The sequence below is a fragment of the Monodon monoceros genome, unplaced genomic scaffold (genome assembly GCF_005190385.1).
Source record: "Monodon monoceros isolate NGI ecotype Baffin Bay Population unplaced genomic scaffold, NGI_Narwhal_1 Super_Scaffold_11, whole genome shotgun sequence".
Lineage (NCBI taxonomy): Eukaryota > Metazoa > Chordata > Mammalia > Artiodactyla > Monodontidae > Monodon > Monodon monoceros.
Window position 1 is genome coordinate 3,014,474 of NW_021703767.1, and position 143,055 is coordinate 3,157,528.

Sequence of the window (143,055 nt, forward strand, 5' to 3'; positions counted from 1 at the left end):
AATGTATGTAGCCGCTTTATTCGTAACAGCCAAAAACTGGAATCAGCCCAGATGCCCTACAAGAGGTGAACAGGTAAACAAACTGTGACCCATCCAACCGTGGGGCACTACTCAGCCATAAAGAGGAACAAATTCCTGAGGCACACAAGGACCTGGATGACCCTCCGGAGAATATGGTGCTGGATTAAATAACCCCAAAGGTCACATGCTGTGTGATTCCGTTTATAGAACATCCATGAAATGGCACACTTTTAGAGATGGGGAACAGACTAGTGATTGTCAGGGGTTAAGGAGGGGGTGGGGTGGAAGGAAAGAGGGGGAGGCTATCAAAGGGCAGCAGAAGGCTCCTTGTGGGAATGGAATATTCTGTGTCCGGACTGCATTAGTCAACAGCTCGGTGGTGATTCGGTACAGAGTTCTGTAAGGTGTTACCGTGGCGGTGGGGAATCTGGGTAAGTCCACATGGGATCCCTCTGTGTTCTTTCTTACAACAGCAGGGGAACCTACAATTATCTCAAAATAAAAAGGTTAATTTAAAAAAATGATCATTTGGGGAATTCCCTGGTGGTCCAGAGATTAGGACTCCGCGCTTTCACTGCCGAGGGCCTGGGTTCAGTCTCTGGTTGGGGAACTGAGGTTCCACAAGCTGTGTGGCATGGCCAAAAAAAAAAGAGATCGTTTTTCTTGGTTATAAGATCAAAGAGAAGCTAATTTCACGGATCCCACGTGGTTCCTGAGCATCCCAGTGCTGGGAGAACTCTCTCTGTGAGGCAGACCTCTTCTGGATCCCTTTGGCCTCTCCAGACACCTGCTGAACCAGTGAGGCCCTCAGCAATTCAGGCCGGATCAGCCTGAGGCCAGACAAGTCTGCCTGCAGAGAAAACAGTTCACTTGCTGGCTTTGAATGATGCCTCCCGAGATGTGGGAATGCGGGGGCGGGGTGGCGGGCAGGCTGTGGGCTTGGAGGGTGTCCCAGGGTGGGTGCAGGCCCTGAGCTGGAAAGTGTCCTGGGGGTTTGGATGCAGCCTGTGGACTGGTGGGTCACTGAGTGTCCCACACCCTGCCCCGCCCCGGCTGTGATGACGAGGGTCTCCTTGTGGGGAATTTAAAGGAACCACAGAAGATCCTGCTGGAGGGGCTGGGAGGGGCCCACGCCGTGGAGGCCCCGAGAGCTACGGTGCTGTGTGCATAGCCTCACCTGGACCCAGGAAGGATCAGACCCAGGTGCCTCGCCTTGAGTTGGGGGCTCCCTTCAGCTGCCCAGGAAGCAGTGCTTGTTGGAAGTGACCAACTGCACCGGCAGCTCAGAGGATTGCCCATCCGCCTTGTGGGCACAGCAGGTGATAAACGGTGACTCACAGGCCAGGCTGCGGTCAGCGAGGATGACACGGCTAATAAATGAAGAATTGCAGACCTCGTGGGTTAGCGTTCTCTCGCCTCTCTCCCCAGGGGCTGCGTGACGTCGCGGCCCCTCATTCATCAGCAGGCGTGTAACAGCTGCACAAGGGTGGCAGCCTGACTGCCTCCAGTGGCGAAGCTGCTTTTGCGGCTTTACAACAGGGGAAAAATACCCTTATAACAGGAGAAAAAAATACCCTTATAACAGGAGAAAAAATACCCTTATAACAGGAGAAAAATATACCTTCATAACAGGAGAAAAATATACCTTCATAACAGGAGAAAAAAATACCCTCCCTAACAGGAGAAAAAAATGCCCTTATAACAGGAGAAAAATATACCTTCCTAACAGGAGAAAAAAATACCGTTATAACAGGAGAAAAATATACCTTCATAACAGGAGAAAAAATACCCTTCATAACAGGAGAAAAAAATACCTTCATAACAGGAGAAAAAAATACCCTTATAACAGGAGAAAAAAATACCCTTCCTAACAGGAGAAAAATATACCCTTATAACAGGAGAAAAAATACCCTTCATAACAGGAGAAAAAAATACCCTTCATAACAGGAGAAAAAAATACCTTCATAACAGGAGAAAAATCTCCCTTTATAAACAGGAGAAAAATACCCTTTTTGGTCTTTTCTGCAATCACATGTGCCTTCTTTATGCCCCTTCATTTCTGAACAAAAGCAGATGTATTTTTCCTAAAGACAAACACTTGGAGAATCTATTTAGCTGAAGTGATGGACAGCGGCTTGTCACAGAGGATGGAGAAAATACCGCAAGTTTTTTCCCAGGGGCTTTTGTGAAATCCTATCAGAAATGAGTGGTCTGACCTGTGGGGAGACCCGTGCATTTCCCTTCTCGTTCACTCTTCCAAGCTTCCTTGAAGTCAATTTGAATGCAATGCTAGCAACCCTTTCAGCTGGAAACCAGAGCAGCAGACCCAATGATTCCTCTAGGTTAGTGGCATAAACCACGTTCCAAGTACCTGCCTTTTAACTGTTCTTTCTTCACTCACTCGTATGTTCATCAAGCATCCTTGAGCACCTTGCTCGCTAGACCAGGTACCATCAGGAAGGCAGAGAACCTGCCTCCCTTGCATTTCTGGGCGCCCATCCTCACCCACCCCAGTGTGCTCAGGTGTTTTCTTCAGATGCCAGTGAGGGCAGCTCACTTGTCAGAGATTAGCTTAGCTTATTCATGTGGTGAATGAGAGAGAATGAGAACAAGATTTTTAAAAAAGGTTCCTAATGCTTATGGGATTTTTTTTGCAATTCTAATGAATGTGCCAACGTGACCTGACCTGGAGGTCCCTGGTGGAATGCGGGGTCTAACACATTTGCTCGTATCAGGCAGGTGCCCTGGAGGCTCGCAAGGTTATGGGCAAGGTTAGATTTCCAATGTGCCCAAGAGAATGAAAACATAAGGCAGTTGGTTAATAAACTCAACCACCATGCTTATTTCCACAAACTCCACACTTCCCTCACTCGGTTCAAGTTGCATGATTGATTCTGGGTAATTAAACACCTTATTATGCACCAGCAATTCCCAATCGAGTTTAGCCCTGAACACCCACTCCCTAATCACCGTCTCATTCAGGGAGCCCTGAGGGAGCCCCCATGTCTGCAGTCCCAGTGGGGAGCATTAGGACTCCAGAGCCCCCGGGGTCCCCACGGCGGGGCTACCGATGCCTCAAGAGTATGGCTGCTTTTACCTTTATTGGGGTAGGGTTTCTCTGACATAAATATAAAGAAAACCATTATCACCTACTTGGAGGCTTAGAGATGTGTTCGTCAGACCAGCTAGGGCGCTGTGTACAGGGGCTGTGGTCCAATATTCCCAACTTCTCATCTGCCACCCATCCAGCCTCTGAGCCTCGGTTATTGGTGTCGCTTTTTTGGCCAAGCTACCTCGTCAGAATATAATATTGTTCATGGCTATCTGCTGATGAAAAAGTGATACCCATTCACTATAGGAATTGAGGAAAATGTGCTGGAAAAACATCACTTGTAATTTCACCCAGGAGTAACCTGTGAAATACCTGTTAACATTTTTCTTCAACAAAATCAGGGTCGTAAAGAACAAACCATTTGTATCCGCCTTGCCCAATCTAACATTATTTAAGGAACACTTTCCAATAAAATTAAATGCCCTGGAAACACACGGTGGTTGTGGTTGCCGCGTGTCAAATCCTATGGATGTTTCCTGGTTTACGTGAAGTTTCTCCCACTCGTAAGACACTGTTATCCTCCTGCCTTACAGTTGCCTGAAAACACCAAATCTTTGCATTTCTCAGAAAATGGAATGACCCTGCCCTCCAACCATTTGAAAGGCCAAATATGACAGTTTCTGTGAGCACTTAGGGGCTCAGAATAAAACCTTGCACTCATTTTTACGAATCCCTTAATTACATGCTTCTGCTTCAAGGATAATGTCTAAAAATTCTTTACACTTGAATTAGATGCCTCTGATGGCTAGGTACAGTAAATAACCATGTATAAAATCTGGTGAGGCGAAATTATACCAGATGTAGGAAAGTCTTCCTTTGCTCACAAGGCTTGGCCAGCTGGGTGTGATTCTTACCTGATTCCCGTGGTTGAGACAAGCAGACCCATCAGTACTGGGGCTGTGGGTGCTGATAACAGAGCCCACAGGGGAGCTGCGGCAGTCGCTCCAAGGACCTTGGGGAAGCTTTCAGGAGCTTTATAGGTTGAAGCCCTTCAATGGGCGTTCTAGGATCACAGCACCGGGACGCGAAGACAACTTCTCAGCTGCTCTTCATAGGGCTGGTCTTGTGCCTTCACATCTAAAATCAAGTAACTCTTGGGCGGGTTAGAAAAACTAACGGGGTGGGGGGCTTGGAGGTCAGGGAGGAAACGGGCATTGAGAAGAGACTGGAGAACAATGCCAGCTGTATTTTACACCACGGTCATACCCACTCTCGTAGGTGCAAATGGCCGTACGTTCTTTGCAGCTCTGTCTGTCGTGAAGTGGGCCCTATTTCCCACCCCTTAACTCTAGGCTTGGCCAAGGGACTTGCTGTGGCGGATGGGACACAGTGACTGTGGTACTTGATCAGACTTGAAAAGTGCCTGGGCCCCGGGGGCTTATGCTTTCTTGCTGCTGGGACCATTTTGCCACCACATTTTATTAACCTGCCACATGGTGACAGACACACGCGTGGCTGCAACTCCAGCTGACACCAGACACTGCCAGGTGTGTGGGCGAGGCCATGTAGACCAACCAGCTCCAGCTGAACTGGGCCAGACCAACCATCCTGCCCAGTCAGCCCACGAAGCCCTGAGAAACAATACACGTTGTTGTTTCAAGTCACTGAGTTTTAGGGTGTTTGTTACACAGCAAGAGCTGACTGACACACTCCCCATTCGTACCCAGGTGGTTGAAGGCGGCATTTCAGGTTTGCGTTTGGCAAAGCAGAGGGTCGTCATTTGTTTTCCTGGATTCTTACATCCAGACCATCCTTTTCCTTCTGTCCCATTTCTACCAGTTCTCCCTGTTGAGTCACTCTGTGCTCAGTGCCCAGTCCTCTCAAAGAGACCCCACTGGCCATTCCTGCCTCTGCATCTGACCTGAGCGTGCTATTCTCCTTTCCTCCAGGTACCTGCCTCTTGCAGAACCTGGCTCCTTTGAGGAAGCCTGACCAAGAGAAGACGCCCCCAAACAACAGAGCTACCTCCCTGCCTAGGGGATGTACATCACTGATGGCCTCCTGCAATGATGCCTTAACCCACAGAGACATGCAGGCAGGCTCCTGAGGGTACCTGATGTTGATGGAGAGCTGGGTGCCAGACACTGTGCTGAACACTTGACACACGCCAGTGAGTTAATTCTCACAACAAACCAGAGAGGTGGAAATTGACAGATGGGGAAGCTAAGACTGCCAGGGTGTAGGGGATGGAATTATGTCCCACCCCCCAAAGACTGTAACCACTTGTGCCTGTGAGTGTGACCTTATTTGGAAATGGGCTCTTTGCAGATGTCATAAGTCAAGGTGAGGTCACTGGATTGGGCTGGGCTGTCGTCCAGTGGCTGGTGTGCTCGTAAGAAGAAGGAAATTTGGGCACAGAGACGAGGGGAGAAGGCCATGTGATGTCCCCAAGAGCCAGGGACCACCAGGGATGGCTAGCAGCCGCCAGAGCTGGGAAGAGGTGAGGAAGGATTCTCCCCTAGAGTCTACAGAGGGAGCTCGGCCCTGACAACACTTTGAGTTTGGACTTCTGGCCTCCTGAACTGTGAGAGAATACATTTCTCTTGTTTTAAGCCACCAAGCTTGGGGTACTTTGTCACAGCAGCCCCAGGACACGAGTACAGGAGGTGGGCAGTCCACACCATCAGTGAGAAGAGGATTCCAGAAGGGCTGAAACCCAGTCCTGCCAGATTCTTTGCAGAACAGGCAGCCTCTAGACAATGCCGCGTCCTGATGGCAGAAGCTGGACCAGCGCAGGAAAAGGAGGAAAGGAAGCAGCCTGGCCTGGACGTCAGTGGAGGGGCTGCCGCTGGAGGAGCCGGCTTGGGCTTCTGGAAGTCTCCCAGAGTTTCCATTCAGGATGGATGGGCTTGTCCGAGGGGAGAGGGTGATACATAAACAGATGAACATTTCTGCCAAGTTCCTTCCCAACCAGTACACTATGGTCGGCACGGTGCATATACCAGACTGGCAGGCATCCTCGGCCCGTGCAGTCAGCAGCATTTCCATGGAGGTGGGAGCTGCGTGCCACGATGCCCGCTGCAGCCCTGGGGTCGATTAGCATCTGTGGGACACACATGGGCTATGTAAGGGCAGGTGCCTCTGGACATCACAGCAGTGGTGAGAACAGGCAGATCGGTCAGCGGCTGCAGTCACCGAACATCTCCTGTTACATTCTAATCGGCACGTCCAACACATTCTGAATTTCTTGTAGAGTTAATTTTAAGGAAAACGGCAGAATTTAGTCCAGAGTTCTCATGGCCATGAGTCATCGTGGGATGCTGCAGGTTCAACACGCGTCTCGCTGCCCCGTGAGGGACCGTGTCTGCCTCTGCCGCCTCTCCTCACACCTGTCCCTTTGTTCCTTAACGAAGCCCAAATGTTCTTATTTTTACCCCGTTCACTGCCAAGTCTGAAAACCGTGCCAAGGATGGATGCGTGCTATCTTTGGAGCGTCCTTCGTCTCAGCTGGGAGTGAGGTGCACATACGCTCACAGATGCGTGTGTGTGTGCGCGCGCACACACACACACACACACACACACTGTGCAGGATGACTTTTCCTCTTAGTGATTCTCTAGGTTAGTGACCACAAACTCAAATTCATTCCTTTGATGGGTAAATGTCTGAGCCCCTAATGGGTGGTGGTCACCAGTGTCACCCCCAGGGTGTATGGGGTCCAGGGACATCATTTTTCGCAGGGCTCCTATCCTTTATAAACAATGCGAGTCACCCCAAATCACCAGGAGCAGCGGGGCCATGGGGCAGGCTTGCAGCCAGGAGGGTTGATGCTTAGCAGGCCCCAGTCAGCCTCAAGTCTACTCGCAGCTGTTCGCAGTTCGCCCCCTTCTTACAACTGACCGCCAGTCCAGCTGGACTTAGGTCCAAATGGTCCCTCAGACCCCAACTGCATCTCTCTCTGGACGATGCGGCCCCAGCTTGCACCCCTGGCAGAGCCCGGTCCTTCCCCACAAGCCCCAGGGCACCGGCGGCCCAGGCCCCTGCCTCACCCGGACACCTGGCGGTCCTCTCCCCACACACCCTGGGCTTCCAAGCCCGTGGGCTCCTCCCTGCCTTGGGGCCTCTGTCGTGCCGTCCCCTCGTGTGGAAGCTGCTTCCTGGGATCTTTGCCTGGTTCACCGCGTTTATCAGCAGGACTCAGGGCTCTTTGCTCCAGAAAGCACACAGCGAGGGCTGCAGCTCCCCGCCCACTGGGCTGTCCGCTTGGAGGGCCCTCCCTTCTCCCTCTCCCGCCCACTGGCCTTTCAGGAGGTGACCCTCGCCTCCTTCTGAAGGTTCCAGGCACCCTGCGCGCGCCACGAGCAGTGCACAGGACCCGTGGCTTCCCAGCGATCCTCTATGGTTTTCCCACTGGCCCGGAGCTCCGACGGGGCGGACACCCAGAGTGGCACCAATGCACATGCTTTGGGAAAGGGACTAGTTTGGGCAGGAGGGCATCATGTTGTTTCAAAAGAAAGCCGGCACGTGATCCGGGAAGGGATATTTTCCTCCTTATGAATGTGAAAGTTTAGGAACTGAGGTTTGGCTCTGCAGCCCCTGGGCACGTCTGTGACCGCGATGACGGGTCCCTATTTGGAATCGGGCTTGTTGAGAGGCACGGGGCCGCGAGGCCCTGGGCGTGTGTGCAGTGATTCGGGGCTGGTAAAGCCCGTCTGCCCCCGACACCTTCCACCTCGGGCGCCAACATTTCCTCCCCAGAGAGTCATGCTTTTTTCCGTGTCCCATTTTAAAAATAAAATAACATTTATTTTTCTACTTAGAAAAGTAAAACCAACCACTGCAGAAAATTTGGAAACTACAGGAAAAACCAGAAGATTCCCCCACCCCACTGCACGCCTGTTTCAGCCGGAATGCTAACTCCGCTTCTGCAGCCGAGGAACTGAGGCTGGGCTTCGGTGTGGGTCCTTTGGCTGCAGCCGAGCCAGCGGTCCTTGGGTGAGAAGGCCCGGCCGGGTGGACGTGGCCTTGACGTCTGGGTACCTCCAGAGGGCCCTCTCTTCTCAGCACGCCCACTCGCGTCTCAGGTGATGGTCCCGACGTTCCTCAGGCCTCTCTCCCAGCTCACAGGTCCCCTGAGCACTGGGGGAACCCGGTGGGGTGTTCCCGTGGGATGTGTGCCCAGGGGGATGCCTGTGAGGAGGGCCTGGGTGCTGGAAAGGCCTCTCCACCGGGACAAGCAGCGGCCCTGAGAGAGGAGGGGCAGCTGCCGGGCTGCAGGTCGTGGTGTCGTGGGGGACCCGGCTTCACTCCTGAGCACCCCGCGGTGCTGGCCCCATGCTGGCCGTCCCTGGACACAGTGATGAGGCTGTGTGAGGTCCTGGGGCGGCCGTAACAAAGCACCGCCAACATTTATTCTCGTGCGGTCTGGAGACCAGAAGTCCGAGATCAAGGGGTTGCAGGCCTGTCCCTCCCGAGGGCTCTCTCCTGGGTGTGAGGACGGCCGTCCCCTCCTGTGTCCTCACGTGCGTCCCTCTGTGTGCGTCTGTGTCCTCATCTCCTCTTCTTACACGGACACAGCCCTCCGGATTAGGACCCACCCCGACGACCTTATTTTAACGTAATCACCTCTTTAAAGATCCGACTTCCAAACGCAGTCACATTCTGAGGTGCTGGGGGTGAGGACTTCCGAGTATACATTTTGGGGGACGTAATTCAGTCCATGATAAGGGAACTCACCCCCCAGGACCTGGCTCCTACCTGAGGCACCCACCCCCAAGCTCCCGAGACTGTGGTACCCGCTGCCCCTCCATCTCCCCTGGCACGGGTTGGAAGCCCAGCCTGACGCTGGGAAAAGCTGCCTGAAGACACTTCGAATCCCCAACACCCTCACCGGGTCCTCTCGGCTACCAGCGGAGAACGGCCCCCTCCAAATCCACAGCGACGACCTTATCTGCCCTTCAGACAGATTACAGCTAAATTCTTTTGACTTAAATTTTAAAAACTCCCCTCACGGTAACACTGGAGGAGCAGTAAGAGTGAAAGAAGCCTCTTGTCTGGGGCCCGTTCCTGGGTTGGGGAGGGAACCAGCGTTGCTGCTGCCCTTGGGGTCAGGATGGAGGCGGTGTTTCCTGCTGCCACCCCGACCCGGTGGGACAGCTCTGTGGCGCCTGGCTCTTCTCTGCCGGAAGCGACCTGCAAGCTGACAGTTCCCACCGACGCCTGCTTATCCAGGGTTAAGTACTTAGTGTGTGTGGTGTTTGTTCAACCCTCACACTGAATTGACTTTCCCGCGTGGCTTGGTTAAAGATGTCACGCTGGCCTCAGAAATCATGGCTGGAGGAGTCCACGGGAGGTGCCCGTGGTCTGAGACACGGCGGGCAGCATGAGACAGTGGGGTAGGGGCATTTGGCCACGGGGACACCCTCTAGACAGATGAAGCTCTCCTTTCTTCCTTCTTAGCTGTGAGGTCAGAGCTGAAATCACAAGCGGCTGCACGGCCTTTCTGACGGCGGTGGAGAGGCGGGCGGCCGTAGCTGTGTTCCCAGGGCAGCGCGCCCTCAGAGCTGAGCTCCCACGATGACGTTTAGGAAGGGGATTTGTCGGGGTTTATGAGATCCAGTCTTTGCCTGACACGTGTGCGTCATTCCTTGACGGCTCAGAGAAGTTATTGGGGGAGAAAAACCACAGAAAAGGGCGCTGTCTTGTCCCCTTGTATGAACACAAGGTGATGGAGGCGCGGCCGGGCTGCAAGGTGGGGCCGAGTCCCACTGTAGCCGCTGCGCGCAGGTCTCCCACCACGGGGGTCGGCCCTGAGCCTTTTATCCTTCACCCTGACTTTACACTGAGGTTGATGGGGGCCGCCGCCGCCTCCCTACCCTCCGTCTCCTACGCAGTCACTCAGCCAGCGTGTGTGGTGCCCCAGGGCAGGGGGCCGTCCAGGTGCGGGTGTGTGCAGGCTCACCCGGCTGGATGGGGCCCCCGTCCGCGGGCTCTGGGGCTGGTCTGTGTGGCAGGGGGGCGGCTGGCAGTATTCCTGCGGCTCACAGGGAGGGACGTCCCGTGTGAGACAGCTTTCAGTGGGATCCCTATGCTCTAAGGGATCCCGTTAAAGGGACCAGGCTGGCTTCACAAGGACCCGGACTGTCACAGGTGCTGCCAGGACGGTCTCTCCTCTTGTTTGTCGATCTCATTGTCCCAGGACTTGGTATAACCTAACCCAGTCATGCAGGTGAAGTGTGTTAGTGTGTGTGTGTATGTGTACACACACGTGTACGTGCGATTGCCTGTATAAGTGTATAGAAGTGTGTGCATGTGTATACATGCATGTACACGCGTGATTGTGTGTATGCGTATGTGGACACACATGCGTGTGCATATGCAATATGAGTATGTGTGCACACATGTGCCTCTGTATCATCGCATGCTCATGTATGCGTGTGTGTTATGATCATGTGTACAGTGCACAGAAGCATTATGTGTGGACACCTGTGCATATGTGTGATTGCACGTGTGTAAGTATGTGTGCATGTGTCGACATGTGTATCACCTACGGGTGGTTGCATGTATACGTAAGCATGTGTGCACACGTGTGGATACATGTGTATGTGTGTGCCTGTGTGGACACGTGTGTGGACCTGTGACTGTGTGTATATGTGTGCATGTGTGTGCATGAGTGTTAAATTCAGTAATCATTGTATGAAGTTTGATCAGAGGCAGAGTTTGGTGAGGTAGGCATTCGGCGTAACCCAGCAGACAGAAGGCACCATTCAGCGCATTCCCTCGCCAATTGGGAGGGCGGGTGATGAAGTGTCTGTATAGGATGACGTGCAGGTTGAAGGCCTCAATATCTAAACACGTACTAAGTTTGGGTTGTATTTTAGCCAAAGCTGCGGTATGTACTGGCTTTAGCAGATGAAAATGAAAAACAAAAATAAGAAGAGAGGCGGAACCCAAGCCCCCTGTCCATATTGAACTGAATTCAAGGAGAGGTGGAACATTTCACAGCTCAAAAATGAATTATTCAAAGATGGGAAGTAATATTCTGGAATTCACCAAGAGGGAATAGATGCTCCGAGGAAACTGAAACAACATGCAAGTGAAACGTCCACAGAGCTCGGATTATGCTGACGGCCTTTAACGTCAGTTTTTAGAGCAGATGCTTCTGGGGGGACAGAGATGGAGCTCACAGCCCCGGGAAGCACTGAGGAGTCTAAACGCACACGGGGAGGGGGTCCTGGGCGAGAGCTCAGGTGTGTGCAACCTGGTGAAGCCTGACTGTGAACTAGCCTGGGGCTGGGTCTCCCCTTGTGGGCGCAGGGCCACCCAGGACGTCCCCAGTGCTTGTGTCTAAAACAAAGGCAGGAGGAGAAGGACAGCTTCATCCCCTGAAACGGGGGCCCTGAAATGTGCTGAGTAAACACGGCTGGCTCCTCTGCCCATCTGCCCACTTAAACGTGGAGCTCCCATGCTGGAAACGGGCTCCAGCGTGCGGTGCTTGGTACCCCGCGTGGATTTCTTGGGCTCACGCTGCCTGCAGCCTGACCGAGCTGCCTCCGGCCTCACGTCCCTGGACACAGCCCCCAACATCCCCCTCGCCGCTCACAAACAGGACACGCACAGCCCCGCGCTCCGGGCACCGGTCTGACATTTAATGCTGAATTACGCGGAGGCACACAGCACATCACTCAGGCCATCACTCTGAGACACACGGGTGAGGAAAGCGCAGTGTCCTCTGTCTCCCCGTGGGAAGCGGGGGAGATTCCTGTGGTTTATCAGAAGCAGCCCGGGATACACAACACTACCAAAGAAAAAGGACAGTACCCATTTCTGTATAAGAATATATTATTTAAAAGACAGTTTAAAAATAAAAATTCTGTACAGCATCGTGAAGTCCTTTTTTTTTGTTATCAGTGAACAAAATGGTTCTTAGAAAACATGATCTCATGGTGGCCGATGCTCAGGACCACTTCCCCCTGCAGGACCGATCCCGCAAAGCCCAGCCGGCCGGGTCCAGGAGAGCAGCCCACAGCACTCGGCTTTCTTCAGGCATGATCTGCTTGGAAAAGGAAAAAGACGGCTGGTTTGTGACTGTGGGATCGGAAATGTGCGGGCAATGCCACAAATGTCACAGGCTCACACACGGGCAATGAGCACTTCTTCTGTCCCAGCACTCTGTGCGTTTAATCACTAAAGCAAGAGGAGTGGGATTATTGCCTCTAGTTCAGAGACTGGGGCTCTGCGGCTCAGAGAGGTTGAGATGCTTGTGCACGTCACTCAGCTTGTAATTAGCAAAGCCCAGACTCAGAACAAGGACTGTTGGATGCCAGGGCCTGGTACCCACCTCTCCTCTATGAAACCAGCCCAGTTCTCATGCCCTGTACCCTGACTGCTCTATAAGCGAGGATCTCCCAAGTGACCCTCATACACGTGTGCGGTGTGACCTTACCACGCGGAGGCCGAATGGGCTGGTTTGCCTTCTACCCGTTCCAAATGCAAGTGCGCAGGAAGTGCTTACAGCGACATAAGCAAAGACTTTATTTTTGAAAAGTAGTACCTATGCTAATCATTGATATTTTTCTAAGGCATGGCTCCTTTCAGAGCCTAATTGTAAAGATTATATGCAAGGGAGAAACGTTTCATTTAAAAACATTCATACATTCAGATTCTCTCCCTTCCTTCCCTCCGTCCCTCCTTCCTTCCCAGATTTCCACGCCATCCCCATTTCAGTCTGGACTACCGTACACACTGAGACATCGTTCAGAACAGCATTACCTTCACGTTTTCCCCCATCTCTGCTTTTCTCTCTTGACGCGGTGCTGTCAGGTGTCAGGCTCTCAGCCTTCGGCTGTAAGCAGGACAGAGGATACGGAAGGCAAAAATCAAGCTCCAGGAACCAGTGAGTGAGTGACCGCTCGTCTGCCCAAGACCTTCCCGGGGCTGCAGATGCTACAACGCGGGAGGAGACTGGGGTCTACAGCCTGGGGAGCTTCCCGGACGACAGCTCTGCACGGGCCACCTTCCCTGCAGTCAGAGGCCTCACTGCACACGGCCACTGTCCTCGCACTCATGCTGGCCGCAGATGCAGCGCCGGCGCACTGGTGGATGCGGGCGCGAAGTCCGAGACCCTTTCACCTCTTGTGTGGGTCTGTTCTTTCTGGGAACAGGAAGGGGCACTGGAGCGTCCTAACGGCCCTTCTGGGCAGCTGGCCTGGGACCTGGAGACTGAGGCCTTCGCAGCGATGGCTCTCAGTTGACCCTGGGGAGTCAGGCCCCTTTAGCCCTCCTGTCGGGGGCTCGGCAGGGGGACACCGCCCCTTCCAGCTGCTCTCTGCGTCATTTGCTCTTAGGTTCTTGGAGTTTCAGGACCCGCCTGTGACTTTTTTTTTTTTTGCGGTACGCGGGCCTCTCACTGCTGTGGCCTCTCCCGTTGCGGAGCACAGGCTCCGGACGCGCAGGCCCAGCGGCCATGGCTCACGGGCCCAGCCGCTCCGCGGCATGTGGGATCTTCCCGGACCGGGGCACGAACCCGTGTCCCCTGCATCGGCAGGCGGACTCCCAACCACTGCGCCACCAGGGAAGCCCCTACATTCCTGAGCTCTTAACTCTCCACAACGTCTTAGTACTTGTGAGTGCCCCAGCACTCCCTTTTTCAGTCCTTCACCTGGAATGCTGAGGGATTTTTTAATTTTTTTTTTTTTTGCGGTATGTGGGCCTCTCCCGTTGCGGAGCACAGGCTCCGGACGCGCAGGCTCAGCGGCCATGGCTCACGGGCCCAGCCGCTCCGCGGCATGTGGGATCTTCCCGGACCGGGGCACGAACCCGCGTCCCCTGCATCGGCAGGCGGACTCTCAACCGCTGCGCCACCAGGGAAGCCCCGTCTGTGACTTCTTGGGGGAAGAATCCGAGTAGAGGAATCGGCTGCCAGCCTGGATTGCCCGTCGACCCATCAGCATTTACCGAGCACCATATTGCGTGTGGCATTGTACACGAAGGAGGTCGAGAGCCGCACCGAGGCTCAGCGGGCGCAGTGGGAGTTCCTGGCTGCAAAGACGGGGCGGGGCCCTGCCCGCAGTGAGGACAAATGGCACAGAAGGGGGCCCTTGGGTGGGTGCGGGGGGACACCGGCCAAGGGCAGAGGGGGACCAAGCCCGAGGCAGCAGGGACGGGCCCCGGAGAGAGGGGGTGGGAGGGTGGATGGAAGGGAGGCCACACTCAAGTGGCTGGACGTCACGGGGGGAGGTCCCAGGGGTCCCAAGAGGCAGGGGGACCTGAAGCAGATCTGCACACACTGGGGTCCTGCCTTGGCCAGACCAGCTTCTGGGGCTTTTCTGAAAACCTCTACCCCAGCTCTGAGCCTATGAACTGGACCTCCCTGAAACACAGGATCAATCCCAACAGGAGCCTGGAGCCAGACCCAGACCCTCCTCAAGGTGCCACGCTGCCACGTGGTAGCCCTGTGGCCAGGTCGTGGTGGTGGCTTTTCCCGTGCCAGGGGAAGCGTCTCTTCCGCCGTCCTCCCTCTGCACAAGGTCAGCCCCGGGAGGAGGTGAGGGACCCGCGCGGGGCCAGGACGCTGCTCTGAGGGGATGCAGGCAGCCGAGGCGCTGTGATGCTCTGCATTTCCCGTGGGCGATTGCGACCACGGGGCACCGACTCTGCCCGAGGTTCTGTGCGTTCCATGCCGTGAGCTCCTCGAGGACTGACCCCTCTCCTCCGTGGGATGCACGAGCTCCTATCTGGAGGGCCCCCCGGGCCGTGTGGCTGGGCCCCGCGGCCCCCGCGCCTGCGGCAGCCCGGCTCACCTCCTTCATGGCGTTGTCCATTTGCTTCAGCTCCTCGTAGCGGTCTCTGGATTCCCACAGGGGCTGCAGCATGAGCTCCTCCACCGCAGGGAAGAGCTGCGAGGGAACAAACGGGCCCTCTCAACAGCTGGTCACCCTCGCAGAAAACGTTGGCGCAAAACCGTGCCAGGTCCCGTGCGTCCCGGGAGAAAAGCCGCACAGGAAATGTGCTTCTGTCCAAGGGGCACTTTTGGACCCTCTTGGGTCTCAGCTGTGGCGGAATCCAAGGTGCCCGAGGTTTGAAGCCGACTGGTCAATGAGTCCCGGGAGCCCTTGGGGAGGGAGAGCCCCCGCTCGCTGCCCACCCACCCCTTCCAGGTCCCTGCTTCTCGCTCTCACACTGTCCTCGCAGAACTGGCAGAAGCCACCCCCTGCCCTCTGCTTGAAGGGACCCCCGACTGTCCAGCCTGCAGACTCTCATCTTCTGAACGCCAACCTTGCCTACTAGAGCCCTGGCAGCCCCGGGGCGGGAGCGGTGAGGCTGTTCCCCCCCGCCCCCGTCCCGCCGCTGCGTGGCCCAGGACCCCTCCGCCCACTCCGTGCTCAGGCCTGGCCCTGCGGCTCCCACTGCCCCGGGGCCACCTGCTGAGCATTTTTACCTTTGAGACTCAGCTCAGAGGGGCTCGCCTCTCACTCCGAGACCCCCCGGCGGGCCCCAGGGAGCCCTGGGCACACAGCCCTCAGCCCCTCGTGCTTCCTGTGCTTCCCCAGCCCTGCTCCTGCCACCTGTGGGAGCCACCATCGCCCTGCTGTGCCCTGGCACCCGGTGCCCACGGGGAAGACCCCGCAGCCTGAGGAAGGAAGCTGCAGACAGGGAGACAAATTCTAGGCGGAACGGAGCCACGGGGCTTGAGGAAGCGTGTGCTGAGGGAGCTCTGGAAGGTTGCTGAGCAGGGCATGGGGCACCCAGGCCAAGGAGGGTGGGCTCAGAGGTGGAGGCTTGAAGAAAGGCAGGACCAGGAGCTGAGGGCCGTCCTGCAAGACAGGAGGGCCTGGGAGGGCGGGGGGCTGTGTGCCCTGTGCTGGGGGCAGTGGGGAGCCATGGAAGGCTCGGGAGAGAGGCAGAGGCCGGCTCCTTGCTGAGGACTAACCTGGTGTCAGCCGTGTGCCGGGCGGGGTGGGGGGCAGGTTAGAGGGGCTTCTGAAGGCGGAGTTGAAAGGCCAACAGGGACTTGGCGGGTGCCCTGGGAAGCGGGGCCCCGGGGGGGGGAGCCCAGAGACACCATGGGGGAGGGTGGCCAAGGATGGGGCGGCTTTGCTGCTGGGTCGCCGCCCGGGGGGCGGGGCAGGCGGGCGGCGCACACGTGTCGTTGTCACTGCCGGGCCGCTCACCTTGGCCACCGTTTCAAACATCGGGATCAGCACGAAGCTGATGAAGCCAGTCTGGGCCGTGGCCTTGGTCACTTTGTCCCGGTCCATGAAAGGCGCCACGGGAAGGCCCTCCGACTTCTCGCGGTCGCTCTGCGGGGAAGGCAGAGGACACAACGTTAAAGAGAGAAACACCCGTGGAAGCTGGGGGCTTCCAGGATCATCGTCTGAGAGGAAGAGAGAAACAGCTAATACGCCAACGGAACCACCCGCATCATCCACGTGGGAAGATTGGGACGCTGTAAGTGCGAACTAGGTGCCCGCTGGGCCTGCAGGGTTGTGCGACGGGGGGGTGGGGGGGGGCCTGGGGAGGGGGTATAACCAGTGGTAACAGGGGCACTAATGTGGTAACAGTTTGACATTAGCTTTTCCTGTTGGTCCCTGTCTTTCGTGTCTCAAATTACACGTGCGCCTGCTGGGAAGGCTTCCGGAGGCGGTGATGCAGGAGGCCACCTTGGCCCGTCCGTCACGCTTCCAACAGGAACCCAGTTAAGGGGCTAACAAGCCCAAGAGGCGTGATGCTGCGTGATGCTGCGTGACGCTATCTGATGCTCCTACCTGCATGAAATACTCCTCTAATAAACAATCCACCCAGGGTTCCGCCACCTCCATCGGACGGACCTCGTTAGAGATGTCACAGCATTTAATCAGGACCATCTTCAGCTGAAAGAAGAGATCTGGAATCAGCTGTGCAACACGGGACACATCCCACAGCGCTGTGCGTCTGGACTCACCATCACTGGCCGGCAGGGAAGGAGGGCGGGTGATGCTGGCGGAGGGGAACCCAGCATTGTTGCCCCCTGCCCCCCACAAGGACATACTTCCCGCTGCAGGGGGAAGACGGGGCATCCCCGCACCCCCGAGGGTCAGGATCTTTCCTGGAGGGGCCTCAGTAGTAGGAAAGCCCCTTGAACACACGGACGTTTTGTCATACAAACTATACACTGCAAAGCTCGGAAGTGTCTTCTTGATGTCGAGAATATGTAAAAAATGTACAGACGGTATTGCCTGGAGGCAGAGGTTTAACAGATGACGAAAAAAACCCCAGCGGGTGGAGAGTGCTGGGACCCCAGAGCACTGAAGAGGTGTGCTAGAGACACAGGGTGAAGGGGATCCTCATGTAACAGCAGGGAGGGCGCCCACCGGCCTTGGCACCCCGCCGCCTGAACACCGGGGAGTGATGCAGGGGTGGGAACCACAGTCCTGCCGGCTGGCCCAAGGGGCATCCAGGGCAGGACTCCACCTCTGCCGCCCCCAGCACGGGGGGAGCAGTCCCACAAATGCCAAGGCGGCCCTGGCTTCTGCCCTCTGCCCTCTGCCCCCAAGCCTGGCGCTCCCCTGTGTTGGCCAGGCCTCTGTATGCAGGCTTACCTTCACCTACTTATAACCTTCAAATCTGAATGAGATGGGGGAATGGGAAAGGGGTGACTTTAACTAGGAGAGGGGGTCCTGCTGGGGTGACGGGGGGCTTTCCCCGGTAAGTGCCGGGACTTGGAAAGCCGGCTTTACCGACACCTCGCTGCAAGGCGAGGTTACACGTTTTCCTTTGGCGCTTCGGTCTCCAGTCTGAGCTGGGGGTGGCGCTCACTCACCAGCCCCCCAGAGAGGGAAGACAAGCCGCTCACCAGGGTCATGTGCTCCTCATTGCTGTAGTCAAAATTCTCCATTTTTTCTTTGAAAGAATCCATAATTTCCGCGTGCCTCGCCATGTCAGTGGCCAGGATTAACGTGATCACCCCCTGAGAAGTGAAGGCAAAGTGTGAACGTGGGGCCCGATCCCAACAGTTACTCAGTGAGCGCCTGCTGTATGCAGGACCCTCTGCTCATACCACTTCATCTGGGCCTCATGCCGACGCCACGGGCGTGTCTAAGAACCACTGTCCTCGTTTTTATAAAGAAACTGAGAGCCGGAGAGGCTGGGGAGCCTGCCCAGGCCTCAGCTGGCGAGTGGAAGGCTGGGGGTTGAGCCCCGGGCTGCCGAACACAGGCTGTGTCCCTGGAGAAGGCAGCGCATCGGGCCCACCAAGACCATTCACCTGCAGAGGGCAGGCTCAGCATGTGTCTCCTTGCGAAGTCCAGATGCTTTCAGCCAAGGACAGATGCTTCCCGCTGATGTAGTAATTTAGATATATGGTTTGTTCCTTCCAGAGCTTGTTGTTGGAGGTCAGTGACCTATTTTCCAAGAGTATTTTTTTTCCTGTTATCTAATCTGTATGTGACGATATGTGCTTATCTTGCTTGGGAGCGATCAAAGTCTGATCATATAATAGCATTCTTCTATTAACGAATTTGTAGGTAAGGATGAAATAAAGGTTGTTTTGTTTTGTTTTTTTTGGCCATGTGGCATGCGGGATCTTAGTTCCCCGACCAGGGATCGAACCCGCACCCCCTGCATTGGAAGTGCAGAGTCTTAACCACTGGACCACTAGGGAAGTCCCCAAATAAGTTTTTTAATACAAATATTTTGACCTTGTTAACCCAGTATTGGTTTAGTAGAAATAACATAATTTGAAACCATGATCATCCATCCACCCACCCACCCATCCACTTGTCCACTCACCCATCCATCCATCCATCCACCCACCCACCCACTTGTCCATCCATCCATCCATCTATTCAGTCATCCATCCACTTGTCCACTCACCCATCCATCCATCCATCCATCCACCCACCCATCCACTTGTCCACTCACCCATCCATCCATCCACCCACCCACTTGTCCATCCATCCATCCATCTGTTCAGTCATCCATCCACTTGTCCACTCACCCATCCATCCATCCATCCATCCATCCATCCATCCATCCATCCACCCACCCATCCACTTGTCCACTCACCCATCCATCCATCCATCCATCCACCCACCCACTTGTCCGTCCATCCATCCATCCATCTATTCAGTCATCCATCCATCCATCCATCCTACAGACATTTACAGAACACACCTCTGTGCTGAGTATGGTGCTCTACTTTTCCAAGAGAGCACCACCACAAACACCAAATACACAACTCAAATCAGTCAAGACAGATAAAAAATGGGGGGGCGGGCTTCCCTGGTGGCACAGTGGTTGAGAGTCCGCCTGCCGATGCGGGGGACGTGTGTTCGTGCCCCGGTCTGGGAGGATCCCACGTGCCGCGGAGCGGCTGGGCCCGTGAGCCATGGCCGCCGAGCCTGCGCGTCCGGAGCCTGTGCTCCGCAACGGGAGAGGCCACAACAGTGAGAGGCCCGCGTACCGCAAAAAAAAAAAAAAAATAATGGGGCATCACTGGCCTTTTCAATTGTGCGATTTCTCAGTAAGGATTTAACTGTATTGCTAGTGAAGGATCTGTCCCTATGATGAGTTATCCCTCAAAATAATCAAGGACGAAATATTATTAAAAATTGGGGCAACGGATTTTACCCTTAGGAAGTGTTAATGTCAGTAAGGTGTTGGGGCAAGGTCAGCCTGTGTCCCCGTGGCGGGCGGCACGAGGAGGGCCCCGTCCCCTGGGGTGCGGCTCCTCCGCAGGAGCGGGGCGCTGCTCTGACTACTCCACGCACAAAGGGGCTCAGCTGCTTGAATTCTCTGGGCCGCGTCCCTGGCAGGGCTCCTCACCCGGCAGCCATCGGGGGCGGCACAAAGGCAGGGTCCTTTCTTCAGGGTTTGCCCCTTTACCTGCCTCACAGAAAGACTCACTCCAGCTAGTGGAACAACATGTCGCGTGTGCCTGCTGGGTGGTTCCATAAACGTGGAAGGGAGGCCAGAAAGCCAGCAGATAAAGGGGAGATAACTGTACCAGGAATCGGTGATTCAACCAGGGCGGTAATTAAGCCCTGATTGAGCTCTGACTGCCTGGAAGCTGGAAGGATGGGGAACGAGGCTGCTGTTGTCTGATAAGGTGAAGCTATCAGTTCTCCTGGAGGGAGGGGAGTGTGTCCTGGCCCTGGGCTCTAGTGCATCTCGGAGCAAGGCCACCGAGACACTGAACAGACGCGGCGTGTGGCTCCTCCTATGCCGTGGACACGGCTCCCGTTCTAAGTGCCACATGCTGGGGGACGGAACAGCAAGAAGGCAGCCTCTCACAGTTCTGGAGGCCGCAAGTCTTGAAACCAAGGTGTCCCCTCTGAAGGCTCCGGGGATGGTCCATTCCCTACCTCTTCCTGTTTCTGGTGGCCCCAGCGCTCCTTGGCTTGTGTCCGCATCACTCCTGTCCCTGCCCCTGTTGCCTCTCTGTATCTCTCCTCTGTGTGTCTCTTATGAGGACACTTGTCATTGGATTTCACATCCACACGGATAATCTGAGGTAACCTTATCTAAAGCTCCTAATTTAATTATGTCTGTAAAGACTCGTTCACAGGTCCTGGGGAGTCAGGAAGAGGACATACCTTTTTGGTTTTTTTTTTGGTTGGGGGGTGGCTATCATTCAACCCACCTCACTCCGCCAAGATGTCTCTGACATCGCCCCTTCCCCGAACACGCCAGAGGATGGGACACAGGGCTGCGTGCAGTGGGACCTCCTGTGTGTGCAGGGGCGTCACTTTTGGTGAGTTGGAAGCATCTGACCCCAGACAGCTGGCCACCCTCATCCTTTTCCCAAAGTGCCCCGAGCAGCAGAAATGTCTCTTCTGAAATGGGTGGTGGGGCTGCAGGGGACAAGAGCAGGGCCTAGGGGACAGTGGTCGGGGTTCTGCTGGGCTGGATGCTGCAGACGTGTCTGCCCAGGGCCTGCTCCCTTGAGTGAGTGACCTCGCCTGTGTCAGCCTCACTTTCCTGGGCTGTGAGATGAGAAAGGACCGATCTCAAAGGGTTCAATTAAATGGTGGCCGTGATCTGCAGGTCCATGGAACACCGTGCATGTGTGCCAAACGCACACCTCTTCCTGGGGCGCCACTTGGCCTTGGAGGAGGTTGGGGAGGAGGGCCGGTCCCCCAGGATCCCTGGTGGGGGACTGGGAGATCTTGGGAGCCTCAGGCACGGGGAGAGAGGGCTTCTACTCTCTGGTCGGGCTCACCGTCCCCCCGGTGCCTCCCACTCTGCGGTGGGCGTGCCCTCACCCCGCACACCTGTCTGATCTGCTTGAAGCCCTCCGCCGGCACACTGGAGAAGATGTTGCACTCGGGCTGGCTGAGGATCTGGAAGGCCACGGCACAGTGGTGGTTCTCCAGGGGGGAGATGTCATTGTAGCGGATGGCCAGCTCCGTGCGGGCATTGATCTGGTACCTGGGGTTGGAGGAGAGAGCAGAAGGGCCCTCGGGCACCCGCACTCAGAGGCACCTTCGAGTCAGGGCAGCAGCGCTGGCGGGGGGGTGGGGAGGTGCACGGAAGCTGGAAGGGATGGAGGGGACCGCACTCTGCTCGTGCCAGGAGCCCCCTTCTCCTGGCTCTCCTGGGTCTCTGCTGCCCCTCCAACTGGATACCTCCAAGTTGCTGTAGTCCTAACAGCGGAGGTCACCAAGGAGCCTCAGCGCCTCCCCGTCGCGTGCCCTCAAAATGGTCAGACACCCTGCAGACATTATCAGTATGTGGAGGACCGGGGTGCATTTTCTCGTCAGCTGCTGTGGGCACGGCCCTCGGCTGGCCTGTGCTCGGGCACGTCATCCGAGTGTGAACTGAGGGCATGGATGCCCACGGGGCCGCCTCCTCGGAGGGGCACAAACGTCCACACCTTGGAATCCGCTCTGGTCCTGACAAACGACGGCACGCTTCTCGGGCAGACCTGGCATCATCACCCGCCCAGTGATACTCGATACGCAAATACATGAATTCGACAGAACCACCAGTGTGTCACTAGGATCACAAACCAGCGCCACCCGGCCTGGACTCTGGCAGGTGCGTGGTGTGGCGCTCAGGGGCCTTCGCCCCAGAGGCGGGAGCGGACCAACGTTCCAGCAAAGCCTGGCCCGTCCTCCTGGCTCCACGCCTGCCCTGGACCCTCCCACCTCCCGCTCGTCCACAACCCTGCTCTTGCTGTCACAGCCCCTGCCTCTGCTTTGCTCCTGTCGGAAACGGGCTGGGGAAGCTGCCCACGGGGGAGTGAGATCCAGAGACCAGGGTGGGGCTGCCCCTCCCCGTCCACGTGTGTAAGGGCATCCCCACCTGCTTCGGGGGAGGGAGGTCCTGCTGCCGTCGGGGCTCTGCCGGTGCAGACGCAGAGGGCTATGGCAGCCCCTCTGGGTTTGGTAACCTCCAAGGGTCCTGCGCCGGTAGGCCCGGGCCCCGGACACAGTCCCAAGCGGCGAGCCATGTCCTAAGAGGCGGGGTGGAGCTGGGGGCTTAGGAGGCCTTGGCCGACCGCTCCAGCTTGGAACTGGCAGAGGGTTGAGCTGAAAAGTTCACCTCTGATACCCAGAGGCCCCTTTACAAGGGAAAAAGAGACAGAGAAGAAGACCGCGTACGTACGTGTTGTTGTAGCCTGGATGATCCAAATCATGGCAGATGGCCGCTGTCATTAAGATCAAGATATCCATCTGGGAAAATTTCTCCTGGATCAGAGAGAGAGTGGGGTGGGGTGAGGAAGGGGCTGGAGTCGGGTGGGAGGCGGGTGATACAGGTGGACGAAGCCCCTCCAGCTGCCGGCCCGGTGGGGGAGGACCTGCCTCTCTCTGGGGCGGGGCGGGGGTGGGCGCCCATTTGCTCACTGACCACGCCGGGCAGGGGGCTCCCCCAGACCCACCTGCAGCCCGCAGAGCCAGGTCATGCTGTACATCATCTGGGTGACGCAGAAGCAGTGACGGAAGTTGTGGAAAGGGTTGTTACGGTAGTTGTCGTGCACGCAGAGCTGCGGAGACGAGAGGGTCCGCCCTGTGGCCAGCTGCCCACCCCTCCCGCCAGCTCCTGGCACCTTCTTCCCGGTGCCAGCTGCCTGCTCCCCACCTGGCCCTCATCCAACCGCCCTCCCGTTTCCCGAGGGTGAGAGCACCAGGGGGCCCAGGGGCCTGAGGATGTCCGGGGGCCACACCATGGCCCCCACGATCCCACCCCGGGGAAGGTGTCCCCAGAGGAGCCACGCTGGGGCGTGAAGCTTGCGGGGAGAGCTGGGGGACTATATGCGGGGTGCTGGGTCCCCAGCCACCATCAAATCTTCCACAGGCTTTTAACATCTGGTTGTGAGCAGTATTTTATTAAAAAGAAAGATCTGGGGCTTCCCTGGTGGCGCAGGGGTTAAGAATCCGCCTGCCAACGCAGGGGACACGGGTTCGAGCCCTGGTCCGGGAAGATCCCACATGCCGCGGAGCAACTAAGCCCGTGCGCCACAACTACTGAGCCTGCGCTCTAGAGCCCGCGAGGCACAACTACTGAGCCCGCGAGCCACAACTACTGAGCCCGCACCTAGAGCCTGTGCTCCACAACAAGAGAAGCCACCGCAATGAGAAGCCCGCGCACCGCAATGAAGAGTAGCCCCTGCTCGCTGCATCTAGAGAAAGTCCGCGTGCAGCAACGAAGACCCAATGCAGCCAAAAAAAATAATAATAAATAAAATAAATTAATTAAAAAAAAAGAGAAAGATCTGCTGCTAAATGCACACTCTCTCACACACACACCCTGGCAATCGCACAAACGCAGTCACGTGCATACGCTTACACGTGTTCACAGGCACACGTACAGGCACACGTACAGGCACACGCCCCACCAGTATGCAGGCACCGGCGCTCACAGTCACACGCACACACACACAGATACAAACGTACACTCACATGCACACCTCCCCCCCACGTACACACCTGCACAACACGCTCACTCACATGCCTGTGCTGCTTAGAGCCCCCCCCCCCCAGCCCCTCCCAGGGCTTCACTTGCCCCTCCCCGGTTCTTACTATTTTCTCGCTCACCGGAGCAGGGGCCTAAGAGCAGAGAGTGTTTTGGGGGAGGGGGACGGGCAGAGCCTGGCTGACCGTCCCCGCAGGGCTCTCGTGGAAGCGCGGCTTCCGTCTGTAGGAAGCCCAGGGCCATCAGGAAGGCGCCCACAGTCCATTCCCGTGAAACTGTGTCGGGGGGACGGGGGCGCCTGACACTCACCAGCCACCGCTTGAGGGTGATGGGGTTGATGCCAAAGTCTCTGACCAGGCCGAGGTCGTGGTACATATGCTCTAAGCAACTCAGCATCTGTGGGCACAGGAGGAGAAGGCCGGTCAACAAGGAGGAGACGAGCGGCCAGGAGACGCGCTCAGGGCGGGCCGGGTGGCTTCTCCAGCCGCACGGAGAATCCACCGGGGAAACTGGGAGCCACCCCCAGCCCAGAACTGGGATGATGTCCCAGACGGAAAGTCCTTGATGGCCACCACACACAGCTCTTCCTCGAGGGCACGGCACACACGCAGGCCGGGTGCCAGAGTTTGGAAACGGGGGCCTTGAAGGAGCCCCTGGTAGAGCGCTGGGACTGCGGGGTCCCGGGTGAGAGCGGGACGGCTGGAGTCCAGGCTGCCGGCCGGCTGCTGCCCGGATCACCCCAGCTTTGCTAGCAGCACGAGCGCCCAGCCAGGGTTTTGCCGTCCAGAGGGGCTGTGGGTCCGACAGCCCCGCTCCCCGTCCCACCAGCCTATTCGCAGCTGCGGGCAACCCCGAGGAGCTGAAATATTTGCTGTGAAATCAGAGTCAAGAGGCGGAGGTGATCGGCAGACAAAACCATCTGGTGCCACTTACGTGGCAGCTTCGGAGCAGGAGTGACGCGTCTGAGCATCTGCTCGTGCTGACGCTGCAGCGGGCCCTGGGCTGGGCAGCTGGATGAGGCTGAGCGCGGAGCACGCACGAGGTGACCGAGAGGCCCCGCGGCCTTCAAGCCCGGGCTCGGCAGACGCGGCGTCGGGGGCAGCACTCAGGTCGGCCCGCGAGAGCGGAGCAGTGGGACGTCACCTCCCCGCCTGGTTTGCGATCGGAGAATGCTGGGGCCCTGGGTGACGCCGGGTGCGTCACCCCCCCTTGAAGGGAGAGAGGCGAACCACCACCACCCGGGGGCCCTGATGTTCTCGGGGTGCCAGACGCTTCTTGGGTGGCCAGATGCCATTTTGGGGGCCAGGCGGGCTGTTGAAGCTTTCAGGTGTATCTCTGTAGCTGTTCACCTTTGCCATCCACACTCCAAAGTTCATGGCATCCCCAGAGGCCAGGGCTGCCGTCTTTGAGCACCTCTGGTTTGCCACTGTGGGCAGCTAGGTGCTTTTTGGAAGCGCTGGGACCCCTCCCAGGCTGCCCGGGGTCATGGAGGTGTGCTGGTGAGGGCCTGGGCCGGCAGACAGCCACACGGGCCGAGCCCACTGGCAGGGGGCTGGTCCCTCCTTTCATCCCCGCCCTGATGGCGGCTGCACATACATCCCGAGTGTGGAGGACTGCCTTCGCATCCCGGCTGCATGGATCCTTCCACCTCTCAGCGTGAGGGTGGCGTTCCCTCTCTGGCCACAAGCAGCCAGTGCCCCAAGGAGACAGGAACGGCGGGGGTTCCACCATCAGGGCCCCAGCTTTGCTCTTCCTCCCTGTGGGCTGCTGAGGTCAAGACGACTTTGGGGAGAGTGAGATGTGCTCGGTAGCGGCGCTCGGCCACCTGCTGGAAGCAGGGCTGTGTGTTCTGAGCTCCTGTGCGTCCAGGCCAGCAGGCTCCCCTGCTCAGCGAGAGCTTTTGGGACATGAGGTCCTAATGCTTCTCCTGGAAGATGTGACTCTTCTCCTCCTGCCATGGTCCCCCTCCACCACGTCCATTTCTGATCATGCATTGATCTGGCAGGTGACAGCTGCACACCTAGAATGCCTCCCCCACCCCTGAACTTGCGGCTCCAGCCCTGCGTGCTGACTGGTTGGACGGTTTGGAGCACACGTGTCACCTAGTTCCTTTTCTCAGGTGCCGGCCAGCACGCGGCTCTTCTCAGGGTGGACCAGGCGGGGTGGAGGCGGGACCTGCACTTTCCTGGCCCCTCTTGCTGGGGCTTTTCTCATCCTGGGAGACCAGCCAGGGAAGGCGGTTCACACAGGAGATTCCAGGCCCAGGCGGGGAACGACGACCTGGATGGTGGACGCTCAGTGTGCACCGTTCCTTTCCTGGAGCGCAGGGAAGTCGCTCAGCTGATCTCGTCCAAGTGGGTGAGCCCCGCCGGGGCTCCCGTGTTACCAAAAAGCTGGCAAGAGTCTGTGGATTCTTGTGGCCTCGTGTCCACGTGGAGGGACTTTTTGTTTTCTCCGGGTTCAGAGAGAGGAAGGTATAACTGATGTTATAGACTAAACAACAACAAAACGATCTCCATGTTTGTGTTTTCTCAGTAAAAGGGGAATTTTAAAGAAGTGTGTTGTTGCTGCAAAAAGTCACTCTGGGTCCCCGAGGCCTCACAGCTGCCCGGGTCGCCTACTCTCAGCAGCCCTCCAGTGGAAGCTCCTTCTTGAAATACTCCCCAAGCCCGCGAGGCCTGCACCCTGCAGGCCCGGGGATCAGGACGCAGCCCGGGGGGCTGCTGGGCGGAGGGGGTGCACCGAGCAGCCAGAGCCCGGGTTCGAGGCCCCACCGCTCACCTGCTCCTTGGCCCTGACGCCCCTTCCCGAGCCCACCAAGAGGCAGTTTGGCCGCCAACCTGGAGAATCAAGTTGAAAGACAAAGAAGACAGAGGAGAAGCCGAGGAGAAGAGCGATGGGGCCGCTCCCGTCTGGTCCCCAAAGCTGGTCCCGGTCCCAGGCGGCTCCTGCACTCACCTCGTTGGGCTCCCAGAGCCAGACATCGAAGGTGGGCTTCCGCAGGGCGTCTACGGTCTCGGGGGACAGCAGGTACTGGAGGGGACAGGAAAGCACTGTGAGCATGCACGGGGGCCTCTGGGTTGAGACGAAGGCTGGCCATGCCTTCTCCACTCTCCTCTTGCCCCCCTCTCAGGACACCTGGGTACCTTCTCAAAGGCTACACCCACGATAACTCTGGAGGGGTCAAAACTACGGGGACAGACATCCCACCAGTGGTGGTCAGGGGCATAGCGCCAGGAATGACCGCACAGGGGACGAGGGGGCGCTTGGGGGAGACAGAACGTTCACCCCTTGACCGTGGTGGAGGGTACGTGACCACGTAAACCTGTCACACTTGATGGTGCTCTGCACTGCAGAAGGTGAACCTTACTGCATGCTAATGACATCCCGAGAAACCGGACTTTAAAAAATACAATAAAGTGAAATCAAGGGAAAAAACTTTTACTTGGCATAAATTCAAATAGTGGCTAAGAAGCTATTTTGAGGTTTGATTTTGGACGCTGTCACTGGTTTAGCCGTGGGCTATAACAGCCCAGCTTGCTGGGGGCAGGCGCTGGTTCTTCGGAAGACCGGAGTTTAGGTTACATTGCCAGACGAAACAAGATTTTAGACCCAAGACAGTCACCGTGTTTTGGAGTTAGATACAGTCGTCTCCTAGGTCTTTCCGTTTGTTTTTTTTCAAAGGAACCACTGCGGAGGACCGGCACCTTTTGTTCTGGGCCTAAGCTGGGCCTCGTGACTCCCTGGGGCGGATCCTGAGGTGTGGGTCACGCATTCCTGTGGGGCAGGGCACTTGTGTCCATGTGAAAACCTTGGACAGTATTTAGCTTGTCTTTCGTATCCGAGTTGGGGAACCCCCTGGCAGGGAGGCTCTGGGAGTTTCTTTGCTGCTGTGGGAACAGTGCGGGGGGGGGGGCGGTGGCCTTGGGCACAGCCAGGTGCCCTGTCTGCAGGACCCCGGCCACTGCGAAGCCCAAATCTTAGTGGGAGAGTATGCAAAGAACGGTTGGGCCAGGGTCCTGCTCAGTCGCCAGCTGCAGGCGTTGTGAGATGGGGGACCACCATCACCGGACCCCTCTTTTGCAGCTGTCTGAAGAACCCTACCCCCGTTCCCAGGGCACTGCTGCTCTAACAAGGGCTGAGGTTCTCTTGTAACTGAGAAATCCTTTGTGACCAAAAAGCAAAACTTCTCACAACAACTACATGTTGTTGAGGGACAGGAGATGCAGCGAAGCAGATTTTAAATAATTTAGTTAAAAATGAAAGTTCTTTCAAGTAACATTTGCACGTGAGAACCGTTTGTTCACTGAGTCGGCGATGGGGGCTGGCTGGACACCGGGGAGGAGCTCCGATCTCTTGGAGCTTGGTCTGGGACCACTGTGGCTAAACAAACGTCAGAGAGAGTATCCTGCCTAAGAAAAACGGCAGTGTTCCACAGCCCAGGGCCCGGGCGGGAGCTGGTTTTGCAGATGTGCAGATGGCAGGGGCCGGGTTGGGAGGTCAGGGGGGCCGAGGGTGGGAGGCTGTGGACGCTGACTGTGGTCTCTTCAGGGGCAGGATGTCACCTTACCTTGGGATAAGCGGGGACATCGCGTCGAGATGTCAGCTTCTTGCTGTTATCCAAAAAACTGTATTTACAGGGACAGCTGGTCCTGAAGGGAAAAGCAAAGATTGTTTCTGGCACTGCCGCCTCGGTCTTGGCGTCACTTGGGCGGCGGATTGCGGGGACCTCATCGGAGAAAGACCGAAAAACGCAAAACCCAACCCAATCCGCATCCCACAAACCCCTTTGGTCTTATTTGTTACAGAAGAATAAGTCGTAAAGCCAGTGACGCCTCGTTGCTAAACCCCGAAGACCGTGCCTGGACCTCCTGAGATAATACTGAGCTCTCAGCAAACATGGCATCTTCATTTTAGGGAAGCTCCTGAAAATCTCTTTTAAATGATGCGAGCAAAATACGTTTATTCTAAAAAATTCAAAAAACACAGAAGCAAAGGAAAAAAATGTAAGTCCCCTTTCACCCCCTTCTTTCCTCTAAATCTCACACCTGGCAATGCCTTCTGTTAAGTTTGGGGTACCTTTCCAGAACGTTCCTAGGTATGGACACACACGGACAGCCCCTGGTCCTTTTAGATAAGGATGGAATGGTACCAAGTTTCCTCTCTGGCAACTTGCTTTTTCCACTACCATGTCACAAATGCACTGCTGCTGCTTCAGAGAGCTCGACCTCATCAAAAAGCAAGTCCTCCTTGGGACCTCGGGCGTGATGGACCTCATAAGGTCATCAATCCCACCTCCTGTGATAGACTTTCAGGATGTCCCCAACTGTTCCCCTTACACACACGTTGAGAGGCGAGTTTGATCTCTGACTCTGCTTTTCATTCCTTAACATCAAGGCATCAAGAACAGAACAGGGACTTCCCTGGTGGTCCAGTGGTTAAGACTTGCACTTCCGATGCAGGGGGCCCGGGTTCTATCCCTGGTCGGGGAACTAAGATCCCACATGCCTCGGGTTGCGGCAACAAAAGCAAAACAAAACAAAAGAACAGAGCAAAAGGAGCCTGGTGGCTTTGGAGGGAAGCCCCCTTCCGACATCAGGGGCGAGTGTGCTGGCCCGAGGGGGTCAGAGCCAGGGACTGCAGGTCGGGGCTGCTCCAGGAGAGCCGGCAGCGCCTGGGCCCCCAGCCCACATGGGCACCTTAACTCCTCTGGAAGGAACTTGAAGTCCCCCCACCTCAAATAGGGAGCACAGCGGGGGTGGCGGGAGGGTCTAACACCCCACTCCTCACCCTCCGCCTGCCTTGCGTGAGATTCCCAGGCTGGGGATGGGGCCAGCACAGAAGCTCATGCAGTTTGTAAATAAACTTCCATCTTCCAGGAGAGCAATTTATACTGTATTGTAAGAGCCGTAAAGAAATTCACATCCTTTAAGCTGCAAGCCTCCTCTGGAGAATTTATCATAAGCAAAGAATTAGACGTAAGCAAACAGCTTGAAGGTATTCATCACAGTGTCGTCTGTTGCTGCAAAAACACAAAACCAAACTAGAAGCCACCGGAACATCCCCCAATGGGAGATAATTTAAACCATTACGGTACTTCAACAGGGAGGACTATCATGTCATCTTTAATGATGAGTATTATGGGAAGCGAGGGAATTTTGGATGAAAAGGGAAAAAGAAACGTTGCCTACAGTATGTATGTCCTGAAAGGTACTGCAAAACAATTGGCCACGGAATGAGGAGAAAAGAACTCACTGGGTGGGTGACATTTGCAGACATTCTGCAAAAATGTCTGAGGCTGCATTTTCATCTACTGACGGTTTACAGTGTTGTAAATGAAAGAAAATTAAACAGTATTTCGTAGCTGTTTTTCAGAACCGGCTATCTGGGCATAGAAGAACATCTGGGAAGCTTGGGACTGGATTCTGACTGGGAGCATCGTGGTCGCTGTTATTTTTACTGACTTGCCCCCCTCATCAGTATAGTCTGGAGGTATGACAAGGTGGCTGTGCCACTTGCAAACTCAGAATAATACGTCTGCTTCCTGTTTGGGAAAAGAGCCTCAGTATGACTTTCTTGGCGTGTCACTGTTCCTTCCCTCCACCCGATGCTCGCAAAATCATCCGAGCTGCTTAAGATATCTCCGTGCATGGAGTGGGATTTTAAGACAGATTTAGCAAAAGGGTAACAAAATGAACCAAGAAAACGCGCCAACCAAACGCTTTCCGTGGTCGCCCTCGTCAACGAGAACTCCCGTTTACACACGCGTGTCTGAGCAGTGAGAACCTGGTCTGTGACTTAAGAGCATAGGTAGCATCGTCATTATTTCTTTTCCGCTTTTAACCTCTTTTGTACAAACATGCACACACGTGCTGTGCAGGTCAGTCCCGCGCCTTTCCCAGGAGGGCCGTGTAAGCTTCCACCACCGAAGATGATCTGACTGCTGGAATCCACTGCTTCCTTGAAAATCCCAGCGTTGGGAGGTCCTGCCGCGGCCAGGCAGCCCTGCCTGCTCCCTCTTTGGCCCGTCGCCTCGGGAACCAGCATCCTCCAGCTGACAGAGCAGCTGGCATGGCGCCTTTTCTTTTCTTTCTGTTTGGGGCTGGTTTTTGCTTTCATTTTCCGTGCTCCCAGCCTCCCCCCTCCTGGGGCTCAGTCCAGTGGTCAAGGCCATTTGTTTGGGATGAAAGAAGAGATGACAGATCCCAGAGCCCTCAGATGCCGCCCCGTGTTCCTGTAGCCCCCACGTGCTCGGTGGGGCCGGGCCCTGCCCTGAATGTGGGCGGGCAATCCTCCCTCTGTCCTCTTGGGGAAAAAGCCAAGAGAAACCCAAGGCCTGTGTCTCAGGGGAGCGCAGCCCGTTCCGAGGGTGTCTGTGGGTCTGCGCCTCATCTGACCCAACGGCCATCCCTATTCCCTGGGGAAAGGCGGTTCTGGTCCACGCAGAGCCCTGGCTCCGAGGCCACGCTGGGGTGTGCCTGTGCGGGGGTGAAGGCGGCCATCGCTTCAGGCTCACTGGCCACCCGAGCGGGTGCAGACCTGAGCTCAGCCGGGCAGGTGCCTTTGTTCCCCTCTCCGCCCCCGAGAGGCAGGATGGACACCCGGCTGGGTGGACATCCTCAGAAAGAGCTGCTCAGCTGTGCGACCTCCCCCGCAGGTAACGAGCCTGGTCCCAGGATGCTGGATGACTGCACGGCCCCCTTGCACGATTAAGATGGAACCCAGCCGTCAGCAGAGACGAGGGGCAGTGCAAGCAGCTTATCCTCCATCTGAGTTAATTTCTCCATAAAGAAAAGGGCAGGGCTGTTTGTATGGGGCACAAAGGGGTGCTAGGCTCCTGGGCCAGCGTCCCAGGTGGGTGTTGCTGCTGTGGATCAGCCCCGAGCCCAGGAGGCTGCATTTCTTTTTTCGCAATGTGTCAGCACTGTTTGAGACTTTACCCCATTCTGTTTTCGATTGAAGAGCCACAATTACCCATCTCTCACCTACATGAGCTGCTGTGAAAACTGCCTGTTGAGAAGACATGCCTCTAGAAGTGGCTGGGGCACAGGGAAGGCTCCTCTTTGGACCACAGCACTGTGAGTTCCAAACATGTATTGATACTTCTTGCGGGGGGTGGGGGGCGTGGAAGAGCCCCGGCTCTGCCCACTTGGCCCCCGACAGGTGCCTGCAGGTGACACCTTGCTTCCCTTGTGCTCTGAAATTGGGCAGGTCTTCTCCACATGGTCTATTGTGTCCCCCAAGAATCATATGTTGATGTTCCAACCCCCAGTACCTGTGACTGCGGCCTCATCTGGAAATAGGGCTGTAACAGATGTAATGAGTTAAGACTGGTCACACCAAGTGTGATTGGATTAGGGTGGCCCCTAATCCGATATGACTGGTGTCTTTTTAAAAAAGGGCCATTTGGACACAGAGACAGACACATACAAAAAAAAAGGCCATGTGGAGACAGAGGCAGAGACTGGAGTGATGCTCTACAAGCCAAGGGGCCCCAAGAATTGCTGACAACCGCTAGAAGCTGGGAGAGAGGCCTGGAACAGATTCTCCCCGAGAGCCTTCAGAGGGAGCCTGGCCTTCCTGACACCTTCATTTCAGACTTCTAGCCCTCAGAACTGTGGGAAAGTAAATTCCTGTTGTTTTCAGCCCTGCAGTGTGTGGTGCTTGGTTATAGCAGCCACAGGAAACTAATACCACCTGGACGAAATTCTGTTCTTTCTCCTGCAACCTGACCCGCAGGGCAGTGCACGCCAGAAAGCACAGCAGGGGCATCACGTTGCCCCTGCCCCAGCCTGGCTCTTACAGAAGGGGCGGTGGGGGGGTGCCTGCAACACGGCTGGCGGGGCAGGACCAGCGGCGGTGGGGGGGGCGCTCCTGACTCACCCCGGTTGCTCTGGGCAGGTGGAAGGATTGAATCATTTGAGAAGGGACGAGAGGCCTCATTATAAAACACCTTCTGCTTTTGAATCACTACGTCATGCCCGTGAAACTAACCTAACGCTGTAAGTCAACTATACCTCAAACCAAAACCCAAACCCGAACCCCGCCTCCTGCAAGTGCTCTGTGGGCTGTGTGGCTGCAGGCGACCCTACAGAGGGAACATGGGGGACGGGGCCCAGGGCACCACCCGCTCGCCGCAGCAGACACGGCCCTCGGCCACGGGCCGCCAGTCTGAGGCTGCTCGCAGAGCGGCCGGGACAGGGCCTGGCTGACAAGCTTTATCTCCCCTGGGCGTTAGGACTGGCCACAGGACGGAGGTCCAGCATGTGGCAGCCAGAGGGCTAAGCTGAGCCGTCCAGATCCTGAGCCCGAGGACGACACTGTGACCAGGGGCCTCCTTCCAGCTGCTGAGCCGGGGCCCAGCTGCGGGGCTGCGTGGGCAACTCCAGGGCCCTCACTGGGTCACGTGAGGGATCTGCCTCCTGACCGCACAGAGCCTTCCGCTTCAGGGACAGTGAGGATGAATTATTCACTCACAATTTTCTGTCGTCACGGACTCCTTTGCCCGACTTCCCCCAAATCCAATGGGATGAGACATCCCGAAGTCCAAAATACTTGACAAGTGAGCGGGCCACGAACGGGGCGTGGTCCCCGGAAGACATGCACCACCCGGAGCCCGTCAGGCTAGTCCCGGAGCCCGTCCTGAGGCCGCCAGCCCCGCCCCCCCCGCGACCACCAGCTTCCCCTTCCCCTCCTGCACCGAAGGCCCTTGCATGTAGCCACGCTTTGTAGTAAGCAGGTTGCCCTCAATTTTGAAAACTTAGGAAACGATCTTCAAGATGTTGGGTGGCCTCGTAAGCCAACTTGGTGCGCTTGCACAGGGCCGTTCGCAGGTTCATCAGTCCCGTTAAATCCTGCTGAGCCCCAGCTGTAACCTCAGCCTCCTTAGTGGCGTGGCGTTCCGGGGGTGACGGGCCACACCGTCACCATGCGGTCTCTGGACCACGGGCGTGCAGCAACGCAGGACAGCAGACAGTTGCAAGCTGGTCCCGTCAGCAGAGCACTCGGTACAGCCCCGCACACAGCAGGCGCTCAGTGTGTGCAACATCCAGCATCATCTTGGCTGACGTGGTGCATCTCTGCCCTTGACCTAATAATCTGCCTTAACCACGGTTTCGGCAAAGGGTCTGGCTGTAGCCCAAACCCCACTTTCCAAAAAATGCCTGGGCCATGTTTTTCCTGGATTTCGGTAGCCTGGGCCACCTCACCCTGGCTCTCCAGGGGATGCGTGGAGGGACCCTTATTCCGCGGGACAAGTGATTTCTGTGTCCAGAACGCGGCATCGCTCCCCTGACGGGCCACTCTGTGCTATGCGGACGTCCGCACGGGATTGGGGCCTCCGGGACACCAGGACACTCGTCCCCTGGAAGCCAAAGGCCTTTCTCCTTTTATCGTTCCCCTTTTCAAAAAATCGATGCCAGCTCTGTTCAAGTTGGGGCCGTGAATCCTAACACCTTGATCTGCAAGAAGATTACTGGCCTTTTCTGTGAAGTCATCCTCCCAGCCTCCCTCTGCCATAAACTCTCTTTTATGATAAGAAAGCTGTGTCATCGGAAAGCAAATCCCAGACGGTGCCCACCCCAGCCAGAGCTGGGATCTTCCAGCTCTGCTTTCGGGGGAACCCCCCCCCCCAGGGCCCCTCTCGGCTCCGCGTGGCCGCGCAGAGCTCTCCCCGGCCATCTGCCGCACTTGCCCAGCGCAGACCTTACCTGTTGCTTCTAGCTGCCAGCTCGTCCCTCATCTTTTTAATGTCACTCTTGCATTTCTCAACCTCCACCACTTTCAGTCCTTCCACTGGAGACCAAGAGAAACAAGGGGGTTACCATGGATACACGTGGAGGCTGGGGAGGCTGGTAACTGGGGGCTCGCCCGTGGCTTCCACGTCCCTGGGGGTGAGGGGCGGAAGCTGGCTCAGACACTGGTTCCCAGTCCCGCCCACGCCGCTGATTCTCAGGTCTCCCCCCGCCACGCGGCTCAGCCACAGCCTGTTCATCACGTTCATCCACATGGGCCCTCGAGGACAGGAGCCCCTCCCCCTCCCCGCTTCCCGAATCTCCACCGTTCCCGCACGTACTTCTTGCTTTTTCTCCGTACCCCTAAGCGTCAGCTGAGGACACGGGACAGAGGATCTTTTATCCCCAAAAGAAAAAGGGGGTACGTGTTCCCAGGGTAGTAAAATGCAATGAAGGGCTCGGGGAGCAAAACCACAGCCTTCCCAGCAAGGATGAAAATTTCGTTAAGGTAAAAGCTTTGCATTTGAAGGTCCTGGGTAGAGCAGTTAACCGGGAGAAGTGCTGACTTGAAATGGATGAGAAATGATCAGGCCAGGTGAAGGACGAGCGGAACCTGCGCTTGGTCACATTCCCAGGGTCCTGCAGCACCGGGTCCCCTAAGTCAGAACACTATGTTTTTTTTCATCAAAGGATGAACTGGCGCTTACGCCTGCCAGCGAGCATTCAACTTCAAGACGTTCACTCTGGCAGGTGCATATTTAGCTCAGAAACGCTGCCAGTTTTGGAACGGCTTTCAGATTAGAGTCAGGTCATAAGAAATAAAAAAGATTAGCTTTGTTACTTGGTAATCACACCTCGATTTTTATGCAGAAAGATACTACCCACGATGCCACTCATTCCCCTTTCCATCAAGTGGCTTGGAATATGGCTAAAAATAAAATGCAGGTGATTTCTAAGAGAAAAACAAAGCAACTCAGCGACTTCCGTGGGCTTCCACCCGTCTCCCATCCGGAGGAGCTGTCAGCAGCTCTGGGGCTCGCGGCTGGGGGAACTCTCCCAGCGCCGAGCCCCCGGGCAGCCCGCCAGGAACCACAATCTCCCTGGGTGGGTTTTCTAAACATTTCAGTGTCAGGGGCCAAGCGGGGGCGAGATTATGTGGAACCACTGCTTCTTTCTGTCCAGTGGCAGGAATCTGGAGGATCTGATACTCGGATCTGGTCCCGGTGACCTGCTTCTGTGCCGTGCGGGATGCCAAGGGAGAGACTCAAACACCATCTCCACCCTCCTGTACCAGGACGTGCGACCAGCGAGGTGGGGAAGCCAGGGAACTGGACATCGGTACTTTGTGCTCCCACCAAGAGCCCACACCCTCCTTTGGGGTGCGGTGCCCTCAGCACTTTCTCACATTGCGGACCCCATTAGGAGGTGGGTGAAACCATGGGTCCTCTTCCAAGAAAAAGCACATTAGCACACGCCCTTTACGGTTTGCATTTGGACCAGGCGTGCGCGGCCTCCCAGGCATTTCTCGGCCGCCGTCCCATTGCAGGACGCTTACCCCGAGGAGGAGAGGACCACCGCGGAGCTGTGTCTGCGGGTCTGCGAATGGGACAGATGGTAGATTCAACATCAGTGGCAGGAAGGGGCCCAGGAAGGGGTTGTTAACACGTGAAGGGCAGAAAATTTTGGAAAGTTGAATAGATCTGGAGAAGAGACCTGGCATGTGGCATAGACTTGGATCCCAAAAGTGGATCCATCTGGGGAAGAGATGGAGCACGCAGTATAGAGTCCAAACAGGGTAGCGGTGCCCTGCCTGCAGGGTCCACGGGTACCATTCATTCCGTTTCCAGCATCACTTCTCTGAATACAAAATAACCTATGATCGTTGTAGAAAATGGAGGAAATACAGAGTATCTCAAAGAAGGGTATTTAAAAATTTATCCATGGGACTTCCCTGGTGGCGCAGTGGTTAAGAATCCGCCTGCCAATGCAGGGGACACGGGTTCGAGCCCTGGTCCGGGAAGATCCCACATGCCGCGGAGCAACTAAGCCCGTGCGCCACAACTACTGAGCCTGTGCTCTAGAGCCCGCGAGCCACAACTACTGAGCCTGCGTGCCACAACTACTGAAGCCCGTGCGCCTAGAGTCCGTGCTCTGCAGCAAGAGAAGCCACCGCAGTGAGAAGCCCGCGCACCGCAACCAACGGTAGCCCCCGCTCGCCGCAACTAGAGAAAGCCCGCGCGCAGCAACAAAGACCCAACGCAGCCAAAAAAAAAAAAGAAAAAAAAAAATTTATCCATGATCCTATTGGTCCAGAGAACTCATTTAATATTGTATATATTGGTGTGTATCCTTCCAGGCATTTTTCTCCCACCCCCATGCAATCTAAATATTTATCTTTCTTAATTTAAAAAAGGCAGAACTGGGATCATGTTTTCTCATCTGCTTTTCTCCATCATCAACAAGTCAAGGGTGCTCCTGTTAGCAGATGCCTCGTAGCTCATGGTTTTTGCTGGTTGCCTGATGTTTGATTGTGTGGTATTGAAATTGATGTAGATCAGGTCCCTTGGCCATTTATCGGGGGTGATGTTAAGATTAAGCCTTTTGGGCAACACGGAATGATAGAATTTACTGTAATGATGTTTATGAAATACAGCCTGGTTGCCAAGGAAATTGGTAGTGAGTAATGAGATGGCAAAAGTGCGTTAATCAATGGAAGAGAAAAACAATGCGTCACGGGATTAAAGAGCCAGACCGCCGGGCGGAAGCCAGGAGGCAGTGAGAGCGCTCGGCGGATTCAGGCACCAGCAGACCCAGGGCTGCCGCTCCCAGGCCTTGCTGGACACCAGGATGCCTTGTGGAAGATCCTGGGGGAGTGAGAAGGCCGTCCGAGCTGGGCCTCCCCCAGGTCCTGGCACTGACACCAGGGAGGACTCAGGGTTGAGACGGATGTCAGTTTCCCACTTGTCAGTCTCAAACTTGAAACACAGGCGGGCACGGACCAGAACCCCAAACTAAAGCAGAGGCTCCACAGCCCCAGGCTGAGTGGCAGTGTGAGCACCACCTGGACACTGCTGTCCCCTCGGACTTTAGAAGGGGCTGTGTGGGCCTCTGTAGGTCACGGCCACCCTAGAGGACCTTTAAGAATGATTTTCTAAGAGGGACACTGGCTTCGGGGACGGGGCCTCAGCAGGCAGGAGTAACAGCACGGTCACTGTCAGGTCACGAAGGCAGCTCTGTCCTACTCCCTTCTCCCCCTGACCCACTGGGCTCTCCTAAGAGGCTGGCTGTGGGCAGGCGAGGCCCTAGTTAAGCTGCAGAGCTTTGGAAGTTGTTTATAGCCACGTAGGAATAGAGCCTCGGGTTTCAGCACTTCCTCCAAGGACTTTGGTAAAGAATTTGCATAAAGCACATTTCCCTGGTGACAAAAAGAAAAGCAAGCTTTGGTTTCAGTTTTCTGGGTTGTTCGCATGAGCTGGCTGTAAACTTTGCCCCATGGGGCCAGCTCTCTAGTCTGTAGGTTCTGGGCCAGGCCCTGGCAGGGACAAACGCTGAACAGGGGCAGGACTGCCCTGTGCCCACCACAGGGCGCCTGGGCCCTTCCCGCAAACAAGGAAGGACGGGAGGGAGGGGCGCCCCTGGATGGCCCATCTCCAACCGGGAAGTGAGGGGAGGCCCTGGATGTCCTGTGTTTAGGAAATGGCTTCTCACCTAAGCGAGACCCCAGCCTCCCGAAGAAGGAAAACATTTCGTAGAAAAGGAAGGAAAGCTTTTAGGGTGAATTAAGAGCTATGGCAGAATTTACATTTGATTCCAAAGAATTATACACTTGAGAAGGTCAAAAAAAAAAGGCAGGAAATTCCATTTAAAACAAGTCAAATCAATGTAATGTGGTTTACAGATGGGCAGTTCTAGCTGGTGCCTCTTTGAATTCAAGAGGTAGAGAACAGCTCCCGAACAGCTCACACATACCAGACAGAGTGTGTGTGTGCATGAGCATGGTGTGTGTGTGTGTGTGTGTGTGTGTTTCTGTGTGTATGTACATGGGGCTTCGTGTATGTGTGCGAATGTATGTGCCTACGTTTCTGTGTGTGCTTACGTGTGTGTGTGTGTGTGTGTGTGTCCATATCTGGTCGGGCCCCGCGGAGCAGCCCGGCAGTCATATTCCTGGCAGCCTTCCCAGGCCAGCAGCGCAGGCTGGCTTGCTTCTGGCAGCTCTGCAGGGTCAGGGCTGACCTTCTGAGTGGCTGGGATGACCAGTTCCCCAAGTGACCTGCGGGAGAGGTCCAGCTGCAGAACCCCTGTCCTCAGAAGGCCTCCCCTGTCCATTTCCAAGGTCCCTGCGATGCCTCCAGGGGAGGCCCTGATTGCTGTGTCTGGGCGGCTCTTAGGAACTCACCCCCCCCGGGGCTCAGCACAGATGAGGTGACCGCGCCCACCTTCGCGCTAACGCAGAGGCGGGTGGAGCCCGGGGAGCGGTCAGCCACAAGCGCCAGGAAAGGATGCACCCAAAGCCAGGTGGAGTCCAGGGAGGACGAGGGCCCCCTCCGGGGGTGCGTGGGCCCCCATAGCCACGTTCCTGTGGGCAGCGGGCAGCCGGGAGGTGGTGGGGAGGCCAGGGGCTGATGCAGGGAGAGGTGCCAAAGTGGGCCATGGGGGGAGGCCGCTGCCCACACCTGGCCACCTGACTGCAGCTCCTGGAACCCTAACCCTAACGTCCTCTCCCTCCTGAGAAATGCAAGCTCTCTCCATCCCACTCCTTCAGTGCCCAGGTCTCTGGTGCTAGAAATTAATACCACTAGTAAAAACACTAGTAATTTTGCAGTGAGCCTGAGCTGGGGGATGAAGGGGTGATGCCATCCTCCAGGTAATTTATGCGCATGTGCATGAATTATCTGATTTACACCAGGAGCCCCAGGAGGAGATGCGAGCTAGTTTTGGAGGATTCCGGGCAAGGACATGCTGGGGAGGTCATCGGGGATCCATCCTTTAATGGTCCTCAATCCACAAGCCACTTGAAGGCAAAATAAAAACACTTCTCGGCCTGATTGGTGTCCCCTCGGCCAGATACCGGAAGCCTCTCAAGTTGAAGTCAACACAGCTCCCTGTAGGAGTTCTGAGAATTAATTAACGGCCTCTTCAACTTGTCTGTTTCCAAGGGACGGCGGCACTGGAGCTGGCTTCCGTGTGGGGCGGGGTGAAGTGGTCAGAGGCGCCGGAGGAGAGGACGACGAAACAGGAGGCACCTGTCACCCCCCAGCCTTCCGCACCCGCCGGGCATCTGCTCTCCAGGTGGGGACTGTATGACTGTTCATCTCTGTGATTGTAGGTGGTGACTCGGCAGTGAATGTTTTCTGTGTTCTTCGGCTGAACCTCTTCCCACGTCCAGAGAGCTCCCTACTCTATGGGGCTTGGTGGGAAGCTGAGCTTGTCGCCCACGGCAGAAGATGGAAACCCCAAACGCTCACGGCAGTGGGTTGAACTGTGCCCCTGTAAAGGACAGGCTCACATCCTGACCCCCAGAATGAGAGTGTGACCTTGTTTAGAAAAAGGATCTCGAGATGAGATCATTCTGGGTGAGGGTGGGCCCTAAATCCACAGACAGATGTGTCCTGATAGGACGACCTGAATGCAGATGCAAGGGGAGAAGGCCATGTGCAGGCGGCGGCAGCCTGGAGTGATGAGGCCACACGCCAAGGCCCGTGGGCGTCCTGGAAGCTGGAGCAGGCCTGGGACACATTCCCCTCCAGAAGGAACTGACCCTGCCGACACCTTAATCTCGGACTTCTGGCCTCGAGACAGTGGGAGAATTCATTCCTGTTGTTTTAAGCCCCCCAGTTTGCGGTGCTTTGTCATGAGAGCCACAGGACACTAACACTTGCTTTCCTTGGCCGTCCTTGCAGCGAGGGTGTGGGCGCCTGATTCAGCTCTGTCCAGACTCTGGATCTGTAGCTCGTGTACAGAGAAGCAGCCTGATGTATGCAGCAGTGGCCACAGGGGCTATGGGGGTCCAAGCACAGATCTAGGGGTGCCGGGGGGGTACTGTACATCTGGGGCTCAGATCCACCAGGTCGGCATCCTCACAGCATCAGCTCTACGTGGGGTTTGGGGCATCGCTCCTGCTGCAGAGCTACTGAGCCCTGGTCCTGAGCCCTCCTGACACCCAGGGGAGCTCCCCCAATCCCCTAGGGCAAAACCTCTTTTCTGCTCAGTGCAGCCATGACCAGTGTTTGCGGCCGTAGCCGCGAGGCCAGCTGTCACAGCTGCTTTCTAACCTGCATCCTCAGGCCTTCCCCGCCCTGCTGTGGCACTGGCTCCCCATGGGGAAAGGTGATGGTGAGAGCAGCGCCACCAGGACCCCGGGGCTGGTTCCGGTTTTATTTACTTTTCCAATTTGCTGAATGGACTTCAGCAGGTCACTTAATCTCTTGGCGGCTCCTTCATCACCAATGGGGAAAATAAAACTGTTCTGAAGCTCTAATGACCAAATGGATTTTATTTTTTTACCCAAACCAAAGTTTCTTTAGTATGAAGCTCTCTCTTTTGAAAAAACATCCAGCAGAAACAACGTGCTATATTCCAACCCCTTTATTTTTAGGGTATCAGTAACCACTCCCAGAAAACTAAGTTCACAGCAGTTTCTGGGTACCATGATTTTGGGGGGAGAAAAACAAAGCTCCCAGGGTGATACGACCAAATGGATTTTAAAAATGTTGCCATACTTTGAAAAGGGTAACTATATAAATCATGATTCAAGTTATTTAGGTGAATTGGTTTCGGACATGATCCTGAATGTTTTTTCTTGTAAAAAATCCAAGCAATTCATACAAGATATGAAAAGTGACATTCAGTGAGTCAGCCAGGTAGAGTCCGTGATGCCACGACCCCGACGGCCTCAGGTTTGGAGTGTGTTTACTCATTCCGGAAGTCAGTAAATGTGGTGCCCACGAGCCATTAACCTTGGCCTTGACACTGACAAAGAGCCTTCCCGTTGTGCACTGAATGGGGAATTGCGGGTCACGTGGAATTCAAGCTTTGTTCCTTATTTGATGGACGGGAACACAAAGGGTGAGTGACTGGAAGCTGTTTTCCTCCCAGAGTTTCAGCTATTTGGTCACTGAATCAAGACTTGGTAATGATTTAGTGGACATCCTCCCCCCAAATTGTGAAACCACAGAGTATGGGTCGGTGCATTCTCATTTTTGTAAAAAGACACACACACAAGTTGTTCTGCAGAAGTTCTTCCCTGGAGGGGGCTACGTCTGGGGGCCTCACGGTTTCCTTCTGTGCTCTCCTGCACTGAAGAGCCCCTATTCCAGGGGCTGTGCTATGATAAGTACCACATTGCAAGTTACTGCATACTTATAAGATGGCACTTATAACATGTCATATGTTACTGAGTTACTTTTAAAATAGAAATAAAACACTTAAGATTCATCACTGTTCTAGCCCTTGTTAACTTCAAAGGTAACTTTCGCGCATTTCCCAAAGAAAAGACATTTGCTGTCAGCCTCAGCTCCGTCGCCATCACCAAGCGCCACGGTTTTAAGTGGTTACTTTAAGCAGAGGTTAAAAGACAAATCAGCAAAAGGGAATCAACATGCCACTCACATTCAACGCGCTTCTCTAGCACTGCCAAGTGATGTGCAACTTCAGCTTTCAGTTCGTTGATTTTAAATGCTCTAGGAAGGAAAAAACAAAACAAAACAACATAACTCATCAAATTCTCCAAGTTAAAATGGGTTCAGCCAACATCTGCTGACTCTCTGCCGTGGTGAGCCCTACAGGTGGGCTGGTGAGGGGCTCGAACAGAGGAGTTGCTTTTAAGGAACTCACGGGAGTTGGGGAGGGGTGCTGAGGGGAAGGAGGAAAAAGATACCCCTTTGAATTATCTCAAAGGTGTATTTTCCAAGATGCGAACGTAAAGCACGTATGCTTACTTCCCCATACGTGGGCAGTGAGCAGATGCTCTCTGGGGAGGACCGTGTCCTCTGCTCACAGAGGGCATGGTCCAGCCCCACACCCTGCCCTGCTGGGCACAGACCATCTCAGGGGACCTGAGGTGCCCTTCTCCGGGAGGCTCCAACCCATTCAGTTCAACAACTCCTGGGCTTTAAGAAAATACCCTACGGCCTTTCCCCATTTTAACTACCCTCGGGCAGTGAGATGCCACAGCGAGGTGACTGAGAAATGGAAAGCACTGACCCAGAACCGGCAGGATAACTCAGAATGGAGAGGAAGCCGCACAGCTGCACAGGATCTCTGTGAACGCTGTCAGCTCTTGTAGGTTGAAGTCCTAGCCCCAGAAGAGCCAGCTGGGAAGATTACCAGCAACACGGGCTCTTGTTCTGAAAACACCCACTTGACATGGTCTGTGGCACCTGGTATCTGTTCCCTGGACCCCATCCAAGCTGGCTTAGGTACGTAAGTCCCCAAGGGATTCCACTGGGGAGGCAGCTTCTGGGGGCAAGTGATGTATCAGAGCCTGCCGGCCGAGACAGCCTCAGAGCAAGTGGCCCACCCCAGCCATGAAGAGAAAAAGCGCCCAGCTCTGGAGATGACGTATCTAGAAGATTCTGTACCTTGAGAACTGCTCCGCCACCTGGGTCAGCACGCTCTGGATCAATTCTTCTTTCTCTGCAGACGAAGAAAGAAAGACTGATGGGAAAGGGCGCGCTGTGCGGACCACGGGTTGAACCCGCACGTCGTGGGCAGTGGCGCCAACACTGTGCCCGGGAGCCACCCGGGAACCTGGAGGGATGCTCTGGCCGCCTCTCAGCAGCAGGGCCTCTCCTGGGCCCGGGATTTCCTGTCCACCTTCAGATGCTTTTTCCCTCCTGGACTGCTTTCAGCGGTGCCTGGGCAGAGTGACCAGGGCTGAGGTCCTCCCACGTCACCAGCCATAAAAAGCAGGCAGGACTGGGTCTCTAAATACGGGACATTTTCATGTGGTGCTCTGGTGGGGGCAATTACTATGACAAAGCGCGTTCAAGGCATATTTTGAGTGCAAAACAGTGCTCTCACAGCAGGTCCCAGAGAGAGGAAGCAGGCTGGGGTGAGCAAGTTTGTCCCTTTGTTGCCGGGCACATAAAACCGGGCTGGGTGGCTGGTTTTACGAGGTTCAGGTCCCAGGCTGAATATAACCTGCCTGTCTTCCTGTTTCCTGACCGGGCCCAAGGCGGGATGCCTCATAGGAAGGTGTAGACTGCACGGCACTGTTCCAGCAACTCCACCCTCTGAGGAAGGGAGGGTTCTCCTCCTGGATCCAGATGGCCATTTAGTTCACGCCCTGAAACGCTGGGAACCTAAACAAGGCCTCCTCCTGAACTCATGTCATCTTCTATATTGACTCTAAAACCAACACAAGTCAAAACTAAACCAGGCCTGTCCAGACGAACAAAAAACCTTGATAATCCAATCTGGCAACAGGGCTGAAAAGCTAAAAATGATCCAGTGTCCTCATTTCTGGGAGAAAGATGTTCATCACGATGTTATTTAACTCAGTGAAAACTGTAACGGCCTATATACCCATCAAATGCACATCACTTATGGCATGTAAGTGATGGTATATCTGTACTGTGGAAACATATTCTGCTATTAGGAATAACATCTTGGAAAATGTTCATGTCTATTGTTAAAGAAAAAAAAATTGTAGTACAGTGTGATCGCATTTCTGAAAACTTGGGAGGATACATTCCAAAATAATAATTGTAGTTACTTTTTGGTTGTAAGATTATATATACACTTTTTCCCCTTATTTTTGTTTCTCTATATCTAATACATTTCTATAATAAACATATGTTAATTTCATAAACGTATTTTAAAAATTAATCTAAATCAACCTCTTGGACCTTATTCCTTCACTTGCCAAATGAAAGGGTGGACCAGATGACCCAAGGTTTCCTCTGGCTTTAGCATTCTACAACTTGATGAGAAGAAGGGAAACAACGTCTCGTTGTATCTCTTGGAAATATAAGAGTAAAAATGTCAGCCAGGAAACTTCATTGAGCCATATGTTGAGCTGATCCAAGTTCTATCCTTCAGAGAGGCCCACACCTATGAGGGAAGAAAGGTGGTGACTCCACAGACAAGAATCACCAGAGAGAAGGTTTCACAGCCCTCCTCGGTGAACTCAGCAGGATTTTAGATCACTTCTTCTGAAATCTTTTGCACAGCAAAGCAAACCATAAATAAGATGAAAAGATAACCCTCAGATTGGGAGAAAACATTTGCAAATGAAGCAACTGACAAAGGATTAATCTTCAAAATATACAAACAGCTCATGCAGCTCAATATCAAAAAAACAAACAACCCAATCAAAAAATGGGCAGAAGACCTAAATAGACATTTCTCCAAAGAAGACACACAGATGGCCAACAAACACATGAAAAGATGCTCAACATCACTAATTATTAGAGAAATGCAAATCAAAACTACAATGAGGTATCATCTCACACCAGTCAGATGGCCATCATCAAAAAATCTACAAACTGGAGAGGGTGTGGAGAAAAGGGAACCCTCTTGCACTGTTGGTGGGAATGTAAACTGATACAGCCACTATGGAGAACAGTATGGAGATTCCTTAAAAAACTAAAAATAGAACTACCATACGACCCAGCAATCCCACTACTGGGCATATACCCTGAGAAAACCATAATTCAAAAAGACACATGCACCCCAGTGTTCATTGCAGCTCTGTTTACAATAGCCAGGACATGGAAGCAACCTAAGTGTCCATCAACAGACGAATGGATAAAGAAGATGTATACATATTCCATATATACAATGGAATATTACTTGGCCATAAAAAGGAATGAAATTGGGTCATTTGTAGAGATGTGGATGGACCTAGAGTGTGTCATACAGAATGAAATAGGTCAGAAGAGAAAAACAAACATCGTATATTAACACATATATGTGGAATCTAGAAAAATGGTACAGATGAACCTATTTATGGGGCAGGAATAGAGACGTAGATGTAGAGAATGGATGTGTGGACACGGGTGGGGGAAGGGGAGGGTGGGATGAATTGGGAGATTAGGATTGATATAAACACACTACCATGTGTAAAATACATAGCCAGTGGGAACCTGCTGTATAGCACAGGGAGCTCAACTTGGCGCTCTGTGATGACCTAGATGGGTGGGATGGGGGGAGGAGGGGAGGGAGGTCCAAGAGCGTGGGGATATACGTATACGTATAGCTGATTCACTTCGTTGTACAGCAGAAACTAACAGCATTGTAAAGCAACTATACTCCAATAAAAAATATATAAATAAATAAAAGTTTAAAAAAGTAATGTATCACATAACCTTCAAGAGTTAGTGATCTGTCTCAAAGTCTTGAGATATATTTAAAAGTCTATCAACGGGGGCTTCCCTGGTGGCGCAGTGGTTAAGAATCCGCCTGCCAATGCAGGAGACACGGGTTTGAGCCCTGGTCCGGGAAGATCCCACATGCCACGGAGCAACTAAGCCCGTGCGCCACAACTACTGAGCCTGCGCTCTAGAGCCTGCAAGCCACAACTACTGAGCCCATGTGCCACAACTACTGAAGCCCATGCACCTAGAGCCCGTGCTCCACAACGAGAGAAGCCACCGCAGTGAGAAGCCTGCTCGCTGCAACTAGAGAAAAGCCCACAAGCAGCAACGAAGACCCAATGCAGCCAAAAATAAATAAATAAATAAATTTAAATAAAAATATGTTTAAAAAAAAAAGTCTGTCAACGACTGCAGAACACATATTCTTTTCAGGTGCCTACAAAGTGTATACCAAAATAGACCATATGCTGTCCACACACACACACACAAAAACCCGCAACAAACGTAAAGGAACTGCAACCATATAGAGTATGGTCTCTGACCTTTAAGAGAATCAAACTAGAAATCAGTAACAGAAAGATAGCAGGAAGATCTCCAAACACTGTGAAGCTAAACAACACACTTCTAAGTAATACATGGGTCAAAGAGGAAGTCTCAAGGGACATAATAAACAGACATTGAACTGAATGAAAATGAAAATACAACACATCAAAATTTAGCTGTGGGACACAACTAAAGCAGTGCTGAGAGGAATATTTATAGCACTACATGCTTGCATTAGCAGAGAGGAAAACCCTCAACACAATAATCTAAGAACCTAGGAAAAGAAGAGCAAAATAAACCTAAAGCAATAGCAGAAGGAAGGAGATAATAAAAAGCAGAAATCTATGAAACAGAAACAGAAAAACAAGCAGAAAACCAATGAAACAAAGGGCCGGTTATGTAAAAATATCAATAAACTGACAAATCCCTGGCAAGACTAAGAAACACAGATCACCAGTATTTGGAATGAAAAGGGGGACAGCACTACAGACCCTGCAGACATCAATAGGATAACAAGGGAACAAGCACAAACAACTCTAAACACGTAACTTTGACATCCTAGATGAAAATGGACCAATTCCTAGAAAAGTGTGAGCTAGTACACTCATCCAATATGAACTAGGTAATCTGAACAGTCTGCATCTATTCAGGAAACTGAGTTTCTAATTTAAAAACTCCCCCCACGGAAATTCCAGGTGCAAATGGTTTCACTGGAGAATTCTACCAAACATTTAAAGAAGAAGTAATACAATTCTGACCAATTTCTTCTAGGAAACAGAAGAGGAGGGTACACTTCCCGATTCATTTTATGAAGCTAGTATTAACCTGATACTAAATTCAACAGAGACAACAAAAAAAAGAAAACTACAAATCAATATCCCTCGTTAATGTGGAAGCAAAACTCCTTAACAAAATATTAGCAATAGAATTCAGCAAGATATAAAAGTAAAACCAATAAGTGAGTTCAGCAAGTCACAGGATACAAGATAAATATACAAAATTGATTATATACTAGTGATGACCATGGAGACTCTGAGATTAAAATCACAACACCATTTACAAACACTTAGAAAAGCTCAAACAACTTAAGTGTAAATATAACAAAACATATGCAGAAGCTGTGTGCTGAAAGAAATAAAAAAAGATATATAAATGGTGAGACCTACCATTTTCATGGTTTGAAAGACTCAACATAGTAAAGATGTCATTTCTCCCCAGATTAATATATAGACTTAGCACAATTCCTATCAAAACCCCATCAAGATTTTTTGTAGAAATAGACAAGATTATTCTAACATTCCCATGAAAGTGCAAAGGAACCAGGAGAGCTAAAACAATCTTGAAAAAGAAGATAAAATGGGACAAATCAGTCTATCTGACTTTAAGACCTATTACATAGCTAATAATCAAGACTGTGACATTCGTGGAATGTTAGACACAGATAACAGAACAGAGGACCCAGAATGATACCCACACAAACACGCTCAACTGATGCTTGACCAATGAGCAAAAGCAATTCAATGGTGGAAAGACTGTTTTTCCAATGAATGGGGCTGGAGCAATTGAACTTTCACAGGCACAAAAATAAGCCTCAAATTAAACCTCACTGTTTATATAAAACTTAATGCAAAGTGGACCCTGGATGTAAAATAGAAAACTATAAAACTTTTAGGAAAAAAAATAGGGGAAAATGTTCAGGTTCTTGGGCTAGGCAGAGAGTTCTCAGATTTCACACCAAAAACACAGTCCATAAAAGGGAAAATTGATAAACTGGGCTTCATCAAAAGTAAAACTTTTCCTCTGAGAAAAATCCTGTTAAGAGGATGAAAAGCTATAGTCTGGGAAAAAGATATTTGCAAACCACGTATCTGACAAAGACTCGAATATAGACGATGAAAAGAACTGTCAAAACTCTACAGTGAAAAACAGAACAGCCCAATTTGAAAATGGGCAGAACACACGAGCAGACATTTTACTGAGAGAATATATAGATGGATGACAAGCACATGACAAGTTACTGAGCTACATGAGTCACTGGGAAATGCAAATTAGAACCACACTGAAATATCACTGCACACTTATCAAAAAAGCTAAAATAAAAAAAAAGTGACAACCCCAAATGCTGGAAAAGATGTGGAGAAACTGGATTACTCACACATCGCTGGTGGGAATGTAAAACGGTACAGCTACTCTGGAAAATGGTTTGGCAATTCCTTAAAAAAACTAAACATGTAAGTACTGTATGTCTGACCTAGCAATGGCCCTCTGGGGCAGAGAATGACAAGTTATGTTCACACAAAAGCTGGTACATGATGTTCAGAGCAGCTTTTATTTTTAATTGCTCCAAACCAGAAACAACCCAGATGCCCTTCAGTAGGTGAATGGATAAACAGACTGTATTCCGGCCACACCATGAAATATTACCCAGTAATAAAAAGGATTGAACTTGTGATACACGTAACAACCTGGATGCATTTCCAGAGAATTATGCTGAGGGAATAAAGTCAATCCCCAAACTCACCCACTGGATGAATGCATTTATAGAACATTCTTGAAATGACAGAAGTATATAAAGATGGAGAACAGATTAGCGAGTGCCAGGGGTTAAGGAGGGGTGGGGAATAGAAGGGAGGGATCTGGGGGAGGCTATAAAAGGAGGGCTCGTGCGTTGGGGGGATGGAATGCTCTGTATCTGGACTGCATCAGTGTCAACAGCCCAGGGGTGATATCTTACTACAGTTTGAAAGATGTTACCACTGGGGGAGAAAGGGTAAAGTGTGCCTGGGTCTCTCTGCCTTTTTTCTTACAACTGTATGTGACTCTATAATCATTTTAAACGGTTTACTAAAAATTTAATAGATAGAATGGAAAGAAAAAGTTAAGGGGGAATTTTCCCTTGGACTTTTGAGGTGGGCTCCTTTGAGCATTATAGGATTTTGATGCCGAAATTTATTACTGCCCCAGCAGTAATAACGCTTCTCACCACTTCATCCCATACCTTCCTGCTCCCAGCTCAGTCCAAGGTGTGGACACTCGTATTCCGGTCCACTTACTAGCTACACCTCAGCCCATGTGCCACCCGTGACAACAAATCCGATGTCCTCCGAAAGGGCACAGGCACAGAGGTGAGCTGGCGGCAAGAAAGCCTCAGGGCGCCACTGCCCAGGCTGCAGTGCTCACGCCACTGCCATGTATGTAATTTCGCCCTGAGCTGCCTCTTTAGATACTGCGCAATCTGCATTCTTTTGCAAGGGGAAAAGAGCGAAAAAATGCCTCTATGCGAAAGGCCAACCACACCCACACAACCATAAACAGAGCCTGATCAGGAAGTGGGTGCCTCCCGCCACCCCCCACCCCCTGCACCCCAGAGCACTGGCATTCCTGTCGCGGGCCACTGTTTCCTCCCAGGGGAGTTCCGAATTTAAAATTAATTGACTTAATGTGTGTAAAGTACTCAGGGCAGCGCCTAGCCCGTGGTGAGCGCTCCGATGTCGGCTGTTGGCTGTTGCTATTACGTTGCAAGTGTTATTACATCACTAAGCGTCCCTGACACCCACAGGTGTTGTTATTACATCACTAAGGGTCCCTGACACCCACAGGTGTTGTTATGACATCACTAAGGGTCCCTGACACCCACAGGTGTTGTTATGACATCACTACGGGTCACCAACAGATACAGGTGTTGTTATTACATCACTGGCGGGGGGGGGGGTGTCCCTGACATCCACAGGTGTTGTTATTACATCACTAAGGGTCACCAACAGACACAGGTGTTGTTATTACATCACTAAGGGTTGCCAACAGCCATAGCAGTTGTCATTACATCACTGAGGGTCGCTGGCAGCCACAGGCTCTCTGACACCTTCTCTTGCTTTGAGTGCCTTCCCCGGTGCGTGCACTGTCCCTGGGGTGACAGGCAGAGCTCTGGGGGGAACCAGGTCCAGGCTGAGAAGCAGCCACATCTTTCCTGCACTGTCCCGAAGGTGCTCTTCATTCCCCTAGAAGCCTCAGATAGCCCTAAACCCCTGGACCTGGGGGCAAGAAGCAGTTTTCAGTCGCAAATATTAGTCATGCCCAACCTTGGTGGCCAAACCACACCCTATCAGAAAAGTATGACAGCATGTGGGAAACCCATCTATTTCCTAGATGCTACGTGGCATATATCGAATTAAAAAAATCGAAGCATATTCAAGTGTTTTTGCTTTGCAAATTTTAAAATAGCTTTAAGAGTAACCAGCCACAGCCAGGGATGCTGGCAATTCAGGGTTGGACGTGATTGGGCCTTTGGGGTCTCTCTGGATCTCGAAGTTTTTGAGAAAATTGGGAGACAGGAACTATGACTGAAAGAATGGGAGTCAGAGCAGAATGGTTGCTGGTCCACAGGATGGAGGCTGAGGGGGAGCCAGCCGAGTCATGGGTGACTCACGTGCTCTCCAGAGAAAACTCCGCTCCATGAGAACAGCTGACGTACCATCAGAAGTGTCCCTGAACCTAGCACGCGCTAGCGAACATCCGGGACACTGCTCCAAGCTCGCCGTGATTTACTCCTAGGCACCCACAGCTTTCATAAAAGCAAAAGATTTAATAAAGGCCAAACGGTCCATCGTAAGCACAGAGTTCTCCGTAGGCTTCTCATCAGTCTCTTCAGGTCTGGGCTGCTTTTCCCTGCTTCCACCTGGATGGGCCTAGCCTAGATATTCTGGGGGCCTTATCTGGCTGGCCTCTCAGGTGACGGGCCCCGACGGGTAAATGCTGGGGCTGGCAGGGTCTCCCACACTTCACAGAAGCGTTTAATTTAGTTCCAGGACAATCTTGGAGACTGGCAGAATCCGAGTCCTGTTTTAAGGATGCTGCTAGATCAGTCCAGATTCTGGCCGTGGATCTGCACCAGGGAGGCCCCAGGAGCTTCCGCTGGAACAGAACCGAGCGGTCCGGAGCAGCCCACCCTGTGCAGACGGGTGCAGAGCTGCCTACTGGGGTTTGCAGGCAGGATGCAGCCCGTGGGCTGGCAGGACAGCACCGACCCCCTCAGCCCCGCCCTGCCCTTCCCCGATGCCGGCGGCTGCTGCCCGACTCCGCGCTGGCCTGCTGCAGACGCTTCGAGGAACCCGCCTCCACCTCTCCCAGCCCTTCCAGAAACTGTTTACTTGTTTCAGACAAATCCTGAGTCTCTGCAGCACAGAAGGACATGAAGATCTGGTTTAACTGATCGACAGGACAGCCCGGCCCCCTCATTCCTGAAGGTCACCTTGAAGGTGATGCCCTGATGGGCCAGGCCAGCCAGCTGATGGGCACCTCTCTTCCCACCCCGTGCTGGACGAGACAATGACAGCCATGGCCATTCCTCCATCCTCTGCTCACCTGAGCTGGCTGGCACGCATACCTTCCTCCCCCGGTGCAAATGGAAGCAAACGCAGCCCTGGTCATATGCTGGCCCCACACCTGTGCATGCAGGGAGGGGACACCGGCACGGGCACCTGAACCCCAGCCCCCAGTGGTGCGATGAGTGGACCGCCTGGAGTCCACGGTGGGTCCCAATCTCTCCTGATACGTCTGCAACTGTTGCACAATATTGCTATTGTGTCTCCATGCTGCTAGTATGATGTGTGACCTGTCCGACCTCATCTGCCTCACCTGAAGCCCTGAGCACCCTTCAAAAAATACATACTTAACAGACACCCTCCCAAAGCTTTTTTTTTTTTTGCGGTACGCGGGCCTCTCACTGTTGTGGCCTCTCCCATTGCAGAGCACAGGCTCCGGACGCGCAGGCTCAGCGGCCATGGCTCACGGGCCCAGCCGCTCCGCGGCATGTGGGATCTTCCCGGACCAGGGCACGAACCTGAGTACCCCGCATCGGCAGGCGGACTCTCAACCACTGTGCCACCAGGGAAGCCCAAAGCTTTTTTTTTTTTTTTTAATGGATATCCCTTCAGAAAGGGGTGTTTTGCTTTGCATTAGGGAAAATCACCCCCATTACTTGGCCCAAAGAGATACCCCAAGGCCCTGAAGATTGGAGGTGCGTTTATTTCCAGGGCTGTGTGTAGGAAAGGCCTAGAGGGGACTCCCTCTCTATCTCCTCCTGCCCCTTCTTCTGGGAGGTGGCACTGCCCCTCTCCAGGAAAGAAGTGGGGGAATTCACCTCTGCCCCACTTTGGCTCTCCGGGCCCCTCCAGCCAGAGAGGATGTTCTAGCCCTGGGCACAGTCACCGGCAATTCACTGTTTATGGATGTCATAAAGTAGACGTGCAGAAGGAGGACACTTCCTTTACAACCCAGGAGCACAATAAAATGATATGATTAACAGTGACCTGGCCTCGCTCCTTAAAGGAACAGGTGCCCTTTCCACAGTCTGTCCTGTCGAGAAATCACCCGTGTTTATCAGCGGCCAAAGGGCCATCCCAGGTGACCCACGGTGTGACTTTGACTAGATGCTTCCGCCTCCTGTTAGCCACTCAGATGTGACAAAGAAGGCAAAGTGGACCAAAGGGCGCTGGCGACCACATCTGACACTTGGAGAATGTCCCGTAACTGTCTCGGCTGAGTCCTCACAGGATCACTGCAGACTCGCTGGACCTCTACGGCAGGGACTGGGTTGTTTTCTTTTCCCCTTTCGCTTTTGGAGCTGGGATTTGTACTGTGCATAGTTGAGTCTGATCTCAGGTGTTGGATACAATTCCTCCCTATGCCCTCCTTTCCGCGTAGGCTTAGTTTTGAGAAAAATGCCTCGGAGGGAGAAGCTTCTGGGACAGCTAGCAATGCAATTTTTCTTTATTGTTCTATGGATTGCAACAACCGAAACAATCTTCATGGAGCACTTTCTAGGTTCCAGGCACTGTCCTGAGTGTTTTGCCCATGTTGATCATGTAAGCCTCCTAAGAGCTCGAAGTGGCTGCAGAGAGAAAGCCATGGCACGACCCGGCCAAGCCCACCTTGCCCCCCGCCCCCCACCAGGCATGTTCCCACGTAGGACTGCAAAGATGGGCAGTGTCGCACGGAGCCCAGGGGGCAAAGATGTTCTGCACACTGGCCTCCTCCCTGAGAGCCACCCCTCCTCCATGGTGTGGTCGGGGGGTGGACTTTTCAGGGAGGAGGACACGGGTGTGACATTCTCTTGAGGATGCCCTCAGAGGAATCTGAATCTGAGATCCAGCACCTGATTGACTGTACAAGCTGGAGGGACTTTGTCCATTATGTGATAACCTTGAATGTCTCGGTGAGGGGACACTCTGTGGGAACGTTTAATTACGGTGAAACCAAAGGGAGTCAAGCCCGGTTCACTGCGTCTGGGCTTTGACGGTGTGTCACATGACCCCAGAAGACCGGCGTCAGGGAGAATTCTGTCAGGATCAACTCCGATCCAGTAAGATGATCGAAGGTGGTTCACACGACAGGAGGGCTCCTGTAAAGCTCTATTAAGAGACTGAACCCTTTTTGAGAACCATCTGTGGACGTTAATGTTGCACAATTGCAGAGGCTGCACAAGATAAACTAAAAACAAAAAGCCCCAGATGACACAGAAGTTGAAATGAGCATGTCCCTATAATTGCCTTTTATGTGGCAAATGTAAGTACATCCAAAAACTAAAGAAAAAAGATGTTAGTAAGTAGTAAACAGACAGGGGATCTTAAAAGAGGAATCCATGAACAAGAACAGAATGAAACTGTTGAATTTAAAAGTGTATCTGAAACAAAAAATTCACAGATGGGTTTATAGCAGTTTGGAGTGAGCAGCAGAGTCAGGGGAATTGAGGGCAGATCATTAGGAATTCTCCAATCTGAAGAGCAAAAAGAAAAAAATCTTAAAAAAATAACAGAGCCCGTCACACGAGGGATAAGAGCAAACTTTCTAACATGCATGTAATTAGTCTCAGAAGTAAAGGCGTGAGAATGGTGCATAAAATACACGTAGTGAAATAATAGTGGAAAATTTTACAAATTTGATGAAAACACATTTATATACCATGGAAGCTCAACAAAGGACACCAAACAGGATAAACAGAAAGAAAACCAGGGCACGACATGGTCAAAGTGCTGAAGCCCAGATATAAAGGAAAAACACCTTGAAAGCATCCAGAGGGATAGAAGGGGATGATATGATTCATAATGAAATGATTCATTCGCAGGGAAAAGAGACCATAAAAGCTGACTTCTCAGCAGAAACAATGGAAGCCAGGAAAAAAAAAAAAAAAAGGACATCTTTAGACCTCTTTTAAAAAACAAAAACAGGGGCTTCCCTGGTGGCTCAGTGGTTGAGAATCTGCCTGCTAATGCAGGGGACACAGGTTCGAGCCCTGGTCTGGGAGGATCCCACATGCCGCGGAGCAACCAGGCCCGTGAGCCACAACTACTGAGCCTGCGCGTCTGGAGCCTGTGCTCCACGAAAATAGAGGCCGCGATAGTGAGAGGCCCACGCACCGCGATGAAGAGTGGCCCCCGCTTGCCACAACTAGAGAAAGCCCTCACACAGAAACAAAGACCCAACACAACAAAAATAAATTAATTAATTAATAAACTCCTACCCCTAACATCTAAAAAAAACAAAACAAAACAAAAACAAAAACAAAGCTCTGAATGCAGCATTCTACACCCTGAAATATGTTTCCAAATGAGGGCAAACAGAGACATGTTCAGAGAAGCAACAGCTGAGGGAATTAGTCACTAGCTCTTCTGCGCTTCAAGAGATGCTCAGAGAAAAAAGAAAATTTTCAGGCTGAAGGGCTATAACACCACTCAGGAGTTGGAATCTACGGGAAAAAAAAAAAAAAGCACCAGAGATGGCAAATAGGTAGGTAACTACAAAAAAGTTATCTTTAAGTTTCTTTTCATTATTTCTTCAAAAGACAGCTGGCTGTTTAAAGTAAAAATTTTAATACTGTATTATGGAGTTTATACTGGGTGTAGATGATCTTAGCTGCTCTGCCTGCTCTAAGAGACTACCAGAGACTCGGTGGCTTGTAAACAACAGAAATTTACTTCTCACAATTCTGGAGCCTGGACGTCCAAGATCAGAGTGCCAGCAGAGTTGGGGTCTGGTGAGAGCCACTGCCTGGTACATAGATGGCCGTCTTTTCAGTGTCTTCACAGGGCAGAAGGAGCGAGGGAGCTCTCTGGGGTCTCTTTTATTAGGGCCCTAATCCCATTCATGAGGGATCTGCTCTCATGACCTACTCACCATTCAAAGGCCCCACCTCCAAATGCCATCACATTGGCGGTTAGGATCTCAGCATGTGAATTTTTTGCGGGGGGGGGGGATGCAAACATTCAGTGTGAAGCATAGATGTAAAGTGTATTGCAGGGCTTCCCTGGTGGTGCAGTGGTTGAGAGTCTGTCTGCCGACGCAGGGGACGCGGGTTCATGCCCCGGTCCGGGAGGATCCCACATGCCGCGGAGCATCTGTGCCCATGAACCATGGCCACTGAGCCTGCACGTCCGGAGCCTGTGCTCCGCAACGGGAGAGGCCACAACAGTGAGAGGCCCGCGTACCGCAAAAATAAATAAATAAATAAATAAATAAAGTGTATTGCAGCAATAGCTCAAAGGTTGTGGGGAGGAATTTTACTGCTGCAAAGTCCTTACTTTTTAATGTGAAGTGACACAATATTAATTTTAACTAGGCTAAAAAGTTAAGGATGATTTAAAAATGGGCAAAGATCTGAAAAGACACTTCGAGAAAAAAAAAGATATACAGATGTCAAATAAACATGAAAAGATGCTGAACATCGTTAGCGAATTGCAAATTGAAACCACAATGAGATACCACTCCACACCTATTAGAATGGCAAAAATCCAAAACACTGACATCGCCAAATGCTGGCGAGGCTGTGGAGCCACAGGAACTCTCATCACTGCTGGTGGGGATGCAGAATGGAGCAGCCATTTTGGAAGGTATTTTGGTGGTTCCTTGTTTTCTTTTTAAAACATTTTAAAAAATATTTATTTATTTAGGTTGCATTGGGTCTTAGTTGCGGCACGAATGATCTTTCGTTGTGGCGCGTGGGCTTCTCTCTAGTTGTGGTGTGTGGGTTTTCTCTTCTCTAGTTGTGGCATGGGGGCTCCAGAGCGCGTGGGCTCTGTAGTTGGCAGCACACAGGCTCTCTAGTTGAGGTGCGTGAGCTCAGTAGTTGTGGTGTGTGGGCTTAGTTGCCCCGTGGCATGTGGGATCTTAGTTCCCCGACCAGGGATCGAACCCGTGTCCCCTGCATTGGAAGGCGGCTTCTCTACCACTGGACCGCCGGGGAAGCCCCAGTTTGGTGGTTTCTTACAAAATTAAATGTATGATTCAGCAACTGCACTCCTGGGCAGTTACCCAAAGGAGCTGAAAAGTTATGTCCACACAAAACTTTCCCACAAATGTTTATAGCAGCGCTGTTCATAGCTGCCAAAACTTTGAAGCACCCCAAGACTTCCTTCAATAGGGGAAGGAATAAATCAGCCCTAAGAAGAAATGAGCTATGAAGCTATGAAAAGGCATAGAGGAACCTGAAATGTATAGTACCTAGTGAAGGAAGCCAATCTGAAAAGGCTGAAGACTGTATGATTCCAACTACGGACATTCTGGAAAAGGCACCCCTATGGAGACAGTAAAAAGATCCGTGGTTGCCAGGGGTCTAGGGGGAGGGATGGATGAACAGGTGGAGCACAGAGGATTTTCAGGGCAGAGAAACTACTCTGTATGACCCTGTAGTGGTGGATGCAGGTCTTTATGCATCCGAAAACCCACAGACTGTATAACACAAAGAGTGAACCCTGATGTAAACTATGGACTTTGGTCGACAATGACGTGTCAGTGTTGGCTGACTGGAACACATGTAAAGCTCTGAGGCAGGATGCAGATGGTGGGAGAGACTGAGTGAGTGTATAAGGAGGGAATATGTGGGAACTCTGTACTTTTCACTCAATTTTGTGTTTTTATTGATCTCCAACAAATAAAGCCTGCAATTAAAAAAAAAGGTTAAGGATGCACGGTGAAATATAACAACCAACTAAAAATATTGCAAAAAGCAGAGGTAAAGAGTCAATAGAAGAGGGACTTCCCTGGCGGCCCAGTGGTTGAGACTCCGCCTTCCAGTGCACCGGGTATGGGTTTGATCCCTGGTCGGGAAACTAAGATCCCACATGCCTCGTGGCCAAAAAACCAAAACATAAAGCAGGAGCAATATTAAAACAAATTCAATAAAGACTTTAAAAAAAGAGCTAATTTCTTCCATTAACAAAAAAAAAAGAGTCAACAGAAGAAATAAAATAGAATACAAAAGTTTATCCAATGAACCCAAGAGAAGGCAGAAGAGGAGGAACCAGGAAACCGAACCCAAGATCAATTAAAAAAAAAATGGCAACATGGTAGATCTAACCCTAAGCATATCAAGAAATACATTACATGTAAATGAATATAGGAAGAAATAACACCAAAATTACACAAAATCTTTCAGAAAACAGAGAAGAAAGTAAATGCCCCAATATGTTTTATAAGGCCACCATAACCCCACAATCAAAGCATGACAAAGACATTACAAGAAAAAAGTTACAAGCCAACATCCTACATGAGCATGGACACAAAACTCCTTAACATATTATTAAAAAATAAAATCTAGCAATGTATAAAAAGGGACTACATCCTACATCAGGGTAAAGGTCCTGTATAACCTTTGTTAAATTTATTCCTAAGTATTTTCCTAGGAGCACTTCCTGGGAATACAAGTGGGGTTATCCCAGAAATGCAAAGTTGTTTTAACATTCGAAAATTAGTCGGTATAATTCACTGCCTTAACAGAATAAAGGAGAAAAATCATATGTTATCCCAGTAGATGCAGAAAGAACACGTGACAAAAATCTAACACCTATTTATGATGGAAAAAAAATCAGAAAACTAAGAATAAAAGGAAGCTCCCTCAACCCATTTCAGTCGATGCACAAAGAACCTCTGATAAAATTTAACACAGAAGATTTGACAAAAAAAACCTCTTTGTGAACTGGGAGAAGAGGGCATCCTCAATCCGACAGAGAGCACCTACAAAAAAACCTGAAGCTCACGTCACACCCAATGGTGAAAGAGTGAATGCATTTCCCCTGAGGTTGGAATGAGGTAAGGATGTCTGCTCTCAGTCTTATTTAATTGTATTGCAGTTTCAACCAATGTAATAAGACAAGTAAAAGAAATAAAATCCAAAAAGACTGGAATGTAGAAAGTAAAACTGTCTTTATTTTTAGAAGATATGATTGTCTCTATGGAAAATCCTAAGATTCTATGAAACAACTACCAGAACTAACCCATGAATTAATAAGCAATGTCACAAGGTACTATGTCAACACACAAATATCTGTTGTAAATGAGGAGCCAACAAATGGAAAATTACGTGAGGATCCCATTTACAATAACACCAGAAAACAGAGAATGCTGAGGAACAGATTTAACAAAAGATATGCAGGACCTCTATTCTGAAAGCTATAAGCGTTGCTGAGTGGAGGGATGTATCATGCTCATGGTTGGAAGACTCAATATTGTTTAGATTTTATTATTCCCAGATTAATCTATATACTGAATGCAATCCCAGTTCAAGTAGAGAAGCCTTTTTGAAAGAAATTAACAAGTCGATTCTTTATTCTAACATTTGTAGGGAAAAGAAAAGGACCCATAGAACCAAAACAACTGAAAAAGAAGTACAAATGTGGAAGATTACCGGATTCCAAGCTCTAGCAATTAAGCCAGTGTGGTCTTGGTGTCAGGACAGACAAACAGATCCATGAAACAGAACATAGAGTCCAGAAGGGGACTCACACATATAGAGTCAATTAATTTTCAATAAACATGCCAAAGTGGTTCAATGGAAAAGGAAACTCTTTCTTAACAGGGGATACTGTGACAGCTGGGTACGTGTATGGAAAAAAAAAAAAAAAAAAGACCATCAACTCCTACCTCACACCATACACAAGATTAATTTGAAATGGATCACAGATTGAAATATAACAGCTATAACCCTAAATTTCCTGAAAATGTATCTTCATGACCTTGCGGTAGAGAAAGGACTCTTAAAGAAGACACAGAAAGTACTACACATAAAAGAAAACTTGTTCAATTAACTTCATCAAGTTAAAAACTTCTGCTCATCAAATGACCTCTTTAAGAAAATGAAAAAGGTAAGTCACAAACTGGGAAAAGATACTTGCTATATATACATCTCACAAATGGATTATATCCAGAATATATGGTTTCTTATAAACCACTGATAAACACTAATACAACAGTCTAAAAACTGCACAAAAATACTTGGAACAGACACTTCACGAGGTAAGATATTCAAGTACCCAGTAAGCACAGGAAACCACGCTCAACAATTATTAAGTCATCCGAGAAATGTAAATTTAAACCATAGTGAAATATGATTCTACGCCTACTTGAGTGCCTAAAATTAAAAACATTGAGAATGCCTAGTGTTGGGTTGGATGTGACAACGGGATCACTCATACATTACTGGTGGGAACATAAATGGTACAGCCACCTGGGAAGACAGTTGGGCATACGAACCAGCAACATCACTCCTAGGTATTGCCCAAGATAACTGACAAATATGTCCATAATAAGACGTGCACAATGCTTACCGTAGCTTAACCCCAAACTGGAAATGTCCATCCACAGGAGAATTAATGACCAGTGGTGGAGTGCTCATGAAATAGAATTCTACTCAGCGATACAAAGTAAATAAACGACATGCATGAATCTTGAAAACATGATCCTGAGCGAGAGAATGCAGACACAAAAGAGCTCACTCTGTGTGATTCCACTCTCATGAAATTTAAGAACAGGAAAAAGCAATCTGCCTGTGGCAAAAGAAGCGGTGGTTTCTCATGGTGCGTGGGAACAGATTTGAAGACAAGCACAAGGGAATTTTTCTGGGGCGACGGAAGCGTTCTTTGTCTTGACTGGTGTGGTGGCTACACGCGTGTGCTCTTTTATGGAAGTTCATCAGATGGTACCCTTTATGTCTGTGCATCTCACCGCACAGTTAGAGGGGACACGGACATGTGTGTGCCTGGTTTTTGCAGACGCCTAGCGGCGGAGAGCGTTTGCTTCCTGTTTGAAGTTTTGCTTCCCAGAGGTACGGTCAGTCCTCGGTATCTGCAGGGGATTGGTTCCAAGACCCCTGCCCCCGAGGACAGCAAAATCTGGTGATGATTTTGGTACCCTTAGTCGGCCCTCCGCATCTGTGGATGTGGGACCGCGGACACGAAGGGCCCACTGGACCAGATTCTGTCGTCATCACATGCCGATTCTGTGTCCGGTATCACCGTTTGCCGCCCGCCTTCCTGACAGTGATGGGCTCAGTGTTCCCGCTGTCGCCTAAACCACCCCAAGGAGCAGGTGAACATGCAATTCCCTAAAGCTAAAGAAAGCAGAAGCGCGCTAAGCCCCTAAGAGACCTCACGGGAGAATAGGAGCTTTCGTTTTATACACTGAACCCTTTTTTTCCCCAAAAGTATACAAGTAAAGATGACTAAGGCTACGATGACCAAGCTGTGGGCAGTGAAACTGCACTAAAAATAGAAAATATTATTAAGAAGCATTATTATTTCTCCTAAGCACCATGCCTGTGCTCAAATGTCAAGCATTAACTTCACTGGCAAGTGAAAACGGGAGCCAGCCCTCCATGTTTCAGACCTTAGGAAGCCGTCCTGGCTCCATGAAAATTCAGCAATTCCAGACAGACACAGCTTCAGCCATGCAAACGTGTCCTCTAGGGCATTTTAAATGATAGCACCATTTAGCGAGCGCTCCCCAAGTGGCACGCACCGTGCTAAGCATTTTGTATGAATTACTTCATTTATCCTCGTAAGAACCATGCGGGCGTGTATCCTAATTCCTACTTTGCAGGGTAACTGCGGTGCAGCGTGGTCAGTCGCTTTCCTGAGACCACTTCACCCAACTGACACCTGAACGATGGCAGCTGGACGGTCCCTGCTTCTTAGGTTTGGATCTTCCAAAGCCGACCCGGAGACAAGGAATCAGGCGCCAGCAGGGCACGTGGAGGTGGTCCCAGGGAAGCTGGGGGGCGTGGGGAGCGGAGGAAAAGCAGGGAACTGTGAGCCGATGAGCAGGGGCATCTGGGCTGATCGTTCTGGGGTCCCTTTGGGCAACTGCATATTCGATGCGTAAACTGTCCCCACCGCTCCACCCAGGGGCAAGGAAGCCAAACACTTGCCCGCGGCTCCCTCTCTGGCAGGAGGACCGTTCTCGGGGCGTCAGCCCTCAGAGCTTCCCGTGTAGAGGGAGTCCACAGGCAGGGGACTCAGAGGAGGAAGCCCTTAGTCTGCATGTGCTCTTTTCTTAGACCCTTCTTCCAAGGTAGCCGGGCTCTTGTTTTTTTAACTGAAATATTTTATCTAACCCAACTTATCTCAAAAATATCTCATTTCAACATGTATCATTCCTAGGAAAACTTGCCCACACCTGTTCACAACTGCATCATTTACATTAGCCAAAAAGTGGAAGCACCCAAACTGCCCATGAGCTGATGAGTGGAAAAGCACCACGTGGCTCTTCCACACAACAGGACGGGCGCTGACCTTCGCTACAACACAGAGGAACCCTGCCTACATCAGGCCAAGCGAACGAAGCCAGGCACAAAGGACCACGTAGTCTGTTACACGACACGTCCACGACAGGCCTATCCACAGGGACGGAAGGCAGACAAGTGGTTGCCAGGGAACAGGGTGAGGGGATGGGAGTAGGTGCTGGCAGCTATGGGGCTTCCTTTGGGGGTGTGGAAACTTGGCATTAGAGAATGGTGATGGGTGCACAGCGAGGTGAATATACTACAAACTACTGAATTTGTGCACTTTAAAATGGTGGGGTTTATGCTGTGTGAATTACATCTCAATAAGGAAACATGAACTATAAACATTACTCATGAGCTAGCTTACATCCCTTTTCTCCATGCTGAGTCTTCAAATCTCAGTGTGTATTTTGCATTTACAGCGGCAGCTGGACGGTGGCTGGCCTTCTTATACACGTGGTTGCTGGGTCAGGACTGGCCCGTCCTTCTCTTCTATGAAAAGTCATGTTTTCCACAATACTCTTCTCTTCACTGTTTCCTAATATTTAAACAGCAAAACAGGACGACTGGGGCATTTCTGCACTGTCCGGCCCCACCAGGACCGCTAGGGGCGTTTATTGACACGTGTGGCTCAGAGGACCAGCAAAGACGGCGGGGCTCCCAGGAGAGGCCAGGCCCACGGACCCTGGCAGCTGCATGTACGTCTGGACACAAGGTTCCTGAGTCCTCTCGTGAGGTTGTTTTTCCCGCCATCGTGAATGCGGCCTGGCGACTGCAGGGCCGGTGGGGCTCCTTACAGGCCCTGACTCAGGGCTGCATGGCCAGGACCGGTTACTGAGCAGGGGCGAAGGCCGAGAGGCTCCAGGAAGCCAGGCCAGGTGTTGATGGATGGGAGACGGAAGGCTATTTCCAGAGAGAGAAGCTCAAAGAGTTAAAGACTCCTACGAGCAATTCCCAAAGGGCAGAGAGTCACACAAAATCCTCTCTCTTCTTCCTCTAGCAAGGACTGTGCAAACATCTGATCACGCTGCCACGCCCCCCGTCTTCCTCTCTGGAGGCTCATCCCTGTCCCGTCCACCTGCTCGGCTTGTTTTCTTCCCCTTTGTTCTTCAAAGGGACCCTCTCCTGGATGGTGTCAAGTCGTCAGCGGCCGTCGCAGGGAATGCTGTCCCCCAGTGTAGCGTCTGAGGGCTCAGTCCTCGGTCCCTCCCTGGCTGGGGAGCTCATCAGGCCCATGGCCGCAAACGCCACCCACACCGACAGTCCAGTGTCACAGTGTCACATCCCCAGCTCAGGTGTGACGGCTCCCCTAGACCCATCTACCCAACACTGACGTCCAACAGGCAAACCACGCCCCCCCCGCCCCCGCCGCCCTGAGCCCACGTCACCCTCAGCTCACACCCTCACAGAGCTGCTGTTCCCCCCGATGCTTCTCCGACTGCTCTTTCTTCTATATCTCACTTCCATTCAGTCAGGAAATAAGCCTGGTTCTTCCTTCAGAACACACCAGGATCTGATCACTCCTCACCACCTCCCCTGCCCTTCCCACAGGAATCAAGGCACCAGCTCCTCATGGACCTTCAAGGTCCCCACATGACCTGCCCCCAGCAACCTCAAACCTCATTTCCAAATGTCTGAGCTCCAAAGAGCTGGAGTCAGGAATGCTTGGTGGTCACCAGGACGTCAGTGGAGACCCCACAGGGATGGTGCCTCAGCTGCAGGACGGAACTCTCCCTGGAGTAGGGGTTCTCTAGAACCGTCCTAGCAAAGCTAAAAGACAGGTCTCAAAGGCATCAAACTGATTTGTAAGTAGCTTAACTGTCTGCCAGGACAGAGCCTATGCTCTTTAATGGAAGAAAACAAAATCCAGATGGTCCACAACATAACAAAGAGGCAAACATGAATATACAGAGACACAAAGAAAAAAATATAAGTGTCGAAAGCAAAAGATGATAACAGCGTATCATGGGGTTTAAAACATACGTAGGAGTAAAATGTGTGACATAAAGCACAAAGAATGAGGTAGGAGAAATGGAATCATGCTATTCTGAGAGTCTTGCATTATTGTGAAGTGGGGTAATGGAACTGAAAGGCAGACTGTGATGAGTCGATGGTACATACTGGAACACCAAGAGCAGCCACAAAGAGGTAAGACAAAGAAGTACACTTCATAAATCAAGAGTAGAGGGAAAAAATGGAATTAAGGGGCTTCCCTGGTGGCGCAGCGCTTGAGAGTCCGCCTGCCGATGCAGGGGACACGGGTTCGTGCCCCGGTCCGGGAAGATCCCACATGCTGTATAGCGGCTGGGCCCGTGAGCCATGGCCGCTGAGCCTGCGCGTCCGGAGCCCGTGCTCCGCAACGGGAGAGGCCACAGCAGTGAGAGGCCCGCGTACCACAAAAAAAAAAAAAAAAAAGAAAAAAAAAAAGGAATTAAAAAATGCTCAGTATCCAAAAGATGTAGAAAGAGTGGAAAATATCGAAAAGAATAATGAGAAAAATAGAAAATGATTAACAAGGTAGTAGATTTAAACCCAACCATATCAATAATTACATTTAATGTAAATGGCTTAAAAGCTTAATTTGCCAGAATTGATAATGCCACCTATAAAAAATCTACTTCAAATATAAAGACATTAAAAGTAAAAAGATGGAAAGGGATATAGCATAGGAGCACTAAGTATAAGCAAGCTGGAGTGGTTACAGTAACATGAGATACAGAAGACTTGAGAACAAGGAATAGTACCAAGGATAAAGGGCAAATTTTCATAGGAATAAAGGGGTTGATCCATCACGAAGACACAACAATCCTAAATAAGTATGTGTCCAATAACAGAAATTGAAACGCATGAAGCAAAACCTGAGAGAACTGAGAAATGAAACAACACATCCACAACAGAGTTACATATTTTAATAGTCATCCTTCAGTAATCAATAGAACGAGCAGACAAAAAATATGTAAAGATACAGAAAACTTGAACTACACTATTGACTAACTTGACCTAACTGACATTTATAGAATCTTTCATCCAGTAACGACAGTACACGTTCTTTTTTATGTGTACATGGACCAGTCACCAAGATACACCATGTATCTCAATAAATCAAAAAAGACTTACGTTACATAGTCACAATGGAATGAACAGAATCAGTGACAGAAAGATAACTGGAAAATACCCAAATATTTGAAAATTAGATAATATACTTCTTTTTTTTTTTTCGGTACACGGGCTTCTCACCGCTGTGGCCTCTCCCGTTGCTGAGCACAGGCTCCGGATGCGCAGGCTCAGCGGCCATGGCTCACGGGCCCAGTCGCTCCGCGGCATATGGGATCTTCCCAGACCGGGGCACGAACCCGTGTCCCCTGCATCGGCAGGCGGACTCTCAACCACTGCACCACCAGGGAAGCCCCTGGTCCATTGATTTTTGACAAAGGTGCCATGAAAATTCAAAGGGGGGGTGGAAGGATCGTTTTTTTCAACAAATGGTGCTGGAACAAATGGATATCTAACAAAATGAACCTCAATTCTTTTCTCCCTCCCTTGAAGGTGGGCTATACTTAGGGACTTGCTTCCAAAGAATCGAGCAAGGAAAGGGGAAAATAGTGACCTTATGGCGAAGAAGCCAGTGATCATGTGGGTACTATGGCCTCCTTGTAGTCTTTCCAAAAACCCACATCCCCAGGCTGATCATGAGAAAAGCATCAGACAAGCCTAGATTGAAGGGCATTCTACAGACTCTTAAAGACCGCCAAGGTCATGACAAACAAGGAACGTCCGAGACACTGTCAGACCAGAGAAGACTGGAAGGCATAACGACTAAGTGTGGATTGGATCCTGGATCAGGAAAGGGACATCAGGAAAAAAAACTAGTGAAGCCTGAATAAAGTCGAGGATCTAGTTAATAACAACAACAAAAAACAATAATAAAAAGTTTATTGTTAAGTCAAGGGCTTGATAAGCGCTTTACATGTTAATAAAAAGTTATTGGGCTTCCCTGGTGGCACAGGGGTTAAGAATCTGCCTGCCAGTGCAGGGGACACGGGTTCGAGCCCTGGTCCGGGAAGATCCCACATGCCGCGGAGCAACTAAGCGCATGCGCCACAACTACAGAGTCCATGCTCTAGAGCCCATGAGCCACAACTACTGAGCCTGTGTGCCACAGCTACTGAAGCCCACGTGCCTAGAGCTCGTGCTCCGCAACAAGAGAAGCCACCGCAATGAGAAGCCCGCGCACCGCAACAAAGAGTAGCCCCTGCTCACTGCAACTAGAGAAAGCCTGTGCACATCAACAAAGACCCAACACAGTCAAAAATAAATAAATAAATTTATTTTAAAAAAAGTTATTTTCATACGAAAAAAAGTTAGAACTCAGATTTTATTCTAACATCTACTATCAAAAGAACTGAATTAAGAGTTTTCATAAAGACCTACTCAGGCATAAAAATATTTAAAGCAACCAGTGCTCCTATGTAAACGTTGTCACTTGAAAGATGAGACCCTGAGACACAGAAACATCAGGGCCTCACTCACACACCATCCAGCGCAGTATGGGTGGCATCAAAATTCTATTCTGTAGACATCAATTTTGAAAAAATTAAAATTAAATTAATATTAAATTTTAAAAAGAAAAATAAACCTCAACTTTTGCCTCAGGCCATACCCAAAAATTAACTCAAAATGGACCACTGACCTAAATGCAAAAGCTAAAACTATAAAACTTGTAGAAGAAAACAGAGGAGAAAACTTCACAACTATGGGCTAAAATAAGATTTCTTTGGCCACAAAAAGTACAAACCATAAAAGAACAACTGGTAAATTGGGCCTAATCAAAATTTAATTCTGGTTATTGAAAGACACTCATAAGAAAATGAAGAAGCAAGTTGCAGACCAGGAGAAAATATTTATAATATCTACCTGGCAAAAGGTGTGTATCCCAAATATACCAGGAATGCTTTCAATTCAAGAGTAAGAAGGAAAACTACCCACCACCACCACAACCAACAAATCGGAAAAGATTTGAACAAACACTTCATAAAAGAAGGTTTAAGAATGGCCAGTAAATACTTTAAAGATACTCACCATCATTAATCACTAGGGAAACCAAATTAAAACCAAATGCAGTACCACTCCACACCCAATAGAACTGATTACCACAAAAAGGACTGACAACGTCAAGTGCTGCTGAGGCTGTGAAGCAACGGGAACTCTCGTACATTATGGGTGGGGATGCAAGATGTGCAGGGAAATTACCTGGCAGTACCTTTTATAAAGTGAAATATACACTTAACCATGTGATCCACCAATCCCATTCAATCCCATTGACTCCGAGGGAAATAAAAATATATGTCCCTGTAAATGCTTGTACTTGGATGCTCACAGCTGCTTTATTCATAAAAGTCCCCAACCTGAAATAACCCAGATGTCCTTCAACAGGTGAATGGATGAAAAAACTGCGGTCCAGCCATACCTGGAACGTTACTCACCAATAAAAAGGAAAGAATCGCTGATACACACAACACATGGACGAGTCTCAAAAACATTAGGTCGAGTCACATGTTACGTAATTTCATTTTCTATGAAACTCTCAAAAAGACAAATCTAATCTATGGTGTCAAAGAGCGGCTGGTGGCTGACAGAGGCCAGGAGCTGAGGGACAGGGGTTGAGCGGGAGAGAGCACAAGAGAACTTTTTTAGGTGATGTGAATGTTCCCAGTCTTGGTTTTGGTGGTAGTTAACAAGGATGTATAGAACTTTCAAGGCTTACCAAAATATACACTTAAATGGGAGCATTTTATTATGCATAAATCATACATAAATAAGAGCGATCAAAGACTCAAAAGGAAATGGGATTTTAAGAAAACACCACCACTGATTGTATGAGGCACCCTGGGGGCTGGCCTTTCGCCTCACAGTCTGAATGGTCAGGACAGATACTGGGCCCAGGGAGACAAGAGTGGGGTGCCGCCCAGTGTCTGCTAAGTCGTCAGGACCGGGTGGGAGGGGGTGGGGCTGGGCATCCTGGGGGTTTGTGGAGGGCAGAGTATGGCTGTCTCTGCAGCGGTGCGCGGCTTTAGATTCTGTAACAGTGCTGGGCTTCAGACTCAACGCCTAACTCATACATATTCAACCACAGGTGCAGCCTGGGGCTTTTTGTTTTCTTTTAATTTAAAAAATGATAGCAAGGCCTTACCAGAGAGCTGCTTGATGGCCACGGGTCTCACTTTGTAGGGAGTCCTGCAAGAGAGAAGGCAGTTCCACTGTGAGATGCTGTCAAAGGTGTTCATGTACATCTGGTTCGAGAGAGAAGCACTTGGGCTGAATTAGAATTCAGTGAATTAGGTCTTTTTAAAACGAATTTCTTTGGCAGGTCTGAGCTTTCTCGTTCAGAAGAATTCTAAATACTTTAAATATATCATTTAAACAACGGACCTCCTCTATAATGTGCATATTTGGTTAAAATAAACATGTTGAATGAAGCTGGGATGGCGCAGAATTGTCCCGGTCTGTCCTGACACCTGACTGATGCAGGAGGCTCTCCCTCTTTTGCTTTGAGCTCCTGGAGACTGCATCCCCCAAGTGCACAAGAGAGGATGGTGTCAATAACTCAGTCGAAAATGCACTGGCACCTCGGTGATGTCACCACCGGTAATCGTGAGACCCACAGGGGGTGGGGAGAGGATACCGGTGATAGGAAAGACAGAGTAAGGGTCACCGTCCCTGACATACAAGGACCTCTGGCAAAGGTCGGGGGGAGACAAGTCAATGGAAAATAGGCAAAGAATAGGAACAGGCAATCATTGATAACAGTTAATAAAAAGAGGGACCTCAAGAAAGAGGCTATTTTTTTTTTTTTTTTTTTTTGCGGTACACGGGCCTCTCACTGCTGTGGCCTCTCCCGTTGCGGAGCCCAGGCTCCGGACGCGCAGGCTCAGCGGCCATGGCTCACGGGCCCAGCCGCTCCACGGCATGTGGGATCTTCCCGGACCGGGGCACGAACCCGTGTCCCCTGCATCGGCAGGCGGACTCTAAACCACTGCGCCACCAGGGAAGAGAAAGAGGCTATTTTTTTACCCAAATTTAGAACCTGGTAACATGAATGCTATGAGGCACAGGGACTCAGGGTCTCACAGGTATTGCTAGTGGGAGTACGGATTGCCATCACCTATGGGAAAGCAACCTAGCAGCACTGATTCAAATGTAAAATCCTTTGTCTCAGCACGTGAACCTAGGAACGAAAGTATTAACTCTTTTGGTTATCTTACACAGGGATACCTTCACATGTCAATACGTTTTACACTCAGTGCTCAGTGTGGTTGGGTTCTGGTGATGTAAGAGTGAATCAGGGCTTCCCTGGTGGTGCAGTGGTTAAGAGTCCACCTGCCAATGCACGGGTTTGAGCCCCGGCCTGGGAAGATCCCACATGCTGTGGAGCAACTAAGCCCGAGCGCCACAACTTTTGAGCCTGCAAGCCACAACTACTGAGCCCGTGTGCCACAACTACTGAAGCCTGTGCGCCTAGAGCCCGTGCTCCACAACAAGAGAAGCCACCGCAGTGAGAAGCCTGTGCACTGCAACGAAGACCCAATGCACCCAAAAATAAAAAAATAAATTAAAAAAAAGGAAAAAAGAGTGAATCAGACAAGAACGCTCTGCCCTCACAGATCCTACGTTCCACGGTCAAGTACACGTTGAAAGGACGTGAATGCTGCCATTTGAATGGCTAAGAAATATTCGGGCCCCTCTCTGCCGGGGCTGGGTGACACATCAGCTGAACTGTGGTGTGTCATTCAGTTGTCAAAAAGATGGAGATGAGTGAGCAAGGCAACTGACGTGGAGGGTTGCCTACAACATCTCGTTAGGGAGACACGGCAAGTTACAGGGTCACAGGCGGAGAATCAGCTCAGCGATGGAGAAAGAAAGTACAGAGGCTCTGGAAGGAGTTACACCAAACACCAGACTCTTAACAGTGGCTAACTGGGCATCCTACCTGTGGTTTAACAGTTATAGGGCACACGGAATATTGTTTACATTTAAAATGCCAATAAGGTATAAAAATAAAAACTGCGTGGCACTAATAGGTGATGGACGGACAAGCCCACGGTGGTCTCAAGTGCCGCCTCCTCACAAGAGTTTCCTCCTTGTGGAGCCCGTGAGGGGCAAGTCACCCCCACCCATCTCCCCCACAGGAGCATGCACCTTGCTTGGGGAAAGGTCCTCTTCCAAAGGCCCCCAGAAGTTGGTTATTTGGGACTTGGGGAACATTCCCTACAGAGGTTTCATGGTGATGGTGTTTGGGTCCTGGGAGATCACAGAACATCCTGTTCAGAGTCCACGCGGTTTGAAGTGTGGCTCCACCTGTAGAGCAGGTGAGACACCCGGCTGGGGCGGGACTTGGCCAAGGGGATACTAGCTGCCTCTGTCCTCACACTGATGGCGAGCAGGGCGGGTCCACCCTCCCCGGGCCCTCCCAGCAGCCGTCAGCCTCTCCAGCTTGCAGGTTTCCAGGAGCCACCGCTCAGCGAAGGGGGGAGCCTCCTTGAAGCCCACCGCGTGTGTGGGGCTCACTTTGAACCAGGGGCGTATCCAGAGCACGTGCCAGTGCTGCCTGGGGGGGCCAGGGCTGCGGCGATGGGCTGAGGGGCGCGGAGAGCCAAGGCGAGGTGGGCGTCACCTCTCCTCTCGCCTCCTCCCTCAGCCCCATGAGTAGCACTGATGCTGGGGCAGTGGGTGGAGAGATGGGATCCCGGGCCCGACGGGCGCAGGATGGGACCGTCCCTTCCCCGCTTTCTCTTTTCTCTCCTTCCCCTGCTCCCCACAAGCCTACGCTGGCCGGGAGGTGACAGTGACGGCACAGAGGAGGTGCCGGAGGCGTGGATGGGGAGAGACAAGAGCCGTGTGTCCCGAAACGCCCCCCGCTCCCCGTGTCAGAGGCGCTGACCACAGCTGGATCCCCAAGATTACTCTTGGCCCCTGGTTCCTTAATCCTCTTGACTCAACAGCAGGAATGCTCTCAGAAGCAGTTATGCTTCTTCCACGATTGAAGAAACTCCTGCCTCGGCCTAAACTGAGTTGCAGCTTCATCATTTCTTCCTCAACCACAGAACTGAGATAAACCACTTTCCATTTGCCTTGAACTTGTATTTGACTTTTTCCAAAATGCCTCTTTTCAAACACGTTTACTGGGAGCTGCGCCGGAATCCAGGAAGCATTTCTCCCCAGCTGAGGGGATGGGCACACACACCATCCTTGTAAGTGCTCAGCCATTTCATCTGGTGGACAGCTTCATGTATCACAACTTGGCTAAAACCGGAAATACAGGAGCGTGTGTATCACGTGTGTGCCGTGCCGTCCTGGCCCTCCCCTCTCTCCACACGCCCCCTTTTCCCTCATACTACTTAAGGGTCTGTTTCTCTCCTTCAACAAGGATCTTGAAGCAGCAGAGGCAGAAACGGAAGGGTGGTCAAGAAGCAACACGCTGGTCAGCGGGGCACCATGGGATCTACAATGTCCCCTTGTCCAGAAAGGAGCGCACTGGGACCAGACGCTCGGTCCCGCCGAGCGTGATATGAACGAAGCTGGGATGTGTCTACTTGTGTTTGTTAGTCTTTAGGAATGAGGGTGATTAGCAATCCATCACCTTTCTTATCAGCTCCAAAAGAGAGAGGAAACTACTCAGCCCTTTGCTAGATTAGAGCCTCTCTGACTTAGGTAAATATGTACCAGGTTATTTAAAATGCGGGTCTGAACATTCTCTGATCGTTAAGGGAAGAAGCATTTTGAAGGAAGAGTCAGGTCATGAGATGTGGTTTGAAATGAGCCGAAAAGTTTAGTACAAGAGACGGGAAAACTGGGACCCCGACTACTGATCGGTAACCAGGTGGTCACAGTCAAGAGCCCTTGTAATTTGGAGAAGAGGCTGTGAAAAGCGGCCCCTGCGAGCGTGAACTGGGCAGAAAGCAGGCAAGGTGGACGAGCTGGCGCCTGCAGGAGAGCCTCTCCCGGGAGGCGGTTCCTGAATCTGAGGCTGGGGGCAGGGTACAGGTGTTGACAAGCCTGGACCGAAGGGCTGCAGGGTCTTCAGTGGTGGAGGAAGCTGGAGGGACACGACCTGACTTGATCGTCTTCTGGGAGGAAACAAAATTTTTCTAGCACTTTCCGAGAAGGGGAAACCCTGTGTCTGGTAGAGGTGACCTTCTGGTCACTGGCAGGCTGAGCACCCACCTGGCGGTCAAGAGTAGTTTCTTAGCTTTTGCCCACTTTACACCAGTGATTCTTACCCTCGCTGCATATTGGAATCACCCGGTGAGCTTAAAAAAAAAAATCCCTCAAAAATCCACATTTCCTGGGTCCTAGTGGGGCTCTGGTCACCGGAGCCTTTTTGATGATCCCTGGTGGTTTGAACCTGCAGGCAGGGCTGACGGTCACTGGTTTGGTTGGACTAGGTTATACCACGCATGTTTAGAGGGTGCGGGACCCCCGACGGCAGCTGGAACCGTGGGACTGGAGAATTAGAAGCAAACGGAACAGATTGGAGGCCTCGCTGGGGCTCACGCATGACCCGGGAGGAGAAGGTGAGCAGACGGGAAGGGAATCTTGGGGAACGCCGCCTTTCAGGGGCAGAGAGTGGGAAGCAGACACAGACGGGGGGAAGATGATGGAGGCAGCTGGTAAAAAGGAGAAGTCCATGATCTCACATGCAGGGAGCAGACAGAGACGGGGAGGGGATGCCCAGTGCTGGGAACAGTGATTAAGGAGGTCCCGGCCAACAGCATCGCCACCTGGGAACCTGCAGAAATGCCAGTTCTGGGGCCCCGAGGGGGTGGGGAGAGGGAGAGAGGGGGCTCTGCTTCAGCCAGCCCCCCAGGGTGTGCGTGAGGCTGGTGGCCTGGGGGACACTGGGCAGCTCTGCGACGAGAAAGCAGTGGGGACCGGTTCTCAGCCTCGCCACCACTGACATTTGGGCAGGTGAGTCTGGGGTGGAACCAGTCCTGGGCACTGCGGGACATAGAGCTGCAGCCCTGGTCTCCGCCCACTGGATGCCACAGATCCCATCCTCTGGCGTGGCAGCCAAAATGCTCCAGACTTCGCCAAGTGTCTCCTGGGGAACAAAACTGCCCCCCGTCGAGAAGGGCTGGCACAGAATAAAGAGCCTAAGGAGATATGATGAGGTGACAGAACAGAGTCGACAAACTAAAAACTGCTTTAAATTAAATCGGGAAAAATGCAGTTTTGCCCCATCAGACACCGGCTTGCACGGACAGGGCACTTCCCCCTGATGACATCGTTGTATCTTGTGGACGTCAGGGGTGACAGGTCACTCGTGACTTTCCTCATGAATACAGATCTGGGTCAGGCTGGACCTTATGCCACAATTTACGACCGTCTTCCCGGAGCCTCTGGGGATTCAATTAGCATTGCTCCTTCCGGGGAGCCCGGAGACGATAACCAGAGTGTAATCAGAGCCAGAGTGCGTGGGGGCAGGAGCTCCTGGTGACGAAATGAAAAACGCAGGAGATTGATGGGTGCAGTGGAGGGGGAGGGGAGACTGGGGGGAAGCGCCCAGATGCTCGGGGAAGGACAGTGCTGGCCGCTCACCACGGAGCTCGGAGGACATCGGAGGCTGTTCAAATGTTCTAGGACCTTGTACACGCCAAGGGTTTGTTACTTGCCGGGCTTTCTGCACCAAAGCCTGGCAGTCTTTGTGAGGTCTTGAGCCCTTGCCTGGGGCCAGGCATCCTGCACCCAGGCCGGCGTGGATGGCTGACAGGTGGCTTCGGGGGACAGAGGAAGAAGGGCTGGTGCCCAGCCCTGGGCGCTCAGGTGTGCACACACCTTTGGTCGGGGGAACCTTTGGGGCACCTACAGCGGAGGTACGAGGGACCCCATCATGGGAGCCCAAATATTCCCACGCTGCCATCAGGGGGCCAGGGCCCTCCGGTGGCCGGGAACTTCGAAGGTCTGCCTGGGCATGCTCTCTCCTGCGGCTGGAGCAGCTGGCCTGGTTCAGTCGGGGGGGGGGGGCACACCCTGATGGCCAGATTGACACGTGTCCCTCGCAGGGGGATGCAGTGAGGGCAGGCGTGACAGGGGTCCCGAGGGGCACCCCACTCCCAATCACGCTCCTGCTTCCGGCCTCGCAGGGCATGTGGGCTGGATTCTGCCTGGCCCTACTGCAAATACAAAGTGTGGACTACCGGGGACCTCGCCAGCTGCTGGGCAGAGGGGCGGGCGTGGACGGGAGAGCCTCTGCTTGGAGTCCCTCCCTCCGGCCACATGCAGCCGGGCTGTTTTACAGATGTTCACAGGTGTGTTTACTGCCCAAGCCTTTTCCTCTCTAGGTCTCTCCTGGTTTCACTCCTCTGGCCCCCAGGTTTCCCACCACCCAACCCCCGCCGTCTTGGGCAGAGTAGCCGATGGACAGTGCTTGACAACACCAGGACTTGCCCCAGGGGGTCAACGCCCAGCGCTGCCCAGGGAATCTGGTCAGGGAATCTCCTACCCGGACGGACTGGGGGCAGCTCTGCTACTGCCACTCAGTGCCTCGGTTTCCCCATCTGTAAATGCCCCCTCAGAGGGCTCTTGTGGAGCCTCGGAAAGGTCACGCTTAGACCTGCTACTTTCTTGGAAAGTGACAAGTTCTGCAAAGGAACCAGCGGCCTCCTTCCCAGACCCTCCCATCTTTGGTTTAAATTCAGATTTTCCTGCAGCAGTAAATTTATAAAACAACCATGGAGACCCTGCCGTGCATGCAGAGAGCTGTCAGACACACCATGAGAAGGAGCTGATGTAGCCCACCAGCCGCTTACCGTTCTGAATTGGCAGGCATGGTGGGGTCGATGGAGACCATGGCGTCATCTGTGGTCAGGAGGGAGATGGTCGTGTTCCTGGAAGACAGGAGAAGCCAGTGTCTTCACCCCACTGTTGTCCCCCGGATGCACACTTGAATCTGGGCCTCCCATGAGGTAGAAGCCCGGGTAGCAGGCCCGTCCTGCCCAAGGGTCCGTGAGGAGTCAGCCTCAGGACACTGGCCCTCAGCTTGTAAACAAAGTTACGGGCTATGTGCGTACTTCTAAATGCTCAGTAGATGTGTAAGTAATTTAAAATGGGAATTGGAGAAAGTGTAATTTGTTGAGTTGGGAGATTAAATTGTGTCAAAGTAGAAATGAACATTTGTATCAACCAGTGATGAATTCAGGGTTTGCCTTTCTACTTCATTTCCTGTGGGAGTCTATCTAAACGGGCAAAAAGCTCTCCTACCAAACAGTTTTAAGTGGATAAATTGAATCTTCCTCCAACTTCTCACCTGTGGGGTCTTTCACGCGAGGTGTTGCCTTAACCCCATGACTTAACTCTCTGGTCTTCAGCCGTGTATCAAAATCTGTGCAATGGGGGTGACACCTAAAACCCAGGTTGTTCTAAAGAACAACATTTATTTATTTCTTAGCACGTTGCTTAATAAAAGATGCCCCAAACTGTGGGCTATTTCTTGCTGCTACAAGCCGCTACTTGCTGTAACTTCAGGTGTGTAGTCTTATCCTTGACTCTCCTTTTTCTCACCTGACTCTGAACGGCTCCTGCTGTCCTCCTCTCTCACCCTCCTTGACCTGGGTCACAACTTTAGTTAACTGCAGGCCAAGCTGCCCCTCATCACCCTCTATAGTTGGGAAGTTAGGACAGAAAACCCACTGGCTGGAACAAACTGTTGATTTGGGGAAAAGAATTCTTATGGTTCTATAAGGTAGATTTCTGGTCTTTTCAACTTATTTCTGACATCAGTCTTTTCCTAAACCTTGATCTGTGATGAGCCCCTCTCTCCCCCTTGCTGGATCATTTGGGGCTGGGGGACCAAAGTCTAAACACTACCACCGTCCTTTACCCTTTCTCCCAATGCAAAGGAATAAATGAAAGAAAAAAAGAAACTCTTAAGACAGTAGTTTCTGCCTAATTCCGCCCAAAGGTTCCTACTGTGTAGCACAGCAGTGGCTGAAGAAACCTCTAGGGACTCATCCACTGATTCGAAAGGTCCCGAGTGCAAGGTACAAGGTGAGCCCACGGGCCCTACCACACCTCTTGTCCCCTAGACTCGGCCACTCGCCCTCCCAGGTACCTGTCCCTCCAGGTGAATTTAAAGGCGTCCCTCTGGCGGGGGCAATTCCGGGTCACTCACCGAGGCAGGCCGGTGGCGATGCAGAACAGGTCCATAATGTCGCTGGAGTTGCAGTACTTGCTGAAGACCACCTGCAAAACAGAAGCAGAAGGGCCGTGAGGGTCAGGCGGGAGCAGGGCAGCTGGTTTCCGTGGTGACGTCAGATTCCAGAGCTTTCTCTCTGGTCCCGACCTGCAGGTTAATTTTACAAAGAAAAAACAAAATAACTGTGGGCACTGGAATGTTCCATGCACATCTCTTCACTGAGTCGATTTATACAGGTTGAGAAAAACTTCACTCTTCTGTTCGCTGAAAAGAGTTGTGAAAAACAACGCTATCACCCACGTAAGGACACCTGCGGTGACATGCTGCCTCGTGCCCCTCATGGCGATGTCTGACGCACCATCAACAACCTCGGCTTAATGATATCACATCGCAGGGGGTCTCCAATGGCCTCCGGGGCCATTATGCAAAAGAAATTTAAGATCATTAGCTTAAAAACAAAAGATTGCCTTTTAGGATTTGGGGGCTGAGGTGCAGGACCAAATCCAAGAGGGAATCACCCTGAGAAAGGGTCCGATTGGAACCGTCGGTCTGCATAGTGAACAAATTTCACCGGAGGCAATTTTACACACGGCCTGGGTGTCCAGTCCCTGCTGGACAGGAGAGAAACACGTCACATCAGCATCTTTTGTCTGAGGGGCCCCGACTGTGAATCTGGGCTCCGGAACCCCTCCCTGGGAGAGGGGGCTTCACGTACAGAGAGGGGGGCTGCTCTCCAAGGCTGGACAGTGCACACGGGACAGTCCATGCCAGGGCTCCCGTAACAGGTTTTCCGTCAACATTCTCCCTGGCTAATTGCTTAAGGCCCCTCCTGCTCACCAGGAGTCCGCGGGCGTGGGGCGAGCCAAGCTGAGGAGAGTGGGTAGTTTTCAGTGCCCAGAGCGCTATTTTTTTAGCCAGGTCAGTTTGCATCTTTTTTTTACTGGAAACAGTAAAACAGAGAAAGCAGATGTTTTTCCCTGCAAACGTAGCTGTTCCCTGACTACCACGGCCTCCTCTGTGCTACTGGCCTGCCTACGCTGAGACTCAGCCAGCACCACTGTCCGAGCTGCCCGCGTGCCCCCCGAGGTGGTATTCGCACCCTTGGTGACAGGGCCTTTGTTCGGCACTGTCCACCCGGCGGCCACTGGCCTGGCTCAGAGCTGGTCCCGCCTGGACCCCTGCAGCAGCCCCTGCCCTGGCCCTGCTGGGTCTCAGCCCAGCACCCACCCTTGGTTTCTAGAACTCAAACCTGGTTGTACCACTTCTCCGTGCAGACGTCTCTGCTGCCCCACACGCCCACCGGAGAAGGTCCACCTCCTCGCTGGGCACCTGAGGTTCTGGGGTGCGCCCCTCGAGGCTGTGCCCTCGCCAAGCTCCCGCCTCTGCCTTCACTCCGGTCCACGGGTGCCCCTCCCTCGCCCTCTGCTCTGGGTCCCCCCTTCCCAGAGACCGTCCTCCGCTCTCCCTCCTCTCAGCCCTCGGGACTCGGGGCCAGCTTCTCCACACGGCCCCCGACCCCACCGCCAGAGGAGTCTTGCACCTTCGGCCCCCCGCGTTTTCACGACAGTGCGTCCCAGCGCCCCCAGCACAGGCCTTAGCTCACGCCTCGGCCTTTGCAGCTGTGCCCAAGACGGGTGAGGTGCGGGGTCCTGGCCGTTCGCCCACTGACACGGGGCCATTTCTGACTTTCTCACTCAAGCCTTTGTGAAGGTCATGTCCACCTGGTGCGGGCTGACTGCGTGGGTTTATTCCAGACCCCAGTCAAAGGCGAGGGTGGGCCGAGGCAGAGGACAAGACGGCTCCGTCTGTGAACATTCGATTTGCCCGGAGATTCCGGCACAGGGCGAGGGGGCTGGCAGGCCGGATGCTGGTCATGAGCTGAGCGTGGCCCCAGCAAGTTAGTGACGACAAGGCCCTCCCCAGGGAGGGAAGCGGGAAGAAAGACCGGGAGCTTGGAATATCCTGGGGGCCTCGACAAGAGGGGAGTTTGCCCAACTTTATAAGCACTGCAGATGAAATCTGGAGGAGTGAGTCTTTCGTGATGGCTTCCTAGGCTCGGGAGAGCAAATAATAAAAGCTTTAAAAAGTCCACTTATGAAGCAGCAAAACAAACCCCGAAGGGCCCACAGGGCTCACTGACACTCTCGCTGCCCCTTTGTAACCGATCCCGCCCAACCTAGTGAGGGACCGGCCTTCTTCTGGGTCTGGAAGAGTCTTTGAGATTATTTCTGACGGGTGGGGGGGGGGCGGGGGGATGGAAGGAAATCAGAAGTAAGCAGAAAAGATTGCATCGGGTGTCTTCCATTACAGTGGAGAACCATGCTGTGTCCATCTGTAAATCCATTTCAACATTCCTCTACCGTATAGAAACACAGGGTTCTTTGATTGCACTTCTGAACTGGTTGTAACATCCTGCTGTTTCCCTTGTTCAGCTAACAAGTTAGTTTGACGTGTGGCCATTTCCCATCTGTGCAAGAGTAAGGCTTTTGCCTTATTTAGTTAGTTAGTTAATGAGCCTTTAGCAGGGCCAACGCAGGTGAGAGGCTGGGGTGAAGCATCACGTGAACCCTAACGTCGGAAGTGCTTGGACAGCCTAGTTCTTGGCCGGGTGTCAGGAGAAGCTCCCGGCCTATATGGGTTGTTCCTGGTGTGGGAAACCAGCCCCTGTAGCACAAAGGCTTGGTTGGCCTGGGAAGAAGCCCTTCCCCGCCCCCGTCACCAGGCAGCCTGGTCAGGAGGGTACAAGGCTTTCTGTTCCCATGCTGAATCATTCTGCAAATCTTTAGCCTCTATCCAGAAATAAACAGCAGGGGGAAAAAGCGTTGGTGAAATGAAATTTAAACGTGAAAAGTGGAGACAGCATGATTAACAGAGAAATAAGGGTCTTGCGTTGCCCCGGGGCTGCGGCTCGGCAGTTAAGCACGGCAGGTCACCCTACACCCTTTCACGTGGCTTGGTCGGCAGCACCGCGATGTTAAAACAGGACAAGAGAAAAAAAGGGGAGCCCAGAGGCCTCTCTTCTGCTGTGGATACTGGTCCTCCCTCATATTCAGCTGGGACCTGTGAACGTCAGAGGGAACTTCGGCATCTGGAACCTTCCTGCTGCCTGCAGAGCTGGGTAACAAATACTCATGGAAACCAGCCACCCGCCAAGCTGTGTTCTGAGGGGTCCCCAGAGGAAGCAGCACACAGAGCTGGACGAAGCTCCCTTGGGCCCAGCCAGCGAGGGGTCAGGGGGTCAGGATCACAGCCCAGGCCTCCCTCTGTCCAGCACACACACGTGACCCAAACAGTTCTGACTCGAAGGCTCTGCACGGCGTGTAATATCTGTATTCACCCCCCGCCCACCCAGCGATGGTGTCCTGGCAAGAGCAGGGGGTCCTGTGCTCCCTGTCGGTTATTCTTCTATCCATCGGTTCCCTCCCAGTGCCCTGCCCACCCCTCCGCTGTTGTGGGCAAGACCACCACCACCCTGTAGCCTCAGTTTGCCTTTCTGCGAATGAGGTCCATCACGCCAGCTGCACCTGCCTCTCAGGGCTGAGATGGGCAACACGTGAGGGAACGTGCTTGGACAGAGCCCTCAGGACGCTGCTGCTCTGACACAAAATTCAGCTGCGTACCAGCTCTGCTGCCTGTGAAACTCCAGGTCCCCAGTGGCTCTAAAATCCTGACTGTGGATGGAAGTCTCCAGGGCTCTTCAAGTTGCCAAACGCACCCAAAGTGACTTGTGGCCCTCCTTTGTCTGGCACCCAATTTTATTTCAGTAGGACCTCAAATGTACGACTGCAGGATTTCCAGAGCGAGAAGAAAGGACATGTAACCCAGCTCCTCCGTTTCCACTGTTTCTTGGTAGGTGGGGATGGAGCCCGGGGTGGGAGCTCCAGGCCGCGAGCTCTCAGCAGGACGGTGCTGGGGCTTTGTGGGGAGCGGCCAACAGTCAGTGCAGATGAGGGAGAGAGATGAGTGTCCTGGGGCACACACGGCTTGACGGGGCTTTCTGGCTCAGTGCATGGTTGGGACTGGCCTTGGCCCATCCCAGTTGGGCAGCCCAGGAAACGGGCCCAGGGCTCTGGTCAGGGCTGTGCCCTCCCAGGCGGGTTGCTGGGTGGGGACTTTTATGAAGACATCCTGCAGGCCTGTCCTTACAGGTGGGGACTTTGGAGCGAGACCCAGGGGACTGCCGTGGCCCAGCCACAGCCCTCAAAGCACAGGGCGCTTCCCTAGAGCCCTGGCTGGGCAGCCCTGGCACCTGGGGACCCTGCCCCTGCCCGCAGCCTGACCTACAACTGTCAGGCCAGCACACAATCTCCTTTCCTCGTGAGAACTTCACTAAGCGATCCGGAGCTGGTGGCAATTGGGGTGAGTCACAGGGTCACGGGGAGTCTGACCTGGGCTGACCACACCAGGCCACCCACGAGATCACTAAGGAGGTGCAGCCCCCGGAGAAGGTGGGGAGGGAGGCCGGATCACAGTGGGCAGAGGGGAGGGGCAGAGGGCAGGAGAGCCCAGTGTCTTGAGTTGCCATACACGCACGGTTCTGTTTCTTGGTATCAAAGGCACCTCCATCAACATACTTAGAACCCAGGGCTGGTAACCGTGGAGCAGATGGTCAGAGCACGGCCAACTCGCGTCCAGGGGTTAAAGAGACAGGACGGCACTTTCTAAAGGCCTGGGGGTGACTTGTCCATTCTGAGTCCAGAGGCCTCTTCCCAGGACGGGATTCTATTGTGTTTTCCTCTCTCCCCCTGGACCCCCCATTCAGAGGCTCATGGAGGGGAGAATGCAGGAAGCAGCCCCTGAGTTCCCGTGTTCCAGCCACACGCTGCTGTTTGCATGTCGAAAAGCAGGAGGATGGATGGTCTCCGGGCCGCCGGGCAGCTCAGATAATCGATCAGCGAGTTTCCCGTTATGAGGTCAGGAGGATGGAGGTTTGATCATCGCCCAGCCGGGGCTCCTGGAAGGCACTCTCTGGTCTTCTGCAAACCAACCCAGCATGAAAGGGTTTCCACGTTCCTCAGGAGAGATTCCAGGACCTTCCACTGGGAAACGCAGCTTCGTGTTTCAGCATGAGGACAGCGTGCGGGGAGCGGCTGAGATGTTCTGGATTGGAAACCAATCCCGATGAGCTGTACACTGGACGGGAGACAGGACACAGGCAATCCAGCAACGACGGGGGCGGGACTGGGGCCCCAGGCTTCAACGAGACCCGCAGAAGCCCTGAGATGTTCATCCAAGGATGGGGGCAGCCCCGCCTCTGCTGGACCTTTCCCGGGAGGGTCTTCCACCTCCTGTGAGGGCCCTGCATCCGGCTTCCCCACCTTCGGCCCTGGAAGCTTCCAGGGTTCCTTCCAGTCTGCCTCTCCCTTCAGGCTGTGCTCTGGCTCACCTGCCATGTTTTCGTGAACCTAAAAGGTGCAGAATTAAGCCCGATGTGTCCCGTTCTCCAGTCTGGAGGGGCCGGTTCAGGAAGATACCTCTGGTGACCAGTCCGTCACTTCAGCAGCGGACTCCACCACGGGGAGGCTGCCCGGACCGTGACACACACGGTTTCACCAGCTCAGGCTCCATCCCCCTCGCTCCCGGCTCCACTCCCAGCCCCCGTCCCTGTGTCCACAACTGTGGCACGCGGCTGACCAGCACCTGCTTCCGTGTCTGCCCCACGATGGTCGTGGCTGCCATGCTGCTGGGTTTTCAGACCTGGAGGCCGAGTCCCGCTCTATCCGTGGGCCCAGAGCCTGGGGCTGCCGGCCCGGGTGGGTGCCCAGGTGGCACAAAGATGCTGTATTCCATCTTTGCCAGATATTAGCTCTGAGTTTTGCAGCATGCATTTCAGGATTATGATCCCCGACGCACACGACTTAAAATCCACGTATGAATTCACGCAGGCGAAGCTTCTTAAAAGAAATTTCAAAACATGCTGGTGTTGATGTCCAGCACCTGCTGTCCTCTGCCTTCCTGCCTCCCTGCTTTAAGGTGGTGGATGGGGGAGGAGTCGTGGGGAGCTGGCTGCCGGTGCCGGGCCTCCGCGGTCCAGACGCACGATGAGCCTGGCTGCTGGAAGCGGGTGGAGGTGGGGGAGGGCCAACCTGGGGGCGGTGCTCAGGCACGGGAAAGATTTCGAGTAGGGCCTCCCTTCATTTGGGCTCCACAGGTGAAAGCGACTTGTCACTGTCCCTGCCCCATTTACGCTGGTCATTCAGCGCAAACGTGGTCGGCAGGGGCTGCCGGGCACACAATTTCCTCTGCTGAGTAATGGGGAGCCCGCCCAGGAGGGGCAGTGATAACAGAGCAGAGATAACCAGAAAGCAGAGAGACAGCACCGCCCCCCCGTCCCCGGACCCCGCGCCTCTAAGCACCCTCGGGGGCTGGGATGAGCACCCTTTGTGCCTGTGCTCGCAGTGCGGAACCTGACTTTGGTTTCCTATTTCTATCTGAGGCACTTCCTTGCAGCCGCTGAGAACGTTTCTTGCTGGCTCTGTCAAAGTTTGGTTTGGACTGGCATGGAGTCAGTGATCACCGGAAGCTGTGGGTTTCTCACTCAGACATCTGTGGCTCTATATTGCGAAATGCTTCCAGTCCTGGACGAATAAGGTAACCAAACGGCAATTTAGGTTTGGGTTGAGAAAGACAAAACCCACCACTATCACAAAAGGAAAGTTCAGTTTGTGGATGTTGGAAGGGGACCAGGGACCAGGCAGGGAGGGGGACGGTCAGAGGCCTCCTGAGACTGCAGTGTGTCCCCGGGAATTTTCTCTGCCGGGCCGGCTACAATCTTTTTCACCAGGGAGACAGCTCACGAAGCTCGTAAACCAGGATGGTACTAGTTCCCTTTCAAAATCATTCAAAGCTATCCATGTCAGGTAAGTTGTGCTTCTGGGGTTGGCTGCTGCAAAACATGCAATTACGTTCGTCTTGCTGTTACGCTCGCACCGCATGTGAAATTGTTTACTCGACTGCGTTAGCAACAATTTTCACGGAGCGTTTTTGAACTTGGAGTAATGAATCTCGAGTAAAATTTTCCTCATTGTGATTCTTCTGCAGTTTTTACCCGAAGTGATTGTAAACGGCTACAGCTGAAGAGGAGAGCTGGGGTGCGTAGACACCAGGATGCCGAGGTCCTGAAGCAGGCAGGGAAGAAAGGCACTTCTCCTTTCCCAGCAAGCTGTCCTTCCTGAGGGCACGTGGCGAACTCTGTTCCTCCACGCGGCACCCGGCCCCGGTTCCTTCCTCTGTTAATGAGAACTCGACACCTCTCCCGGCGGCGTTCACTCTGGTCCCTCCTCGCTCCCTCCACGTCGGCTATGGATCTCAGCCCCCCAGCACCTTAAATCTCAGCTCTGACACTTCATCATACTTGTATTTACTTGATGAAGATGGATCTTACGTGTTACGTGGCATCAGAAATCTCCACCCAACCAAACTAGGCTACTGACTTCTAAAAATAGTCACATTGGCCTCCAAGAAATGGAAGGCAAACCACCACATTGGCAAGAACGAAAAAGTGATGGAGAGCCCAAATCTGGAAGCAACCCAGCTGCCCTGTAACAGGTGAATGTTAAACAAACTCTGGTCCGTCCGCACTGTGGATGAATTACTGATCTACACAACTGAGATGGATTCCAAGGGATTTATGCTGCATGAATAAAAGCCAACCCCAAGAGGTTACATGCTGTACGATTCCACTTATACGACATTCCTGAAATGACAAAATTATAGAGATGGAGAACAGTGTTACATACTGTGTGATTCCACTTACATGACGTTCCTGAAACGAGAAAATTATAGAGATGGAGAACAGTGTTAGGGATGGAGGTGGGGGGTAGGAGGGTGGGGCTCCGGGTGGAGGATGGAGGTGGGCGTGGTCACAAAAGGGCTGGGACTGTCCTCTACTGTGACTGTGGTGGTGGATAAGAGACCCTACATATGTGATTGAATTGTACAGAACTCAACACACACACTCAGGTGAGCACAACAAAACAGGGAAAGTCTGCATAAGGCGGGGGACTGTCTCACGGTTACATCCTGGCAGTGACCCTGTACCGTGATTTTGCAAGATGTTACACTGGGGGAAACGGGGTGAAGGGTACACAGATTATTTTGCAGTATTGCTCACAACTGCACGCTAATCTCCCATTGTCCCCAAGAGCTTATCTGAATAAAGTGAAGGCACCAACTCTGGCTGGGAGTGGGGAGAGGGATGATGCCCTTCCAGGAATGTGTGTCCATACAGCCCCGCTGGGAAACAGTGTGGTCATATGTGTGCCCTTTGACCTGGAATCCCATTTCCAGGAAATGCTCTTAAGAAAATAACAGCAGAGCTTCCCTGGTGGTGCAGTGGTTGAGAATCTGCCTGCCGATGCAGGGGACACGGGTTCGAGCCCTGGTCTGGGAGGATCCCACATGCCACGGAGCAACTAGGCCCGTAGGCCACAACTACTGAGCCTGCGTGTCTGGAGCCTGTGCTCCGCAAGAAGAGAGGCCGCGATAGTGAGAGGCCCGCGCACCGTGATCAAGAGTGGCCCCCGCTTGCCACAACTAGAGAAAGCCCTCGCACAGAAACGAAGACCCAACACAGCAAAAATAAATAAATTAATTAATAAAAAACTCCTACCCCCAACATCTTTAAAAAAAAAGAAAAGAACAGCAAACGGGGCTTCCCTGGTGGCGCAGTGGTTGAGAATCTGCCTGCCAACACAGGGGACACGGGTTCGAGCCCTGGTCTGGGAAGATCTCACATGCTGCGGAGCAACTGGCCCAGTGAGCCACAACTATTGAGCCTGCGCGTCTGGAGCCTGTGCTCCGCAACAAGAGAGGCCGCGACAGTGAGAGGCCCACGCACCGCGATGAAGAGCGGTCCCCGCTTGCCGTAACTAGAGAAAGCCCTCGCACAGAAACGAAGACCCAACACAGCCAAAAATAAATAAATAAATAAATAAATTTTAAAAAAAAGAGAAAATAACAGCAAACTTAATTAAGAGAGCATTTATTAAGTGCCAGGCAGTGTTCTAGTCACCTCCCAGCCTTAGGCCCAAACCACGGCCCTGCATGGCCCCTTTGCAAGCAAAGAGCTAGTGGCGTTGTTCCTTCTGTGTTAGTTATTGCAGAGAAATGGAATTAAGATGAATATCTCAAAGCAATGAAATGATTACATCTTAGTAAGTCTCGACGATGGAACATTATATAGCATTAAAATCATGTTTTTGAATACCGCTAATGTAATGCTGAGTGACAATGATCAAAATAAAAAAATATGTAAAAGAAAGCGATTCTCTCTCCCTCTGTCTCTCCGAAAAGAAAACGCCAGCAGGAGAGGTCCCGAAATGTTCGCACTGTCTGGTGGAATAATGGGTTCTTTTCTTTTCTTTTTTATGCTGCTCTGTAATTTTCAAGTATTCTGCGATGAATATGCAGAAAAGTTACCTAGATCTAGAGGCTGAAGTTAATAACCGATAACAGAACTGGCTTGCGAATCTCTCTTCCTAACAGCGGGCTGCGCTGCATTTACATAAGATTCTAAGGAGAGGAAAAAAAGGTCTTTACCATTTTTATTTGGAACGAATACTCTTTGGCTTTAAGCCAAGCGGATGAGAAAATTAAATGACAAGTTAACCAGAGGACAAAAATCAGAATTTAAATAGCATTTGGCTAGGAGTAGAGGGAGCTGGTGCGGAGCCGAAGGCGACGGAGAGGCAGGGACCCCTGGATGGGAAGCGAAGGGCAAGCTGGGTGCCTCCCGGGACAGACAAGAGAGCAGGTCCCAAGGGTCTGTGCCAGCTGCAGGGACACAGCTGACTCGGGGATGGAGGGATTGGCCGTGGCCCCCAGGGGACCCGAGGCCGTGCAGACAGAAGGGGCCACAGAGAAGCCGCATCCCCCATGCTCCTCCCCCATCCCGCCGCCCCACACACCTGAGACTCGCGGCCCATGCGCCGGAACTTCCCGTTAAAGGATTTCTACGGTTTCAGACCCTAACCTGACGTGCCTCACATCATGCGGCTTCCAGACTCACCCAAGTGAGGTTTTCAGTGACGAGGATGCGTGTGCGGTCCTCCTAGGGGGCTGCAGTGAGCCTGGGCAGAAACCCCAAGGGGTCCAGACCAACAAGTGGGGTGAGACCGGCCTGGGCGGGGGAGCCACGCCCCAGACATGGGAAAGGGGAGTCTGGTTGACCAGCACTGCCCTGGGGCAGGGGCGGGGGCGGGGGCAGGGGCAGGTGGTGGAGGCCTGCCGGCACTGGGCTCAGCTTTCCTTACGTAAGCTCCTTTAGACACTAATTATAAAGCAAGTACTCAGCTGTAATAACATAAATATCAATGCATCTGAGGAGGGACACGTCATCTTTGGGGGCGGTACCCACGAGGCTGCCCCCGACTGCTGTCCTGAGACCCGAGTGTCTTGTACATGCCTCCTGGCCAGCGAGTTGCAGTTCGGGCCTCTCCACGGCCTCAGGACCGTGCAGGTCAGGGCCCTCCTCAGGCAGCGTTCTGGGGGCCAGTAAAACGAGCTGAGGGTAACTGATGCTGAAGCCAATGCAAGCCTGCGGCTGCCATTCCAAACCCTAATTCCAAACGCGGTGCTCACACAGGGACCCGCTCTGTTCCCAGTAATTCTCCGGTGGGTGCTGTAGATTTGAACTTACAGAATAAATCTCACAGGGACCTGCTCTGTTCCCAGTAATTCTCCGGTGGGTGCCGTAGAGTTGAACTTACAGAATAAATGGGTACTAATACATGGCGCTTAACTGTTTATCCAAGCTTTATGTAGTAGGACTGTAGGTAAAATTTTTTGAGAAAGAAAACAGTTCAGTTGCTAAAGTTATGCAATCACGGCACTAATTCTTTGGCCATCCGGGCAGAAGGGGTGTCTGGCAGCGAGGACAGTCAGTGAGTGACTGCCCTTAGCGGGCTACGTCTGACCGGGTGGGCACTGGGTTGGCTGGAGCCCATGCGTTTCCTGCTGTCTCACATCCCAGGATTGCCCTTGGCTGGTGCCAGAGTCGCACACTGCTCCAGGCACGTGCAGGGCAGAGGGGTGGGAAGGGAGGGGTCAGGGAAGTGAGTTCACTTCCAGTCCCTCTTCCTACCAGCTTGACCCAGGACAAGTTTCTTCACCTTTTTGAGACTCTGAGTCTTCATCTGCAGAGTGAGGGTTATCATACCCCAGAGAAGGTTTCATCATGACATACAGAGGGCCTGGTACATAGTAAGTGCTCAGTTAAGTGGCAGTTGTGATTACAGGGAGGGCCCCTTGAAACTTATGGATGTCTTCCCTAGAGACAGAGAGGCTCCTCCTTGACCCCTCCAAGGCCATTTCACAAGCAAGAGGTGCTGAGGACACACAGCCTTAACTTCAACACGTTGGCATCTCTGGGTGGTTCATACGTCAGGACATGAGGATACCTTGACTTGGGAAGGCCACCACAAAGCAGGCTCTGATGTGCTAACTGACCTCCCTGTGTTACCACCACACCCAAAATGCAGTGAAGACCAGGACCGTGTCAATACAAGTGCGTATTAGTCAACAGGATCACCACATAGGATTTAAAAGACTTTGACAGGTTAAATGATCAATTCGACCTCACTGTGGTTAGTGTCAGTTTTCTTCTGGTAAACACGGAGGACAGTCTTTGGAAGGTGAGGTCCTTGCGGGCAGGACCCTGCTCAGTTCCTCTGTATTCCATCTGTGAGCACAGGGCCTGTCCATCTGCTCACGGGACACCGGTGCCCAAGTATCCTCCTGTGTGAACAGGCTGAGGCTGAATTTTGCATCTGCTGGTTTTAGGTTATACCACTAAGGACGCCAATTCCACCGCCACCTCCACCATCGCCTCCAGTGTCACCACCATGACTACCAGCACCATCACCATCACCACTGTCACCTCCACTGTCACCACCACCATCACCTCTACAATCACCATCACCACCACCACCACCTAGTGAGGTTGAACTCGCGCTTGGGCCAGAACCTGGGCCACGCATCTTACACCCTATGACCCTGGGTCCTTGGAAGGACCTCATAAACTGGGGGTATCCTCCGCTTCACAGAGGAGGACTCTGAGTCACAGAGAGAGAACCTGGCCTGGCCGGGTCCCCGTGGTCCTGGATGCAAACTCGACCCGCCTGGCTCCAAGCCCAGAGATGCGTGCAGTGCCTGGAATCAGGCTTTTAATGGTGGTCCGCCTGGGAAGCAGAGGTAGTCTCTTGGCCTCTTTGCCACTGTCACTCTCCCATAATGCTGGACGCGTTCTCTGTTCGCCTTGTTCTCAGATGACTGATGTTTCTGATTGCACACTTGGAATGAATATTGGTTTGGATCCGACACTTGGAAGAAAATAAACCAATCCAAATTCTTTTTCCTTTGTCTATCAGACCATGATTCATTTAAAAAATTAAAAAAAAATTTTTTTTGCGGTACGCGGGCCTCTCACTGTTGTGGCCTCTCCCGTTGCGGAGCACAGGCTCCAGATGTGCAGGCTCAGCGGCCATGGCTCACGGGCCCAGCCGCTCCGCGGCATGTGGGATCTTCCCGGACCGGGGCACGAAACCATGTCCCCTGCATCGGCAGGCGGACTCTCAACCACTGCGCCACAAGGGAAGCCCTGAGCTCATTTTTAAATAGCTTTTATAAACTGCTAAGCTTTTATAGGGCTTTGTCTACCCTCAAAGAGTATTTCAGTCTGGCCCCCGGTGCTCATGCTCCAGGTCCACGAGTTAGAATTCACCAGACCAGCTGTCAGGACAGCCAAACGCCAACTCAGTGGTGATTCTGCAACTCCACTATCTTTGGGGGAGTTAAAAGCTGAATCTCTATTGCCTTTTCAGCACCTGAGAAGTACAAGTGTTTAATATATAAAACAAACAAGCTAAAAAGAGACCAAGACCCAAACCCCACATTTTATTGTTTTTTACTATCACTCAAGAAATACATTTTCACCAAAGGAAAGATTGTAGGCTATCTCCCCATCCATCCATCCATCCATCCATCCATGTATACCTGCAATTCATCTGCAATTCATCTCTAATTATAAATTATATATATAAATGTGAACATATTGTTCATTCTGTCCTGCCCCTTGTTTCCAGAACATGTAACAATAATGTCACATTTAGAATGGATCACTGTTAACCACCAGGCAGGCAATCATGGCTTCTTTGTCTGCTAAGATAAAATTTGAATTAGGCCTTATGTATCTTTCCAATTTAAGAGGTATTTTGCTGGTCGTGTCGTGTGAAAAGACTATAAAATAACGGGAGAGACCTTCAAGATGGCGGAAGAGTAAGACGTGGAGATCACCTTCCTCCCCACAGATACACCAGAAATACATCTACACGTGGAACAACTCCTACGGAACACCTACTGAACGCTGGCAGAAGACCTCAGGCCTCCCAAAAGGCAAGAAACTCCCCACGTACCTGGGTAGGGCAAAAGAAAAAACAGAGACATAAGGATAGGGACGGGACCCGCACCAGTGGGAGGGAGCCATGAAGGAGGAAAGGTTTCCACACACTAGAAGCCCCTTCGCGGGTGGAGACTGCGGGTGGCGGAGGGGGGAGCTTCGGAGCCACGGAGGAGAGCACAGCCACAGGCGTGCGGAGGGCAAAGTGGAGAGATTCCCGCATGGAGGATCGGTGCCGACCAGCACTCACCAGCCCGAGAGGCTTGTCTGCTCACCCGCCGGGGCGGGCGGGGCTGGAAGCTGAGGCACGGGCTTCGGTTGGAGCGCAGGGAGAGGACTGGGGTTGGCGGCATGAACACAGCCTGCAGGGGGTTAGTGCGCCACGGCTGGCCGGGAGGGAGTCCGGAGAAGAGTCTGGACCTGCCGAAGAGGCAAGAGACGTTCTCTTGCCTCTTTGTTTCCTGGTGCGCGAGGAGAGGGGATTCAGAGCGCTGCTTAAAGGAGCTCCAGAGACGGGCGCGAGCTGCGGCTAAAAGCGCGAACCCCAGAGACAGGCATGAGATGCTAAGGCCGCTGCCACCACCAAGAAGCCTGTGTGCGAGCACAGGTCACTCTCCACACCCCCCTTCCGGGGAGCCTGTGCAGCCCGCCACAGCCAGGGTCCCGGGATCCAGGGACAGCTCCCCTGGGAGAACGCATGACGCGCCTCACGCTGGTGCAATGTCACGCCGGCCTCTGCCGCCACAGGCTCGCCCCGCATCTGTGCCCCTCCCTCCCCCCGGCCTGAGTGAGCTGGAGCCCCCGAATCAGCTGTTCCTTTAACCCCGTCCTGTCTGAGCAAAGAACAGATGCCCTCCGGAGACCTACATGCAGAGGCGGGGCCACATCCAAAGCGGAACTCCAGGAGCTGTGCGAACAAAGAAGAGAAGGGAAATCTCTCCCAGCAGCCTCAGGAGGCGTGGATTAAATCTCCACAATCAATGTGATGTACCTGCATCTGTGGAATACATGAATAGGCAACAAATCAGCCCAAATTGAGGCGGTGACTTTGGGAGCAACGATATATATATTTTTTTCCTTTTTCTCTTTTTGTGTGTATGTGTATTCTTCTTTGTGTGATTTTGTCTGTATAGCTTCGCTTTTACCATTTGTCCTAGGGTTCCGTCTTTCCTATGCCAAACAACTTGCAAGACAGGAACACCACCCCACCCATTAGCAGAGAGGCTGCCTAAAATCATAATAAGGTCACAGACACCCCAAAACACACCACCAGCTGCAGCTCTGCCCACCAGAAAGACAAGATCCAGCCTCATCCACCAGAACACAGGCACTAGTCCCCTCCACCAGGAAGCCTACACAAGCCACTGAACTAACCTTACCCACTGGGGGCAGACACCAAACACAACAGGAACTACAAACCTGCAGCCTGTGAAAAGGAGACCCCAAACACAGTAAGTTAAGCAAAATGAGAAGACAGAGAAACACACAGCAGATGAAGGAGCAAGACAAAACCCCACCAGACCTAACAAATGAAGAGGAACTAGGTGGTCTACCTGAAAAAGAATTCAGAATAATGATAGTAAAGATGATCCAAAATCTTGGAAATAGAATGGAGGAAATACAAGAAATGTTTAACAAGGAACTAGAAGAACTAAAGAGCAAACAAACAACGATGAACAACACAATAAATGAAATTAAAAATTCTCCAGAAGGAATCAATAGCAGAATAACTGAGGCAGAAGAACGGATAAGTGACCTGGAAGATAAAATAGTGGAAATAACTACTGCAGAACAGAATAAAGAAAAAAGAATGAAAAGAATTGAGGACAGCCTTAGAGACCTCTGGGACAATGTTAAACACACCAACATCGAATTATACGGGTCCCAGAAGAAGAAGAGAAAAAGAAAGGGACTGAGAAAATACTTGAAGAGATTATAGTTGAAAACTTCCCTAATATGTGAAAGGAAATAGTTAATCAAGTCCAGGAAGCACAGAGAGTCCCATACAGGATAAATCCAAGAAGAAACACACCAAGACACATATTAATCAAACTATCGAAAATTAAATACAAAGAAAAAATATTAAAAGCAGCAAGGGAAAAACAACAAATAACATACAAAGGAATCCCCGTAAGGTTAACAGCTGATCTTTCACCAGAAACTCTGCGAGCCAGAAGGGAGTGGCAGGACATATTTAAGGTGATGAAAGGGAAAAACCTACAACCAAGATTACTCTACCCAGCAAGGATCTCATTCAGATTCAACAGAGAAATTAAAACCTTTACAGACAAGCAAAAGCTAAGAGAATTCAGCACCACCAAACCAGCTTTACAAAAATGCTAAAGGAACTTCTCTAGGCAGGAAACACAAGAGAAGGAAAAGACCTACAATAACAAACCCAAAACAATTAAGAAAGTGGTAACAGGAACATACATATCGATAACTACCTTAAATGTAAATGGATTAAATGCTCCCACGAAAAGACACAGACTGGCTGAATGCATGCAAAAACAAGACCCATATATATGCTGTCTACAAGAGGCCCACTGTAGACCTAGGGACACATACAGCCTGAAAGGGAGGAGATGGAAAAAGATATTCCATGCAAATGGAAATGAAAAGAAAGCTGGAGTAGCAATTCTCATATCAGACAAAAGAGACTTTAAATAAAGACTATTACAAGAGACAAAGAAGGACACTACATAATGATCAAGGGATCAATCCAAGAAGATATAACAATTGTAAATATTTATGCACCCAACATAGGAGCACCTCAATACATAAGGCAAATGCTAACAGCCATAAAAGGGGAAATCGACAGTAACACAATCATAGTAGGGGACTTAACACCCCACTTTCACCAATGGACAGATCATCGAAAATGAAAATAAATAAGGAAACACAAGCTTTAAATGATACATTAAACAAGATGGACTTAGTTGATATTTATAGGACACTCCATCCAAAAACAACAGAATACACTTTCTTCTCAAGTGCTCATGGAACATTCTCCAGGATAGATCATATCTTGGGCCACAAATCAAGCCCCAGTAAATTTAAGAAAATTGAAATTGTATCAAGTATCTTTTCTGACCACAACGCTATGAGACTAGATATCAATTACAGGAAGAAATCTGTAAAAAATACAAACACATGGAGGCTAAACAATACACTACTAAATAACCAAGAGATCACTGAAGAAATCAGAGAGAAAATTAAAAGAAATACCTAGAAACAAATGACAATGAAAACACGACGACCCAAAACCTATGGGATGCAGGAAAAGTAGTTGTATGAGGGAAGTTTATAGCAATACAATCCTACCTCAAGAAACAAGAAACATCTGAAATAAACAACCTAATCTTACAGCTAAAGCAATTAGAGAAAGAAGAACAAAAAACCCCCAAAGTTAGCAGAAGGAAAGAAATCATAAAGATCAGATCAGAAATAAATGAAAAAGAAAGGAAGGAAACAATAGCAAAGATCAATAAAACTAAAAGACGGTTCTTTGAGAAGATAAACAAAATTGATAAACCATTAGCCAGACTCATCAAGAAAAAAAGGGAGAAGACTCAAATCAGTAGAATTAGAAATGAAAAAGGAGAAGTAACAACTGATCCTGCAGAAAGACAAAGGATCATGAGAGATTACTACAAGCAGCTATATGCCAATAAAATGGACAACCTGGAAGAAATGGACAAATTCTTAGAAAAGCACAACCTTCCGAGACTGAACCAGGAAGAAATAGAAAATATAAACAGACCAATCACAAGCACTATTAAAAATCTTCAAACAAACAAAAGCCCAGGACCAGATAGCTTCACAGGCGAATTCTACCAAACATTTAGAGAAGAGCTAACACCTATCCTTCTCAAACTCTTCCAAAATATAGCGGAGGGAGGAACACTCCCAAACTCATGCTACGAGGCCACCATCACCCTGATACCAAAACCAGACAACGATGTCACAAAGAAAGAAAACTACAGGCCAATATCACTGATGAACATAGATGCAAAAATCCTCAACAAAATACTAGCAAACAGAATCCAACAGCACATTAAAAGGATCATACACCATGATCAAGTGGGGTTTATTCCAGGAATGCAAGGATTCTTCAATATATGCAAACCAATCCATGTGATACACCATAGTAACAAACTGAAGGAGAAAAACCATATGATCATTTCAATAGATGCAGAGAAAATTTCGACAAAATTCAACACCCATTTATGATAAAAACCCTCCAGAAAGTAGGCATAGAGGGAACTTACTTAACATAATAAAAGCCATATATGACAAACCCACAGCCAACATTGTTCTCAGTGGTGAAAAACTGAAACCATGGGCTTCCCTGGTGGCGCAGTGGTTGAGAGTCCGCCTGCCGATGCAGGGGACACGGGTTCGTGCCCCGGTCTGGGAGGATCGCACATGCCGCAGAGCGGCTGGGCCCGTGAGCCATGGCCGCTGAGCCTGCGCGTCCGGAGCCTGTGCTCCGCAACGGGAGAGGCCACAGCAGTGAGAGGCCCGCGTACCGCAAAAAAAAAGAAATAAATAACTGTAACCATTTCACTAAGATCAGGAACAACACAAGGTTGCCCATTCTCACCACTCTTATTCAACATAGTTTCGGAAGTTTTAGCCACAGCAATCAGAGAAGAAAAAGAAATAAAAGGAATCCTAATCAGAAAAGAAGTAAAGCTGTCACTGTTTACAGATGACGTGATACTATACATAGAGAATCCTAAAGATGCCACCAGAAAACTACTAGAGCTAATCAATGAATCTGGTAGAGTAGCAGGATCCAAAATTAATGCACAGAAATCTCTGGCATTCCTCTACACTAATGATGAAAAATCTGAAAGAGAAATTAAGGCAACACTCCCATTTACCACTGCAACAAAAAGAATAAAATACCTAGGAATAAACCTACCTAAGGAGACAAAAGACCTGTATGCAGAAAACTGTAAGACATGCTAGTACACACATGGTACTGGCACAAAAACAGAAATATAGATCAATGGAACAGGATAGAAAGCCCAGAGATAAACCCATGCACACATGGTCACCTTATTTTTGATAAAGGAGGCAAGAATATACAATGGAGAAAAGACAGCCTCTTCAATAAGTGGTGCTGGGAAAACTGGACAGCTACATGGAAAAGAATGAAATTAGAACACTCCCTAACACCATACACAGAAATAAACTCAAAATGGATTAAAGCCTAAATGTAAGGCCAGACACTATAAAACTCTTAGAGGAAAACATAGGCAGAACACTCCATGACATAAATCACAGCAAGATCCTTTTTGACCCACCTCCTAGAGAAATGGAAATAAAAATAAAAACAAACAAATGGGACCTAATGAAACTTCAAAGCTTTTGCACAGCAAAGGAAACCATAAACAAGACCAAAAGACAGCCCTCAGAATGGGAGAACATATTTGCAAATGAAGCAACTGACGAAGGATTAATCTCCAAAATTTACAAGCAGCTCATGCAGCCAATATCAAAAAAAACAAACCCAAACCAAAAATGGGCAGAAGCCCTAAACAGACATTTCTCCAAAGAAGATATACAGATTGCCAACAAACACATGAAAGGAGGCTCAACATCACTAACCATTAGAGAAATGCAAATCAAAACTACAATGAGGGCTTCCCTGGTGGCGCAGTGGTTGAGAGTCCACCTGCTGATGCAGGGGACGTGGGTTCGTGCCCCAGTCCGGGAAGATCCCACATGCCGCGGAGCGGCTGGGCCCGTGAGCCATGGCCGCTGAGCCTGCACATCCGGAGCCTGTGCTCCGCAACGGGAGAGGCCACAACAGTGAGAGGCCTGCGTACCGCAAAAAAAAAAAACAAAAAAAAAACTACAATGAGGTATCACCTCACACCAGTCAGAATGGCCATCATCAAAAATTCTACAAACAGTAAATGCTGGAGAGGGTGTGGAGAAAAGGGAACACTTGCACTGCTGGTGGGAATGTGAATTGGTACAGCCACTATGGAGAACAGTATGGAGGTTCCTTAAAAAACTACAAATAGAACTACCATATGACCCAGCAATCCCACTACCGGGCATATACCCTGAGAAAACCATAATTCAAAAAGAGTCATGTACCACAATGTCCACTGTAGCTCTACTTACAATAGCCAGGACATGGAAGCAACCTAAGTGTCCATCTACAGATGAATGGAGAAAGAAGATGTGGCACATATATACAATGGACTATTACTCAGCCATAAAAAGAAACGAAATTGAGTTATTTGTAGAGAGGTGGATGGACCTAGAGTCTGTCATACAGAGTGAAGTAAGTCAGAAAGAGAAAGACAAATACCGTATGCTAACACATATATATGGAATCTAAAAAAAAAAAAAAGGTGGTTCTGAAGAACTTAGGGGCAGGACAGGAATAAAAACGCAGACATAGAGAATGGACTTGAGGACATGGGGAGGGGGAAGGGTAAGCTGGGACGAAGTGAGAGAGTGGCATGGACATATATACACTACCAAACGTAAGGTAGATAGCTAGTGGGAAGCAGCCGCACAGCACAGGGAGACCAGCTCGGTGCTCTGTGACCACCTAGAGGGGTGGGATAGGGAGGGTGGGAGGGAGACGCAAGAGGGAGGGGATATGGGGATATACGTATATGTACAGCTGATTCACTTTGTTATACACCAGAAACTTGGCACACCAGTGTAAAGCAATTATACTCCAATAAAGGTGTTAAAAAGTAAAAATAATAACGAAAACTACCATTTATTACTATGAGCCAGATGCATTACACACATTCTCTGAAAGGAAAGAGGAACTGTTGTATAATGGAGATGCTCCAACATGTGCAAAAGCAGAAGGCCTGGCATAACGGGGCCTCCCTTCCCACCTCGCAGCTTCCACGACTCTCATCGCGAGACCCATTCTGCTTTGCCTGTCCCCCGACTTCACCCTCCAGTGGGGTCACTGTGAAGCTCATTTTCGACATCGTATTACTTCATGCATGTATTTCAGTGTGGATCTCTAAAATATAAGATCTCTTTCTTATGGTTTAAGATAGCCACAGTGCGATTATCACATGGAAATAAAATTGACAACAATCTCCCTTATCACTTCTCAGGTTGTCAGATATCTATCCTTGGGGCATGTTTTGAGGACAAGAAGTAATATGTCTTCTTTGACCAATAAAATGGCAAAAGGAACGTAAGGGATGCAACAAATGGATAAAGACCAAGAAGGTCAGCAAAGAAATCTACCAGGTGAGTCTTGTGTGGATCGTGACTTGAAAACGAGTGTGTGTGTGTGCGTGTGTGTGTGTGTGTGTGTGTGAGACATGGTCCCTTTTTCTTGCCATTTATTTGTGGAAGAACACACATTATCTTTGATCCTTAAAGCAAGCTTTAAAGCTGGGCACTGTTATTCCTATTTCGCAGGTATTAAGGTTCAGAGAGTAGAGGAACTCATCCAGGTTCACACCAGTGAGTGGGAATGAAAAGGAATGGCGACTGCGAGTCCAGCAGCAGGTGAAGGCCAGGCCGAGGGAAGGGAGAGGAGCCGGTGGCTCAGTGCGATAAACCGTCTTAGATGATGGAGACCAGGTGTGGGTGAAGCTGGGAATCATGGACACGCTCGGGGGGCAGCACACATGCAAAGCCTCCTGGAATTATGGGAGGGTGAGTTCGGGACAAATGCAGAGAGGGGTCCCTAAAGACCAACTTCACTGCTCTTGCAGAGCTTGTAAGGGCGTGACGAACCAGCCGAGGAAAAGCCTCTGAACTGGGCTTCCAGGACCTGACTCTGTTCCCCCTCTAATACACCGTGTGCCCCAGGCAAGTCTCCCAACATCTCTGGTCTTAGATATCTCAACCTCAGAGTGGACAGGGCCAGCTTCACGGTGCTGCGGGGCTCCCCTGGGCAGCTTCTGCCCTGAGCCCCAGATACTGGAATGACCACCTCACCCCATGGGTGGCTTTTCCTTCTCCCCAAGAGGCACATTCACCGCACAGAGCCTGAAGCCTGCCCTCCCGTTCAACGGCCAGCTTTGCTTCTCAAGGACTCTGGGATGGTGGGCAAATTCCTTAACTTCTTCACTGCATACTTTCCTCATGTGCCATCTAGGGAAGATGCACAGCCTCTATAAAATACGTCCCAAGATACCTGGGATGTGGTGAGCATGACCCAAATGTCTGCCAGGCAGGTACTAGTCCCATTTACAGATGTGGAAACTGAGGCCCAAGATCATACAACCAGCACGTGGCACTGCTGGAAGCAAAGCCCAGTCTGCTGATTCCGGGGCCGCTGGATAAGCAGCCGAGGGGGTGGTGGGGTGCGGGGTGATTTGAGGCTGAGGTTCTGAAGCAAACCACTGCTTCCCGAGATTCATCTCTCCCTCACGCACCTTTTCCGGGGTCCAACACACAAGAGGCAGTCGAGGCAGCCTGTTAGGTGACAGGGTTTGAGAGGCACATTTGCCTAGCGCAGCACGAGTTAACGCAATCAAAATGAAGAGCCACATTTGGTGGGGGGAGCAGAGAGATGTCTAAGACCCTGCCTGTAATATGCACCGGGCGGCAGAGGAGGCGATGATGTCCACAACACACACGAAAACAAAGGCAGATGGGACACATCTGTGAAAGAGGGCCGACCTCAAGGGATGGGGAGGCCACAAGGAGCAGAGTGAATCAGCCTGGAGGTGAAGGGAAAGTGTGATCACCTCGCTCCACCCTACCCACAATTCTAGACCGACGATCCCGCTGGGCTTAGGGCACAGTGACTACGTGTGGAGAGCCTGTGGGGCTGTGCTGTGAGCTGAGGCTAGAATGTGTTTACAGCCAAGTGGCCGTCAGCCCTGAATAATGCCCCACCCCGCCAAAGATACCCACACCCTAACCCCGGGAAGCTGTGAATATCATCTTATGGGACAAAGTCTCTGCAGGTGTGATTAGATTAAGGCTCTTGAGATCATCCCAGATTATTCAGGTGGGCCTAGATGAAATCACAGAATCACAAGGGAGGCAGAGGGAGAGCCGACAACACAGGGAGGAGAAAGTGACGTGAAGCCGGGGCAGAGAGAGATTGGAAGATGCTGGCCTTGAGGACTCGAGGGATGAGGCCGCAAGCCAAGATACGCTGGCAGCCGCAGAAGGCCGAAGAGGCAGGGACGGATTCTCCCCCAGGGCCTCTGCCAACACCTTGATTCCGACCCCCGTCATACTGATTTAGAACTTTTGGCCTCCGGAACAGTGAAAGAATACATTTCTGTTTTCAGTCACGCTGCTCATGGCTGATTTGTTACAGGAGTCCCAGGGAGCTAACAAACCCTTGGCCTCCATTCTGAGAAGCCTGGGATCTTTTATTGCAGGTGATGGGAGTCCTTGAAGCTGCATGAGGCACGGAGTGTCTGTAGGATTGGGACCAAACTGCAGGACGGGGCCAGGGAAGCACGGGTTAGAGGGCGGAGACACTGGAAGCTTGGGAGCGGGTCAAAGGCTGTGATTCAGCCCCTAAGAGCTGCCTTGGGCCTGGGGGACGGTGAGGCTGGGAGGCTGCAGGGAAAGAGCCCGGGAACTGTCCAGTCGTGGGAACTGCCCTGGATGTGTGCACGTTCACCGGCAGGACGCGGCCACCCAGACTCTGTAACCCCCACTTGCTCAGGCTCTGGGCTGCCCTGAGCCTCAGCGGGATTTCGGGGCCCATTTCCCCGCTCGAGTCTGCGGGAGCCTCCACCCTGACTGAACCCATCTGTCACAGCTGATCCACTCACGGCTCTTGTCATCTTTCAGGGTTGCTTTGTTTCTGTTTTTTCTCGCTTCTGGTGTCTGAGGCCAAGCTCCATTGTTAGAAATAATGGCTCCCAGGGGACTGAAAATGCACAAAGCGAGGAGCCGGAAGAACAAGAAATGTGCTGAGGCGGAGCTCGACTCGGAGGGCTGCTTGAAGCTAGGATGTGGCTGAGGGCGTCTGTCTGCTTCAGATTTGCTTTACTTCTTGAGATCTAACCCCAGTAAGAGGCAGCTCGTGGCCCACGAGCCTTGCACTTCCCCTCGATGGGCCCTCGTCCTGCTACCCTGCCCGCGGCTCTGCTGCATCAGGACTCCGGGTGTGGTCCCGGGAGACCCATCCTGGGGTCAGGGCTCCTGGGTGCCCCGGCTGGGAGGGGGCAGGAGGAGAGGACCTGGCGCCGAAGCCCCTTGGGGTCCACCCGTGGGGAGCCTTCCCCCAACATGCAGTCCCTCTGGCCCTGTTTCAAGGCAGAATGTGGGTGTGGCGGGGATCGGGGGAGGGTGAAAAGCCAAGATGTAGAAGAAACCGCGGGAAAGCGAGACCTGTGACCAGGAGGCGGGAAGGGCCCCTCTCTCCAGCTCAGGCCAGAGAGCTCGGCTGTCCTGCGAAGCAAGCGTCCACGTCCCACTGCCATTCCCAGTGGGAATGAACAGGGAATCCGAGGGTTCTAGGGAAGCTGCGCCTTTCAGCCCTTTCCAGAGAATGATCAAGGCTTTCCGGGGAGGGCTGTGTTTGGAGAAAGTCTTTAAAGAGGTAATGAAGTTAAAATGAGGCAACTGTATGAGTTTTCTGGGGCTCCCGGAATGAAGTGTCACAAACGGGCAGCTTAAAACCACAGAAGTTTATGCAGGCCGGGAGTCTGCAGTCAAGGCAATGGCGGGTTTGGGTCCTTCCGAAGGCTCTCAGGGAGCGTCCGTCCTCGTCTCTCTCAAGCTCTGGTGGCGACCAGCAACCCCTGGGGCTCCCTGGCTTGTGGACACATGACCCCAGTCTCCACCTCCGCCTTCTGTTCTCTGTACGTGCACATTTATTTCCCTCTTCTTAAAGGACACAGTCACGTGGGATAAAGGCCCCTCCTCAACCAGCATGACCTCATCTCACCTTGGTTACATCTGCAAAGACCCTATTTCCAAACACAGTCCCATTCACAGGTACTGGGGGTTAGGACGTGGGCATATCTTTTGGGGGCGACACAATTCACCCCAAACGGTGGGGACCCACGGGAACAAAGACAGGACGAGGTGACAACGCAGGCAGGCGGGAACCTGCCAGAGGCACCTGGGGCCGTCACGCGGGCGCCCTGGCGAACAGTGGTGTGTGCACTGAGATGGGAGCTGGGGAGAAAGTCCAGTGAGCTGAGCTGGTCGTGGGACGCGGGGGAGCTGAGAGGCTTCCATCTGCAGTGGGGGCAGCCTTCCTTCCTTCCTCCCTCCCTCCATCGCCTCCTGTATTTCCTTTTCTTTTTATCACTTGAAATTTCATTAGAAAAATTGAGCACAGTTTTCCTGCCAGAAAAGAAATGTCCCTGGGCATGGGTGACGCTGGGGGCCCTGAGCGGGTCCAAGCCCCACCGTCCTGCGTCTTATCCAGGCGGAGGCTGGCGTCCACCACCGGGAGAAAACCCCCACGGGCATCCTCTACGGCTGCTACAAGTGCCTCCGGAGATCGGGGTTTCTGCTCAGTGCGGCTGCACTTTCGGGGGTGCTCGTCCCCGATGTAACGTCAGCCGGGCACAGTGTCTCCTGGGCCACGCCGAGACGCCCACTGTCCCACATCGCGTGGCACCCGTGCCACCCAGAGTGTGGAGGCCGTGTCACCCGTGCAGCCTCTTCGCTGAACCAAACAATCCCCCTGGGGCTCACTAGTTTTAGTTTGATGCCTGGGGCTCACAGCGGTTGGCCGAAAGCCACTAAACCCTGGCTTTTTCTTCCAGAAGCCAAGCCTGGCACGTCCAACGGGGGTGGGTGGGAGCTGGAGGCTTCGAGGGGGCCCTGTGGTGTCTGGACCCAACCTGCATCCGCTGGGGGTTGCCTGAGCTGTCTCTCTGGAGCATGTGGGGAGGGGTCACCACAGGGCCGCAGACCGAGTCAGAAACCCCAGACGTAGAGGGGGCCCCGCTGCTCCAGCACCAGTGCCCAAGAGGCCCAGAGTCCCCCATCCCTGGAGAGGCCCTGGGCTTCAGGGAAAGGCCTGGGAGGGGAGATGCCGTGCACAGGACGAGTCGGAAAAAATAGGGTGCAGGGCTTGGCATATGCTGTCACATTCCGGGGGGGAAATATGGGGTGCAGGGAGAGGGGAGCAGGTGGAGGACCCAGCCACGTCCGCCGGTGCACGCAGCCCGCACCCTCCAGGCTCACTCACGGGAACCCTGAGAATCGGGCCCTGATGATCAGGCTTAACATCTTGGGTGCCCAGGACCGGCCGCCGAGTCTGACTCTGAGAAGGGCTGCCCTAACCCTCTGCCCACCCACCTCAGCACCCTCCATCACCCAGGCATCACCTGCACGGGAGTGTCCTCTCTGTCCCTGAGGCTGGGACCCGTCTCATCCACCTCTTCTGCCTGGTGCCAGCAGCACTGCTTCAAGAAATACTCCCGGAGAAAACTCACTGCTCCTACACGTGCCCATTTATAACTCTGCCACAGGAAGTCCCTCTCCGACCCTCACCCCTTGGAATATTCTGGGCCGTCTTTGCCAGGAGGGCACAGGTGCCATCTCCCATCTCTGCTCTTTGGGGCTCAGCCTTCAAAACACCCCCCGCAAAATGGGTCTCAAATACACGCTGGACCACCGCTGCACGTCCTGCTGGCTCCAGGGGGCATCTTAAGCCATCTCTGAGTCACGTGTTCCACTGCTTCTCGTGTTTGCTCTTTTTCTGTTATTAATAGTGATGGTAAGACATCTGAGGCTTACATAAGAAGCTTCATTGAGAGATCTCAGGGTATGTGTGACCATGAATTTTGAGCCTTTAAGCACTGCCCACATCTTGACTCTTCCCCCTGTGAAGCTTATATAACACAACTCTGAGCGCAGACACTTTGGGGGCTGCTCCCCGAAGTGCTCTGGAACCGGTGCGCATGGCAGACGGGCTCCAGACGAGCCGCCAGCCACGCCCGGCTGCTTCTGCCGGCAGTCAGCCTTTACGTAACAAGGAACGATGCTCTGGGTTAGCTGTTCTTGCAAATGGGAATCGCAGGTGGAGAGATTACTGAAGATCTCTAGATGATCATGTCAAATGCACTGCCTCTTTTTCTGTTAGTTGTAAGGCTATAAATGTAAAAACAAAAAAATCCCCAAGGCAGAAGCTGTGGGGATAAAGCCAGCCTGAATCACTGGGTCTGCTAACCGTTCTGCTTACAGAATGAATCAATGCACCTTGCAGCTGGCCTCGGGGATGCCTGACCCCACCTGGACAGCACCCTGGTTCCCGGAGCCTGCAGCTGGGTGGTGGTGACCGCAGGGCGGTGGCCGCTTTTCCTTGCGGCCGTGTTCCCTCTCGGCTAAACCGAGGAGGGTCTGCCTGTGACAGATCGCCCAGGGCCGAGCAGCTCTCCCAGGCTGCACACGGGGGCTGGGGGAGCACAGCCGGCATCCAAGGGACAGAGACAGCAGAGCGCTCCTGGGGCCGCAGGGGAAAGCGACCAGCCGAGCACTCTCCAAGCACTGCTCGTTTCCACAGCAAAGGCTGATTTCGCCTGTAAAATTATTGTTAAGTGCTTGTGGGTACCGCTACCATCCCCTCCAGCAAAACAAACGACCCAGAAGCCTGGAAACCCTAATGCAGCTGGAGAGCACGCGGGCATGCAGGCTGCCCCACGTCACGATCGGGACTGCTGGTCCCAGTGCATCCAAGCCGAGAGCCTGCACTGGGTGGTCACGTCCCCTTCCCCTGCCTTCCCTTCTCACCGCTGTCCTGATGGAGCGCCACCTCCGAAACAGTCGGAGGAGAAATGAAAGGCATTTGCGGTCTTTTCTTTGCTGGGAAGAGAGGTTTGGGGGCCGACCTGGGGAACACAGTCACCAGGTATCACAGAGCTGGATACACCCGAGGGGCTGGGCCGGCCCCCTCATTCCACAGAGCACTCCTGGACACACGGCCCTGTGCCTGGAACGATGGCACGACACACAGGGCCACACGTCTCGGGAAGGTTCCCCCAGCCAGACACGGAGATCCGGCGGCTTGAATCCATGACATGCATAAATAATAAACAAGTAAAAATAACACGACCTTCCTAAACATACACTACATGCCACCCCGTTTCAGCACACATGCTTGAACTTAATCACAGCGGCCCTGTGAAGTGGACGCTGGCTTCCCCCCACCTCACAGACGGAGACACCGAGGCATGTAACTTGCCCGCACGCTCCCGGGTGCAAACGCAGACGAACCCACCCCAGAATCGGTGCTCTCGACCGTGATGTCATGTTGCTGGTAAACGGACTGAGTGTAATTGAATCTGAAAAGCATCTGTCTTCCCTGAACAGTTGACTCCCGTCCCCGCCTGTAACATTTCACTTCATAGACCACACCGCACACAACCGCCCTGGATGAGCACGATCAGGACCAGGAAACGGGGGAGGGCTTTGGGAACACAAAGTTTTCCAGAAGACACAATAATTCACTATTGAAACAGACCTACGCTTTGCAAACTGAGGTGATAAGAGTGGAGATGATTCAGGTTTAAAAGATAGCAGGCAAATTCATTGACGAATAAATGGAATGTGGTCCATCCGCACATTGCAATCTTATTCAGCCTTAAAGAGGAAGGACGTTCTGGCATCTGCTACAACAAGGATGAACCCTGAGGACAATAGGCTCAGTGGAATAAGCCAGTCGCAAAAAGACAAATCCTGTACGATCCCACCTATAGGAGGTCCCTAGAGGACTCAGATTCACAGAGACAGAAAGTAGGGTGGTGGCTGCCGGGTGGCTGGGGAGGGGGCACGGGGAGTCAGTGTTTAGTGGGGACAGAGTTTCAGTTGGGAAAATGAGAAAGTTCTGGAGATGGATGGTGGTGACGGCTGCACAACGATGTGAACGTATCAGTGCCACTAACTGTACACCGAAAATGGCGAGGCGGTAAAATTTTATGCTATGTGTATTTTACTACGATTTTTTTTTTTTTTTTAATGCGGTACGCGGGCCTCTCACTGTTGTGGCCTCTCCTGTTGCGGAGCACAGGCTCCGGACGCGCAGGCCCAGCCGCTCCGCGGCATGTGGGATCTTCCCGGACCGGGGCACGAACCTGGGTCCCCTGCATCGGCAGGCGGACTCTCAACCACTGCGCCACCAGGGAAGCCCTTTACTACGATTTTTAAAAATTAAAAAAAATGTTAGGCAGGGCATCGAAAGCCAACTGAACAGAACGTTCTAGCTCTTCTTTAATTGTGTCAAGACCGAGTTTTCAGAGGTGCTGTGAGTTTCTGTTCAGGCGAAAGTCCCCATCGGGCGATCAGCTTTGGGAATTGAGAAGGAGATGTGGTACCTGGTGGGGTGATGGGGTGGCGGACAGGTAGGCAGGCCTGCGGCCAAGGCAAATAACCACACCACCGACTGCAGAGGTTATGTTTTTGAGACTGAAAACGCTTGGTGCCATTTCCAAGGCAACTGAATGCCCTGTACAGTGACCCACAGCACGGCTGTAAACCCGGTGCCCAGGGAGAGACGGGTGCACTTTTTATACTCTCACGGCTGGATCTTTAAGCGTGCACTACCTTAGAATACTTTTTTCTCAAAAAGATTCAGAACCCTGGAAATGCAAACACTTAACCACAAAAGTGGGAGGAATTAGCCCGATGAGCTGAGCAAGAGGCTATGGCTCCATCTCTACGTCTTTCAAGCTGGGCGGCTGACATGCCTCCTGCACCGGCCGCGAGCCGTCCTCCAGGCTGGAGGCCATCCTCTGCCACACCTGGGCGGGGGCTGCCGGGGCCCCCCTCCCGTCTCATGGCCTGTCCGGCCGAAGGGGAGGGGATGGGAGCATGGAGGAATCCTTCACTGGGGCAGGGCTGGGCTGCAGCTCTCTTGACATGGACACCTGAGGGCCCTCTGTGTCCTCTGGGGACCCTCTCAGCCCTTCTTGCCAAAGACCTCCCCCAGTCCCCAGGAGTGCAGCCTGCCACCTGCAAACCGCAAACCCAGGACAGGGGAGTGGGGCCCCAGCCTGCAGTGACCCAAGGCTACCTGTCCGCCCAAGCCCCTGCTGCCCACTGCCGGGCTTGTGTCGGGGTCCCCGAGGCTGGCACAGGGCTCAGCATCCCAGCTGAGCATGCAAATGAGGTTCCCAGAAGCTGTCTGACGGGGCGCCCTGCCCGTGCTTTTCTTCCCTGACACTCAGAGCCGTACTCTGCACGTTTCTGAGGCCAAGCAGCCGCTCGGCCCACAAGGGCCTCTGGTGAGGCCACCGGCCCTCTCGTTCAGGGCAAGAGATTTGCCTCTGCCGGGTCGGAGAGGGAGGTGCCCTGGGCAGTGGGCCGGGGTCTCGGGGCCTTGGCACTGCCCCCATCTTTGTGGTTGTCTGTCACAGTGGGCTGGCTTACAGATATGAAACCGGGGACACCAAGGCACTGCCAAGGCTTCTTCCAGAGTCTCCGAGTGGACAGGGCAGAGGGATGGGGCCGGGGGACAGGACGTGTTTACTGAGCCTCCCCGGGTGGCCGGCTCCGCCCTGGGCTCTGTACGAGTGCTATCTAGCGCCAGCCGCATCACCCCGTGTGGGGCGTCAGCACTGCACCCACCTCACCGAGGAGAAGGTGACCTTTCCATGGCAGAGCCGGGCACTGAGAGGCTGTCTGTCCAGCACCACGGCCTCTGCCCCTCCCCGTGACCACCGAGAGCAGCTCCGCCCCCCCTGCGCTTAGCCGGCAAGGTCTCCATGTTATTATCCGTCAACCCTGATGAATGACATTAGTGAGGTTCGGGCCTCCAGGCAACCCCGTGCTGGGGCGTCCGGATGTCAGAAAGTGTCTGGTTTAAGAGGTTTTCCGACCGTAGCTAGTGGGAAGGAGGGGGTCCAGCAGCCTCCTGCGCTCTCCACGACCTCGGGCTAAAATTTGAGAGACTGAGTTTCCAAGAGATCTTATTTGGAAGCACCTGAAACGGCATCTCAGGAGTCAGGCTGACTTACTTTAGTGGCTGATCTACTTGTTGAAAAAGAGACTGAAAATGGAGACATCAATGTTCACAGCCCAGCTCTGGCGCAGCTGCAGACAGAGGGTCATCACAGGCGAGGGGCTGGGTCTTCTCCCCTTCACGACCAGCCCTATACCTCCATTTGCACTGGGATCCCTGAAAGGGTATGGAATGACCCCCTTTCTCCAACTTCCCTTGGTTGCAATTAGCTTGTCAGCATTTCAATATCTTTTTAAAGCTCTTACATTATGAACATTAAAAGGAGGATAAACGACTTTGCTGGGACTGTGGAGGGCAGTCCACCGGGCAGTGATGTGGGGAGAGGACAGCAGCGCAGAAGCCCAGAGGACCCGCTGGGTCTGCCTGGCCAGGGAGTGCATCCCTGTACAGGCGGGCATAGACCCTTCCGGTCGGCAGGCCAGGGATGTTCTGAGCGTGGGGCAAAGCAGGGGCACACGTCTGCGGGCAAAAGGGAATCTCCACTAGGCTTCACCAGGCAGCCAGCCAGACATTCCAGGAGGGGAAAGACATTCCATGAGCCAGGGAGGGACTCCAGGCCCCGCCATGCGGACCGCGCTGGACCAGACGGGGGCAGGTGCGCCCTGCAACAAACAGGCTGAAGACGAAGACGAGCAGCCAGCTTGAAGCGCTGGCTCGTGTCCGTGCCAGAGGCAGTGGAGGCTGCTGTCCTCAGAGGGCGCAGAGCCAGAGCAGGGCAGGGGGGCACAGGGAGACTGCGGCAGAGCGGGCGGAGCGGGACTCCCAGCGCAGGGAGGAGGGCGGGCCTGAGCTCCGGGGGAACCTTTGGGGAAGGGATGGCAGGCCCGGCCCCGCAGCTCCACGGGGGCTGAGTGCCGGCTTCACGGCCTGGGGTCCCAGGTGTCAACAGGGCCAGGCTGGGGGGAGGGCAGCAGGGTGGAGAGAAGGCCCGGCGGACGGGGGCTTAGCCCCAGCGGGGAAGGGGGTACAGTCACAGGGTGGGGAGAACCAATCACAACAAGGCGTTGGAACTGGGAACAGCCTTCTCTTGACGTTTTAACTTTCCGATGCTCTAACTGCTCTTCCTTTTGGATTTTTCTCATTTGTTCCATTGTTTTAGAGCAGAAACAACTTAGTAGAACTCAAGTGGCTGATCGCCCATTAAGACCTGAGTTCCAGCTGCAGAGCGAGGCGGGAACAAGGACGTGGCAACTCACAGAGGCCGAGGGTGGTCCCAGCAGAGCCAGGTGGCCCCCCTGACAAGGGGCTGTCCCCCAGGGGGCCGCTAGACCAGGGTGATGCACCAACAGGCGGGCCCTTTCAACGGCACTTATCATGGTCTCCAGGATGGTCAGTCTTGCCCAGATGAGGCCTCTCACCAAACCCAAGCCCAAGGCCAGGTCCGGGGGTCCCACAAAGGCCTCAGTCTGCCTCATGCAGGAGGTGGGCAGACCCACGCCCAGACGTGCCACCAGGCAGGACCCCTCAAGCTCCCTGATGCCAAGGGCATTGTCCCGTCATGCCCTGGGCAACCCTGCTGAGCTCATCCTTGTTCCGGACACGGGTGGGAGAAAGGAGCAGGTTCTGAGGTCAGGGGAAGCTGCAGAGAGAAACAGCAAGCCCTCTGGGTAGGGACAGGACGCATCTGCTCCTAGAGCAGAGTCCTCAGAGCTGCAGTGCTGGCTCTCCGGGCTTGGGGGCTCCCACTCCCTCCTCCTTCACCTGAGGCCAGGAGGAGCCAGGTCCCACCCGCCCCCCTGGCAGGTGGAGGCGCAGGCGATGGGGACAGGTGTGCAGAGGTGTTGCTGGCCGCGTGAGGCCGCAGCCCTGGCCATACGGCAGTTCCCGGCCTGGGTCCTCCTGAGGCCACCCAGTCTGCGAGAAGGGCTCCTTCCCCACAACGCCAGTCTTCTCTGAGGAAGGAAACCTCTTCATTGGGCCCCATGTACGGCCGGCATCACAGCCCCTTCCCGCCAGCCGAATCCCGCGGTGTCCTGCCCGTCACCAGGCACCCTGCAACAGCGGCAGCTTACTACCTGTCCCTCCCGGGGGAAGCAGGGGCCAGAGGGGCCATGGCTCGGGGGGACTCACGAAGCTGGATCCCGGCTCTCAGCACATAGCAGCTGCTCAGTAAACTCGTCTGGATAACTAAGCTATTTGCCCTGTCCGCTTGGACTCCTACAGCAAGCAGAACAACAGCATCCCCGCGTGACAGCGGAGAAATCCACGGCACAGAGAGGTTGGGTAACTAACCCGAGGCCGTGGGGGCGGTAGTGGAGGCGCTTAGGACAGGACCGCCGTCTGGCTCCTGCCATGGCTGCCAGCCACCTGGGATGCTGCTTCTGTGTAGACCCAGGAAGGACCCAGACCCGGGAAGATAAGCCACGTCTGCCCTCTGAGCCTCCTCTGCACAGCCTCTGCAGGAGAATCTGGCGGATGGAACACGGATCCCTCAAGTGGACCCCAGATCCCCGTGGCGGCCTCCCGCTGGATACCTGAGCAGGTGAAGTGACCGTGTGTGCTGGAGTCTCCTTCACACCAAGGAAGCAGTGAACCAGCCTCCCGAGGGCCACCGCGGTTTCTCTAGGAACCTGGAACACCTACGGTACGATCACTACGGTACGTCCTCAGATGGGGACGGTGGCTGGCTGTCCCTACAGACAACGTTACGTCTGCACCCCAAGCTTTGCTGGAGCAGACACCATCTGCAGAAGCCACTGTTCTTTTTTTTTTTTTTTTTGCGGTATGCAGGTCTCTCACTGCTGTGGCCTCTCCCGTTGCGGAGCACAGGCTCTGGACGCGCAGGCTCAGCGGCCATGGCTCACGGGCCCAGCCGCTCTGCGGCATGTGGGATCTTCCCGGACCGGGGCACGAACCCGTGTCCCCTGCATCGGCAGGCAGACTCTCAACCACTGCGCCACCAGGGAAGCCCCAGAAGCCACTGTTCTGCCTGTTATCTTCTTCTTCCCCACTGGGGCCCTCTCTGGGGGGAGCGTGGAAGGACCAGGAGCCGGGGCACTGGACAGACAGGGAGCAGAAACAACGTGGGGGCCGCAGGAGGGACGATGGGCACACAGAACGGCACACGCGTCAGAAGCGGTACCTGCCTCATCCCCTGACTCCGACTCCGCGGGGCTCTCCCCTCAAGAGTGACCTTTCCCGGAAAGGAGGTGGGATGGGGATAAAAGGGAGAGAGAACACGACTGCATGCTGGGAACTTTAGGAATTAATCCAGTGCCTGGGACTTTAAGAAAAGAAACCCCAGCCGCTGGAAGCATTGCTGTAGGAGCTCTCAACCCAAGATTAAAGTCCCAACATTGCTGCTGGGTGTCGAGCGTGAGGTGAGCGCGGGGTTATGAATTTCTAGCACATGCCTGGAAACCCAAATGATCCGGTTCTCCCCCAGGGCTAAAGGTGCAGCCAGGAGCCCCCAACAGGGCTGGCAACAAAGGCAGAGGGCGCACAGCAAGGTCAAGAAGCACTGACACAGATGGCAGAGGTCTGAGGACCACGGTCTGCCTCCCCTCTTTTGTATTAGTTAAAGGGCACGGACGAAACAGAGAGAGAGCATCGCGCCCGCTGTGTTCCAGAGTGTTCCAGGCACTCTGTCTACATGGCCTCCTTCACTGCACACGAGAGTCTGTGAAGCGGGTGTTTTTGTTCCACTTTACTGACCAGGAGGCCAGCTCAGAAGAGCCAAGGGTTAGATGCCCAGGATCACAGAAATTGGTGGAACCAACACTCAACATCAGATCTGGCACCCCCTGAGCGCAGGTGCCCGCGGTCTCCCAGGGCCACCTGCAGGGCTGCTTTCGTGGAGGTCACCCAAACCTCGAGCATCTCAGCCGCAAAATGCCCACAGTGACAGCTGAGCTGAGCCCGCCACTCACCTTCACCTCCCTCTGGACCCTCTCTTCCACTTTTCACCCACATCCCACTGAATTTCTCCGGGAAAGCTTTGGGAAGTTCTTGGGAAGGAGCTGTCACTTCTGATGGTGACAGCATCTCATCTCACCTCTTTCCAAAGATAAAAAGGGCCAATCTTTGATAATTCTCCTCTGCTGGGGTAGAAAAAGCGTGTGTGCTTGTGTACATGTGTGCGTGCGTGCGTGTGTGCTTGTGTGTGTTTGCATGTGGTGCGTGCACATATTTTTATGTGCATGCTGTGTGTGAATGCATGTGCACACGAGTGTGCCCAGGTGTGTGCATGTGTGTCCATGCTGGGGCAGGGAAGTACTCAGCGGAGGGCCCTTTCTTCCTTTGGGGAGGCTGTTAAATTCCTGTGCAGTCACAGGTGCCCAGCCCTGGAAGTCAGGGGACCTGGGGGGAGTACTGCATCAGGTCATCACCTGCCCTGTGCTGATGAAGTAAGAGCGGGTGGGCCACCTGCCCTTGTTTCAGCTGCTTCCTGCTCGCCGTTATGTGGTTCCAATGAAGCGGGCTATAGTGGGAGAAGGGGAGCCCGTACTTCTCCTTTCCTGGGATCAAGCAGGGGATGGGCTGAGGGTGAGGCAGTTAGCAGAGGCTTGTGTGAGAACCGGAGACACCCGAGCCCCCGAGGCTACTCCGTGCCTGGCTGGGGCATCTCCCCCTGCTTCCCAGCTCTGGGTGCGCCACCTTGAGAAGAGCAAAGTGAGCCGCGGCAGCTGCAGGGTTTCCCTGAAACATCCAGCTGAGATTTCGGAGCGTTTCCCTCACTGGGGCCTTCCCTGTCCCCCGCGCCCAGGACCTTAGGGGGAGCTTGGAGAAGCCCGCTCCAAGCCAGCTTTCTAATCGTCCCTCTCTGCCAGTGAGAAGCAGGAGAGATGCTCTGAATGTAAAGCTGGTCCAGAGGGTCACCCAGTCTCTCTGCAGGCCCAGGAGGTAGAGCAGCCCCGGGGTCACCCCCTGGCGGTCAGAGCCGGCCACCTGCTGGGATGGGTAACTGAAGGAGGTGGGGGGATGAGCAGTCCCTGCTGAGCCAGCCTCTACCAACACCCCTCCGCCCAACCTGCTCCCTGCTGGCCGGGAAGCAGTGCCCGGTCCCCACAGGGGCTGCGAGCTCCAGGCAGCCTCCCTGTCTGAGGACTCTGCCCGGCAGGTCTGCCCACCGGTTCCCGGGGTGAGTGTTCCACCGGAAGTAAAAGGCTTAACGGACCAGCCTCTGAACGGAGGAACTCAGCCTAATCAGATCTGTTACAAAGAAAGCTCTGCCCACGAAATGGAAAAAAATCCCCCCTTGCAGTCGCGCCTCTCCACGGGGCCGCGCGTGGGGACACCTGCCCCGCAGAGCCCCACCAACCCCCGGCCCGAGTTGTCGAGGGCCGCAGCAGGCTCCACGGATGCCGGTTCGCTCGACCGCCGTCCCCTCCCCCGCCGGCGCCCCCTGGCCGGCCCCCACCCGCCTCCGGGACCCCGCGCTGTCACCGGGGAGGGGCCGCCGCCGGGCTGGCACCGCAGGGGGCGCGCCTTGAGGGCGCCCGCGCCGGGCTGGGAAGCTTGGGGAGGGGGCTACCTTCTGAATGCGTCCATCGATGTCCAAATAGATGGCCTTGGGCCGGTAGCTGGAGGAGCCCGTTCCCATCTTGACGAGCGCTGCACTTGGACTTTTTACTGTACTTTCTCGACGCCAGCCGCCGCGGGGAGGGCGGGGAGTGGGAGGAGGGGGCGGGTGGCGGGAGGACGCGGGGACCAGCCAACCAGCGCGCCGCTGCGGCCCGTGCCGCCGGCTCGGCCCCTCCTCTCCCCGCCCCCTCCTCCTCTCCCCCACTCCGCCTTCCTCCCTCCTTCCTCTTCCCTCCCCGTTTCTCCTCTCTCCCTTATCTTCACTCCCTTTTCTTCCCCTCCCACATTAAGGCACACCCCCTCATCTTGCCTTTGAGTCCAGCCGCCTTGGGGACAGGGCCAAGCAGCCTGTCTCCAAGTGCCCTCTGGACAGGTGCTCATAGCGAGCGACCCCCTCTGGCTGCAGGGGACTGGTCACCTCCGCAGGCGGCCGGTGGCCAGTCGGGACTCCTTCGCCGCAGGTCATTAGCAAGCGCCCGGCGGGCACGGGGCCGTAAGCTATTTGTGGTCGCGACCTAAACCCAAGCACCGCTTAGCGCTAGGAGAATCCCCCTGGGTTCCTGTTCTCCCCGCTGTGAGTGCCGTTCTCATTAATTTCAACAGGAGATGGGAAAAGTTTCTTCTCCATGGACCTCCTTCCCCTAAGTTTTCTGCACATCCTCGAGAGTGAAAGCTTTTTCCAGCTGCACCCAGAGCTGAAATGGCAATTTTATTTCTGTCCTTCACGCAGCCAGAGCGAGGATTACCCGGCCACCAGTTATTTGCTGGTTTCAGCACTGTTCTGGTTCCAACCCCCCCCCCCCTTGTTAATTGCCACAGGGAGTGTGGGAAAAAAGGGAGGGATTGCAGGCAGCTCTTGACCTGCAGGTCACAGCGGGGGCTGCCTTTGCAGCTCCCCAGCTCTCTCAGGGGGCGGGAACAAGTTTTGGGAGGGCGGTGATGCTGAATGGCTCTCAGTGCCTGTTGCTTTTGGAAGCTGGTGTCGAAACCAGACAGAGAATGCACTTATTGTTTCGTTCTAAGAGAATTCCAAGCCACTGCTTTTCATCTGTTGAATGTCTGGGGCTTGCTTACTGAGACAGTGGCTGGAGCGCACAGGCTTCCTCCTCCCTGCCGGTCCGCCCAGGCTCGGCTGACCACGGCCACGGCCAATGGTCTTTGCTTTTCCTTCCCTGGCCATCTGGCCTCCACCTGGTGGATAGTCACGGGCTTTCCAGACTCCTCCCAGCTGCCTGGAGAGTTGGCCAGGCTGGAGCCCTGGGGAGCGTGGGGTCATCAACTTTGGGTGAAGTGGTCCTCCTCAGCCTTTGGACGGTCCAGCACGTGTCGCTTCACGTCCCCTGCCTGCTCTGGGGTGGGGGTGGGGGGCCGATTGGTTTTGCTCTTGCGTCCAGCGCAGTGACGGGACCGCGTCAGAGCCTGGGCACCACGAGATTTGCTTTACACGTGGCTGGAGGCGAGAAGAGGCACCAGGAGGCCTTTGGGGTGGAGGGTCAACCCTGCTGGGTGGGCCCAGTTGGCCACTTGACTCACAGTTGTGAAAATGTATCGGCAGAAAATTGGAAGGAGCACTGTCATTACAGCTCAATTTTGTTGTCGAACGTTCCGACGTTCTTTGGGCTCATCTGGTGACCAGTCTGCAGAGCTATCGTGCTGCCTGGCGTGGAAACCTCACCGCCCGGCAGATGGCTCATTAGCTTGGTACTTGTTTATTCTCTGTGTCTTGTTGTCATCTGACCCTGCTCTCTCAGACCATCTCCTTCGGGCGCCCAAATACCGAATGCAGCTCTTCAGGGCCATTTACCACCGATCAGAGGGTGAGTTTCTGTGACGGTGCATTCCGTACCACTGTGTGTTGGGGGTGGCCCTTACGCTGTCTGGCTCATTCTGCATTCAGAATAATAATCGCCCCGTAAGTATTTGACCAGCTAGGCTGCTGTCCAGTTACTCCATCCCTGAGCCGGCAGACCCTGCCTCTACCCCGCCCCCAGGAGCCGAGGTTGCATCCTTCATCAGAGCCGCCCTTGCTGTGTGTCGGTGCTGTTCTAGGCCCCGGGGAATCAAGTGGAGAATAAACAGAAATCCCTGGTCTGGAGGAGCCGGGATTTTAGTGGGAAACAGATGAGATGGTGTAAATAAATGCAACATGTAGCATGTTGGATAATAATTAGTGCAAAGGAGAAAAGTCACGTGGGGAAAGGGGTGCGCCATGGAGTGTGCAGCGCTGACATCGGTGGGGTGGCTGGGCAGGAACACACAGGGGTAGAGAGGGAGCAGGGGGCCCGTGTCCATCGGAGGAAAGAGCCTTCCAGCAAAGGGAGCAGCCTCAGGCCGAGGCCCCTCCCCCAGGAGAGGAGGGCGGGGGTGGTACGGGGCGGGGGCGGGGGGGCCTGCAGGGGCTGTGGGTCAGAGAGGTGAGGGGTGGCAGGGCCGTACCAGGGACGTGGTTCCACTCTTTCATATGGAGCTGCGCAGAAGGCTGAGCAGAGGAGAGGCGCGGCCCCCTCGGGTCCGGCCGCTGCTGGGTGGGGACGCCCTAACGGGATGGGTGGCAGGAGTCCAGGAGGAGCTGCCCCCATAATCTTTGCGAAGAACGACAGTGGTTTGGGCTACTGGGGCGAGGAGGAGTGGCTGGATTCTGCGTCTGATCGGGAGATCGTTTGGCTTTTTCATGAAGGCTCGGTGACATCATTTCTGCGTTTTGCTCCCCTTCCCTTCCGCAGACTGGGGTTCTGCCTAAATTCATGCTCCTCCATCCTGGACGACCCCTGGGGTTAGGCTCCAGCAGCCACCCCTCCCCTCTGCCTGCACCACATCAGCCCAGAGGCTCCCTGGCGTCCTTGACCTGCATTCCTGATCCCGGCTTGGCCACCAGAATTGCAGCCAGTGTAAGTTCCCAGAGCCAAGATACAGCGGAAGGAAACCGCCTGCCTCTGCCAGGAGGGCTGCGCCCGGATGACGAGCCAGGGTGGGGCAGGAGGCCTGGGGCCTGGTGGCAACTTGGCCACTGAGCTCAGAGCCCTGAGGGGGTCCAGGGGGCGAAGTTTCCAGCTGTCTGGGCTGTCAGGGTGTGAAACCCTGCCTGAATCTCGCAGGGACGGGGCGGAGGTGAAGGAGCTCAGGGAAGTGCACAGCCAGCCCCTTGGGGGCTTCAGCCTCCGTGTGGGCTGAAACTTCTCCTGGTGCCATCCGGCCTGCACAGGGGCTCATCCCTGCATGCAGAGCTCACCCTTTAATTGCCATAAAGACCTCATCAAGGAAGAATTTCAAATTAAGAAGTCAGAGCCAGAGTGCAGAACGGAAGGGCCGAGGCTGTGGCCTGCAGAGCTGGATGCGGGTTCCCGGCTCCCACACCAGCTCTTCATCCCTGGCAAGAAGGGGCAAAGCCGCAATGAGGAGGAATAGAGGGTCTGCCCTGTGCCCCCAGAGTGGGCGGCCTTCAGCAAGGATGCAGAGGCGGGGAAGGAAGTTCAGAGTACTCAGGAAGAGTCCAGAGGGTGTCTCTGTCGGTGGGAGGAAGCATCCATCTAGAGTGGCCAGGCCCCGGGCCAGGTGGAGCATCTTCCCCACCCCCACCCCCGGCCTGCAGCGCCCCCGGACGGGGTGGGCCAGTGGGTCTGCAGGCAGCTGCCGATCCAGCCCCGAGGGCATCCTCTGCCTAGTCTGTCTTGGGTCTAACTGGTGTTTTTAATGACTCTTCTGAAAATAATCCAGTTGCTTCCTGTGCTAATTCTTCCGACCTGGGGGGCGGGGGCGGGCCACAAAATGAATCTGTCGAACAAGCAAAATGTATTAGCGCCTACTGCATACAAGGCACCGAGCAGGCCTTGTTAAAGGGGATTGGAGTAGTTAAAGGGGGTCTGGAAACACCATGGGAGAGGATTAACATTGACAAACTGGTCAGAGGTAAGATGCTTTATGTTCTGAAAGCTTTACCATCGGCCTCTTGGAGGAATCAGCCTGCTTTGTGCATTTATAACAAACCGAACACCCCCTAAACTGCTCTAACCTTCTGGGAAAACCATCTGCCAGGAGGCACCAAGAATGAGAGGAAGGGTGTGCCCTTTGGCCCATCTGCCCCAAGCTTTCGTGCGATGGCAGTGTCAGTGGTACAATATTTGATTTATACACACATCAACTTACTTCTTTTTATGGCTTTGGTAATTACAAAATTATTACTAGTTGTAAATATTTCAAACAACGCAGAAAAAAGGGACAGTCCCATCCAGGTCAGAAGGTGGAGACCCACCCCTTCTTAATGGTCATCAAAGGGGGTCACGGAGATACACGTGTTGTTACCTGCTCTTACCTATTTATCAGGTTCCCTATATGCTGGGCATTGAGATTCTCCTCATCACTGATTTCTACTGACTCCTTTTATATTGTACAAAGGATAGTAACCCTTTGACTATCGTATATTTTACAAATATATTCTACAAGTCAGTGGCTTATCTTTTAACTTCATCCGCGGTATCTTCATAACGTGGCATTACTCATTGAAGTAATCAAAACTCTACCTCTTTTCTTGTCAGCTTTCTGGATTTCCTGTTGGCTTAGAAAGGAGATGTCATTTATAATAGAAAAATTTAAAAAGAAATAAAGAAAGATGTGACCTGGATTTCCAAAGACTGGGACTGCTAATTAAATTGTGGTACATTTGCCGGAGGGGATATTAAGGACGATAACTACGACGGTTTATGGAGGCCGAGGGAAGTTGCAACCCCGCCAGTGACAGAGCAGAATCCGCAGAGGCATTTACACCCTGACCCTTCATTCCCACCCCGACCCGTTTGTCAGCAAGTGCCCCAGGCCAGGCGACGCAGGTCTGGCTGTGGACAGAACCCGGCCCTGCTTGACGGGTTTACATGCCGTGTTAGGCTCTGTGAAACCTGGCAGACACTTGAACCGATTTAGGAAGAGAATACGAAATGGTTGGTTTAGGTTGGTAGGGTTCTAGGCATTTTATAAAAAACATTTTTTTCTGATGCTGTGATGTTATTTTTGCCATAAAACGGGGAAAAGGGGAAGAGTTAAAGTGCTAAACAAGTAGCGTGCACGAAGCAGCCTCCTCCTGCTTTCTTGGAAGTGGCTGCATAGGGAAGAACAGATCTGCTTCACAGACGTGGTGCCGTGAGCCTTCCAGACCCAGACAGACACTCGAGTCTGCTTATGGAAGTGGTGTGGAGTCATGCTCCTCGCCAGGGCCCTCAGCTGGCCCCCCTTGTCCCCTTCTCGTGGGCGGTGACTCCCTTTCTGGGCAGCTGGCGGGTCGAGACATTCTTCCGTCCTCTCTCGGTCCATTTTTGTGGCCTCCTACCTGCCTCTCCTCCCTCCCCCCTCCTTCGTGAGTATGCGTCCCTGGATCTTCCTGTTTGGTCCATCTGCCCCTGTCATTTCCCTGGCTGGCCTCCTTGGGCACCTCCCGTGTGACACACCTGGCGTCTACTATCTGTCCTGTCCTTCTCCGTCCCCATCCCCCGAAGACAGCAGACACTCGTGTCTGCTCTTCATTTCATCCGAGAATAATGTCCCTTCCTATTTCCTCCCCTTGATCACCTCTTCCTTAAGATCCATTCAGGTGTCATTTACACAGTGCCATCTTCCTGAACCCCCAGATCTCTGGACCAGGGTGGGGAGCTCCTCCCCGGGTCCCTGAAGCCTGGCATCCTGTGTGATTCCCGCCATGTAGCCCCGGATGATTTGCGTGTCCTCCCAAGCTTGACTCCTTGTTGATCAAAGGGGGTGACAACAGCTGGCCCGAGGTGTCCTGAAGATTGACGGGAGTGGGTGATAATGCGTGAACATGCGTTAGCCCAGGCCTGGTGCACCGTCGGAGCTCGGGGCTGTCTTGTCCTGTTTGGAAGAGCAGCATTGCCGTAACCCTCACTCACCCTGTGCATTGTCGCTGCCACCGTGTCCCCACTAAACGATGCCCTTGCGAGGGAAAGACGGGCTTCAACAGGGGTGGCCTTCCCCCTGGAGCTGAGTGGACCTCGAACAGCCTTCAGCAGGTGAATGCCTTTCTGTGACCGGGCAGCCCCCATTCCTCTGTACAAAGCTGATGACCTGTGTTGAATTTTTGACCTTGGCTTAATTAGCATTAAAAGCGGTACTAAGAGCCAACCGTGCATTCCCTGCCCTTTGGCTGAAATGTTTTTCTGAGTTTCTGAGGAGGAAGGTGCTGCTTCGGGCCAACCCCGGGAGGCCTCTGTCCCATCGACCCCCGTGAGAACCTGTTTCTCCACTGCCTGCCGCTGGAAGCTGGAGTCCTGCACAGCCCGCGCGGGTCAAGGGCCACCTCCCAGAGGCCAGTTCTGCAGCGCTGGGGACCTGTCCCGGAAACAGGGACAGCCTCCCGTCCCCTCTCATGGTGACACGCCACTTGCCACCTCTAACCCATCTCTCCCGCAGGGACTGTGGCTGCTGTCATTCAGGACAGCACCTGCTGGCCCCTCAGGTCACTCACCTGGTAGGGGCTCCCACGAACTGGGAGTGAGTGACACACACCCTGGGGGGCTCAGGCCCTGTAGCTACACAAGGACCCCGGCTCTCTCTGGACCGCGTTCCCTGCGCTCAGATGGGTGTCAGAGCCCGAGAGCTCATCCCGATGCACAGAGCTGCCCTAACTGGGAGAGGAACAGAGTGATACCATCAGAGCTAAGGAGGCTCCAACAGGGCGAAGTGGGGTGAGGCAGGGGTTTGTGTGCTCTGGGCCCAGTCACCTGCGGGATGATGCTAAGACGTGCCACCAGCAGTGGCCACTCACCAGGTAGCTCTCATTCCTGTAATAATCTCACTTTCTCTTGTCACCCCAAGTTCTTTGGCGAGGGGGGATGGCCGTCCACCAGACGCCAACTCGACAGGCTGGTTTCTTTTGTTTGGGCCTCTGGGTGAGCATCGGAGTCTGTTCTCAGCCTCCCCTGCATTCAGGAGTCCCAGGGTGACTGCCCCAGCAGGTGCAGGAATCTAAGTCATTGCCTAGCTGATCCAAGCACCCAGATGACCCCCTGGCTCTGGCTCGACTCAGTAGTAAGTCTGCCGTTGTGAGTAGAATCCACTGCAAACTGATGACTTCATTTCCAGAACTAGGACACAACGGCCTAATTCGTATGCAGACCTGTACGTGACTATCCATAATAGCTTATGTATCTGTAGATCCTGGCGTTCCGACTTAATTGCAAGCTCTTTAAAGAGGAGGATAGTGTCCTATTTATTTTGGATGGCTTCTGCAGTGCCTAGGAATGCTTTAAAAAATATTCCGAATGCTAGTTTAGGGGCCAGAGCTGGTACATCCTTCAGCGAAAGAAACACTCATCTGTAAACTCAAAGTTGGACAGTGGTCATGCCTCTTGTAAATCTGTGACTAATTTCCGAAGCACCCACCTGTCCAAATCAGCAGGAAGTTCCCTGTCCTGTATCCCAAGAGCGTCCTTCTCCCTCCCAAGTGTCCCAAACCCCAAGGGTTTACGAAGGTCAAAGGGAGGGGCCGCCGAATCCTTCCCCTGGGGAGAGGGCAAGGCCCCGATCAACCCATTTCTTCTTCTATTGCGCCCCACGAAAGTAAGCAAATAAACAAAAAGTGCCCCTCCTGCAACATGGGAGAAAGACTAGATTTTGAAAATTGCAGGATGATGGAAGACAGAGATCTTAACAGCTGGAAATTCCTGTTTTTCTTTTTTTTAAATTTCTTAGCAGTTGAGCCGTGACTAATATTTCCTCATTTAAATAATTTGGGTCTGAGAGCCATGCGCTGTGGGTGATGCTCCAGGCATCCCCCTGATGGCGGCTTTAAGGATTTGGGTCTCGGGAGACCCCACTGTCGCCTGCCTCCCCTCAGACGGGTCCCCTCATCCGTGGAGACAGGAGAGTGGCTCTCTCCACAATCCATGGCCTCTACGACCTCTTCCCACCTCCTCTCTTCTCTCTTTCTTTTGGTTTAGTTCTTTCAATTCCATCTAACCTGTGGATTTCCCTTTCCTCTGGCTCTGGGGAAAGTCTGTGGAATTCAGTCCCAGACCCTCTGGTCCCCCAGCCTTTGGGGTGAGCCCATTCTCAACACCATGAGGGAAATGAGGGAAAGCACTTTTGAACACAGAAAAGGCTGAGTTCTAAAAAAGAAGCTTCTGCTAAGAAAAAAGGATTTGCCAAAGTTTGGAAACATGAACTTGCGATGGCCTGTTTCTGATCAGAACTTCGTAAAGGCCAACCTCAAAACAAATGGACAGGCAGGACCTGTCAGTCCTCCCAACCTCTGAGCCCGGCCCAAATACAGACAATTGCAAATAAACACTCACTGAGCTCAGATCAGGGTGAAGCACTGGGCCTGTAGCAGGGAGTTGGGAGCCGGGAGCAGGGATTGTGGCAAAGGTATATGTGGCTGGGCCCTGCTCTCTGACAAGCTCACAGACAGACAGTGGAGGAAGATTTGTAAGCAAGAGATAGTGCCCATCTCCCCTCATCCCCACCTGCACATACACGCAGTGTGGTAAGTCCCATCTCCAGTAGACATTTGCCAAAAGCTTTATCAGTTAACAAGACAGGCAGAATTCTACCAACCTGGGACTTATATTCTAGCAGGGAGACAGACAAACAGACACCTACCTGGGACTCATATTCTGGTGGGGAAATAGATAATAAACAAACAATAGATGTATAATTCCAGCACAAAGATAAGACTTATCAAGGAAAAAATAAAGCCAAGAAGGAGGACAGAGGATTCCTCGGGCTGCTGTTCTAGATATTGTGGTCAGGGAAGGCATCATGGAGGGGGTGACATTTGGGCAGAGTGAAGGACTTGTTTGAAGGGAGAGCTGTCGAGGAGGAGGGAACAGAAGCAGGGAAGGCCGGAGGCAGCCAGGGCTGGGGCAGGGAGGTGGTGGAGCAGAGGCAGAAGGACAGCTGGGGATCAGAGCGGGCTGGCGTTGCAGGGTTTGGGGTTTTACTCTAGGTGTAACCAAAGCCACAAGAGGATTGAAAGCTGTAAAGTGACCCGAGCTGACTTGGATGCAGGTGACATGTGTGCAAGGAGGCCAGGCAGGACCCGCAGGTCCTGGGATGTGGTCAGTTGGGGTTTGAGTCCAGCTCTTACTTGTTGGGCAACCCTGGATAGATTGCTTACCCTTCCTGAGCCTCAGGTTTCTTCTCTGTGAAATGAGCACATAGGGCCTTTGCAAGGATTAATGGTATAAAGCGTGTAAAGCACTTAGCCCCGCATAGCATGACTTTATCCATGCCTTTCTTCTTCCTCGTACTTCTCTGTTCTGCTTTCTGTATAACAAGCACTAGATCACTGTTGCCATGGCAGTTGTAATTTTTTTCACTTGGGAGTGTAGGTTTAAGAACTGCTGAAGAGGCCCCTTCAGAGCGTGGAACACTCCAAAGAAAACTTCTGCTCCCACATCAGGGCGGTCGGCAATCGTTTTCCTTCCTGAGATGCTCCAGGTGACAGCATCCAGCAGTGGGGAGGGATGCCCGGATCAGCGAGGACCTTTAATGGGAATCACCTGGGGCCTCCCCTTCTCCATCGTTCCTTGCTGCCTTCCAGGAATGGAGCCGGTCCTGCTGACCATCAACCAAAGCATGTGTGGGATGCTGTGTGCGCCCAGAACCACCTACTTCAAGGCTATCTCCCTGGTGACCAGCTGTCCCCATTCACACAACATTTGTACAGCAGCAGCTCTGTACCTGTGGTGATGAAACACAGCTGGGGGGTCGCTGCCGTTGCTGTTTCACATACATTTGCTGCCCCCTCCTTATTTTAAGTGCAAAGGTAGGAGTGGGTCTAACAGCCTACCAGCAAAACTTCAAATTGCCGTCATCTCAGGGCAAGCTGGTCCTCAGCCACATAATAAACAGGGTGAAAGAACACGGGTGCTCAACCACTGCGTACAGGAAAGTTTGGTGCTTCGGAGGAAAATAGATTTGAGGCTTTTCATCTGTGAGGTGTCCCATAAAAACATTAATTTTTGATGATGTAAGATACGGTTCCCCAAATTTCTTTTCTTTCTAAAACATAGGGCCAGCGAAACACGGATTACATCCAGGGCTCATTAGATGCTTCATTTGCAAGTGACAGAATCTCAACTCAAATAAATGTAAGCAAAGGCTACGCTTGGACTCATAAACGAAAAGTCCAGGGGTCGATCTAGAGTTAGACGCACATGGATCCGGGTCTCCGTCCACATCTGTCTGTCTGTCTGCCCCCAACCCACAGCCGCCACAGGGGGGCTTTCCCCATGTGGCCAGTGTCGTGGCTGCCTCGCTGCCCGGAACTCACATCCTACCGGCACCGTCACCCAAGTAGAATGAGAACTTGGTGGGAACTGAGCTGGAGGGAGAACCCCACGAGGCCAAACTGGGTCCAGCGTGAGTCATTTCAGCAGGGAGCCGGGCACTCTGATTGAGCTGCCTGGTCACTTCACAACAACATCCATGAGTCACAAGCTTAATATGTTCATTATATTGTTTTAAATAAACTTTTACTTTCGATCTGTTTTAAATTTACAGAGAGATGACAAAGATAGTACGCAGAGTTCTCATGGACCCTGCACCAGTTTCCCCCGTGATCGACATCTTACCTTAGCGGGCTACACTTATCGGAATTAATGAACAGGTATGGATACATTATTCTTTTTAAAAAAAATGTATTGAAGTGTAGTTGATTTACAATGCTGTGTTTAATTTTTGTTATGCAGCAAGTGACCCAGTAATACATATACGTATTCTTTTCCATCATGGTTTATCTCGGGATATTGAATCCGGTTCCCTGTGCTCTATGGTAGGCCCTTGTTGTTCATCCTTTCTATATGTGATAGTTTGCATCTGCTAATCCCAAACTCCCACTCCATCCCTCCCCTCCCCCATACCATTGGGTAAGCACGAGTCTGTTCTCTCTGTCTGTGAGTCTGTTTCTGTTTCATAGATATGTTCATTTGTGTCGTATTTTAGGTTCCACATATAAGTGATGTCATATGGTGTTTGTCTTTCTCTTTCTGACTTACTTTGCTTAGTAAGCTAATCTCTAGGTCTATCTGTGTTGCTGCAAAAGGCATTATTTCGTTCTTTTTTATGGCTGAGTAATATTCCTTTGTGTATATATATAGACCACATCTTCTTTATCCATTCATCTGTCGATGGACGTTTAGGTTGTTTCCATGTCTTGGCTATTGTGAATAGTGCTGCTATGAACATAAGGGTGCGTGTATCTTTTGGAATTGTAGATTTGTCTGGGTATATGCCCAGGAGTGGGATTGCTGGATCATATGGTAGTTCTAGTTTTAGTTTTTTGAGGAATCTCCATACTGTTCTCCATAGTGGCTGCACCAATTTACATTCCCACTAACAGATATTGATACATTATTCTTACCTAAAATTCGTGCTGTATTCTTGTTTTCGTGTTTTCCTAATCGTTTTTTCTGTTCCAAGATCCCAGCCAGGAAACCACATAACATCAGGCATCCTGTCTCCTGGGGATCCTCTGGGCTGTGACAGCTTCTCAGACTTTCCTGGGTTTGATGCGCTTGAGAGTTTCGAGGAGGACCGGTCAGCTCTTTGCAGGATGTGCCTCACTTGGGTTCTGTCTGACGTGTTTCTGATGGAATTGGATGGGGTGTGGGTTCTGGGAGGGGGACCACGGACGTGAAGGGCCGTGCTCATCACCTCTTACCCGGCATCCGTGCATCAACATGACGCATCCCTGCTGGTGTTGATGGTGACCCCTGGTGGAGGTGGGGCTGTCAGGTTTCTCCCTTGAGAAGTTACTCTATTTCCCCCTCCCCACACTGCCCTCTGTGGGAGGACATCCCTGTGCACAGTCTGCCCCTTAGGAAAGGGGAGGTGTTCTCCCTCCCCCAGGGCAGAGGACCTGCATAAACCCTTCTGAATTCTTCTGCAGGGAAAATCTTCTCTCCTCACCCTGTGTATTTGTTTATTCAACCATTTATTTATCTGGCCTCATGGAGATTTATTTTACCCTTTGTGCTAGAATCCTTTACTACTTTGTTTCTTTGCTCAAATTGTTCCACTTTGGCCACTGGGGGCTCTTTCAGGGGGGTCCTCTGATGTTCCTCCATGTGCTTTTTCTTTTTTTCCCCCCAGGACTTCTATACTTTCTGAGACCGCAAGACGTTGCAGCTCACCTTGTATATTTCCTGCCCTGGTCCTAGAATCAGCCATCTCTCCAAGGCACCCTGGTTCTTTTTACTGGAGAACGGTATTAAGAACCAACATCTGGTCCTGAGCGTGCTCATTGCTGCTGGAGTTGCTGCAAGGGTCAGCTGTCCCTTACAGCTGACTGAGCAAGAAAATATACGTGAACCTATTGAGCCTTGTGTATACGCATATCTATAAATATTTCCACGTAGAACCTCGGGATCTATGTTAAGTCAAATGTGACCGTATTGGTATCTCCCGCTCGAGTCCATCACCACGTGGGTCCTTCCTGCCCCTCTTCTTGCACGTCTGTTACCTCCCACTCCCACGGTGAGAAAGCCACCGCCTACCACCCAGTACTTGTTCAGCTCCAATATCTATGTGTTCGGTGTTTGCAGGGCCTGTCAGGGGTGGGTGGGCTCTCAGGGCCTGGCCATCTGGATGTAGAGGTGAGGAAGGGCTGGAGGGGGTTTCTGGCTGGGAAACCAGGCTACCCTGTGAGCTGCCCGCTCCCAGCTCCATGACCATGGTCACCGAGAAATCCAGGCTCCCCAGGCTGGAGGCTGAGGCCCAGCAGTGCTGCAGGAGCTTATCATCTATTGTGGAATTCACAGATGACTGAGCTGCGTCTCTGCAGAGCGTCCGATAAGGGGCCTGGACAGACGCTCATTTCTTCCTCCCAGCCCGGGCAGGATGCAGTGGCTGCAGAAAGAAAGAGGTGACAGGAAGGGTGTTTTGATGAGCGCTCACACGTGGGGGGCGGGAAGAATGCACAGTTCGACAAACCGTCCAAGGCTGGAGGGAATAAATAAAGACGCTGGGAAAGGACCTATCAGATGACCCTGAGACAATCTTAAACCCAGGAAGGATGTATAAGGAATGAAGAGTCTCAAACCAAAAAAGACCTGCTGTGTAGCACATGTAACTGTACTCAACACTTTTCCCTCAATAAGGGAAAAGAATCTGAGAAAGAATAGATTTATATGTACGTATCACTGAATCACTGTGCTGTACACCTGAACTAACACGACATTCTAAATCAACTATACTTCAATTAAAAAAAGAAAAATAAATTAAATAAAGACTCTCCATGTGCTGGAAGAGGAAGAACGGGAGTTAATTTTTTTTTTTTTTTTTTTTTTTGCGTTACGCGGGCCTCTCACCGTTGTGGCCTCTCCCGTTGCGGAGCACAGGCTCCGGACGCGCAGGCTCAGCGGCCATGGCTCACGGGCCCAGCTGCTCCGTGGCATGTGGGGTCTTCCCGGACCAGGGCACGAACCCATGTCCCCTGTGTCGGCAGGCGGACTCGCAACCACTGCGCCACCGGGGAAGCCCCAGGAGTTAATTTTGAACTAAGCCGTGAATCTCTTGATGAGAAGCCCGAGGTTGCAATGGCAACTTCAAAGAAAAATGTTGAAAGGTAGTCTTTCATCCAAAAGTGACCTCCCCTTTGAAAAGTCCCCAATCCAGACCCAGGTAGCGTGGGCAGGGCCCCCAGGAGCCCACCTGATGAGACTGATGGTTTCATAGGGTTCAGCACGGGGTCTGCTCCTGGAACAGGGCTCTACTGGGGCTGGGGTTGAAGCCCTTCCTGTCACTTTGCCCTCCTTGGAGGGCATCTGAGTTTGGGGCAAGTTACTTGCCAGCTGTGGTCATCCCACACCGTGGCCAGGAGCCCCTCTGTCTGTGTTTTGTGGGTCAGCAGAGCTAGCCTGAATATTTTGCTCAAAAGTAGCTCAACACTGTCAGTGGACCCGGGAAGTCCCCTGTAACCTGACCCTGAGGACGGGTTTTTTGTAGACATTTATAGGAGAGTGAAGAAAACTTCATCTTCTCTGTCCCCCTGACACCACCCCAAACGTAGCTGGGACATTACATCAATGTCACGTATTTCTTTCTCCATCTCTGAGACGTTGATTCTCATCAGAATTTGCAAGGGAGGTCATGGAGCTCAGAGCTCAATGGTTCTGGGAAGCAGGCGTGGGCTGTCAGGCGGCAGCTTTTCCCCAGTGTGTGCATGTGTGCTTGTGTGTGCGTGTGCCTGTGTGTGTGCATGTGTGTGCCTGTGTGTGCTCCTGTGTGTGCGTGTGTGTGCGTGCACCTGTGTGTGTGTGCATGAACTCTGTAAAGTTCTATTCATGAGCCAAACTCCACACGAATCCCTCTCAGGTGTGTGCGGGTTCATCTAATCCCACCCACAAAACACAGAGAGCCTCCAAGGCCAATTCCATGAAAACCTCATCACGGCAGCTGACGAAAACACACAGTCTTTCAGTTTTCTAGAAATAGTCATTTTTATCATTTTGCAACCCGGATGGATTCTTTGAAGAGACGTTGTTCTCAGGCACGTGGGTTTGATGTAATTGTGTTCGTGGTAACAAAAACAACACCAGGCCAGGAGCTCCCAAAATGCTATTAACATCCCTGTTTGTCAGTAGGTTTTACACACTGGCCTTCCACCCACTTTCTAGCTTTAAAAAAGAAAAGAAAATGGTGTACAAAATGGCATAAAGCTGGAAAAGGCAGACCTCTTTGGAAGCACTCCTCAGCCGAGCTGTGGCGTCTCATATTGGTATCACCATCCACGTCAGTGGAAGAGTTAGTCAGATTGAGGATTTATCACTGTGTGGAATAAATATCCAGCAATCTGACTGCATGTAAATCTTTCCCATGATGATTTGATATTCGGTGACAGAACTTAAATGAATCATTGTTAAATCTATTTAGCTGACTCACAGAGAAAGGAAAAACGCTATCTCTGAGTAAACACAATGAAAACCAGGGTTCTCTGAGTTCTATTCTTTGCTTTAATTTGGGGCCAGGGCTTCCCTGCCCACCCCTCGTGGGTGTGACAATGTCCACCTCGGGCCCTGCATCATTGGGAGAGCTCTTTTGCATTGGTGAGGAGGTTAGCTATGGTGACCTTAGAGCGGGCAAAGCTCTCTCTGTCCATGGCATTTACATCTCAGGGTCACTGTGTGTGTTTCAACACATTATCTCCAGAAAAAGAAGCCAGGGGAGGAGTTAAAGACGAGGTTACTGTCCTAAGCCATGGGCACTGGGTGGAGAGATGCTGGTGCTGAAAGAGACAGCAGAATATATCTTAAATGGATGAAGGGACAGATGGATGTTTGGGCATATGTATGTGTTGATGTCATGGGTGCTTAGATGAATGTGTGGGTGGGTGGATGGGAGGATGTTTGGATGGGTGCTTGGATATATGTACGGATGCATGTATGGATGACTGGTGGATGTATGGATGCATGCATGGATGCTTAGATGTATGAATATATGGATGGATGGATGCTTGGATGGATGGACGCATGGACGCATGGAAGCTTAGATGTATGGATGCATGGATTCCTACATAAGATGTTTGGTGTGGGTTGGGCAAACGTCAGCACGTTCACTCACAAGTCTGGCAGGCAGGCGGACACACACTCATTGAGTACCTGTTTGGTGACAGGCGCTGCTCCAGGTGTTGGGGGCACATGGCTCCTGCCTGCACGTGGCTTACCTTCTAAGGAGTGGGGACAACGGGGATCTAATAGAGTCAGCAAGGCCTCTGAGGAGGCGGCACTGACCTGGGCCCAAATGAAGAAGGGCCAGCCCTGAGCAGGTGGGGCTCGGCCTTCCAGCACAGGGGACAGCCTTGTGACGGTGGAGGGCATCACACAGGGCTGCAGGGCGGCAACACTGTGCTGTGGGCACCGCCCCTGCAGGTCCCCTCTCCATCCTTCTCTTTGCTTGTCCTGGGGCTGACCCACGTGGATGCACCACCAGGCCCCTATCCTCTGGCTTCTGTTGGGTTCCGCCAACAGGGAGCCCTGGCGGGAGCTTGGTGGTGGGAGGAGAGCCTCTGGCCGTTGTCCCCGTTGACTGAAGGTCACCGCTCTGCTCATGGTGGCCTGCTGTCCGTGGGCTTCTTTCAGGTTCCTGGTGAGTGCTCACCCACCCACCCCATGGGCCCAGGGTGGAAACAGCTCCACCACGATGATCTCCAGATTTCCGTCTCTGAGGCTCCCCTGTACCCTGCCCACACCTTTATAAAGAAAGCCCCCGGGCTTCCCTGGTGGCGCAGTGGTTGAGAGTCCGCCTGCCGATGCAGGGCACACGGGTTCGTGCCCCGGTCCCGGAAGATCCCACGTGCCGCGGAGCGGCTGGGCCCGTGAGCCATGGCCGCTGAGCCTGCGCGTCCGGAGCCTGTGCTCCGCAGCGGGAGAGGCCACAGCAGTGAGAGGCCTGCGTACCACACACACACACAAAAGAATCCCCCCTATCCTGACTGATAAGGTAGTCAGTACAAGGGGTGACCCAGAAAACATGCTCAGAGTGGGGGCTGGGATTGGGTTGGTCATAGATGCAAGGTAACCTCCTGGCCGGGTTGGGTTGGTCATAGATGCAAGGTAACCTCCTGGCCGGGGAAACAGAACACAGGTAAACGCGGGTATCATAGCATCTTGATGATTCCCATAATCAAGGGGCCAGCATGGAAGGAGGCAAAGCACTAGGGGAGAAGCCGGGTTGTCATGGTTTCCTAGTGGAGACGGAAGAGAGTTTAGCCTCCGGGCTTCCTCTTAACCTATACAGGAAACAAGGAAATTTCCAGTTACTGGATAAGCAAGGAAGACCCAGAGGGGCAGCTGTGAAGGACCCCGTGGCCCCCGCAGCCTCAGGACCGGGACTGGGGTCTGGCTGTGAGGCCGCTGAGTGAGAGCTCTCGAGCGTGGCCAGGTCTCTGAAGCCAAGCGCACATGTGTTCACAACCAGGGCCATGTCACCCCCCAGGGGAAGGTTGGTAAAGTGTGAGGATATTTGCGGTTGTCACAAGTGGGAAGGGTACTACTGGCATCTAGTGGGTAGAGGCCAGGGATGCAAACAGGACGGCCCCCCAGCAAAGAACGATCTGGCGCAACATCAACAGCACAGAGGCAGCTGACATAAGGGCCCTGGGGGTAAAGACAGGGACCCTGAGGCCAGGTGAGTGGAACATTTTGAGCTCCCAAGTTCCCTGAGCCTCCTTCCCCTGCAGAGACAGTCTCCATTCTTGATTATTTCCCAGACCCAGGGTATAGAGGGGGAATGAATGTGCTTAGCAACTGGCCGAATGCCCATCATGGTAGAAGGGGCCGGGGAAGCCCTGGAGCTGCCCTCTACACCGCAGCCCTGTGAAATGATGAATCAAGCCCAACACTGCATCCTGGGAGAAAGCAGTGGACACTGGAGAGGTGTTGGGGCAGAGATTCATACCATAAGCCCATGTGACTCACCTGTTGTGCAGGTGCAAACATCCGAAGGACCCCAGAGCGTGACAGTGGGTTTTCACGAAGCTCATCAGTGGTCCAGAGGTTGTATCCTTACTGGAGGTCAGCGCAGCCCCGGCAGTGGCTACGTGGCTATTGGCCGGAGAAAGCCCCTTCTCCATCCCGATCAGGAAAGAGAGGCATAAGCTGCCTGCTTTTGCAGGGTGGAGGGTCTGCACCACCTGGTCCACGTGGTCTTCCTTCCACCAAAGCCAGCCTGGATCTCCCACCGCTGAGTGTTGCCCTGGACCACTGCTGAGCCACCTGTGTCCCCTCATGGGACGGGCTGACTTCCTGGTGGCCGGTGAATTACACTAGCCCCGTCACTCACGAAGGGGCAGCACTCTGTCCTCACGGGGATAAATAGGTTTCCCTTCCTGCCCTTGGTCCTCCGCCAGCACCACATTCTTGTACTTACAGGATCTCCTCCATCACGGTGGTATTCATACTGCGTCATCCCCGAAAGCTAAGACATTTCATAGCAAGGAAGTGCAGCCACCCCTAAAAGAGGTCTCTGGGGACCACGTGGCCCCAACCATGATACTGGAGATGCACAGTGGAATTCCGCAGCAGACGGAAGTTCTTGTGGGACGACCAGGTCAGAGCAGCCTGGAAGGCACTGGGAAACTGTCTGAGCCGGGAGCTAGGGCCCTGTGGTCCCGTCGGGTCCATCTCCACCTCTTCCTCAGCCCAAGCCTGGGGCCCTTTAATGCAGGAGACGCGTTGGCCTGGTGAAGAGAAGGTTCTGTGCATTTTGCTGCCACCAGCTGGGAGTCGCGGCCGGTGTGCTGCCATCAAAGTGTCACCGGAGGACCCTAGTGAAGGGATGCTCCCAGTGATCAGAGCTCCGAAAGGCACAGCCAGCCGTCGTCCCCCTCCTGCGAGTGTAGCGCTGGCCGGGGAGCAGATCTCGGTTGATTCATGGTGGGTGGCAAAAGGGTTAGCCTTTCGGCCAGAGACATGGAAGGAACACAGGTGGAAAACTGGTGACGAGGTGGGCCTTAGGGAGACACTGGTGGATCTCGTGGATGGGCATGTGGAAGATGTTTGTGGCCCATGTCAATACCCACGGGGGGCGTGGGCGTGGTGTCTCAATATTCAGGGGCCCAAGCGTGGCCCATCTTATGGATACCAGCCAGTCCTTTCCTTCAACCAGCCAGATGCTTGCTCACTGGATCCATGTAAAAGAGGCAACATTTTAAAAAAATCAAAATTAAATTGAAAAAATGCACCATCAACAAAATACCAACATTTAAAATAAAAACCAGTGCAGCACCAAACCTTATTGAAGTGTGAGCAGGGCGGGGGGCTGGGGGCATCGGGAGGGGACGTGAAACCTTGGGGTATTCGTTTCTTGGAGTTGCTGTGACAATTTATCACAAACTGGGGGGCTTAGAACAAGAGGAATGTATTCTCTCCCAATCTGGAGGACAGAAGTGTGAAATCAAGGTGTGGGCAGGGCAGGTCCTTCTGAAGTTTCGAGAGTCCCTCCCAGCTCCCAGCTGGTGTCCTTGTGTGTCTCCTCCCCTTCTTGTCTTTTATAAAGACACTTGTCATTGGCTTCAGGGCCCACCCTAGTCCGGAGCGACCTCACACTGAGACCCTAACTTGGTTGCACCTCCAGAGGCACTTACTCTAAACAAGGTCACATTCATGGGTTCCGGATGGAACACCTTTTGGGCGCATGGGGACCACCACTCAATGCACTACACCTGGCTTGCATGGAAGCGGACTTAATAATATTTTCAAAAACTACTGGTTTGCTAATCTTATTTTTTAGATTTATTATTTTTATTAAGACTTGATTTATTTTAGAGAAGTGTAAGGTTCACAGCAAAATTGAGGGGAAAATACAGCAATTTCCCACATCCCCGCTACCCCTATGCACGCACGGCTCTCTCCCCCATTAACGACACCCCTTACCTGAGTGGTTCATTTGTCATAGTTGGTGAGCCTACATGGATGCGTCATGATCATGCAAGTCTGTGATTTACCCTATGGCTCACTTTTGGTGTCCTACATTCTTTGGTTCAGACTATTCTTATTTTTACTTAAGATTTTCCATGTTTGCCAAGTTTTCTTATCCAAGTAATTATCTTAAAGAATTTTAAATTAACTTAAGTTGGAGTAAAATTATAATTAATTCTGTTTTGATATAAATAAAATAGCGTTGTAAGTTTTAATACATCTGCTTTGCGGCTTTTTATCTTTGTAACTATTTTAATGCTCTGGCAAAGACATGACCATATAAAACTACATAAAACATGTGAATAGGGGTGCATATCTTTCCTTTTGTCTCAGGCTCCACTTTGGTTGGGATAACACTGCTCAGCTATCAAAATGCAGGTGGGGCAGCAGGAAATCAGACTGGGATCCCCAGGGGAAGGATGCCCTGAGGGGGCAAAGGGAGGTGGATGTTTTAGGATGGAGGGAAGGAAAAGTGCCCACCTCACTGAGAAGGCGTCTTGACACCGAAAAATGAGGCAGGCAGCTCCATCTAATCAATGGATCGGTTTATTATTAGGTAATTTACTGGCAGGGTGGATCGGGCAGGCAATGGTCCATATTCACAGCTGCACTCTGCACCCCTGAGGGGCCATTGGGACAGTTTTACAGTTAACCTAGGGCATGGGGGTGCATGCTTGGAAATAGGACGTGCATTCCTAAGTCAAGAAGATTGAACGGGCAACCACTCCTCGTGCTGGGAATACATCAGCGTTCATCATTGTTTGGGGACTAACAAAGCATAGAAGCCACCTGGTCCTAATAATTATCAAACGATATCTATTAACCTCAGAGGCTTTGATGACCGAGAGGGGGTTTTCCACACAGTGCAGTCCTGGGTAGGGTCAGCGGAAGGACAGGAGGGGCCTAGCGGGCCCAAGATGGCGTCACTTACGCCAACGGCTGCTGGCACTGAACACGCCTGTCCGTGACCCCCAGAGCTGCAGTTTGGATAAGAGTTTCAACACCTGCTGCCCCTGGTCCAGGCGCCTCTCGCAGTTTTGGTGTCTTCACTGCAGCTGGGGCACCTGATAAAAACTTTCCAGCTTGGACATAAATGTGGAATCAGGATCTCAGTGCAGACCAGGGCTTCAGGGGCTGTAGGAACAGGCTCAGTCGCCCGACTGATTCCTCATGGCCCCGGTGGATCCCACATCGAACACACAGTGAGGCCCGGCTGTGCTCTCAGATGCACAAGCCAACGCTTCCTGGGCAAGGTCCTCGGAATATCACACAGACAAGGGAGCACGTCACGGTCCTCGGTGGGGAAGGAACACGGACAATTTTACATAAAGACATGCCAGGGTGAGATAATCTCAAGAGCTGAGCTGAGCTGAGTCTGCTGGATTTGTAAAGGCTGCTGGGTGAGTGCTTCCTTCCTGATTTTATAAACTGGGACCCAGGTGTCAGCATGAAAAGATCCTGGAAAGTGGAATAGCGCAGGTGGGGCCGGGGACCCTGCTGTGGTGATGTGCCCCGGGGTCCCCGACTCTGGGGAAGGCCAGATTTCCGGTGGACGTTTGTCCCCTGTGACCTTACCCCCTCCCTGGGAGAGCAGGGCCCAAAGCTAGGTTCAGCGTCTGGCGGCTGAATGGAACAGGAACTCCCAGCCCAGTGCTCTGTACTTGACCATCATGAGGACTGGAGATCACACGTATGATTCATGTGGCCCCAGGAAGAAGCACGTGTTGGGCTGGGGTGGGGTGGGGACCTGGTGTGGAGGAAACAAGGGGGACGCTGTCTCCTGAAGGGTCTGGGACAGAGGAGCAGAGGGTCAGCCGATGCCGGGAGGGCTGCGCGCAAGCTGGGAGGCACCACGCAGAGCTGAGACCAGGGAGGTGCAGATGAGGAGATGGCAGAGAGGTGGACAAGCAGAGCAGTGACTTCCCGAGTCCCGATTCTCCGAGGTTAAAAGCCCCTCGCAGGGGCCCCCTCCTGGCCAGCAGGAACTTCACAAAGCGCCCTGGTCAGAGCACACTTGCAATTTAACAAATGTCGTAGACGGCTGGCTTCTGTCTGCCTTTTCCCTCGTGTTAAATGTGAGTTTTGGCACCTCAACGTTGGATTTTGTACAGAAAACATAACTCAGAAATTGGCTTTGGTTTTAAAAAATAATCTTCATGTTATCAAAGTTGAGAATTTGAATAACTAGTTCTTCCTTGTATTTACCAGCCCCTATTTATAATTTTGGTAACTGGAAGCAGTTCCATTTTCTTAAACGTAGGCTTTGATCAATGGAAGCAGATGTTAAACCCCTCTGAATACTTTCAACTGCGTGTGTAAGTTTAGCAAAGTTAATTTTCTTGGTGAGAGCTTCAGTTATTTGATTAACACATCAGACTTTACCATTGATCTCATTATCTGAGAAATTCACTTTCTAAACATGGCGACTTCTCCTGTATGTTTCAAAACTGAAAATAAATTTAGTAACATTTCTATTTCACATCCCAAGTCCAAATCAATTACTCCTATATCAATTGAAAGGAGAAACCAGGCAGGGCTTTTATTACACTGAACCTAATTATGAGCAGATAAAACTTCAACTGCCCATAAATCCCTTAACTTGAAAATACTATAGGCTAAGAGTTTGATTTTCTTAAAATTTCTGTACGTAATTCCAAATATTTCTGATGTTGAAAGGTCCTAAGAAGTGAACCCTAAAAGGCCACTATGGAAACAATGGCTTATCCCCAAACCAGCTGGGGGCAGTGGAGTCTCGTCCTGCTACAGTTGTGTGTGACTGTCTACACTGGCCAGGATGCTAAGTGAATTATTTTTGACAGCACATTTGGACATAGAGAGCCCCACTAAAAGGGGTGGTTTCATAACACAAATCCCTTCTTTTAAATCCTTGTTTTCACATCCCAAAGGTTTAAGCTGTATATGACCCAAGTTTTCTGTCCACTCACAGAGTCGTCAGTTCCCACCAAGACTGTTAGACGCCCTCCAGGCTTCAGGGGGACTTGCCTTTTCTTGGTGCTCAAAATATTATAATCATGAAAATTTCCAAATATGCACAAAGTAGAGAGAACAATGAACCCTCTGTTTCCACCTTTAAATTCCATTCATTTAAGATACTTAAATGTTTTTTCATCTATTTGCACTGACCTTTAACATTATGGAATCCTGCATTTTTTCACAATCTTTCTTCTTTTTCTCTTATAGATATTAAAGTGATATACAAGTCATTTATGGATTTCCCTCTTTTTTTTTTCCTATTTGGTTACAAATTCTATGATGAGGGGAGGAAATGATCATAGAAAATACCGGAAAAATCTTAAAGAAGGCAAGAAAGGAGAGAAAATGGTATATAAATAGTGGAAACAAGGAAAACAAATAGTGCAATGGTTGTCACGGCCCAAATATACCAGAATTTATGGAATTAGGTGAAAAAAATGTCTAAAAAGTTAACAGGGAAGACATGCATCCTATGGGCACGATGAAAACCTAAAGACAGTTTCTGCTTCCTGCTCCCCGGCAACCTGCCCTTCACTTCAGGCCGGTCCTTCCTCTTTGCAAACCAGCACGGTTCTCTGTGGGGAGAGGGTGGGAGGCTCGCCCATCCCTTTCAGATGCCAGTCTGTCTAGACTGAGCTGGGAGATGCCCAAAGTGAGGCAGACACAGAGCGGCCCCTGGTACCGGAGAGGCAGGTGCAGGGCGTGGAGCCCTTTGATTGGAGCGTTAGGAAGAGAAGAACATCAGTGCAGGAAGCGTGTCTACGCGTCTGTTCTTCCTAGCAACACCTGTCCAATCACATGGCACCAAAGAAGTAAAAGATGATCCAGGAGAGCTGGGAAGAACCTGCTGTCATCTGTGATCAGCTTCAGGGGAAAGTGAAGCCCAGCTCGAGGGGCCTCTTCGCAGGAACCCCACCTGAGGCCACAGCAGCAGACATCCTCCTCCAACCCACTCATGCTCACGGAGGCCAGATGTGGACACTTTTTCCTGTGTCTCCTTTTCAGAACAACTCTCGGGTTTCATAGATTCTCAGCAGCACCTACCTCTAGACCATGACTTGTTTTTTTTGTTTGTTTGTTTGTTTTTTTTTTTAGACCATGACTTTTAAAACTCACATTTCATTGCAGGGACCTTTTAAATAAGATGAGAGGGAATTCCCTGGTGGTCCAGTGGTTAAGACTCTGTGCTCCCAATGCAGGGGGCCTGGGTTCGATCCCTGGTCAGAGAACTAGATCCTGCATGTCGTAACTAAAGATCCCACATGCGTCAACGAAGATCCCGCATGCTGCAACTAAGACTCAGTGCAGCCAAATAAATAAAATTAAAAAAAAAAAAAGATGGGAAAGTTGACCGTGTCAGCCTTTCAGAAACACGAGACAGGCAAGGCTGCCACCTGCATAAAGATAAAATTGCTCACTTTTGATAAAATTCTGCAGAGACTGAAAATGCCTCTTTTGGAAGATTGTCCTTTGCTGCTAGCTGTCCTGCGTTTCTTCCATGTGGACCGTCAGACTCCAGGTTCTGAGTGGACAGAGACTTGTCAGCCTCCTTCGCTGCTGGACACTGCCCCTTAAACAGTGTTGACTCAATAAATCTTGGTTGAATAACTGAACACATAAAATAAAACTAAGTGAATAATTCAAGGATCCTAGAAAGCAAAATACAGCTCTAATGGAAACTGTGGCTCTACAGAGCAGAGGACCACGTCCCCTGTTCCTCTCACTGGAGGATCCACGGCACACGTGACTCCCTCTGTCAGCATCCCTCACTTGTCAGTATCCCTCATCTCTCAGCATCCCTCACCTGGAGTGGGGGAGAGGGAGCCGGCTCCAGGAAGGAGCGGGCTCCAGGAAGGAGATGCCTGTGGGTGGAGTTCCCCCTCCAGGAACTGACGATGACCACACTTACTCCACCCTCGGGCCCCATCTGTGTCACTGTAAAAGGTGCTGAATTTGCTCCCCTCTCAGGAGCCCTCCTGATCCCCCATCTGTCTGTCCATCTGTGAGTCAGACGTCAGTTGGGCCCAGTATGGCCAGGCTGTTGAGTTTTGCAGGTGGTGGGGTGATAATACCAGAAAGGTATCTGGAGCCAGACCTGGGGAAGCCTGAATCACCTGCCCGATGACCTTGACCTCACTAAGTAGTGAGGAGAACCATTGGCAGGAAGAGAGTAACATGGTTGGGGTGGATCTTTGTCTGCCGGGGCTGCTGTAACAAAGTACCACAGGCTTATACGACTTGAACAACAGCGGTTGATTTTCTCACAGTTCTGGAGGCTGGACGTCTGAGATTAAGGCACCAGAAAATTCAGTTTCTGGTGAGGCTTCACTTTCTGGCTTGTAGATGGAAGCTTTCCTGCTGTATCCCTGTGTCCTCACGTGGCCTTTCCTTGGTTCATATACTCAGTGGGGGGTGTGTGGTAGAGAGAAAGTAAGAGAGAAAGAAAGAAAGAAAGAAAGAGAGAAAGAGAGAAAGATGTAGAGAACAAATGTATAGACACCAAGGGGGGAAAGCAGGGGCTAGGGGTGGGAGGTGGCATGAACTGGGAGATTGGGATTGATGTATATACACTAATATGTATAAAGTAGATAACTAATGAGAACCTGCTGTATAGCACAGGGAACTCTACTCCACTTTGCTGTACAGTAGAAACTAGCACAACATTGTTAAACAACTATACTCCAATAAAAAAGAATGAAATAGAGACATATTTTATGATTGCAATAATCACCTTCCAAAGTAATAAGCTAACCATTATCTAAATGGTTTTATTTTCTAAATCATCATTTATTTTTATTTTCTGAAAATGATGTGAATAAATGTCATTTAAAAAAAGAAAGGAAGGAAGGAAGAAAGAGCTCAAGAGAGTGAGCTCTGGGGTCTCCTCTGATAAGGGCACTAATCCCACCAGACCAGGGCCCCACCCTGATGACCTCATTTAACCCTAATTACTTCCTTACTCCAACTACAGCCATGCTGGGGAGTTAGGGCTTCAACCTATGAATCTAGGGTGTGGACACAGCAGGGTGGTAGTTTAGGAAGATTCACTGGGGTGGCAGAGAGGGGAGCTGATGGAGAAGGAAACACATTTTTCGAGTACCTATTATATACCTGTCTGCGTTAGGGATTTTATGTACCTTTCAAACCTCATTCTCATCCTCCTTCAATCAGGGAACCGGAAGCCAGGAAGTGAAAGAACTGCCCACAGGTACACAGCCCTGGGGGTGGGACAGGAGGGGTCCTGCCCCTGAGCCCAGGCCTGGCTCTGTGGAGGCTGGGGGAAGAGTGCCTGGAGGGGAAGTGAAGGGGGCAGATGAGCTTGGAGATGCTTTGGGCTCCTGGGCACAAGGGAAGAGAAACTCTGAGAATCCCTCGAGTTCAGGGGGGCTACTTAAGGGCATGCCTGTGGGGTCTGTGGGAGAACACAAGTCAGAGAGAAGGCACAGACCGAACCGGTGAGCAATTGCCTAACAAGCCTGTGTCTGCTGGGACCAGGGGCCCAACCCGGGCCTGGGAGGGAGGAGCCTTGTGGTCCGAGCGTAGACCTGGAGCATGACGGGGTGCAGAGGTCCTTGCATGGGCTCCGGGGGTGGCAAGTGCTGCAGTTGTCACCTCTTTACCAAAGCAGATGTGTTGGGGTGACATCAGGGCTCCAGGGAGGGGGTGACTTTGGCAGGAGGGAAGATACCAGGCAGAGGCGGCTGCAAGCTTCTGTGTGGGAGAGAAAGGAGAGTGAGGTGCTGCACGCGCAGAAATGGGGCCACAGGGTGGGGGCCAGCCCTCCCCTCTGGTACAGGGGAGGATGCTTCACCCTTTGAGTTGCTCTGAGCTACAGTGGGAGAGGGAGGGTGGGCTGCCCTCCGAGGCCCACCGGCTGCGTTTAAGAGAAAGCGCTTCCTGAGGAGATGCAGGCAGCTCTCTCTCTGAGCCCAACGGAGGAGTTTCTTTCCCTTCTCAACACAGATGTGTTTTCAAACAAACACACACACACACACATTCCAACCCTGCTCTTCCTGGATGGGGTGAGAGGACCAGTCATTGCCCAGGGGACGTCTCCCGTCCAATCACACTCTTGGGCCACAGCGACCTGCTTCCCTTCCATCTCCTGATGTACAGAGTTAAGTACGTTACCGGGACATAGGTGTAAATCCTGGGTGGGAAGCGGGGCTGTGCAGGCAGCCCCTCAAGGCTACCCACCTTGCCTCAGCCCAGGGAAGCTGTCCAGCCCTGCAAGTGGCCACAATCACAACCTGTTTTATTCCCTTCCCTCGTCCCTCTCCCACCTCTTGAAGGTGGCAGAACACAGACTCCACAGCAGGGGCGGCTCTTTGTTCTTCACCTTCGGGCTCTTCTTGCCTTTCAGGACGGGGATTGGGGATCCCCTGCCCTGGACTCACTCTTGTGTGTCACACTGTGTTGGCTGGGTGCTCGGCTGCCCTGGGTTTCTGTCCCGATGGCCCCAGAGATGGGCAATTCCCCGGCCAGTCTTTCTGTCCTTGGTTGGGTCTGTTTTGTTGACGGTCCATGAAGGCTGAGCTGCAGAAGTGGAGGTGCTCCTGCGGTCCCCCCACCTGGCGACAATCCACTTAGACTACCGAGAGGGAGTGGGTGTGACAGCTGCTTCCAGATGAGGACCCTTCTGCTCCTTCACGTGCAGCAAGAGAGACAGACGGGCCCCTCGGGGTCCCGCCCTGTGTGGGGTCCTCTTCAGGGGGTGCAGGGCAGACTCAGGGCACAGACACACTGGACAGAATCCAGGCGGGGTGGCCGGACTCATCAGGGTTCTCCAGAGAACCAGATACATATAAACTTATTCTAAGGAGCTGGCTTCCATGATGAGGGAAGCTGAGAAGTCCTAGGACCCGCCGTCTGCAAACTGGAGGCCCGGGACGACCGGTGGACAGTCCCGTCTGAGAATTGGGGAAGCCGATGGTGCAAATCCTAGCCCGAGGGCAGGAGGAGACCGAGGCCCCAGCTCCACGGTCAGGCCGAGTTCCCGCCTCTAGTTCTGTTCCCGCTCCAACAGACTCAGGAGTCTAGACTCGCTGGTGGAGGTCAAGGGTGCCCCTTTGCAGTGTCCTGTGCCAACTCTGGGACCACACTGGGAGATGAGCTGGGTTTCAGCCCCACTCAACCCTCTGGCGGCACCGCTGTGGACGGCACAACCACCTTGGTCTACACAGCAAGCCTGGTTGTGTTGCTGTGGACGAGGGGCGAGTGGGTGGGAGTGGGGCTCCCCAGAGCATACTGTGTGAAGCAGGAGTTTAATGGGCGCTTCTGGAAGATGAAGGAGTTACGGAACTTCCCTCCAGGTGGCAGCTGCATGTAAAGTGGAGAAGCTCTAACAGTGAAGGGAAGAGGTTGGGGTGTTAGCACCGCAATAACTGTCCGAGAGCCCAAAGGGGACTGGAGGGAATGGAAGCCGGTGTCCGATGTCGGGATGGGGGCAGCCAGTCTGCGGGAGTAACAGGGGCAGCCCTGTCAACTCTCTTCCTTTGGGGTCAAGTACTGTCTGGGGAGGATGATGGGAAGGGAGGTGTGGTGGCCCTGGGCAGTAGGGTCCTTGCGGGGCACAGCGTGTCTGTGCTGGGGACCTGTCCATAGGTAACGTGGTTTGGCTTTCCTCTCCCTCTGGGTCAACCTGTGACCAGTGCCACGATCATAATGAAGGTTGACCATTATCCATGAATAACATGAACCAAAAAAAGAAAGAAGAGAAACAAATAATTAGGGGGCATGGAGAAGTCTTCTCCTGGGATAGAAGGGAATATCTCAGTCTTAGCACCAAAAATGGCCATGCCGCGAGCGTCAGCGGCCTTCCAAGTTGAATACATAGTCTAGTTCAGCTCGAAGACGTGACTTCGACTCCTTTCCGCTTCAAGGCCCGGCCTTGTCTGTGTTAGGAAAGTTGTGAACATCACAGCAGCTTCTCCGCCGTGGGACTGAGGCCGTGCTGGTCTGTGTCTTGCCTCCTTGCAGAGCTGGGAGGCCTGATCCCTGGACCAGGTGTCTGCAGGGTCTGCAGGAGCTTAGACCACAGTGAGTACAAACCAGGCTCCCTTGATGTGGCAGCAGGCTGTGGAACGTAACCCCGACACTTACCACGTCCTGGACCCCAGCTCTGGAGAAGACTGTAGTTTCAGGTTAATTTTATGACTAGTATGGGTGTCTGTTTTATATAAAATGTCACCTTATAAATCGGTAGATACGGAAAACGGCCATTTTACTCCATTGTTTTGGAAAAGAAATAATAGTTTCTCATGTGAAATAGGCAAGAGCAGTTCAGGAATTTCAGAAGTCACTACTTTAATTCAAGCAAAGACGCTTTGAGGGATGTGCTCCAGAGCTGGGTTCAAGCCGAGTCCAGGAGAAAGAAGACCCTTTGTTAGGGCTCTGAGTCCTCAATGCAGAAAAGTTCTTCCAGCTGAGTGGGGTTCTCAACTCTGGGTGCCCTTGGATATCTGCTGAGGAGTTTTTAAAAAATGCTGATGACTGGGCCCCCCCTAGACTAAGGGAATCAGCATCTCTGAGGGTGGGCCTGGGCAGATGTATTTTTCAAACAGCACCTGGGTGGGTGCTGAGAACTATCGCACAGAGTTTCCTGATTGCTGCAAAGCCAGAATCCAACTGTTTTGGCGCCAAGGGTTTTGTGGCTGGGACTGGCTGGTGCAGGGGGCGGGGTGGGTGTTGCTGGTGAGGAAACGCGGGCTCAGCGTCCACAGCCAGACTCCGTGGGAAGCCCCCATCCTCTTTGCCTCTTGATCAGGATTATCCAGGGGGCTGACAACCCCAGGTGAGGGTGTGTGATGGGCGTTCGGGGAGGTTATAAAGGGACGGATGCCCCCCATCTCGACAGCTCCTCTAACAGGCAAGCTCTCACCAGTTCTTCTTCTATGTGAGTCATCCTCCAGTTGCCCCTAAATTAGCCTGAGCACCTCCACGTGCGTTGCAGGGAAGCAGTGACTGACAGCTTGCCCCAAAGTGGAAACGCAGATGACAGACGCTTAGTCAAAATAGAATAGATAGTACTTTTAAGACCCCACACGTTGAGGCATGGCTCGCGCTGGGAATGCAGTTGACGGGAACTTGAGTCAGTGAGTTGAGCCGTGGGGACGTGACTCAGCAGGGCCGAGGGGAGGCGTTAAGCCTCAGGACTTCTCCCTGCCGTGTCCCTGACTCCAATCACGTCCCATCCCCAGCGGGCTGTACACTCCTCCAGGGCTGGGACTATGTCTTATTCACCTCGGTCATCTGCATGGCAGCCATCTGATGTCACACACACAGTAGAATTACTTTTTCTTTTTTTTTTCGAGGAATGAGTGAGTAAAGGCCGTGATGTCTGGGAGGTAGAAGATGAAACCAGCTTCCATGAGGTGACAAGAGGCACATCTCACTGGGGACTGAGATTCCTCCTGCCCCAGGATGACCAGGGAGACCGGCAGATGCCAGCTGGTGTTTCCAACAGGGCGGTAACCAGTCCTGTCCTGAGTCCAGGCGTTGGACTCAGAACGGTTTGGGGGAGGTGTGGAGGGGAGTCACGTCTTCCTCAGGAGCGGGCATGTCACGATGGCTGAATCCTGCACCTGAGACCTGTAGGCAATGCTCTCGTGAAGGGCGACAGCAAACTGGCCAAGGCACCATATGTACGCCTATGCCTTCGTCCCGCAGTGTTATTTTTTTTTTTTGCGGTACGCGGGCCTCTCACTGTTGGGGCCTCTCCCGTTGCGGAGCACAGGCTCTGGACGCGCAGGCTCAGCGGCCATGGCTCACGGGCCCAGCCGCTCCGCGGCATGTGGGATCTTCCTGGACCGGGGCACGAACCCGTGTCCCCTGCATCGGCAGGCGGACTCTCAACCACTGCGCCACCAGGGAAGCCCCAGCAGTCGCCTTTTAAAATGTCTTTGTGTCTTAACGGTAGACATTTTCCTATTTTTAGCTTTTAATTGCGTTCATTGCAATACTAATACAGAAGAGATGGTTTACATTTCTGGACGTGCTCTCCCTCGTCCATATGGAAGGTAGTGCGCTCTGGTACACATGTTTACATTCATGCCTGAGATCTGCTATTTCCACCCGTTTTCTGCTGCCAGAGCCAGTGCCTTGTAATCTTTTCGAAGTAGGGATGGAGGTCAGATTTTTCCTTAGCGTTACACAGAACATGAAAGTACTGGGATGAGAAAAGAGGATTCAGCTCAAAGGGCCCAGCTGTGCGCTCGGGCGCCATTTTCCAGGTAACTGTGAGTTAAGTCAACTCAAGTTGGCAATTATTCCAGTGAGCATGGCCTCGTCCATCTTCACCTTTAGATGCCTGTGGACAAAGGTGGGGACTTTCTAGAATACCTGCTTGGCATGAATCCCACTCGCGTTGGGTGTTCCCACCGCAGGCACCCGTGGGACAAGTTAAGTCTCAGCAGAGATGCTAAGAGAGCAGTGGACGGGGTGTCCTGCTGGCAGCGGGGACGAGGCAGGCGCCACTCCTCACAGGACAAGGGGCCGAATTTTCCAGTTTTAGAAGTC

General features: G+C 52.5%; 1 protein-coding gene across 1 annotated transcript; it reads right to left on the reverse strand.

The window, feature by feature from the left end:
• Nucleotides 1-11,505: 11,505 nt before the first annotated feature.
• PDE9A (phosphodiesterase 9A) lies at nt 11,506-112,184 on the reverse strand. The gene is made up of 19 exons (XM_029215497.1): nt 112,074-112,184; nt 76,275-76,345; nt 74,914-74,991; nt 68,298-68,341; nt 43,279-43,333; nt 42,308-42,378; nt 34,676-34,760; nt 28,537-28,618; nt 26,925-26,999; nt 24,276-24,362; nt 22,933-23,037; nt 22,659-22,741; nt 21,323-21,479; nt 17,905-18,018; nt 16,838-16,942; nt 16,244-16,372; nt 14,873-14,968; nt 12,843-12,915; nt 11,506-12,123 (listed from the first exon to the last, which is right to left on the reverse strand). Exons 1-19 carry the CDS (start codon nt 112,140-112,142, stop codon nt 12,113-12,115), a joined length of 1,590 nt encoding a protein of 529 aa, XP_029071330.1. The 5' UTR covers nt 112,143-112,184; the 3' UTR covers nt 11,506-12,112.
• Nucleotides 112,185-143,055: the final 30,871 nt, after the last annotated feature.

What these genes read in the sequence shown, in the direction of transcription:
- PDE9A (XM_029215497.1), bottom strand. Translation starts at nt 112,142, where the DNA reads ATGGGAACGGGCTCCTCCAGCTACCGGCCCAAGGCCATCTATTTGGAC. An exon ending in GGCTCTGGGAGCCCAACGAG is followed by an intron (nt 24,363 to 26,924) that starts GTGAGTGCAGGA and finishes CTGTGCCCACAG; the next exon opens with ATGCTGAGTTGCTTAGAGCA. An exon ending in TGGACAACGCCATGAAGGAG is followed by an intron (nt 12,916 to 14,872) that starts GTGAGCCGGGCT and finishes TCCTGCTTACAG; the next exon opens with CCGAAGGCTGAGAGCCTGAC.